The following is a 143591-nucleotide window of genomic DNA, read 5'->3' as shown; positions in this document are numbered from 1 at the left end:
GAACATTTTTTGGCTGGATTATAAATAATGGAAAAAGTCTAACCTGTAGTAGTCTAACCTTAAACAGCCTTTAATAGTCTTTAACATTATCTTAGACTCATTTGCTAAACTCACAAGTGGACATGTGAGTTTGGGCCACTATGCATACATCAAATCTTGAATTTGCCAAACTTTTCTTTGGACCCATTTTTTTGCAGTGAGACGTCTCACTGAATCACAGTGTTTTGTGGACAGTAAACTAAAGGCTTCTGCTAAAACTCTGATGAAGTGGTGAGGAAGTATGATTCATCCCACGTCCTTGAACTGAAGCGGGCAGGACAGAAGGATCTTCTAAACATCTGCCTGGAGCATGCATGGCTAACTCTTCTAAAGGTGACAGCTGCGTTGAGGATGCACTGCTGAACAGTGTTGAACCAACACTGAACCAACACTGTTCCTAACCACCCGACAGTTGCTAACTAAAACATGCAAATAAAGAAAAAAGACAAACAACCAATTGAGAGAGAGCAAAGTCAGAGGTCAGCAGCACCGTCAGGTGCTTCTTCAGGATTGTGCCATTCTAAATAACCAGTGTACCTAAGCAGTGAGCGTCTGATTATGGCATAGTAAACCACAAATATACTCTGAACTGTATGTTGAGATTTACTTTCTGTTTGATTATCTAGATCTGCCCTTGTTCCTGACGTAGTCGTACATGTTTTGGAGCTGTGGAGTCTCACGTGTGGCTCTGTGCAACGTGACCTCCAGCTAACGCGGCCGAAACACCCAGCATGTCATACAGCCAAAAGCCGTCAGAGCTCGCCATGGGAGCAGTTGTTTCAAATAACAGCTACTTGTTTGAAGTGCTTTAAGAAACAACTCAAAGTTTACTCTCGCCGGCCCTTCGTAAAGGAGGATGTAATGTAAGCAGAGAACCCCCTGGTTGCTCAAGTGTATGAAGCCAGTGACTTTGGTGGCTGAATAAGACAAAGGCCCATCTACAGGTACGGCAAAATGTCATGGCAAAAATGAGATTCATGGGTCCACTCCGCCTGGCCTTTGGGTAGTGACATCAGGAGAGATTCATGACAACCATCGAAGATCTTAGAGGTGGATGTAATTTAAGCAGAGACCATCTTGGTTGCTCAAGGTTGCTCACTGCTAACCATATGGATTTGTTTTGTGCCGTGATAACACTAATGCTCACACTCAGCCAAGAAGATCAAGGTTCTTCACATCCAGAAGCAACATTATCCCTTGGACAGGATTATACCAGCCTAAATGTCAGACAATTAGATTCAGGCCATTTTTCCGTCTCTTCCCCTCCCCCACGTCATTGGACAAATATATGAAACCCATAATGAGATTATTGGACATAGAAGGGAAATAATACTTACACGCAAGCCAAAAGGGGAGTTCGTATTATATTACTAATGGCAACAAATCAAAGACACTAGATCAGCACACGAGAAAGACAACAAACCAGTAAGAGTGAGATGAAGGGGACACAACTCTACATTCGGACCGCATTCCCAGCAAACTTCGTGTGCTCTTCTCCGCAGTCATTCAGTCTAAGACTGATAATTCTACTCCAAAATGTGAGGTGCTTCAAATTCCCCCACACTCCCGACATCTTGAACGGATAAGGGTTTATGTTTGAGAGCGCAGGAGAGCGCGAGAACCGAGCCAAGCGCTCACGGCATGGACGCTCCAGCCGACCCGACGCCTGCCAAGCATTCCGTGACCTGGTGCATGCGCTCCGCTCTTGTAGCTTCTCTCTTTTCCTCCCAGGTTCACTTTTTTTCAGTGGGGGGGGATGAGACATTTCTAAACATGCGCTGGGAGCGCTGGAGCCGGGCCAGGGGGAGCTGAGTAAGGGTTGATGGCCCCGGTACCGCCAGAGCTGGCCGGCTTCCGAGTGCAAGTTGAGGAGGAGAGGAGAAGAGAGTGAGAGAAAACAGTTGTGAAGGGCCGTGGTGGACACCCCGAGGCGGACACCCCGGGGCGGACGGGGTTAAACGTGAACAGCTGGAGGTGAGCAGCTCATCCAGGATCGTCACCGTGTCGAGCCACATATATGTGAGAATGCAATCTGTGTGTGATTGCAATGCCTGTCGTGCAGCAGAAACCCACGTGCACACGAGGCTTCATCTTTTATGTAGCACTGTAATTGTTTACTGTAAATACTGTCCATCAGTACTGTCCAGTATCTGGGCACCTACTTTACTTGAGCTTTGCTGCCAGATAGATATTCTTCTCGTGTATTCTGTTGCTGGGAAGAATTAAAAAATTATGCTAATATTGTGAGAATATGTTAATAATGGCTAGATCCTAGATCTAGCTTTCGCAGCCACTGTCTGCACTTGTTACAAAAGTCCCCCGTACTTCCTCTCTTCATCTGATACACATGCTGTCTATAAATTATCCATGTCACTCCATAATAAAACGGGAGCACTTATGAGTGCAAATTGATTACGTGTCTTCTGTCTCCTCCTCTGAACTTCTCTCCAGGCATGTGGGGTTCGCAAATTGGACGCAAGGGGTCACTCACCAAATCTTTGACAGTACGTACTCAGCCTAGTCAGGGATCTCAGTTTTCATCGATCAGGTGTGTAGACCCCAGGGAGGAAGCATGTTAACACTTCAAGAAAAAGACCAGTCCATAGCAGTACATTATAGGGCATCCTTAGGGCACAGAAATATACACCATTCCAAAACCCACTGAAAATGCTCTCTTCCTACTGAAGGATGCTAAAGGACTTTTATTATGGTTACGATCTCCTCTCCCTGGTTTTTGCACCAGTCTAGTAATGCAGTTGTGGCATTACACATCCAAACTCCCCTAAAAAAAAAGACCTGTTTCCATGTGACTCTTGGAAACAACTAGATCCAGCTACAAGAAAGCATGCTGGAGTGTATAGATCATTTACAGCTCTGTAGTGCAGGGACTCCCACAGGTGGAGGGGGCCATAATGAGCTTGTTCAGGGAGGAAAGGCCGATGTTAACACTCCACAGACCACTCTGACCTATATTCTGCAGCGTTTAAGTCTTAATGCACCGAGGACTCGTTCGAGGGCCATTTGAAAGGATGAAAAAAGAGCAGTTCTGTCTTCATCATACGTGCTGCATCCGCTGCTCTGATTTGTTGTGCTGGCTCTCAACACTGCAGGCACAAACAGACACGGGAGGTCACTCACAAACTATTACAGTGATGCAACAATCGCGCTAGCGTCCTAAGGCAGAACTGCGCTCTTAAGTGGCGATGTCGAAACTGGCCACTGTGTGTGTGTGTGTGTGTGTGTGTGTGTGTGTGTGTGTGTGTGTGTGTGTGTGTGTGTGTGTGTGTGTGTGTTTCCATGTTTATCAAAAGACATCTGCTTTGCTGTAGCAGCAAAGAAGTGCTGTTTGGAAAGATGTTCTTCAGCCTAGATCTTTGATTGCTCTGCGTCTTACTCAAGTTGTGCTCGCCTGGTCCGTGATTGGCGCCTCCCGGTGGGACAGAATGCGGCTCGTCACCGAAGCTGGACAAGTGGCACGACCTGTATGTTTATCTTTCTTCTACAGGTCTTTCAGAAGCTCCTACGATGTCAGGGCTCCCACAGAAGCACTTGGCCACTCACCGAGTCCATCTCTCCAGCAGCTGTTCGTTATTGGGGCAGTGTGGTCAGTAATCACATCTTCACTGGGTGTTAGGGACGCCTCGTCATGGGCGTGTCACTGAGGTCACTGGGGAGAAGCAGTGGTCTTTGAAGCCCATCACCACCGTCAGGAGCACCGTCATGTCAGGTCACTGAGATTCCGAGGAATGTAGAGGCTAATGCCCTCCATACAGGAGTGAGGGAGCTGGAATGCCACAGTGTCAGTCGTGTTCGGGGTCCCGTTGCAGAATAGGAACAGAAGAAAGAAGAGTCTTCAAAGACTTCAGTGGTCTGCTCCATATTACCCCCACTATCTATAGGGTTTTGATCCATAAGCCAGTTCAGGAGAAATGAAACAGGTGCTGTACAGTCTGACTGTATTTTGGTATTTAAACAGCTATACTGGCCACTGCTTTAAAACTAAAGTTTGAGACTAGAGTGAAAACAGCCAGTCTGAATTTTTCAATGCTGTCTCTGTCTTACACATGGAAAATCATTTACTCGCCCTGCAATTCAAGGCTAAATCTTTCAAGTCTACCAGCTACTGAAAATGGAAAGAATTACTTCTTTATAGAGTAAAAAAAAAGGCAAAGACAATTACCAAAGGTCAAAGGGGTCACCTAAAATGCTCACCTAAACCTGTACATTGATATGGCAATCATTTTTTGTTTTATATGGTAAGAGCATTTCTGCGTTGACTCAGGCGTTGTTTATTTTGCCTGTGGGGGGGTACGGGGAAAGAGGATGACAGTGAGAAGGACAGAAATTTGAGCCACTGATCAAAAACGTGTCTCTGAGTTTGCTGCTTACCCCTCCATCAGTGCAAATGGAAAAGCCATTATTCGAAAGAAAAAAGGCACCATTATTTACAGACGAGTGCAGCTTGACATAAGGAACCAATTAGATTCCTTTCTTCCCCAACCCCCTCCGTACCCCCACCTCTCCGTCAGCCACCCTGGAGAGTGTGAGTGGGTATAGCATCAGACTCTAAGCACTGGTGTTCTCACATTATATTCTGATGAACTCCATATTAAAACTCTTTCTGAGTGTCTTTTTAATAAATAAGTGTGTGTTTATGTTGGTTCAGAATGTCACTCTATTTACGTAATAACAAAACCTAAACTTACTAAATATGAAACTAATATCAAACTAAGACATCAATGTATTTCTTAATGTTTTTACTCATGTTTGGTAGTCAGTGTTCATTAACTGGGCAAAAATGATAGAAGGAATAGAGGATTAGAATTGGTGTGGAGAATTGATAGAACAGAGGAATAGGAACAGAGGAATAGAATTGATTGGTGGATTTGGCCTAGAGAAGTACTGTCTCCTTTTTCTGTTACACTTTGAAATCACAATAATGTAGTTCAGGCTAGTTGTTATCTCAGCCTGTGTTTACTGTCCAAAACTTTATGCTTTTATTTTCTACTCAATTCAACTGTTTCCACTGCCGTTCCTTTCATTTGGTTGTAATTCTCTCCCTTAATCTCGTGCTGGTAACAGGGAGGGACGGTGTTGCCTGGCCACACTTCCACTGGCACTTGTAAACTTTACCACACCAAACTGCTACCAATCCACCACCACTTGTACACAATAGAGAAACCCCACACCACTGTAATACACACCACTGAGGACCACTGACCAGGCGCCCATTGATGAGCTGTCCTGCCAATTAGCAATGCGGCTACGCGCATTCCCCAGGACACGGGGGCTCTCGACGGCACGGCCGAGCCCCCCCGACCGGCTCTTGGAAGAGGCCGCCGTTGCGCAAGCTCACCTAGCGTGCGGCACTACGGCTCCGCATTGACAAACCGCATTCCAACCACACTGCATACACACATGCTTGTGCTACGCCTCATGCTAGTGGCGTCTGATCAAAGCGTGTCTGATTAGCGATGGGTCCATGGGATTTGACCCAGCCTTCACAAATCCTCAGCCTGGTGGGAGACCTGCTTGGTCCGGACGCAGCCCCGTTGAAGCCATGTAGTGAGTCAGCAACATGTGTGAACGGGGAAAGTAAGCGCAACTATTCGTGTATTCGCGCGAACGTGTATGTATACGTGTACACGCTCTAGTAACATTAGGAGTAAAACTCAAGATGTTAATCTCAGGACATGTGCGACGCAGATGGCTGGGCACCTTCTTTGTGAATGTGGAGGAAAAGAGACGGAGTACGTTTGGCTGGGGAGGGGGGCGTCTTATGTGAGCCCTAAATGTGTTCCTCATGGGCTTCAAGTGTCACGGGCTGCCTGACGGTTTTGAGGGCAGCCGAAACACTGGTCGGGTGCCATTTTCATTTTGGCCTCTGGCTTATTCCATCACTCACAGATCACGTTCACGTAATACAGCACTGGGTTACCACGCGTCGTCCCACCCTGGTGTAAATGTCTGTGGTTAGTGTCATATGCTCACACACACACACACACACACACACACACACACACACACACACACACACACACACACACATACACACACACACAAGTTAGACCTACCCGGTGTGGGGCTCCTACCAGTTTAGCACTATTCAATGTAGTGCTCATTAGGCTGGTCAAAATATTACACGCAATTTATGCTTCTACATGCTCCTGATTTCACATTAGTAAAAGTAATTTCATTACATAATTACATAATTGTATATCCTCATTTTGCCTGGCAGCATTACCATAAAATGTAAACGTGTACCGCCTTGAGCACAGGGAACAAATTAATACCACCACCCTCCTGCCCCCTGGATACCGTGGGTGGCAAATTACATAAATGTAGTTGAGTCCTGGGTGGGCGGTTTTATCTCCGAGTGGCTGAAATTCAGGCCAGCAAACTCACTGCAGAGGTGATGTACTGGCTGCCATGTTGCAGGGATGAGAAGATCAGTGTGTGACACGTCCAGCATGACACAAGACAGGCCGACGCCCCCCTGCTCCGGTGGGAGTGGTCAGCTTCTCCCCTCTCATTCAGTCTTCTTATTAAGAACTCCAGGATGTCTTTCTCAAATGTACAGATGTTGAGGGGGAATATGTTGTTGATTATTTGGAGAGGAAAGCAGGGGGGGGTGAGGGGGTTGTGTAGTGAAAGCTCTGACTAGGACAGAGAACTCCAGATCCTGGGTGGCCTGCTGTATCTGCACTGAGGTAAAGAGGCAGAGTCAACGTCTGATGCAGTCAACTCTTACCAAGCTAGAAGATCTTTCTTGTTTTCCTTGGCATATGCATGCATGTCCGTTTAAACAGGGACTGTTACACCCAGTGACACAAGACACATGCGCCCACACCCACGCGCGCACACACACACACACACACACACACACACACACACACACACACAGTCATACATGCACAATGCCTCTCAGCCTCTCGTACACATGCCTCTCGTACACACTCAAAAATCCATGATTTCCCCCCTCCTCTCAATCCCAACATGCCCCACTACCCACCGACACAAATACTACGACATGCCACTGACAACTTCCCAAATCCCCAGAATTTCCTTAAGCGTAGCTTTTCAAGCACAGGCCTAATTCAATAGCTGGATCTGAAAAGCATTAGTCGCCACAGTAACAACAGCATGCGCAACGAAGCACCACTCTCACCGAGCTAAAGAGAGCGAGAGGGGTTCATATATCTCTCTTGGAAAAAGGCCTGTTTGTTTAGTAACTCCAGGGAGATGTGGAAAGGGAAGGATACAACCAACCACCCATTGTGATGCAATGCTGACTAAGTTGGCTGCAGTCTACGCTGAGCTATAAAATCACAGCACACGTGTGCAGAGACTTGTGGGGTGCATGAAGGAAAGGGGGCGGGGCTCAGAGGTTCAGAGGGGGCGGGGTTCCAGCTGCTTTTGCAACCCATATGTGACTCTCCTCTAAACTTACTCTAACACCAGCTTCACTAAGCGAAGGTCCTTTTTTGCTCTGCTGTGAATGGATGTATAAAATCATTAATATAGATCACTCATGGCCACAAATGTAACGAAGATCTAAAGCATAACGGTGGTAGCGGTGCTGCCGTGTTGTACTGAGATCAAGGCAGTGTGTGCGTGTTCATCTGCAGGGTTGCTGGGCACCAGTCGTGTCGGCCTCGTGTACGAGATGCCGTCATTATCTGCGGAACGTCATCTCCCCCACATTCTTCTATGTTCTCAAAGAGGAGGAAAAGCTAGTGAACACCCCCCCACCCCCACCCCCCTGTGCTTGGCTCTCACTCCCCTTGTGTGCTAAAGGTGTCCTGCCTTAACCTCTCTCAACTTCTCCAGCCCTCCGTGACATTAATCCAGGGCACATTGCTCGGTACTGGAGGTCCTCACTTTCCTGCTGGATTGATGGTTTCCATCTTATTTGAGGATGCAAGTGCCCTTTCTCTTATGGTCCGGCCCTTTGCCCTCTGTCTGTTTAACTGTTTAACCTCTTTTCGCTCATCTCGTTCTTGGTCCGTCTCCACCCTCTCCACCCCCTCCACCCTTCACCCTTCCTGTACTTGCTTGTTTTCTCTGCTCCTGCTTTGGCCAGCTTCAGTGACCCCCACCCCCCAGCACCACCTTCACCCACCCCCCCTCCGGTCAGTGGAGGGCTTATTTGATTTATTGTGGAGTTGCAAAAGGGACTCGGCATGTGGCTTTGAAGTCAGGACTGGCTGAGTTAGCCTTGGCTTGAGCATGCCTCTCAAACCCAAGCCAGACAAGAGAGAAAGGATGCCCTTGTTATGCTGATGCGGGCTCAGGACTGAGATCGGGCTTTTCGCTTGTGTCATAAACGCCACCCTTGGCAGGCTGGGCTTTTGTAAAAGTTGGGCCGTTCCAGTGATGTGGACATCACAGGGATTAGATTAAACAGTGGGGTGAAAGTTAGGTTTAGAGTGCTAAGGCTGAGGGCGGGGACACACACACACACACACACACACACACACTGAGAGGGTTCCTAAGTGAAGAAAGGACTTTCCAAAATGGTTCAAGTAATTTGTGTGCGTCTGGGATTCTTTTTTGAGGTTTGCCTATTTCCAAATATTATCCAAGTGAACACTATCTGGAGTTCATGCTTATAATCTTAAGCTTTAAAAAGTGAAGCCCCACTACATTCAGTAGTGATTGTGACCGAGAAATCCCAGCAAAAATAATATACGACAACATATGTTGGGTGAAGATTTACTATATGAGAACTAAAGCCTTTAGAAACAAGACCGCCTTGTTTCAACCGCAGACCAGCAAAAGTGTTTTAGGTAATTGACATATTTCCATTTGGAGTTTAGATCCAGCCCCACAATGTCTGTGCCTGTGTGGGGTGTCACAGGGGGGGCGTGCTCAGATCTCCTGCGACCCCAGGGGTGTTGTTTTGACATCAAAAGCCTCCCACTTAGCACCCACGGTCTAATAAGACACTGCTGAGTGTGTGAACCACTGAACCATCTGTGGCGTGTGTGTCACACTGGGAAGTTTTATAGGGAGAAAGATCAATGAACAAAGCTCATTTTGCTAAAAATCTGACCCCTGCACAGACCCAGTGAACACAAATCAGCACCTCTGTCTCACTCTTTCTCTGTTGGTCTTTCTCATAATGTAATCATTCCGTTGTCAGGCCACGTGATGAATGGTTAGATCCTAAAGATTTTATCCCTGCAGTTATGCTGAAAATCTGTCTTTTTTTCCTTATGTTTCAAATAATACAGGAAGTCATAATACAGGAAGTCAGTTTTCAATGTGTGTTCTGATTGCACAGATGGGTTAAAAGCGGAGGACAAATTTCGATTGGGGTGTAAAAATCACAATTGACAAAATATGGCACATTTTTTCATTTCATTTCATTTCAATCAGAAGCCATTGCTTAATGGTATATAAAACACCCATAAGAAGCATGCTGCCTAAACCACCTGTTTGTCTTCAAAGCAAATAAAATGTGAAAAATGGCTTTTCCTGTTCACGTTTCTTGCCAGAAGCAACAATATGCTCCAAAGTCCACGAGGATAAAGAAGTTGAGATGCTTTCATTTCGGAAAACAACTTCTGAATGTACCTCATTCCTTTGTGACTTCCTCGCGGATAAAATTTGAGTTCTGGGACTTGTAAGGTTCTCATCCAAAATCAGAATAGGCTGCATGGATGCTACGTTTCCTCAGTGAGCGTCTCTCGACAGGACGCCGTGCTGTCATTTCTCGACAGGGAGGCGAGCTGTCATTCCTAACGCTGACACAAGGCGCAGTACCTCAGTTTAAGCGGCATCATGCCCAGACGCCTCCGGCCGAGCACCCAACCGCCGAATATAACGTGGTGGAGGAAGAAACCCACAGACACCTAAGATGGAGCACAAAGTCTCCGTAATTATAGCGGTGACTCAGTGCGGAGACGGGGCGGTGACAGGACGGGGACGCGCGGGCTGCGGCTGTCTCGCGCGAGTGCACGATGCTCCGTGCTCTTCTCCACGCCACCCCCTTTCACGCCGCGCGCATCAGCCAACACAGAACCACGTGCTCCGTGCCGTCGGGAGAGACGGACCACGGCCCGCGGAGGCACCGTAGTGGGTGCCGAGTACAGACGGAGCCACGGATTTCCATAGGTACATTTCAACCTGGCCAGGTCCTTTTGGGCTTTGCTGGATTCATTGCATATACAGGAAGTCAAGAAATGACTCTATAGCACTGATACCACCTTTATTGTGTTCTTCCTCCCAGTCAGCAATAGTGCACTCGGGTTATCTTGGGCCGACACAGAGTGCTTGAATGGGTTTATTACCTTCTTAGTGAAGAGTGTTTTTGCATCCATCTGCTATGTGGTTTGCTTTGTCCTTCACAACATTGATTATTTGGTTGGTATCCTTCCTGGACAGTCTAGACTGTGCCAGGTTTTTTTTTTCCTTCTTTCCTGTTTCAGGATGTCAGTTTTTGACAAGAATCAAGAGGGTATGAGAGGGAAAAAAAACTCTTTGGCTGAACCTTTATGGTATTTTTTAATGGTATTTAAGGCATACATTCTAGACCAGCGCTCTAAAATGTACTTAAAGTGGTTAAAATATCCATGTTTGCATGACGTCTATCACAAACTGAAGTCCTGCTGTTAATTTTCACTGCTTGCTCTGTGGTGGAGGTAAGATGTGGGCTACAGCAGTACTCCCTGCTGCCTGGGCCCTCACACGGAGACTGGGTGACGTCTGCACCACATCACAGGAGGCCGTGTGTGTGTGTGTGTGTGTGTGTGTGTGTGTGTGTGTGTTTACCTCCTCGTCGCCCCTCATCCTCCCTAGATCCTAGACACTGATTTCATTTCAAAAAGCCCCAGTGTTTTCTCCCCATTCACCATTATGCGTCTTCCAGCAAGCCCCCAGTAAATGCCTTCGACTTCACCCTCCTCGTACGAGGGCTCCAGGCATCTGGAGTTCCTCTCAGAGACACAAGCAAAAACTGCAGGGTGAAGTTGAATATGCAAAAGGCCCCTGAGGTTGCACCATGAGCACCTTGATGGCCTCCCCTCATCTGTGTCCGAGCTGAAGTGAGGTTGATGTGTCTCTTTCGTTTCAGCCCATCTGCACGGCACGTTCATCTGACGTGATCACTGTAGACAGGCCTTTGTCCCTCTGTTTTTATTGGTCACAAACACACTATGCTGCATCACTGTTCCTGAGCCAAAATCTAAGCAACCTCAAGAGCAAACCATAAACTTGAGACAGCACACCATGTTGCCAAGGACAACACACGATAGCAGTAAAGGATGTGTGTGTGTGTGTGTGTGTGTGTGTGTGTGTGTGTGTGTGTGGGTGTGTGTGTGTGTGTGTGTGTGTGTGTGTGTTTCATGATGTCCAAGTCCAGGCTTAAGTTTACCCTATTGTTGTCGAGTGGATCCCAACTTTCTAATGGTTAGAACAATGGTTAGTTGTGTAATAAATATCAAAATACCAAAATACACTCTGTCATTGGTTTGCACAGCAGACGGCTGAATGGATAGCTCGGAGCTACAGACTGGTTTGACTGGCTGGGAGCCACAGACTGGTTTGACTGGCTGGGAGACACAGACTGGTTTGATGGATTCCCCTCATTTTTCCAGAGAGGGGCCTGGGATGATCAGATTTTCAGCACTGAATTTTGAAACAAGTCATTGTTTCATTTTATTTATTGAAATCATAAAGAGCACATTGCAAACTACAAAACACTTCCACTCTGGAAGTTAATCATCAAAATACAAGGCCATAAAGGGAAATGCATCCTATTTGGGGCTTATTTACTTGCGTTTTACAGTGTTTTGTAGCATGAACATCATATATGCTACTCAAGTGGTACACAGGCCTTTAAACAAAACAGCACGTAGGAACACAACTGTATACTATTGTGATTCGATGGATGAGGAACTCCTGTTTTATAGAAGTGGAGCAGAGGAGATCACTGAGCAAGTGTGGAATTAAAACACAAAGCCTCAGTAAAACACCATCTGGAACATCAAAGTTGGAGCCGCTGACCGCATCATTTTCAGACATATATCCTTTCTCATCACCAGTGTTTTCTGTTCTGGTTTTATCCCCTTGCTCATGCTCTGTCTCCTCCAGTGTCTAATTGGGAAAGAAAGAATAGTCTCTCTCAGCGTTGCCCTTTCTGTCTGAGGACCCGTCTGTGAAGCCAGTCACAGCAGGCTCGGGATGTAGGCTACATCTGGAAACAACTAGCAAGCTAAATTCTTCTCTGTGCACACAGGCTGTAGTGGGGGGAGGGGTGGGCAGGTAAAGAGCAGGAAAGCAGAGCTCGGGGAAAAACGTGGGACACCGAAAACGAGTGGGCACTGCACACGTGGCTGTTTTTGGATCCAGTATAAGGGAAAGTCATTACAGTCAGTGTTGCAGGAGAGACTTCGGTACCACTTCATCCCCCGAGCAATGCGCCGATACTTAAAACTACGGCTGCTTTTCACTCCATTGGGACACGAACATAAATCACTAGTAGGATGGGCACGAAACTGAGTTAAATGACTACTGCTGCTAGCAGCTACTAATGATAATTACTTTAAAATACGCCAAAGGATGTAATGGTGCTTGCTGAGAGATGGGGGGGGTCCCGGAATGACAGTGCGAAGGACATTTTACTCATGGGAAGAAAAGGTTTGAGACAGCATTCTCTTTTTTCCACATTTCCTGTGGAAAGAGTGAGGTAATGTGACTCCTGCCTCTAACAAGCCCCGGAAACGCATCATTTCATCGACCGTGGCCTGGATTTGTGCTGCTGGAAGAGTGTTTGGGCTGGAGGATGGCTTTGGTCAGCCCAGCTCTCTCATGCCACGACAAATCCTCCTCTTAGAGCAAGATAAACACTAAAGACCCTGGGCTGGGTGGTTACAGTGGCTTAATGCTATTAAAGCACTCAACACAGCAACGGCTTGACTGAACTTCAGTGCTAAAAAGGAGGGCCTGTTTTTGTTACAAGGAGATACAGAGGGTTACAGATGCAGACAAACACACACACACACACACAAACTACCAGCTAACTTAAAGAAACATAACGAGAGATCTCTGAAAGCTGACAAGAAAAGCACTCTGTGTGGCTCACTTGTCTCAGAATTACAGAATAAACATAACCGTATAGGTAGACACAGGCCATGATTCTAATCTTTTCCCAGTGTAGAAACTCAGCACACTGATGAAAGAATAGGGTGGTGTCTGTTGGATAAACCACTACCCAGTAAGACAATCTGCCAACCACCAGGACATCCCATTTCTTTTCATGCTTGGGTAGGATAATGAAGTCGACCTGTTGCTTCTAATGGACTGGCAGAGACCACCATTGTTCCAGAAGAGGTTTGTATCTGAGGTCTTACTCTAACCTTGTGGCAAGCACTAACCTTGCAGTACTTCTGAGCTGATGTGTTTGTTATCTGAACACAGGGCTCCTGCCTTTCAATGTCATTTTTAACATGCCCTCAACACCTTCACCAAGATGTCAGGCCGATGTCTCGCAAGAGGCACAGAGAAAGGATTATATCTTTTGAAGTATTAAGCACACTGAAGTATTTTATTGCTGCAGGCATTTACACTTAAATGGCATTGTCTGCCATTGTCGTTGAGGGTTTAAACAGTTGAAACAGTTTCAGATCACATTATTTTCTGGGCAAATTTTAGAGATGTCGCCACTTCTGTTGACACTGTTCCCTTCTACAAGGGTTATCTAACACACTTCACTTCAGTGAGTAAACCAGTGGAACGGCCCAAATGATGTCCCAATCAACCTTTTGTATCTGGGTCCACTCATGTCCCTGTCCTCTAGCCCCAGGAATGAGAAGAAATGAATGCCAGAAATGTCAGTGTTTCTATTTGCTGTTAGTAGAGTGAGAGTTAGTGAGAGATTCACACAGAGCTCTGCCCCAAGGCTTGTGATGCAAGTGCACGGCAATGAGTGCAGCCAGCACCGCATACAAACAGGCACGGTCTCCTTTAGAGGAGAGAAGAGCCACCACGCGCAGCGAACCACAGCGTGCTGGAGTCAGGCATGAGGTCACCACTGCAGGCCTCATTCTGCAGGCCAAAGTGTGTTTACTAGGACCAGGAAGGACAGTAGTGCTGATGCTGTAGATACCAGGTCTGCTTCCAGCAGTCCATGTGGAAGCTGCATCACAGGTGTCATTTGTGCTGGGGACATGTCCCCAACTCTTTCTAAGACGGCCGATTTTGTCCCTGCAACTTTAGGAAAGGATACGGTAGTTTCACTTTGGGAACTGTTTAAACATTGTTTCATTTATTCAATAATTTAAGTAGTACTATGCCTGTTTTTTGTCAATAATCTAAAAATGTATTACGTTCCTACATACCGAATCAGAAAAATGTTCAAAATGTCATGTGTAGAATTCGAAGATTCCCTTAAGTGCTTTATTTGAAAGTTCTAGAAGTCATGGACATTAACCTACATGTAGCTGTATGTACACTACATACTCTGGATGGGCAGCATATATACTGCTCTATATAAACACATACACACTATAGAGTATATATATATATATATATATATATATATATATATATATATATATATATATATACTATACTACATATATAGTATGTATGTATCGTACAGTATACTGCCATCTGCACTGCTGTACTGGACCCTCACCCATGTGTACTTCCACAAGCAGGGTGTGAAAATGTGTCTAAAGTACCCAGTACTACACCCCCACCACCACTTCCCATTTACTGCAAAAATTAGTCTGGGCTCCACCCTGCAAGTTTATCCCTTTGTTCTCCTCGCACAAGATCTTCCAGTGCATGCCAAGCAGTGGTAGCTGTGTCGTACGTTACGTCCATCACCCGCGTATCACACGCCGTGTTAATGTAAGTGCTGCCAGGCAGCTGGTATGCTCAATGTGTCCAATAATAACAGCATGTTGATTTTATAATACCTGTTCCTCTCTTTGTTAGCAACCACATAAACCAAAGCAGTAGTTGTACCCATGTTCTTCCTCGCTGTCTGAGGAAGATGTCCCATGCCACACTCCTCCTCGTCTGTCTTACATAGCAGGGGCACAGAAAACATTTTCTTGCCTCAGAAAGAACCATGTAGGAACGCTCACCATAAAACACATTCATGAAACACATTCCTCTTATACCAAGCACTTTAATCATCCCACTGCAGTTTTCACTGAAAAGCATTGCTCCAGCATTCAGAGGACAGATCACCTTATGTTATGACACTGTTGCCTGGCAAACTTTGGATTATTTTTTTGCAGAAAAGCTCAAAGAACACATTTCTCGAATTCATAAAGAATCCAGAGAGCGAGAGGAAAGGTCCTGCTGTTAGTCCTTCCCAGAGGCCGGATGGTGCTACACCCAGACTCTTTCAACTCAGAAGGCCCAAAGGCTCTTCTATGACCAGTTTCACTTTTAGCTGGGCTGCAATAAAGCACCACATTGTTGGTCGATGTTTTGAGGGGAATCGGTGCATTTTCAGACCGCACCCTCGGCACCTAGAGCCAAGACCACGCAGGTGCACTGGAAGCTTGAGGGTTTAAACACCCTCTCTGGAGCTGTATAGAGAGCTCATGATTGAATAACCTCTTGACCACTCATAGAGCAGCACTTAGAGGCCACAGGTGGCCTAGTGAGTTGGGTTCTTTACTATTTTTTTCTCGTGGTACAAAAGAAATGAGTGTAGTGTTTCAACCTGCGTGTTGTGAGCATGGCTTAAACGATCAGCAGATGGATCCGCAAAGGTTTTGCTTCACTTCCTTCTTGATTTAATTTGTGATTTCTGAATCCCACGCAAAATGGTTAAACTAAGTGTCACACATAAATGTTGGACCTTCTTGCTTATAGCTGCGTTTGATAAAGTGAGGAACACATGGAACGTCACACACTCAACATGCTGGCATTACAACACCAGACACGTCTTCTCAAGCCCCAGTGACAGTTTGTCTTTCTACGGGTAGGAGACATAACAGCAAACATCTGCATGAAAATGCGTAAACATCAGGGCTTACTGTACATGTCCCTCACACAACTTCCACTTGACTTTGGTCGCATTATTTTTCTATTTAAAATGTCATAAATTCATAAGCTGCAGTGAAATCACAATCTGGTGAAACTGGAAGGGGAAGTTAAGGGCAGGGGAACCGTAATGATGTGCTGAGAGTCTGAGAGGCTGAGGGGCTGAGAGTCTGAGGGGCTGAGAGGCTGAGAGGCTGAGGGGCTGAGAGGCTGAGGGGCTGAGGGGCTGAGAGGCTGAGGGGCTGAGGGGCTGAGAGTCTGAGGGGCTGAGAGGCTGAGGGGCTGAGGGGCTGAGAGGCTGAGAGGCTGAGGGGCTGAGAGGCTGAGGGGCTGAGGGGCTGAGAGTCTGAGGGGCTGAGGGGCTGAGAGTCTGAGGGGCTGAGGGGCTGAGAGGCTGAGGGGCTGAGGGGCTGAGAGGCTGAGGGGCTGAGGGCTCTTGGGCCACTTCATCCTCCCTTGACGGTAGGAGTTCCCCTGCCTGTTGGGCTAATTTTCCATGAAGCTTCTCCCTTTGGCAGGGGCAGAAGCACAGCAGTCACCTAACTACCACCCCCCCCCCATGTGTGGCGCTGTCAGTGAGGTGGAGAGAGGGGTCACAAGGGGGGGTCGTTGGGCTTGAGGCTTCACTGAACTGGTTTGAAAGGTTACAAGTAAATTGTGATGTTATGGCCTTGATTGAGAATAAATTTAGTTTATGTCAACACTGTGTTGTGAAACAAGTAAAATGCTGTACACCCTGATGGTTACAACTAAAATAAAACCTTCATGACCTTTCTGGACTTTTTTACTCAACAACATTACCAATTTTTTGCCAGCTGTATTAACCAAATCAGGAGGTGGTTCTTCCTGCTTGTCCATCATTTTGTTTTTACAAGCAGCATTTTGTGGACTCTGTCGGGGGAGGATCACTGAAGTAAGGTTCGTATGCAGGACGTGGGGTTGGACTCTGGTGGGAGTCAGCAAAAATTGTAATGTCATGGCAGCTTTAAATATGATGCCTCAAATGCTTTAGACGTCTGCTGGTCTTTCACGGTATTCATAAAAAATTTTTTGTCTGCTCGTCACTGACTTTCAATCAGCATTCATGTGACCTTTTGATTGAATGTGGTTGCTTCGTGGAGGTTTTATGGTTTTCATGGGGTCATTTTTGGGCAATTAAACTGAAATTTTTTATTTTTATGAATTTTCTATTCATATGTTAATTTCAATAATGACGTTTGTAGAAATCAGACAAATTCCCCTCATCACTTCACAACAGGTGTCCTGTGGATTTAACATGATTAATCCAAGGGATAAGTGAAGTGCCTAATCGATTGTCAGAGAAATATATTGCACTATAATCCTAAAATACAGAGAGCGCTCTAGACGTTGCTAAGGCTTCAAGATTCCACACTTCTGCACCTGTAGAACAGTATTTCATTGCATTTTTACATTCTTAGTCAAACTGTCTAATTCCATGATGCTAATGGTCAGTGAATGTGGTTGTAGTGGTTATATTTGCTACTGCCTGTTTGTATTTAAAGATTTTTTTTTTACTTACTGAAAATAATAAATCCTCCAGATTTGTTAAGAAAGTTTATTCTACAAAACTCACTCCAGCTGAAAATGTAATAAACATGTGTTTTATCCTCATGTCTGTTGGTACAGGGACGAACCAGCAGGCCAACCCTAATGACGAGTGCGGCTGAGAGAGCTTAACTCCTGCAGCCGTCCCCGCAGGGCGGTACGGGGCCGCTCGACATGTTTCCAATAAAGCAAAACGATTGGTTGCAGTGGGGAGAGCTTCCACTTTGAGGTAATACCACATGTACCACTGCACCACATGCCAGCCTCACAGTGTCAAAGCACTCTAAGTATGTTAATTCTTCGCCTGGGAAGGTTCGCGCGAGCTTTTCTGTTGCCCTTTAAACACTTGTGATCCTCGCCTTGGTATTCTCTAGCTTTGCTTTTTCTGTAATTTTTTACAGCCAGATTTTCTCCAGATAACTGTTGTGCCACGGTAGAGTTGCTTGTGAAGGCACGATAGCGAAATCTGGAGCTCTTCAACAACAAACAGGCTCCGCGAAACGATCAAAGCTGGAGTCACGACTTCAAAAGCAGGAGCTCAAAACACTTTTATTGGAATACTGAACATGTGGGCACAAAGTGGGATTGTTCTATCCCTGGGTGTTAGCTTACTGGGCAGGAAGTGCATGTTGGGGTCACTTGGGAATGAAGGGCTACACGCCTGCCCACATCTGGTAAAATAAGAAAAGACCTCAGAGTTTGAGAGGAAGTCAAAGAAAGAAAAAAAAACATCTATTCACAGAGCAAACTGTGTGTACGCTGGACTGATAGACGCTTTCCAAGAAAAAAAGGAGAAAGATAATAATGAATGAATAATAGAGAATTCAGTTCTACCGCTATTGTGCTGAAGGTCATAATATCTGATGGTCTGCAATTAAGCTGGTTAAAGTTATGATAATTTGAAGTTGGTCTGGGCTTGAAGACAAATTCCCCATGGCATCACATGACCAGTGCTAGATAATTACATGGTTTTATTTAAATCAATACCTTGAATCATATTAATAAATTTAATTAATTCACTCATTTTCTAAACCACTTAATCAAATTCAGGGTCACAGGGATATTCATTAATTACATTAATGATTTAATGGGAAATGAATGTGTTTATCTGATTTTTTTTTTACATCAACAAAATTGGGGGGGGGGTGTAAATGGCATAGACATGATGTACATGAAGAACACACACAACATTAAAAGGTGAGAAGTACATACATGATTTGAATGGAAGAACTATCCACATTAGTCCAGTTAAAGAGGAATGTATTTGGAGTATTTGTGTGTGTGTGTGTGTGTGTGTGTGTGTGTTTTTAAAGCAAACCTACAGAGGTCTATTCAGTTTTTCTGGGCACAACAAATTCAGTTCAGGATGTGGACTGAGCTCAAACGTACCCAAACAGAAGGACTCAGATGGGCAAGACTTAGCGTGCCTTGGTCGAACATCCATCTCTTCTCCTGTGATGCCCGAGCTAGGCTGAAACAGATGCTCCCTGCCTGGGCTGCCTGCACAGAGGAGGTCTCACCCGCTGGGCTGGGTTCAGTATTTATTGAGGCAGCTGTGACACATGCGTATAGAGGCCTGCTATGAAGTGAACTGCCTGCCCTTGTCTCACCAAGCACATGAGCTCAGTGAATGACAGTTGCTGTGTGATTTTGCACACTGGAAGCTTGAGACGGCGCAAAAATGGTGAAATAATGAAAAGTGAAATGGAAACAAGCCAAAACGTAAAGCTTATTTTGCTAAAAATATTTTACGAGGTGTTAAAGTGCAATACATAGTGATACATTTCTTGTGTTCTGTTTTTAAACCTTCTTTAAAAGGATAAAAAGCTAATTGTTGTTAATAAAATTGACAAAATTTTATTATTCAGCCAAACCAAACATTCCAAGAAAAGTCTGATGTTCTAATGTATGTGAATAAGTCTCGTAAAAAAACAGAAGGATCTTTTGATGTTTTGTGCTGCGGGGAACCTTCATCCCACCAAAGTGAGGCTCTGAATCCACGATTGTTTGTTAGGTGCCAAGTGTAGGATAAAATATGGCAAGCGTCACCAGTTAAAGCTGCAGAATAATTCACCATTACTTTACACCTGCTCCTGTGGAATCCTAAGAGCTGAACATGGATTCCTGCCCAACACAATCGCTCAGTCAGAGCCAGAACATTTGCCTATAGTCTTTCCACTCCTACGCAAAGATCTGTATGTGCAATCTGGGTACAAAGAGTCAACTGGCGGCCTATTACACAAGCAAAAACGAAGAGTTGAGCTGCAGTGGAAGAGATAAAACAGAACTACCAAGTGTACCAAGCCCTTCTTCTACACAGCTATTGTTTACAAGATAATCCATCACTAATGGGTCTTTCAATAGCATTGTAAATAAAACAGCCGGCCTCACAGCTGACTTCGTCCACTGACAAAGTCAACTGTGAGAAGGCTCAAACCAGAGTTTGAACTGCTCTGTTTTTTTGGTGCTTTTAAGGTGAACCATATGAACAGACTAAACAGGAAAGACCATAAGGATAAAAGGTAAACAGAACCATGAGTTCTGATGAGGGGAGTCAGAGGCCTGAAGCTGTAGGCCGTGATTTTTTTCCCCCTCCTTAAAACAGTTTGACTCAAGTTTCATTTTTTTTCTTTTCCTTAACAGTCATTCTGACTAGACAAAGAGACATCAACACAAAATATGTACTTTTCCCCTCAGAAAACCAAAGTAAGAAAGCCAGCTGAACTGAGACTAATTACTGTGTACTTTCTAATAAAGAGCTACTATAAGAACAGCCCCAGCAGAGCCTGAACCCCCAACCACCACCCCCCCCACCCCCCAATACAGACACACATCCTTCATCACAGCCGCATGGTCTTAGTGCTGCCGTCTGGCACATCTACAACTGCGTTAGGCATGTAAGCTGCATCTCAGGTCATCTGGGAAGATTGCATGGCCTGATCGCTCCCAGCTGCCCTCGCCTTAACAAACCCGGATGTGCCAAAGAACATCCAGTCAGAAGTGGCATCTGCTTTGCACGCAACTCCAGCTCTCGTTACCAGTGCGGCGTACCTACTTGGCTCGGACCCAAAACAGCCCACACTTAGCAACTAAGTGCAGTCGTTTGGGTCCCATAGTCCATTTGTCGTTGCTGTTGCAGGATTTATACACATTGTAAATGGAGCTTCATGAGAGCAGGCACAAAGCAGCCAACTTTTGGAACAATTATCATCTCGACGCCCATTAAGAGGCTCTGAGCTGCGGAGTCTTTGGCTGAGCTGCTGGAACATTGTGTGTGCTGATCCTGAAGTCTTCACACCCCCCCACTTCATTAGCCGTTTCACAAGAGTCCGTTTATGGAACATGTAAATACCATTCCCTTAAAAACCAGTTAAAGCAAAACTGTCCTGAATGGTACACAAGCAACCCGGCACTTCCACTCTTGATTTCCAGGACAGATTTGTGCATGAAGAAATTATGCTTACGTTACATCTACAGAATTATTTCCAAATGAAATAACCTGAACGCTTTGTTACGGCTTTCAGGCTAACGTGCAATAACATTTGCCTTGGTCAAGCCAGTAAATAAGTCGCGTTTGTTTACGGACCACAGTTGCAGACTGTGTCAATGAGATATCTGTTTGGCCTTTGTGTTATAAATTGCATGACCTTTTAATATTCAGAGGCCCCCTTGAATGAGCAGCTCAGCGGTTCCTGTAGCCACAGCTTTAGACAACGGGGGGGGGACCTCAAAGCAGCCGCATGCAGCCTTTGTGAGTTCCAGCCTTTTTTATCCCACCCTACACGGCTGGATAATCACTTAACTGGGTGAGAGCGCTCGTGTGGCTGTTCTCACGTGGCGTCTGTAGGGAACAGTGCGTCGGCACCCTGTGGAGCCTCGTGGCACACATGTCTGAACGAAAACGGGCATTTAAGTGCAAAGTAAAATCGCACTGCTCACAAAAAGCCGGCAATAACCATCTAACAAGTTCACACGTACGGGAAAGAGAGCAGGACGAGCTCTAAGACACTTCCTGGTGGAACTAAGTAAGCGGTGGTGTCACAGGCAGCAGGGCCCTATAATAAACTTCACCCCAAACAGTCGAAGTGTCTCCAGATTTGCAGCACGTATCTGTTCTCCATCATCTTCTGCTGGAGAACGGAGCGGGACAGCCGAGGGTCACAGATCACGTGACACAAGCGCAAAGTTCATTATGTCTTGGCTCTTGAGCCCCATCTAGTGGACTAAAAGGTAGAACAGTGGCAACATGCCCCCCCCCCACCCCCCTCGTTCTTATTCTCACACCAACAGAAATGCATCACAGCAAATAAGACTCCAAAATCAACAGCTAATAATAATTTCATGTTGCTATTTCTACATCACCAATTAGGTGAATATTTAACAATTCCTAACTGATATAATTAGTATTAGCAAATTATAACACCTCCGATTTTTTAAACTAATGAGAAATAAACAATTAGCTGTATTTTTTAACTTAAAAAAAAAATAAAGGATCACATACAGCAACTCTGAATGAATTCCAGCTGTGTTAAATGAACACGTCATTACTGAACCAAAATAAGCATGTATTTCAGCATTTGGAGTTGGGTTAACTGGTTTTGGCGTCGGCCAGAGGAGGATGGTTCCCCCACGGAGTCTTGGTTCCTCTCAAAGTTTCTTCCTCATGCTCTTAGGGAGTTTCTCATTGCCACTGTCGCCACTGGCTTGCTCACTGGGAGCTTGGGCTTGGACACTTGTAACGTTGCTTTGTGACTGTTGTAAAAAGCGCTATATAAATACATTTTGGTTTTATGTGAGGATGTGTGATTTTAGGGTTACAGACGGAGCCAAAAAAATGGTCAAATGTACTCACAGGGCATTATTTTAAAATCATCTGTAACTCTAAAAGCATGTACATCCTGAAACCACTTTTAACCACTCTCTGAATGAAGAATCAAATGTTTTTCTGAGTTAATGCAGAAGTATTCCTCGAACATTATCGGTATGTGCATTAAAATCGGAAAGTAAGTCAATTATAACTGACATTCTTCTATAATAACCAGCTTCACAAAATAATAAAATTTAATTAGTTTAAGATGTGATGAGGATGATTTTAATACATCAGAACTGAATTAACTTGTGCTGTGTTCAGAGCATTGGAGGGTTAACGTAACACACCAACATGCAAACAGGAAGCAGCAGAGGAAACATCTGCAGTCCTGATGGTCCAGACTTGAAGACTTGGCTGATCTAAACACCACATCTTTTAACTGAGTGTTCATATCTTCATTTTCAGCTGAGTAATTGGCTTGCAAAACACTAAACATTTGTTCACTCCTCTGAGGAATCCCCATTGTGAATGTACATGATTTGACACACTGAGGATATACATGGGAATACGGTGATTCTTTAGGTATGACATCTGCACATTAAATCTGTTTTAATGTCACACAGGCTCATTAAAGCCATGCACCATATGCTTTGGGGGGCTCAGAGCTTTCAGTGGCTGCACATTCCACGGGGGTGTGGTTCTGTGTTTTTGGCATCACACTTACCTCAAGAAGCAGCGAATATTCCTTTATACAAGATCTCAAAATAAAGACACTCCAATGAAAATGTGGTCAAATATTTTGTACAGATATTTCTACTTATGGGGAACTCCCACGACTTTGGAGAAAAGAAAGGTACAGTACTAGCTACGACATCAGCCATTGATTATCTAAGCTCGACTTTTTATTTATTTTTTGTTTTTACATCTGAAATAAATATCGGACAGCTGTTTAGTGACTGAGAGGGAACGGTTAAAAGATTTTAACTACACTGACTCCATGGGTTGCTTATCATTTCGTGGCTATTTCCCTTAGCACCGGCCCAAGGTCCGTTAATTGGTTATGCACCACCCCTTAACTCGAACGCCATTCTCCTCACGTAGCCTGAGCCGACTCGATTAAGATGTTGCTCCACTTTAGCACCATGAGACACGAGGAAATTTTTGAGGGAGGAGAGCAAGACGAGAAGTGACTGTAAGCGCACGTCGTAAGGAGTGGTAGAGAGGGGGACGATCTCTGAGAGAGAGAGCGAGAGAGAGAGAACCATGATTTGAAGGTTACACGGTTCAACCCACAGCTTACACTTCCTAATTAAGTCAGCTGGGACTGCCAAACTGAGCACATCCATTTTTTTTCTGGGTCAGACAGAATGACGAAAGATTAGTACTTTACACCAGGCTTCTTTAAACAAATGCTCAATGTTTCATATTTGTGTGCCATCAATTTGGGTACATTAAAGCATTTCCTTACCGACTGTATTTCCCTGCTCAATGAATGATGTAGAAAGATATTGGAAGTTTGGAGCTGACGAGTTTATAATCGCTGTCCACAGTGTAGCCAATCAGAGGATGGGCATTCCCCACTTCCAGCTCAACACGCCACTGGTCAGCGGCCGCACGCTCTCTGGCAGCTGCTTCAAAGCTCCAGGATCTGTTGACTGATGATCCTTCTCTTGTGGATTACTCCCATAGGCCACAGAACTGTGTCTGCCCTTCAAATAAAGCACTTTATCCACATCATCGTCCCATGAGTAAATACCCTGCGTTCTTGCTGAAACATCAGACAGGTACACACAACAAATAGGCCTAACTTTTCTAACCAAAGGTTCATGATCACTATAATCAAATAGGCCTTAAAATAACTTCCCGTATGCTTGTTTTGTGTTTTGTTTTTACACTATTTCCGTTCTTGAGTGTTCCACATTTAAGATTTAAGATCTGAATACTCCAGTGCCTGGATGTCCTCCAAGGTGATGCTTTTAGTACAGGTTTGTTGTCTTGCAGACACCTTATAAACCTGAATTGTGCCGTAGCTACAGTCCTTCACTGAGATTCAACACCTTCATCCACCTTACACCCACCTTACACCTACTCGCTTCAAATACTAAACCTTTGGTACGACTGAGCACTTGTACACCATTTCAGCTGCGCAAATATCTAATCAGCTTATCACACGAAAGCAACTTGATTCATTTTGGCATGTAGACAAGTTGAAAAAGCCTTCTACATGCTACTTGCGGACTGATCGGACCCCAAATCAGTATCCTGACCAAAATAAATGTTTCCAGACACCCAGATGACATACAACTTCTGCCAAATGTGCTATTCCAGCACATGACCAGAGCTAACTCTGTGGTACACTGCATCTCATCATGCAACAGCAGTGGAAAATCCTTCACATGTGGGTGGAACCTTCATACGTTCATGTGACCTCATAGTGTGGTCTGGCTTTGTTGCAAACAGGATACTATACTGCATACTGCTATGGAGACGCACAACACATTGAACCTTGGAGAACATAGGCTACGGCATCAGAAGGCATCACCATTTGTTCTACCAATCCTGCTAGGGTCAGAATATGGCATAAACATGAAGGCACTGATCCATCCTTCCAACGATTCAGGCGGGTGGTAGATGTCTAATTGTGTGACATATATTTACTTGGAACACTATGGGCCCCTTAATACCAACTGTGCATCATTAAAATGCCACAGACTAATCAATTGTTGTTGCTGACCTTATTCATGCCTTTATGACCACTTCCAGCATAACATGCCATTTCTCAAAGCTCAAATCATCTCATACTGCTTTCTTGAACATGAGAATACTCAAATGGCAGCTAAATTTTAATAAATCTTCTTAAGCAGCTAACAAGAGGCAAAACCAATATTACTATACAAAAATTAACAGATGAAAATTTGAAAAGCTACCCCCCTCCATCCTACTGTTAATGTGTTACATTTAAGTCTTTTAGTCTTACAGAACTACTGAAACAATGACTCAGTGAGACGTGATGTGTCATACAGAACCTACCATGACAGGACGACATATTTACCACCATCTAAAGTCAAGCACATGTCCAGTAGGGGGAGGCATTAGCTGAAACCCATACAAGGAAAAAGAGGTATGTGTGTGTGTGTGTGTGTGTGTGTGTGTGTGAGAGAGAGAGAGACAGAGAGAAAGAGAGAGACAGAGTGAGAGAGACAGAGACAGAGAGAATACCCTCTGTGCAGAAGACTGTGTTGTTTTGGTGGGACACTATGGTGTTTGTTTATGGCAGTGAAATGGAGGTGTAATTAAACGGGTAAGTTACACCATGCTCTCATCGGTATCGATCCAGCACTCCTGACTCCGACCAGGAGGGGAGAGGGTTTCAGGTTCCTTCCAAATCTGAAGCAGGTTTTTTATGTTTAATGGGCACATCTGAAGCTAGTACATATGATCGCAGCAGAGGGAGTGTGTTGCCAAGGAGCCGGGGGGGGGGGGGCTTTCCTTCTCAATGGTTCTGTTGGCAAAGCATGAAAGGCCACCCAAAATATTTGCCTCATATCAGCCCATCACTGTGTGTTAGCCATTATTGCACAGATGTGATTAATAAAAATGGCCAGGCCACTGCAATGGGCAGCATGTCATTTGAGAAATGCATAGCCATGTTAAGAGGATACAATCATTTATTATTTGTGTGACAGAGCTGGCAGGGGATGTGGGTAGTTTAGAGGGCAAAGGAGGTAAATACAGGCATGCAGAACAGTTGGGATTTCCCATTCGCTCCTAGGCCCAAGAGGGAGGCATGATAATAGCAGCCAGATGTTAAATTATCTCTGCAAGATGGCCCGGCTGTTTTGCGATAGTCCTATTTATGGATGTACATTTACACATAACACTGAAATATACATTTGGCATCTAATTATAAACCACATAAGCATTAAGAGCTTTCTGACTTTCAGTAGCTAATATAACAGACACAGACAAAAATGACGTACTTAATTTGGGCCTTGCTCAAAATGATGAAACAAATTTATATGGGGGATGGGGGAGATAATCTCACAAAAGATTTGCAAAGCTTTAGATGTTTTATGTCATGCCATTCATGTCACATGTAATACCTGCCTTTAGGTGTAGATTGGCCTAGGTTAACTGAATGACTAAACCGGTAAATTATGGCTTCCAATAAAATTACTATTACATATTTTGAGTTTTTCCCCTACACTGGTAAAAGGCTGACATATTCCACTATTATTATTATTATTATTAGGATTTTAGATAGTTAGACGGCAGTTCAGTATTCATTCACCACAATACCAAAATAAACATAAATTTAATGAAAAAATAACACTTGAGTCATCTGTTCAATACTAAGGTCTCTTAGTGATCAAAATCCCCAAACAAATGAATAGAAATTTGCGAATAATCTTTTACATCTTCCATAATGAGAATACTGGAAGAAACAGGACTAAAAGATTGACGCAGTTGTACGTCAACAGGCTACATGAACACCTATGCACATCTTGTAGGCATACATATTCGTGCATTCAAACTAATAGGCTTAACGCTTGATTAAGGCGGTGCTTAATTTGTAAAACATTGTGTAAAGGAGAACCAAGGGAGAGGTGATGCAGCAAGTAGGCTGGGAAGGAAAAGGTCCTGAAAAATAGAACCAATTTGTTGAGAACGTCACGGTTACGTCACAAAGAGACGTGCGCGTATTGTGTTAGAAAACAGTCCACAGAAAAGATTGTTGGATGTCAGAATAGAAGTGAAAGGACAAGTGACCTTCATTTTTAAACATTACCATTGTTGAATACGCAATTTGAGGCAAAATGTTATGGTTACGAGATATTAAACTTTCACTGCATTAGTCTATTAGCTTTACAGCATCAAATACTTAGAAATAACTACTTTTGAAATGCATAGAACACAGCAGCCATTCTAGTGCTTTACACAACATTAAAAATGAAAACATCAAAAAGTTTGCCGTTACTAGCCTATATAGTTTCATTTGTTAATATTAGGCCTTGTATAATCTATATTTTATGTCCTTGTACCTGGTCAGTACACAAGTCCACACACACAAATAAGTATTCAAGTGCTAGGGGACTGCAAATTACCAATCTATCCGTGTGAAAATATGCCTTGAATTATGCCTTGAAAATTATGCGTGTGAAAATATGCCTTGAATTGAACTTGGCCATCTAGCTAGTTTTATTCTTGACCCATTGGCACGACCCCCAATGCTAAGGTTATCTTATTAGTGGAGGACATATTTCAATAACCTCATACGACTAATACAATCAGCAAGGGAAGTCAGGGAGATTGATGTGTGTGTTGGGATCGACTGGACGGTGAGCACACGACGACCACATGTCTTCAGTTTGCAAACCATCAAAATGAGGAGTCCAGATGTTCCATGTTCCTGTATTCGTACACCTGACTGTGACCTTTCATCCACCAGTTAGCTCCTCCCAGAAAATATTACTTTTTAATTTTTTTTATTTTACTAACACAAAACTGATATGTATGCAAATATCAGTTGGTAAGAGCTACTGCGGTTACACCATAGAGCTAAATATATATAGTCTATACATTACACCCACTCACACGCAACAACAGCATTTAGTGTGAATCTATTACGCAACAGTTAATTCCAACCTCACAATCTGATTGGTTGAGAAGTGTACAAACCGCGATAACAGCACGTGCTTTTTTCACACACACAAAATGTGTCAACCCACGAAAGCATTGCCAAGTTACGGCTAGCTCTATACACTCAACCCTTACATTGTTTTTACGAAATGAGAAATGATTTCAGTGACTTTTATAAGCTCACATTAACATTCATCCATGGTGCCTGACCTGCAGTGTTACGACAGACGCGCCGCAAAATCTTCATGGTCGGCTAATGAAGTGGTTGAACAATTACACACACCAAGGCCGCCAGCAAAGTCCACTGGTCTGTTTGATACAAACACTTGTCCAACACATGAGTATTTTTGTCTAAGTGCAACGTGAATGGAAATAAAACGGCGAAAAACATTTCACTCTAAGCAGTTTCTTAAACCCATAGATAATATCAAAGCTCCCCTTAACGTTTGAATTGGGGCAATTCCAACTTGATTGGCATCACAACCATTACAGCAACCTGTTAAGTGGTTAACTCGCCATTTTGTGATTTTATCAGATTCTTTGTCTGATGATGCCAGATCATCTTACATTTAAAGTTTCATAGTATGTTAGCAACTTTAGGCTTTGTGTTGTTGTCAAGATCGAAAGCAAGTAACTTAGCTGCTATAAAGCTCAAAGTTAACTATTAGAGAACTAGCTAGTTAACTATGACAACCTAGCGTTTTATTTTATTTTTCTGCCCGTGCCCCGTACAAAGAAATAGCCTAGTGTTGTCGTATACACCTACAAGATCACTTTTTATCAGTGCTGTTGTGAGATAATCTTGATTTTGAGTTAATCAAAATAACAAAACTCAGAAGCTAACCTTAGTAATTCGGTTGCTTGGCGACAACCACTCTATAGCAGTCAAGCTAACCTAGCTACCTCGCATGCTCGTCAATCATATACGGCTAAGTGAGAAATGTAGGATTATCGTACCAGGCATAACATTTTTGAGGGAAATTATCGTACACCCGTCATAACCAAAAATAACATGTCTATTCATGCGCTATAGTCACTCTAGTGTTGAGTAGCGTCTAACAGGCACTCACAGCTTTGTGGCTGTACGGACATGATTCATCAGAAGCCCCACAGATCGTACAGAGACGATAATTGTCGTACACCTGGCAACACTGTTTAATAGTTGGCTTGTTGATTGTATTTGAGCCATTGTGACGTATTGTCGTAAACATGCCAATCAGAGCAGAGTTAATCAAATATTCATGAGCCAACAAAATGTGCTGTAAAAAATCCCCAGCGAGTTTCATGTTACGGCCAAAAGGAGTTATAAAACCGTACTATACCAAAATCATACACGTTCTGTATAGACATCAGAAAATAATTTGAGAAGAAAAATGTAAAATTACTGAATTAATGCATTCTATGACACCTTTAATTAAAAAAATGACCTTTAGATTTTTAATATCATGTATATTTGTTAAGTTTAGTTATCCAATGTGTGCTGAGTCCAGCCTAGTGTCTGTATGGGTCTCTTTTCTCCTAATTAGTCTCCACCTTCTGTAATGCTGAAATTATTTCCCATAATACATCAATCAAACCAAGTCCTTTTGACGGGATCTAGCAGAGTCCTCTCTTTCCCCCTGTAGGATCATCTCATCTCCTCTCAGGTCATGATCATACCCTTAGACCAAGTGTCGAACATCAGCATCCTAATTGCCCAACCTGAGCCCTTCCTCTTTTCTTCTTTACCCGTCTTCTGCATTCATGAGGTTGCACCCTGTCCTGACAACTATTGGCAGCACTCAAGATGCTAATGACTTAGCCAGCATGTGATGGATGTGGACCTTGTGCTGCTGTGGTTTCGCCTGCTGTGGGGCACTCTCCATAATATCTCACTATAGCCGTTTCTGATCCGTGCAAATTGGGATAGTTCATATTTATAGGCTCTCTATTTTTGCTAGTTTTAGGTCTGCAGGACCCAGACATATCTAAAGTCAAATCCTATATACTGATGAGAATCTAATACAATGCTCTAGCCTATATTCTCTATATTCTTCCATTGTCTGTTCTCGTGTACACTTTTTTAAAACTAGGACAAGGGGAGTCTACCTCTTCACTGCAAATTAATAATGTAGGGTGTCCCCAGGACGTGCTCTGTGAGGGTGGCAAAGGACAGATTCTGTACTTCTGCTATGTGACATGCTGGGCCTCAGACAACTGAGCCTCATTTCCGTGATTCTGCATTGAGTATTTACTGTGTCTACAATGGAAGTTAATTTTCCACAAGCTTTAAAAATTTCCTCACAAGTTCCATACCCTCCTGAAAATGGCAAAGTTTCATTTAAAGATACATATTTTAAGAAGCTGTCCTTATTAATACATTTCAATGAATAATAAGTGGGCCATGTGAGTCTTTGTGGCATTACAGTTATCTTAATTGTACTGTCTCTTTACCATCTTACCATGATCGTAGCATTGTGATGCTCTTGGGAAGCTGGTGAATTAAGCCACGAGGGAGTGTTCAGATGTTGTCTTTTCAATGGAGACCAACTCCTTCTAGGAATTTCATTAAACTAAAATGAAATGCAAATTCTGAAACATCTTCTATTTCTTATAGAAACTATTGCATGTTCTATCATATCATACATGCTTAATATATAAGACTATCAGAGTCTTAGACTATTGGAATGTTTTACCTCATTTGATTTTACATTTAATTTAAATTTTATATTTTACATTTACTATTACTTGTTTTTGTATGCACTGTACCATCTCTTATTGCCCAAAGGAGAATGGGTTCCCTTTTCAGTCTGGTCCTCCCAAGAGTTCAGCAGTAATCCTGAGGTTGGTTGCCACTTTTGCCTTTAGGTTGCTCATTAGGTGTTTGGTCCTGGTTACACTAAAGCTACTTTGAGATAATATATTTATCTCTCTCTCTGTCTGTTTTTCTTTTGCTCTCTCTCTCTCTTATACACACACACACACACACACACACACACACACACACACACACACACACACACACACACACACACACACATTGTTTACAAAGCTACTTAAACAATAGTACACCATGTTGTACTGCAGCCCTTTACATGAATTCATCAAAACCCTATTAGTTGAGTCACCAGATTTCACTATTACAGTGCACACAGTCAAAAAACAATAATAATAAAGCCTGTCGGCTGTTTTGCCTAGTAACATGGCACAAACAAGAATTATGGTGGTTGAGAGAATTCTACTACTTAAGCTGCTGTAAATGTAATGTTGCTGTGTGAGAACCAGTCAGTGACAAGGACTTCAGGAAGTTGACACTGCTCCTCTCTATAAGGCAAATTAAAAATTCTGCTTCCTCTTCACATGCACAATTTGAAATGATCAGGATCCGTGGTGATGGCACATAATGAAAAATTAATTGCCTCAGTCCTTTCATTGTTGCCAGAGAAACAGCTCATTTACAGCTGGTCATTCCCCCACCTGCTCAGAGAGCTGGCGACAGCTGAGGCCTAGTCCTGCTTCGCATGCCAATGACACACACACACACACACACACACACACGCTCTCACTTTCTCTATCTCATGTATTCTCACTACAGCCAAGGTGTAAATACTTCAGACCAGAGCTTGACATCCCCGGCCGTGCCCTGGTGAGACACTTCTCACTGCAGTGACAGTAGTAACGAGAGGGGTGTAGTGGTGGGGTCAAACGGTTGGAGTGGCACAACCCATGTGCTCCAAGAAGCCTGGGGAGACACCTCTTGGTAAAGGCACGGGTGGGCGGAGCCTAATGTCATGCATAAGGTCAAGATCCCCAGCAGGACGTGGGGGAGGTGTGAGACACGAGGGAGGAGCTCACTAACAGAAAACTGCCACAGCCATGTTAGCAGGTCATCCAGTGCCAGGGAGTGGAGAGTCACTTAAAGTGTGAATAAGTCCAAATATAGGATACAAAAGAGGCCGTTTTAGTTATGGTGGCACAAGGGATGGGAGATGGGGGTGTAGATACATGTGCAGTGCTTTCCTGCTGTTACACCTCCAGTTACACCTTGGTCCTAGCGAGGAAAAAATAAATTGTTGCCTATACTGACATGTTCTGTTTTATGTAGAGCATTGATGTAATCTCGCGCAAGACCATGATGGGAACCAGCACTTCCAGCAGGCAGAGAGCAGCATCCGCACAGCCGGCCGGGCCAAAGTCTTCTCCCCAGCTCGGCTCCAGACCTCCAGCTGCCACTCTGCTAACCATTTATCCCCGTCTGACTCCTCCCCCAGCACGCAGGCACCCAGGCTGGCCGCACGAGCCCGGCCGAGGCCCCAGGTGTTGGGGGTACCGCAGAAGTAGCTGGAGGAGTGTGTTTGATCCCCCGTGTGGCGGCAGATGGTGGGGCCTTTGTGCAGTGGTGGCTGTTATTAGCCATGACTCCCATCCATATGTTTGAATGGAAGGGCAGGTGGCCTGGGAGATTAATTTTTTAAGCAGGTATGATATGACTCTATCTGCAGAAAGGACTCTTAGAATAGATTCTGCCAGAGCCCAGTTTGTCACGTTTGACATGTCTATTGGTATCGTCTTTAAGAACTTCCCACTGATCCTTAAATTTTTTTGTAAAATAATTGTGTCGTTGTGTGCCCATGATTGCCTATTCAGAAGCATTTGTCTGCAATATCTGCGCAGACCCTTCACATTCCGGCACAGGCAATGCTGTCCTGTGTCCAAGAAAATACTGACATGTGTCACAGTCTCCTACATGTAATGTACATTTACAACAGATTACATGTGAGAACAAGACAGAGACAATAAGACAGGAACAATCTACTTAGTGTTTGCAATCTGCTCATTGCAGTACACAAAGTAATATGTAATATGAGTAAGAATAATATGCTCTATATTTACGAAAGTATTAGTAATCATTGTGTTGTGCAATGAATACAATGAATAAATTCATTGTAACAGACTTGTTCTAAAATGCAATTTTTTACCATAGTGAATTGAAGTTCAGAACAGAAGCTGCAATCTAAATATTCATTATACCTCATTAGAAACATGAGTTGTAATTGTCAAAAAGTAAGTACAAAAAATGGATTCTGCTAACTTACACATAAGTAATAATAAAAGGTTCTCTCATCTGTGATGAATGTTTTGTTGTGGAAAAGGTAGATAGAATAAAGCGTTCTGAATTCTTTTATTTTTGTCAGCAGACACCAGTAAGTGAGGCTATGTCTCTAATGAATGCATGTGTGTGTGTGTGTGTGTGTGTGTGTGTGTGTGTGTGTGTGTGGTTGTGAACAGTAGGGGATCTGGTTTGGGAGGGGTAGGGGAATTGGAAATAGAGCTGTCAAGTGCCTGATAGCAAATGCTGATTTCACTTTAGAGTTTGATGCCTTTGTCAGACCCTCTGTGGCTTATGGGGCTGTGCAAAGCACCCAACACCCTTCCACCCCCCACTAGCACAGCCGAGCTCTGCCTGACCACAGAGACAGGTCTTCCCCTCTGAGACAGAGACAGGTCCTCTCCTCTGAGACAGAGACAGGCTCTCCCCTCTGAGACAGAGACAGGTCCTCTCCTCTGAGACAGAGACAGGTCCTCTCCTCTTAGACAGAGACAGGTCCTCTCCTCTGAGACAGAGACAGGTCCTCTCCTCTGATGCCCAGTGCGCCCTGCCCTCCCTAACCAGACAGGGAGGCAAAGCAAAGCCATTTAGCGCGGAGACTCGGACGCCATTTGTTATAAAGAAGCAGCCAGAAAATTGAATGGACACTCGAGTGCACACTTGACTACCACTGCTGCCACTGTTAGATCAAGAGAGCCAGAAAGAGTGTTTGGAGGAAGCGCAGGAGAGAGCTGATCTATCAGTGTGATGATCAAGTCGTCAGGGGGCGGGATCACACTTCACACTCCGCCACCATTTGTGTACATGCCTGCAGTGCGGCTCCCCTGATTTGCCATATTCGTCAGCAGCTATTTTTGTGTCTCAGGGTCGCCGCGCACTAAAATTGAGCTTCTTAAATCTCTAACGGGACACCGGCCACAAAACATGGAAGCAGTTTCACACCTGGGCATTTTGTCTGTGTGTGACTGGGCGACACTTATTTTTCTATTTTGGGGATGCTTATTTAAAATGCATTAGCCTGTGAAAGGGATATAAAATATGCAACCATTGGACTTTTCACCTTTTTGGAATTTATGTATAAATCAAAGGGAAATTGAGTCTTTTATGGGTGAAAACTCATCCATGTTTCATGAGGTGCCAGAAGCAAGACCTAGATAATAGAATACCTATCACAGGTGCTCCTTGTTCCCGAGCAACTTCCCCCAGATTCCATTACATCGCACACTTTAATAGGCAGAGTACATTACCAAGGGCTTCGTCGGCGTCGCAGAGGAAACACTGCATGATCCGCTAAGCATTGTTTTAAAGTTTAAAGATCAACCTAGTTAGTGTCCTCAAAATTGCGTAAGAACGTAGTACATGGAAAACCCAAAGCTAAACCTATTTATGAAGGGAATGAGAAAAGACAAACAAGGGTTAAGCTGTCTGCACTGTACAGCGTCGTTGATCAGCTGGATAAGGGATTGTGGGCTTGAAGTGAAGACCCCAAATCATTGAGTTAAAAAACAACCTCCCATCACCAAAAAGAGCTCCATTCGTTTTATTAGCAGCGTCTACTCTCGGTAAATTATCTCTTGAAAGCCCAATGCAAATTAGTCACAAAACGGCTATTAAACTTTGATGGCAAAGATTTATGATTATGGTTGTGGTCAATTAAAAAAAAAAAAATTTAACAGGAATGCAAACATTAGAACATTGTAATCCATTTGTAAAACTCAGGTCATTTGTTTTAAAATATTTACCAATATATTTTAGTATGTCATTTATTTCTACATTTTTAACATTAAAGGGAACTGATGTGTTCTAAGCAAGTAATGTGGTTGAGTTTTGCTAGCACAGTTACCGCAGGTTTTTGTGACAGTTCTGCTGTTTTCTGATGATCGATTATGGTCATTAGAGACTCTGCTGTAGAACTGAGCAAATACAAAGAGTGATGAAAGGTTAACCTTCCTGTTCAGGGCAGCAGCACACTCACCATATTTCTCACTGTCACACAAGGTGAATTAGGCAGAAGTTCATAGATAAAGTGCTGACGAACAATTATGGAGAAAATGTTTATTAAATGTCACCATGTCACATTCTTCAAAGCCTTTCCTGACATTTCTGCAGCATGCTAGAGGTTTCAAATGAGTAAATTCAAAAAAATGTTTTGATTTAGGGTATTCTGTGAAATAAGACTCTTGTTTGAATCTTGGATTTATGTAAATGTTCTCCACGGTGGGTGCTGGCTTACCAAAACATGCATCAATGACTGGTGATGTGTGGTTCATCCATTACAGAACCGGGAAATCTTGCATTGGTTCACAAATAAAACACCTCTGCGCTGTTTTGTGGATTCCAAAATCCATCTTCTGAGAATTGGTGATAGGATCACACTGTCTGTTTCATTTTTAAATGTGCATTTCCTGATAGGTAATCCATCATCAGACTGTTGGAAGCATACACTGTTAGGTAGTTTACGCTTGACTTGCTAGCATGCATAATAAACAGTAAAAATATATGAGAGAAATTAGCTCATATAGCTCGTTATATTGAATCTGTTATATTGAAGATTTATATATCATAATTCTTGTTATCTGGAAAAATGCTTTGCTTGACTTAAATGGTGAGGCGATACATGTGCAGAACTATACAGTCTGTAATTGCAGTGATGTTTTAGTTGTATTTGTGTCGTGTTCTCAACACACTGCATTAAAGGAAAAAATGACTACATGAAGTTTAAGGGCGCATGCCATATTCTGGATTGAAAATCTTTAGTTTGCTTATCCATGCACGAGTTCCTGGCACACTGTCAAAGTCATCTGAGCAGCTGACTAGTCTCATGTCTTTATATTCTTAAGCGTGATCAAGGGTTCATAAGAATGAGTGACTGGCTAAGGCAGATGTCAGTGGATTCTATATGAATGAAGTTGCAAGAAAATGTATGGATATTACAGCCAGCATTGGCCCTAAAGTAAACAAATCATACCTTTTCATACAATTTTATAATAAGATATTAAAGTCTTGAAATAATGAGATAATATTGCTTTACTTATGGTCTCCTGACTACTAGCTTTTAAAATATCCTTGATCCCTGCATGGTTCAAACAATAATTACATAAACAACTATAAAACGTTTAGTTTGAAAGTACACTTTAGTTCAAGACTAAACTATATCCAGCTGGAAAAAGGTTTCCATGGATCCACTTTTGGATATATTTTAATCTGAACCTTCAGAATGCATGAAGTCTGCTGCTTTGACCCAAATTGCAGTATGGACGTCCTACTTCCTGCAACTGCTGGTGCTTATGTTGATGCTTATGTTAAAACACAACTGCTGTTATTTTGAAAAAAAGAAACATAACTGATTCTTTATGGTCAACAGGGCTAAATGGCAACACTCCTTGGTACCTTCAATTAATGACAGGCAATTGAAAACCAATTAGGCAACCATCATAAATCATTGTGCACGGAAATATGGATTACAGTAGTACACCTCTTTTTTTTATCCCATAATAAAACATAACTGTGACTCATTGTTAACAAACATCGCATTTTGTACGTCGGCGATTACCGTGGAAAGCGCTCCCCCGGGGAGAGTGTAGCCAGAAGGCGGAGCGGACGCGAGCAGGCAGGTTCTGAACGGTCCCCGCGCTGATCAGCATCATGAGGGTGAGCAGCGCTGTTCCTCGCCGCCGCCAGCGCGTCTCTCCCGCGGCTCGCGCGTCTCTCCCGTGGCTATCCCCTTCAGTCCCATCCGCCCACGTGGCCCCAGGAAGCAGAAAAAGCGGAAGGAGTCTTACTTCAGAGTAGCAGCGTTATGTCATATGAACAATAACACATTTCTAAGCTATAGGGCTTTGCCCGAACAAACCAAAATAAATTAGGCTGTCTAATGTATTGGTGGATGCACACGTGCCTATACTTTAGTTCTAGCTTTGTAATGCTGTACAGCAAACAATCCACATTTTAAGGAGAGTCCAGCATTACAATTAGTGTACGTTTTTAAGCAGCATCACAAGTAGAAGGCCTCCATACTCTAGAGGAGAGTCTAGGAACACAAGTTCTACCTACAGACATGACAGTACTCATTAGGAAGAAATAATAGCCAGTCTTACATGCACTGGCCATTATTAATATGCCTTTGCTTTGGGATGTCACAGGTTAACTACTATTTCATTTCACCTTGGACGACCTCCAGAAAAACATACCTAATAACATTGTCAGCACCCCTGCTGACAATAGCAATTTAGTGCTCCTACACCTAGGGTGAAGATAGCATGGCATTAAACCACAAGAGACCTTGGAACAGTTCTTCTGAAGTGACAAATACAATGACCCTTGGCCTGAACACACGCACACACACACACACACACACACACACACACACACACACACACACATGCGCACGCACGCACGCACACACACACACATGCACACACACACACACACACACACACACACACACTTCTTGTCTGCACACACATCAGTCTGAGATCGTCTGTTGCCCATTGTGCTGAATCGGGTGGAATTGTGGGACAGAGACATCGGGCTGATCCCAGGATGGGGACAGAATTACTGGGCTGGGACGTAGCAGCTCAGATCAATACGGGGACGCAAGCCTGGTGAACACCGGGGGATGCAAGCAGCCACCCTGAAGCTAAGGAGCAGATAATTGCACTGGCCACGTGGTGTTATCTATGCAGACATATTAGCGTGTAGCAGACAAAGGGGCTGCTTGATGATTGGTTGGAGAGGATAAACGGGCATCATGGGTAGGGCTGTGAGATGGACGGTGACCACACGGATGGTGACCACACCGACCACCACTTTAGGTTACAGTGCTGAGGTCCGATGTGAAAAAGCTGCTATCGCAGGAAGACTCTAAGTGAACAGGGAATGTACTGTAAAGCATAAATTGCTGCCATTTATCTTGAAAGAAAACTATTGATATTGCAATTAGACATAACAGTAAACATTGACTTGAAATTAAAATGACCCTGTGCATCCTTTTCCCAACTCCATGGTACATAAAAAATATTTGTATACATAAGCATTTAACCTCTTCCCAATAAATCCCTTGTTTAGTCTCTGGTGCTTTTTAAATGATGATTATTGTGAGTATTGTCTTAGATCTTAGGTCTTAACAAGAGACTTAAAACAAGAACAAACTACAAAGCTAATTTAATGAGTTGCTAAGAAAAGAACTAAAAAAAAGGAAATGAGCTAAAATGTATGTAATACATTGCCTGTACTTTTTATTAGAAAAATATGCAATCAACCCCCACTCTGGCTGGACTAGGAGACTCAGATGAAGGTCATTCATAATGATTAAAATCGAAATGATTTGTAAATGACTCACGGGACTAGGAGTCCAGTGGCACCTTCATACAAGGAAATTGCATTACCAGTCAACCACACTGCCGTGGGAGTACCACCTCCACCACCACCTCCACCACCTCCACCACCCTTCCCCGCCTGAAGCAACGGGCCTTCAACAGCACAATCAAGCGCAGCATGAGGAAAAGCACCAGCTGATAAATGATACAGAAGGGGCTTTATTGCTGATATGGAGTTTTGGGCCATTTCAGTATATATTGTGCCCCTGAGGTTGGAAAAGCACCGATTGATAATTAACACCCAAAGCGATGTTTAGAAGTGCAATTTCCCAAGAGAACGCAAAGGGTTAAATGAAATTTTGGACCATAACAAACAACTGCGATTGTTTGGCAAATATAAGGGCCACACCATTAACATATATAGTAGCTGTGCTGCTTTTAAACCTGCGTATAGCAAGAGAGTCAGAGGTTGGTGCAGGTGACGATCCTGAAGAAGTTAGTGTCCCAATTTCCACTTTCACTTTAAATTAATCAGGTACTATTTTGCACCCTCTGACCCTGTAAAACTCAGTATACACACACACACACACACACACACACACACACATATATATATATATATATATATATATATATATATATATATATATATATATATATATATATATATGAATATATATATGAATATCACTGTGAAAGAACACCACCATGCTGATTTTATTTCCAATTTATTAGAAAAAAATATAAAATTTTATATATTACACTACAAAAGACATTTACACAAACAAAGCACACTTACAATAAAAGGGAGGAGTAGACAATCATCACAACAGCTATTTTTCTGTGCTTTTAACATTTTCTTACTGGGACGATGATGATCCTATCATATTCTTAACGGTTGTGTTTTAAGGAGATTCAAAACCATATTTATGTTGAGAATTTTTTTTCACCACACAATACCTCAACACCATGCACACAGGTTTGCACTGAGTGGTTTCATGGTTTGCATTTCATGTCAAGGAAGATCTGCAATCTGTGTATCTGCTGTGTATATACACGCCAGCATTTCACAGTCAGGTCCCAGGAGAGCTGACATAGTTTTTTTAAGACCTACTTTTGTGTTGGTTTGAGCTCTGGCCTTCAAACCATTCAGCCGATCGGAACTAATGATCAGCTGATGGAAGGGATTTGGCTGGTCTGGTCTTAAAGGGGATACTGGACAGGACCTCACTGCCAGCACTTAAAAGGAACCATAAAATAGATGTACTCTGTTCTTCTTATGCTGTAATTAATATCTGCATTGATATTGCATTAGAACCACATTTAAGCAGTGGTAACATACCAACAAATATGTAATTTAGTGCGATCTATACTGCTTATGATATTCTAAAACCGTGTTTGTGCTCATTTTTGAATGGGAGTGAATCCTTGAACTTGCGCAGTGTTGATGCCAAGAGCGAGTGAGTGCCTACAGCCTTTCGCGCTGGCTCTGATATAATCATACTGCTGCAGTCCACGAAGCGGCTCTGAAGCACACTCGAGCTTTAAAACATCTGCTGAACACGACAGAGGCTAAGACAACATTTTGTTCTTGCAAGAGCTATTGTTGAGTGTGCGTAAGTGGGTGTATATGTGTAAAGTGTGTGTCTACATTTCTTAGGACAGGAAAATTATTTCTGTAGTGTTCTTGAAGCAAAAATGTCTGCTTTTCTTTAAGGAAATTAGAAAACTAAAATTATTCTAAAAGGTGCATGTGTCAGTTTTCTGTCTTTATTGTGCTATGACGTCTAAGCAGAACTATGCAAATATTAGATCCATGAACAAAAAACGGTCCAAGTTTTTAACTCAAATTAAAATGGACTTGTTTAACACTAAAATGTGCACAATTTGACCTTGGCCCATTTGATAACAAAACAAACAGGTAATAATTTGTTGAAATGAACACATTTGTAAAAATACCATTAAAATCTCAAAAAACACATTCAGCAGAAACCAGATGCTGCTGTTCAACGACAGGACGCTCAGTACAAATAAATTATGCTCCATCACAGAAGTTGGCTAAGGTGCTCATAACAGGAAAACAGTAAGGACAATATCAAACCACTAACAGCTTCATAGTGTTTTCAATGTGTTCTTCACTTTCATCTTAACAATGAAGCGTACTGTTACAGCATGTAAATGAGTCATCAAGTTATCCTGCGCAGGTGAGCACCATGTGTATTACAAGTTACATATGCTGCATGTGAGCATGTGGTGAAATTGTAGATATCGCCTTGCACAATCCCATAAAGCATGTACTGCACCACAAGGTCCTCTGTAATAGGTGCAACTCTGACAATAACAGTAATGATCAATTGTGGTTTGTTTTTTTTGTCATGAAAGGTGTAAATACAATGTAAGCATCAACCTTTTTTGTTTCCCTTCTAGTTTTAGCATTTGGTCATTAACTGATGCTACCTGGTACATCATTCAGTTAGTGTAGTAAATGGTTTGTAATTATTACATTTACATTTAAAATATACATGGGAAGTGAAAGGGGAACGGTGCAGCTGTACTGCTGGTTCTAATGGAAAGGTCGAACATTCCTTAGACCTCACAAAACCTCTCTGGTTAGACATCACGAAACCTCGCTGTTTAGACCTCACGAAACTTCACTGTTTAGACGTCACAAAACCTCGCTGTTTAGACCTCACGAAACCTCGCTGTTTAGACGCCACGAAACCTCGCTGTTTAGACGTCACAAAACCTCGCTGTTTAGACGTCACGAAACCTCGCTGTTTAGACCTCACGAAACTTCGCTGTTTAGACGTCACGAAACCTCGCTGTTTAGACGTCACGAAACCTCGCTGTTTAGACGTCACGAAACCTCGCTGTTTAGACGTCACCAAACCTCGCCGTTTAGACGTCACCAAACCTCGCTGTTTAGACGTCATGAAACCTGGCTGGTCTGATATCCTGTATCCCCCATCAGTCTTTTCTCCCAGTCTTGTGCTGCTTACACACTGAAATCCATTTACTCTGTTAATATCCTTTAAACAAGTAAAATTTTAATAGAAAACTTAGGTTTTGTTGTTGTTTGTTTTATCATTAAATAATGGACCTAAGTACAGATTTTGTAGTATGAAGTTTTTTTTTTATGCATTGAACAGACTTTGAAATTTAACTTTTAATTCAAATGTATGATATGTCTGTCTGTTTTACTAGGATGACGCCAATATATTTAAATCAGGTCAGTATGTTGCAAAAGTATTTAGATGTTCAGGGAGAATTGTGATTTTAATTTCTAATTGTATTTGAAAATCTGCTGAGATCTAATGCTGTAACATTTCTAACTGCACAAAGTTGTGCCCTTGAGCCCTTAACTAGCGATTTTAAAAGATAAATGTTAGTAACCTTTTGTGTCTAATTAAATAAATAAGAAACAAAATGTATCAACACAGCACAAAGTCACTTTTAGAAATCACACATCAGGTGCAGTCAAATGACCAGCTGTAACTGATGAGCTATTGAAAAACACTTGAAGCACGATGAAGATTAATGAACTGTACAAAATAAGTAAGCCCATTTTTGTCACTAATGTATTCCAGCTATGTTCTCTAGCTAAGAATATGAACTTGGATGAATTTGGCCTTTACTTCATCTAACTATACACTATTTACACTGACAATTTTAACAATGGCTGAAACCAAATACAGTTTAGTCTTTGAAGTGTAATACTTTATATGTATTTTTCCATGGGCTTTAGACACATATGTTATGCAAAAGGAAAATCTGTACATACGTATCTATTGCAGTAAAAAAAAAAATCCCCAAAAACTAAAACTAAACAACAAAAAAAAATTCTAACAAAAAATGAAAAAGCCAAAACAAAAGAAAACATGCAAATAAAAGAAGCTTGACATCTAATATTGCTTTGTAATACACAGCCGCTTCTTCCTCTGGTTGATATGGTTTCAATCTTACTGCGTGAGCTGAGGTTTGAGGGATCTTGTGTGGAATGACATCTGTCAGTGTAAGACTGTAGGTTCTGTTGTATTTCTGGAGGTAATTATATTGTTGCATGAGGTTCTGAGTAAGCGCTGTACAGTCCCGGGACCCCTGACAGCTGGTCAGTGGTCCTACCTGGAGACACGCCACATTCCCGCCCCCTCCCCAAATGTCTCACTTCCACCACGTCCAACTTGGTCCGCCCGCAAAATGTCCAAGCTGTCCGAGCTGTGCATGAACGCCCGGAGAACTCCTTGTCCTGCCAGTGAGTCTCTGCCATTTTGTTACCCACGGATATCAAGTAATTCCCCCTTAAATAGTTCAATAGTTCCATTCAATAAATAAGAGTCCATGGTAAAAAGTGCTAGGCTACTACTGTAGGCTGTGGAGGTCAGAGGTCAGCCTCAGACGGGTATGGTGGCATTCATGATCTGGACTCGCATCTCCTGGATGCTGGTGAGGATCTTTTTCTGGTGTCCAGCCAGAGTGACTCCAACCCTCCTCAGATCTCTGTAAAAGAAGACAGACAGTGAGATATTTACTCATCTATAGAGGACATTGAATCAGCATTTGGCATTAAACAAAGATCTAAACCACAAACACCTGAGTATTTTTAATTTACATATTTACTCCACCCCAAATAATGGTCAAATATAAAATGTTTTACTTCATTACTACATTTGCTATTTTTACTTCTTTTTTTTAAATAAAAAACCTTATAATGGTAACTCTTTTACAAATGAACGAAGGAGCCAAAAGAGCCATGTGAAGTACAGTTCTGTGTGAGGAACAGTTCCGTGTGAGGAACATTTCCGTATGAGGAACAGTTCCGTATGAGGAACAACTCTGTGTGAGGAACAGTCCCGTGTGAGGAACAGTCCCGTGTGAGGAACAGTCCCGTGTGAGGAACAACCCTGTGTGAGTTCTTCTGCATAGAGTTCTCATTCCTCACTCACTTTCACCTGACATGAAAACTCAGATGGTTCTCTTCATTACTTAAAATATATTTTGCAAATTTTGTCATGAAGGAAACCCAATATATTACTTGCTTTTTAAAAACACACAAAACATATAAATTATGAGCACAAAAACCCATATACATTATTATATAAATAAGGTTCTTAAAAAAAAAAAAAAAAAAAAACTTATATTTATACTTTATACTTTTGTATAAAGTATTTGTACAGCATCAATACTATTTCAAAGGTTATTAATACAATTTTTTGCTACATATACTTTTTTAAATGTATAAATAAGCTTGAAAAACATGGACTAAGGACTTTCCATGACTTCCATAACTTAGATATAAGTCAATCAATCAAAGGCTTTGCTCATTAGGGTTCTGGACCCATAGTATTGTTAACCTTGTAAACCCTGTAAAGCTGCTTTGCGACAACTTGAGTTGTTAAAAGCGCTATACAAATAAACTTTGATTGATTGATTGATAAGTGCATGACAAAAACTTTTCATGCTCTTAAATTGCAGACATTATGCCTCATATATTGTAATTACAAAATTAACTGGATATTTGCAAATAAAATCTTTACATTTAACCTGACACTTTCAATGAAGAAGTTTTATTGTTATAGACAAAATAATTTTAAATATCTGCCTCAAATATGCAGAACTGGACCAATGAGTTGGGGTAAGATCTGAAAACCTGGTGTTAAACTAATCAAAACAAAATCATAGTACAATTAAGCCCTGAATTTTTAATGTCCTTATGTTGGCTGTTCGTACATGGCAAACAACCCTCTCTACCCACTGCAAACGGCGGCAGGGGTGGGGAAGGGGGGGGGGGGGGTGGTGGTGGTGGTGTTGGGACTCACTCCAAGGTCATCTGAGTGACTACATCCAGCGAAGTGTATCCACTTTCCATGAAAAGCTCGGTGTATCGACCCATTTTTATGGCATCTAACCATTCCCCTACAGAGCTGAACGCACAGAGCTCCGCACTGCCATGTTCCACTAATAAATTGGACACCCTGTGGGAAAGACAAATGGACCGTTGAACAAATGGATGCATAAATCTACCATTAGAGTACTACATGAAGACTGTGCAGTCACCACACAGACAGGCCTGAGCTGAACTTCTGGGCATGTATGGAGGCCGTGAAAATTGAAGATTGACAACAACGAAAAATACTGTTTCTAAAGCAGAAGACAAAGTTCGGGACTGCTGCCATTGACATGGAATAAGTGCAGGTTTGGGCGAAAGTGATGTGGCGTCTCACCACTGGACAATCCAAATTTAGTCTGGGTTTGAGCAAACTTGCTCTAATTTACATCATACTACTGAACTGTGATATAATAAAAACTTAAATCCCAGAATTAATCTCAGTACTGGATTTTCTGTACAATGTATTATTCTATGATTTTATGACAGAATTATGTCTTGAAATCTGGACACTCACAAGAATAAAATAAAATCAATATAATTAGTGACAATTTAGACATTTAATGTAACCATAACAGGCAAAAACCACAATTACAGTGTATTATGTTCCCTCATTCCAAGTCAATTTATTATTAAATGTAACCATAATCCCATAACACAATAGATAATAGATTACTGCAGGATGCAAAAAATACAGAACGATTTACAATGCAGAAAATATATTTGATACCATGTAATCACTGTAATTAGAAGCCATTTGTACGCTGTCACTTTTGTTTAACTCAACATTAAATCATGACATAGCTGAGCTTATTTGTTTCAAGTGTCATTAAATCTTGATTTTCCGTGACAGCCGTGTAGCAAGAGCTGTTAACACTGGGTTATCGCTAGTTCACAGACATGAGACGATTTTTATGCTTTTATGCAGCCCGGGATAATAAAATGCCATAAATAACAACAGTGTTAACATTTACTTCAAACGGAGTTATACTTATAAACAAACCAGGCATGTGGGGAGAGAGGGATGGAATGACAATGGAAGAAAGCAAAACAAAAACATGGTGTTTCAACAGAGTAAGTGTCAAAGCGACACCTGGTGCTCCCCCACCTGTTGGACGGGTTGACCACACTCTTCAGACTACTCGGGTTACGGATGAGTTTGTCCAGTAAGCTGACGATCTCATCAAATTTGGGCCTACTGTTCCTCTCCTTCTGCCAGCAGTCCATCATGAGGTGGTAGAGGGCCGTAGGGCAGTCCATAGGGCCCGGCAACCTGTAGCTCTCCTCCACAGCCTTAATCACCTAACAGCCAAATACGTACACACACACTCAGTATAATACACGCTGCACTGCAAATGAACACAATGTTACTGTGTTAAAATTGGTGTCCACACAATATCTGTAGTGTATGAGGATGGTTATCCTGAGCTAGCAGAGGTATCTACACTAGAAACCCCACACTAGTCTTGGGCAGGACGTCTTTAGATCTCATGGATTCCACTAACACATTCGTTTGAGATTCTTGCCTCTTGTTGACGTGATTGCATCAGGTAACTGCTACAGATTTGTCAGCTGCGCATTCATGATGCAAAAACCTCTGGCTCTACCAAACCCTACAGGTCCTGTCCTGGATTCACACATGTTGCCTGTGGAGACCACTGAAACAGAATGAACTCATGGTCACGAAACCACTTTGAAATCATATTGGAAACAGTTCTTCTAAAATGGGTCATTTGTGACCATAACGGGAAGCAGTAAGGGTTGGCATGAATGATCACACGGGCAGCAGCATTCACACGATGCTTTATTGGTATTACAAAGTCCAACATCCAGTTCCAAGGAAACATTGCATCACCATTGCATCACCAGGACCCATCTGAATTATTGACACAAGGTCCATGGATTCACGCTGTTTACACCAGATTCTGACCCTAATACCCACACAGTTTGAAATTCATCAGACATTCTTCAACTTCTCAGTTGGGTTAGCCTCAACTGGACGGCAGGAGTGGACCAGCTCTAGCTCATCTACCTAAATGTTCGACATGTCATACTCGACAGAGATGCTTCTCTGCTTGTCTGTAACAGCAGTTATCGGAGTTGCTGAAGCTGTCCTGCCTAGCCTTTCACATCTGACCTCTGACCTCTTAACAAAGCGTCTGTGTCTGCGAACTGCCATCTCTGGATGTGTTTGTTATTTTATGCATCGTCACGTTTGATTATTTATTTGATTTGCAGTTGCAGTACGGCTGCTTCTTATATCAACGTTCTCCACAAAAGCAGAGTTCTGAAGGAAAGCTTCGTATAAAATTCAAAGCTTAATTTCAAGACCACAGGTAACATGGATAACATGCATACTGTGCTTCTACGGAATAAGTTAATGCTAAAAGACTAGGGAAGTATGTCACTCTTAAACTAGTTAAACTCGTGAAGTAGATTAGAGGAAACTAGATTAGAATGAATTAAGTATTTCATTGTTTTAATCCACAAATAGTTTCAGTCAATAAACAAAACCAGTGTAGCAGCTCTTGGTTAGCATATTGCATGTTTACTTAAGGTTCAGAAAAGTGCCGGGAGGAAGGATTTGACTGCTGCACTGGGCGAGATGCCGACCTCTCATCTCTCGTTCTCTCCCGCCCTCAGCCTCGAACGAACCCCCCCCCAATCCCTCACTCCCACGCCGCAACAGAGAAACTCAACACAAGAGCAGCTCAGAAACCAATCCCCAACGGCAAAGTCTCGAAGAGAGAGAGGAGGAGAAGAGCAAGAGCAAGTGAGAGAACAAGACAGGGTGGAGGAGAGACAGGGAGTGGAGAGAGAGAGAGAGAGAAGGATAGGAGAGAGACAGGGTAGAGGAGAGAGAGAGACAGTGGAGGAGAAGAGAGAGAGACAGGGTGGAGGAGAAACAGGGAGTGGAGGAGAAGAGAGAGAGAGACAGGATGAAGGAGAGAGAGAGAGACAGTGGAGGAGAAGAGAGAGAGACAGGGTGGAGGAGAGAGAGAGAGTGGAGGAGAAGAGAGAGAGACAGGATGAAGGAGAGAGAGAGAGACAGTGGAGGAGAAGAGAGAGAGACAGGGTGGAGGAGAGAGAGAGAGTGGAGGAGAAGAGAGAGAGACAGGATGAAGGAGAGAGAGAGAGACAGTGGAGGAGAAGAGAGAGAGACAGGGTGGAGGAGAGAGAGACAGTGGCGGAGAAGAGAGAGAGAGACAGGATGAAGGAGAGAGAGAGACAGTGGAGGAGAGAGAGGGGGATCTAAGGCAGCCCTCATGAAAGCATTAAATAAAACATCAAATAACTTTCTCTTTCCCAAGTGTGTGTGAAACAGATTAATGATGGCAGGGAGACGGGGATCTGAGGCTGGAATGAAGCTGTCACTGGCAGGCTAGGAGGCGGGGCAAAAGGTCAGCTCTGCTTGATAACAACATGACTGGAAATTGCACCTCCTTCAGGGACACACAGAGCAAACTTTGGCATCACATCCTTCTTTTCAGTGCCACTCAAACACAAACACACACACACACACACACACACACACACACACACACACACACACACACACACACACACACACACACACACACGCTGCTCTCACCGACATATGACATGAGCGCCCACATGCCAGAAGATGAAGGAGACAAAGACAGTGAAGAATCCCCACGACATCCACTTCAGTTTTAATGATACGGCACAATATGTACAAAGAAAAAACAGTAATAAAAACGAAAATCTGTAAACTGAAGTCTGACAAAGAAGTGAGTGAGATGCGGTGTATCTCCGCCGTGGCTAATGCTGTAGGTTAATATAGAGTGAGGCTTGTGCAAATCAGACTTCTGCTGCCTACAGATAAAAAAAAACCTCACACTGCATCTCTTTTAGCAAAGTTCACAAAGTTCGATGAAGTGAGAACTCCAGATTCTCTCTCTGCGCTCACAGCACCTTCCCCGTGTCCCCGATTCCACCGTTCACCGTGGCGCAACCTTTGACTTGCCCACTGGGGGCCTCGGCTAGCCAATCCCCCACAACCCCCCTCTCTCCCCACCACACTCCACTGCTCTCAGCGTGAGACCCCATCCCCACTGAACGTGTTCAATTACATCAGTTTAGCCCCGTATCTCCCCTCTGTTCCCATCGGTTTATGAACTGCTACGTGCACAGTTCCCCATGTCTTAGCCTCGTGGTGGCAAACCACATTTCACATACCATTCACACACAGTTCTGACATGGCCAGGGGAGGCAATTACAGCAGAGGTGTACGACTCGGGAAGATCAACGGGGAGCCCGTCTCAGCCAAAGCTCATAGTCACTAAAGAAGCCATTCATAAACATGAGATTCCAGCAACGAAGAGGCACAGGCTGAAAAATAGCTTAGAAATGTCTGCATAAAAAAAAAAGCTAATAGATTTATATAACTGACGTACTGTCTCTAATCTATACTTTGTATTGGTGGGGAAAAATACAGCATAATACATTATAAATACTAAAGCTAAATTCCATTTTCATTTTGAATAAAATGTGGCAGACTGATTTGTGACTAAAAAATGATACTATAATTAAGATGACATTACAGAACGTAGCACTATGGGATGAAACAGTAAAGTGGAGTTGTGTTAAAATGTGCTGCTCCACAATTACATATTTTAATTAGTTTTGTAATGAATTCCTGATAAAGAAGCAAATCGATAATCATTTATGTCATGAGCATATGAATATTTAAATATTCCAACAAGTCCAACACTACTGTACAGGATGAGCACAAAGCAGCATTGAAAATGCTATTTAAATGCTATCTTCAGTTCTAGAAGCAATTGAACAGCGTGAGTTATGGAAAGATGAAAATTCTCTGAATTTGTAATACTGTCACTATAGAACTCAAGTAATAACCCGCCGGTAATGATATTTCATGCTTCTTTTTTTTTTTTTTTTGCACCTTGGTGAAATGTGTTTGCGTTCTCCTCTTTTTCCGCTTGATAAATTGTGTGTTTATGACAGATTTATGGAATTAGGACAGCAGTAAAATGGTAAACTTACGTCTTGATTGCTCATCTCCCAGTAAGGTCTTTCGCCGTATGACATCACCTCCCACATGACGATGCCGTAACTCCACACGTCGCTAGCTGAGGTGAACTTCCTGTAAGCAATGGCCTCCGGGGCCGTCCATCTGATGGGAATCTTCCCTCCCTGAGCGGCACACATCAGACCAGATTTCATCAGAAACATTTCTTGTCATGGCATGTTTCTGAACACTTATCACTCCACGTTCACAGCTGGGGAGGACGGAAAGGTGTCGGGGTGGGTAAACACGGCAGCCGTCGCTCGGACGTCGCTGTGTTCTGCCTGCTAATTGGCTGTCTTGGAGATGCCATTCCACGACTGGCAGAACCTCTCACACACTATTAGCGAAGAACATCTCAATTCACCTCTCCTCAGACAGCTCACACACAGCACCGCACAGGAACACACACATACACACTACTGTGACATGCCAAGGTGGAAACAATGAAAAGAGAAATAATAATGAGGCAGCACCAATTACAGCGGCCAACGCTGAGTTGCTAATTATCCTGCGTTCAAAGCGTCACTCGTCTCCACGTTTATTAATAGCTACTTCAGTCTGGAGCCTAAAGGCCTCCTGCAGACCAGAGTCCTCAACGCAGGCCCAGCAGAGGGAAACGCTCAGCTAATATTATTACGACTACCCTGTTCGTTGCAATAATCTCAAAGAGATGGTTATGATCAGTTGTGTATATAGTATGGATGCATCAGAAAGGGAGGGAGAAACAGAAAAAAGGGGGGAATGAGATTGAGAGAGAGAGAGAGAGAGAGAGAGAGAGAGAGAGAGAGAGAGAGAGAGAATATGTGAACAGTAGCTGGCTAAAGCCACAGATACTGGAGAGGGTTGAGCACTGACACAGATGGATCTGGAGTGCTGGCTAATGGCCTGGGGGTCAGGAGGTCAGCGGGTCGGAACATACGCGGGTGGTGTAGGCTGCCTCCGGGTCGTCCTCCAGCACTCGCGACAGGCCGAAGTCGGACACCTTACACACCAGGTTGCTGTTGACCAGGATGTTGCGAGCGGCCAGGTCGCGGTGCACGTAGCCCATGTCGGAGAGGTAGCGCATGCCTGACGCGATGCCCCGCAACATGCCCACCAGCTGGATCACCGTGAACTGCCCGTCGTTCCTCTGTGGGACGAGCGGGACAGGCGGACAGGCAGGGCGAGGGTTGGTAACACACACTCATCTACAACGCTAGCATGTCTCCAGCATCTTTTCATTGTACAGTTAAGATCGAGAGAGGAACGAAAGAGCAGACGCACCTTCAAGAAGGTGTCGAGGGAGCCGTTCTCCATGTACTCGGATACGATCATCACCGGCTTGCCTTGAGGAGAAAGGACAGTAAACCCAGCGAGTTACTTTCACTGAACGTAAGCTAAGGAGCTCATCACAGCTGCTAGAGCAGCGCTAGCATAAATCTGAGACACTTCACTCAGTCATAAACTAATATCCTAATACTCTCATTAACCTCCTCTAGATCCAGAGTATCCATTAATAACCCTCATAGCACTGATGAGTTTGTCTTCCAGAAGTAGCGGCATGAATGAGTCAGAAAGGCTGAATGTTTTTTTTTTTGCTCATCACTTTGATCATACACATGACAATACAATAGAAGCCCAACCTTTCAGTAAAGGGAAATATTTAAAGAACAAAATTTCAAAATAACACCTGTCAAAATTATTGGCAGCTCTGAGTGCAATACTTCATACAGCCTTCCTTTAGCAAGGAGAAAATATCATATTTGTTGTACAATGCTAGATAAGGAGGAGGAATATAAAGGTATTTGAGATTGTTCTTCCATCTCTCCTGACCGTTGTGAGTTCATGGTCTTTGCTTGCAGGCCTCCTGAGGAATGACTAAGAATCGTTAGCTTTGTTTATACCCTGCTGAAACAGGGAGTTGTTATTGACCACTTAAAAGAGTTCTTAAAAGTCAGGTGTACTTAAAAAAAAGATTACTGTATTACTGTGAACTGAATATCAGCTTTTGTTCAAAAATATAAATCAGGAATTGGCACATTTGTTTCAGAGAAAAATCATCTAACCTGAGAAAAGAAAAGAAAAGAAAATGTTAAAACAAGGAAATCTAATCCTTTACTGAATAGTGAGACTTCTCTAATATGTCAGTGTAAGATCAGGTTACATGGCTGTTCTGGAGCCGTGTGCGCAGTCCCACGTGTGGTACCACACACTCACTCTTAGTGACCACGCCTTCCAGGTGGATGATGTTGGGGTGGTCAAACTGGCCCATGATGCTGGCCTCGGCCAAGAATTCTCTGCGCTGTTTCTCCGTGTAGCCCGCCTTCAGGGTTTTGATAGCCACCATGATCTCTCTCTTCCCCGGGAGCCGGAGTGGACCACTGCACACCTCGCCAAACTCGCCTGCTCCGTGGCAGACACGGACGCAATCAACCGTCCAAAGCAGAGAGGAGACGGAGAGAGAAAGAGAGAGAGAGAGAGATGCCTTATCTCACTCAAACACATTTACCCTGTGCAGCAAGACAATACATCTACATCAGCGTATGATGTATGTCAAGCCAGCTAGAGTCTAAAGGAGCCACTTCGGTTTCTGCATGTCTGCTCAACACCATAGCATTACATGCAGAGCACATTTATTGGAAGTTTTGTTTAAGTTATATATCAGCCCTTTGTACATCTTTGACTTTGTGACAGTGAATGCGCTCAGTGGTATGGAAAAAAAATGAAATGATAATACAAAAAGAAAAATGAAATTCATAGAACAGTGCTACATTTTATAGGCAGATGCAGAACATTCCACGTGAAGCCTGACTGAGCTGAACTTCCAGAAGCTTCCTCACCTGCTCCTATCACGCGCTCTATCGTGATGCAGGAGACTTCAATCTCTTTGGCAAACTCGTGGACAGCTTGGTTGGGGTCTTCATAGGTGTGAGGATCAATATATGTACGCACCCCTGGGAATTTAACTGTAAGGACAGAGAGAGAGAGAGGGGGGGGGGTGGTATCTCAGTCCCACTGTTTTGTGGTTGAGTTAGATGGAGTGTTGCCTAAGGCACTTCCCTTTCTTTTAAACCAACATAGAGGAAATAACTATGGAATGTGGAAGATGGAATTATGTGGATGGGGATTGAAGCGTAATGTGTCTCGTGGCTTCTAGTTCCTGTGCTCAATACCTTCTCACGTGCAGATGTGTGGCGAGGGAGGGAGTCCGGCTGTCAACTCAGCCTAGGAGAGCCGACACCACGTCACCTCACACCGCGGCCATGCAACATCCAACATAGCTGTTCCCCCGCTGAACTCTGCCTGAACCTGAAACTGCCTGTCCTGCTTTCCCGCTCTTTCTCCGCACGACACTAACCGTGCGTGCGGGCGTATGTGTGTGTGTGTGTGTGTGTGTGTGTGACTCACTGTGGCCGTTATGGAAATGCATCTTCTCTTCCTCTGGGTCTTGCTTTGCTTTGCTGTAGCCACAGCGCCTGGTGGAGGAAAAAGCAGCTGTAGCTGGTGGATGTGTGAAACTCTCCTCTCCTCCACAAGCACCACTGCCTCCGTCACATTCCTCTCCCCCTTTCCCCTTCCCATCTCTCTCTTTCTCAGGTTTTTCTCTCAACCCCCATTCTTCGTATCTGGTATGTAAAAGGAGGCCAGTAAACAGACAGACAGAGGCAGACCAACAGGCAGGCTGGTAATGGCTTTATCTGGGTTTCTGCACAGGCTGTCTCTAGACTGTACACACACACACACACACACACACACACACACACACACACACACACACACACACACACACACACACACACACACAGAAACGCACACAACAGCAGTTCTTTCTCTAGCCGGAGAAGTACCGCATGTGTGTGTGTGGCTGTGAGACGTAAACATCCCACTTCAACACTTGGACACGCTGGCAGCAGCACTCTCGCAGCGCCATGACAACGCAGCGATGACTCCCGATTGGAGGACCTGAATTGCACATCACATCCACTCCTAAACTGACTCACCAAACTGCTTGACCTTATTTATAATCAGCAAATCCTGTGTAAAATATCAACAGCGTATTATATTTATCTAACAGACATGCGGTGTTTAGGCATTAGTATTGCAGCCTCCCAAGGGTGAAGCGTTTGAGTGTATCAGACTCTCAGACTCCAGCAGGGAGATTTCTTGCATAACAAGCCATTTCCCATCGGTGTGTAACTGGGTCCCTCTCACAGTCCTTTTGGGATGGAGCAAGGAATGCAGAGCTGTTGATTATTCCCTGGCGGGTATTTTGGGCAGACATTGACGAGTGTGTGTGTGTGTGTGTGTGTGTGTGTGTGTGTGTGTGTGCGTGTGTGTGTGTGAGCGTGTGCGCTTGTGTGTGTGTGCAATCTTGCAGGATTCAGCTGCATACTTCAAGCCTCAGGGTAAAGGACATGGTGTATTGGGTTGAGTGAGTGGTGCACACAGTCTGATTCCCATCCCAGCCCAGCACCCAGCTTCCATTCGCTGGGCCTGATTACCACAACCCCCCCCCCCCCCCCCCCCCACGCCCCCCCCCCCCGCCCCGCCGCTGCCCCCGTGACATCACGTGCGCCTCATCTTTAGCATGAACAGAATTTCGCATAACACCCTGCTCCAGTCATGCCGGCGTGGCATATGGGATGTGACTGTATGGCACAGTTTGATCTGTGTTAATGTGCCGGAGATTCTGCCTCGCTGAACTGTGGTTCACGCTCGAAAGTTGCACGACTCGACAGACTCGTTGAATTCGTGCGAATGTAAACAGAGGCACACGGTGGACCAGAGGAAGGAGTGAGATACACAGCGTGAGCAAGAGACGCTGAATCTCCCAATTCTACAGTAAAGCCCGACATGGTGACAGCAGAACCAGCAGGGCTGAGCATGCGTGCTCCGTGATCAGGATCCAAACCCGTTTTGACCTCAACACGCCTGAGCCTGCTCGGTCCGGCACCGACACCCTGAACAGACGGCCGCGCTCGGTCTAGCACCAACGGTCCAGACAGCCCACCGCAGCAGTGACTCCGCCCCTGCTTAGCATTTCATTCACAAGGACCACTGACCCCATAAGGCCAGGACCAGCTGTGACAGCACAACATGTGGCAGTGGCTTCCCCAGCCATCCCTGGGACGCTGGAGGTCGGCAGGGGGGTGTGGTTGGGGGGAGAGGGGCGGGGCCAGGGTCAACACGGTCCACCGATATGCCGTTCGGAGTAATTGCTTCCAAGAGCCTTTGTCCTTGAGGCACCCGTAACTTAAACGGTGGCTTTGGCCAGGTGTGGCGTTGTGGCGTGGTGGCCTGGGGGTGGGGGGGCTCCTCAGACGTTCCTCAGACGTTCCTCAGACGGTCCTGCACTCTAGCCCCCCTGCGGCCTTTTCTGGCCCTCCCCCTGGTGCCTGGTGTAAATCTCACTGAGGACTTGACAGCATCAAATTAAGGACTGTGGTGGTTCAAGGGGAGAAGGCAAAAAAAAAGAGGTAAAATGAGAGACGGTGGTGCCTGATATGGCTGGAGAGAAAGGAGTCCTCCACACACACCCACACCAACACTCAATTTTCAGGTCGTTGAAAACAAGCACCGGAGAAAAAGCTGTTTAGATAGAAATGGAATTCTAATGTTATTCTGTTGTCCTGATCTTTTCTGTGCTGGAATATTTGTTCGGTTTGAACGGCCCCCTGTTGTCATCAAGAAGATTCATGCATAATCTGAACGACCAAACTCCCTTTACGTCTCCTACGCCGGCTACTTAAGGACACGGATCTCTCCAGCGAGATGACTACAAACACGGGATATTCCTACACTTCCGTCCATCACCGAGCAGCCTGTCACCCGCTGCGCTCACGGCAGTGAGCACTTCTATCTCTGCTTCCCGGGCTCTCGCCAGAGTCTCCTGTGCATGCATTGCTCTTGAGATGCAAAGTGGGCCAGGATGGGAGAAGCAGGATGTGTTCATGGGCTCCTCATCCCGTTTTGCCGCTTCGATCGGGGGCACGAATCTCGCAGCACAGAGCACAAACCACAGAGGTGCTCATACCCCCCCCCCCCCCCCCCCCATCCACCCACCCAACAGATCTGCAGATAATCAGCATAAGCAGAGACGTGGACAGCTCAACAGCTCCCAGGTGATATTAAGGAGCTGTATTGATTTCCGTGCAGGAATACACTGCCACATATTGTGTCATTCCATTTAAATATATGTGCCGCTTTTAAGTAGCACAGTCTGCACTAATTATAGGAGCTACGCTAAGCAAAGCGCATCTAGGCCCTGAAAGTATGTCAACTACGTAATAACATTCACTACATTACTCCCCAGGTGGAACATTACAGTGCATGCTTGTTTGTGGTAGTTATACACTTATATGCGGCCTAACAGTGAAAACTCAATCAATCAACAATGGTAAACACTACTAATAATAAGAAATTATTATTATTATTATTATTATTATTATTATGTAAATGAAAAAGATCTAACTTTCCTCAATTGCGTGAACACTAAGTTTTAAACACTTTGCTTCTGCATCAGCACCTGGAGTTTTTGCAACATCATTTGTTTTTCTCACTGCTTTCATGCAGAACGCAGAATTCAAAAGCTGCACCACATTTATGCAAATGTTTACCATGCATTTACACTGCATTCACATTTTCAGCACTTGCACAGAAAATGAATGTTTAAATCTCCATTCATGTATTTTATCTCCATTTAACTGCAATGATTTGGCACTGTTCCAATGTCAAATAAACTGATTATGTTTGATGAATGGAAAATTCAGCTAACAGCTTCCCCAGGAATAATCCAGAGTGATAATAAAAATGAAAATAATAATAATATTAATAATAATATTAATAATAATAATAATAATAATAATAGACAGCGCTGCGGAGACAGCAGCGCTCACCTGAGCGCTGCGGAGAAAGCAGCGCTCACCTGAGCGCTGGATGAGACAACAGCGCTCACCTGAGCGCTGGATGAGACAGCAGCGCTCACCTGAGCACTGGATGAGACAGCAGCACTCACCTGAGCACTGGATGAGACAGCAGCACTCACCTGAGCACTGAATGAGACACTCACCTGCCACTGAGTAGGAAGCCGGTGACCAGCGCCAACAGGATGATGCCCACAGTCACTGCCACAGCGATGACGGGCACCTGGCCCTGCTCTCTGGAGGCCGACACTGCTGAGACGGAGCGTGAGATGGAGCGTGAGACAGCATGAGATGAAGCAAACATATTTCTAACCACTTTTCAGGTAAGCAACATTTAAAAGGCACCTATTACTCTCTTTTCCAGTGTTCATAGTTTTATTTGCAGGGTCTACTAGAAGAAATTTGCAGGCTTCAGTATTCCAGACACACATTATTTTCCCCATGCATCAGTCTTCACACCCTGTTTAACATGTTGTAATAGAACCACCCACTCGATGAGCCCAGTGTGCTCTGATTGGTCAACTTACCCACTCTGCTCTAGCTAAGCTTGCCAGGGGGTGGGCAACAAGGTTTGTGTAATCTTGTAACAAATCAAAGGGGCTGGACTTCTAATGAGGCATTTCAAACAGCTGAGAAAGTGGTAAATGTGGGAGAGAGTTACTCCCTTTGGGCTTGGTAACTTTTGTAACTGACTACATGCATAAAAAGATATATAACACACTAACGAAAAAAGAAAAATCTCTAAAACCTCTCGAAGCATAATTTTAACACTTTTACTTTTAACCCTTTAACACTTAACAAAAATGGTCACTGTTTACTGTGTAGCATTTGCATGATGATAATTAGCATTTAGCATTTCTCCAGTTTCCATGTAATAAGGACTAACAGTCCTTTTGCTGACTGTGTGAAAACTACGAGTTCTAACATTGTTGAATATGGCTTTAGTGTGTGTAGGTCCTCTGACTTACGGTACGGGCTAGTCTCAAACTCGAAGCGGCGACTGAAGCTGCCATAACCTGCAGATGTGCGTGCTCTGATCTGAAAGACGTAGGCTGAGGACGGCTTCAGCCCGTCTGCCACGATCTCCGTCTCCTTCGACTTGATGATGGTGTAGCTGGTCTCCTGATCCTTCAAAGCACAATGCAAAAGAAAAACAAACAAAAAAACACATCAATAGAAACTGTTACCACAAAGAAAGAGAGAAAGTGACAGTGAAAGGAAAGAAGGAGGGGAAAAAAAACAACAAAAGGCCCCATGTCCCCTGAGACTGTGTGTGCGTGCGTGCTGGAGACGGGTGTAGAGGGACAGGTACAGGTGAGGATCACTTTCCTGCTGCTGAGATGTGCACTTGTAGAACTGTGTTGTAAGGACTCCCAGCATTAGGGGAGGGGGGGCTCTCTTTAAAGCGCCCGGTATCAGTGTTCCCCAGCCGGGCAGCTGCGCTAAGGTCACGTAGGAGGCCTTGCCGCTTTCAGCTCGATTCTCCCTTAAAAGGGCCCGGACGGCGCGGCAGGACAAAGCGTTGGCAGGAGGAGCAACTGGAGACTGCCGGGGGGGGTCGGTACCAGGGTCAGACTCCACTGGAGTCAGGCTGCATCTTTTAGTGCACGTTTTGTTGCCAAAGGGATGGCGGGACTGTGGGGCCACGTCATCCTGTCACACCACGGCGATGAGCGCTCACTCGGAGCTGAAATGGGCCCCTTCCCTCACCTGATACATTAAACATGAGGAGAGCAGCGGTTTGGTGTCGCTCTAATCCGCTCTGCTGTGTGCACGGAAGGCAGATAATCTGAGCCTGGCCTATGAAAATATAAGCGCCTTCCTTTATAATTGATTATAAGGAAGAAAATAGCAATTCACATGTTCATTTCAGTACAGATTAAAGCAGAAATAGTACAGCACAGCTGCCCCAAATGTATATCAGCCAAGTCTACTTTCTTCCAGTATAAGCAAAACTTACTGCATTCTTCATCGGTGTCAGTGTACTATATAAAGACGAAGTAAGAAAGATGAACTTAGATGTCCATGCGCATTGCAGCCCTATCGGCTGGCCCCGCCCACACTCCCAAGCTCCTCCCATCACCTTTTCAAAGTACTTGATCTCATACTCCAGGATGATGCCGTTGGGCCGGTCCGGTTGTTGCCAGGACACGGAGATGCTGTTCTTTGCCGTTTTGCCTTTCTTCACCACGGTAATCGGAGAAGGTGCTAAAAGGGGGAGGGGGGGGGGGGTGTACAGTTTTGTTCACTCTTCACACTGAATCAACTAAAAATGTGCATGACACAATAATAAAAGGCTGAAGTGATACAGCGGCTGTTGTGAGTGTGTCATGTCCGTTTCAGTTAGTAATGAGTTGGTCTAATGAGCTTTTCTTAATTAAAATGAGGCCTAGATACAATATTGTCAAATGCGTGTGGTCAGCTTTTGCTACAGGGTGATCTGATACATTTTTATCTTGTCTGTTTTATGAGAAATGAAAGCAGTGGCAGTGGACAGTTTACAATGGTCACACTTCATTTGGTGTCTATAAAAAAATCACAGCAGCTGGTAATAATCGCCTTGATTTCACAAAGTACTTATTCTAGTCTGAATCATCTGTACAAGCAGGACATCAAGATTAGTGTCCATCATGTGTATAGTTGATCGTAGTATAATGGCAGCACTGTCTGTCTAATCTTACCTAGGCTATCAACTCACTGTGCTACAACACACCATTCTACTGCAAACACAGTTCATGTTGTTCACTGCTGCATTTGAGAGAGAAATAGCTAGATTTTCAAAACATACGCAGCTTCAACAGTTGGGAAAATGTTTACAAATAACACTATAAAAATCTACATTTTATACTTTTATACTGGGACTATTACATAATGCAATACATCTTGAAATCCACTACATACACACTGGGGAATCCTTGATGTAACATTGGGCAGCCTTCTGCCGTACCTGTGGTGCACAGGCTGAAACTACAATTATTACATCTCAGCTGTACACTGTGCACACCTAATTTACACTCTTCAGCATGAAACGGTCTGGGAAACATCCGCACAGTTACTCTTCATTGCTGCACACGCACACCGAGTCCTCTCCGCACGCAGCGGGCTGCCATCCGGCTTGAACGTGACCTGCAGGAATCCGACACTACTCTGTATTCGGGAACGGAAGTGTCAGACTGTGACCATGAGATAAAGAATAGTTAGGCATGCTCAAAAGATCCCTGAGGTGTCGATACAGTAACCCCACTGCTACAGTGTGGCGTTTAGGGCACAATACGTCTCACTGACAGGGGAGTAAAAAAAAGCTCACCCCCCCCACCTGCCCCCCTCCCAAAACAAAGGGTAACTGTATCCCTCCATGTGCCCAGACAAAACTATAATCATTCCTATCTTAAAAGCCTGAAACTGAATACTTGGCAACTTGATCTGCAGGCAAGCAGGGTAAGAGCTCCTTTGTGAAGGGTGGCTAGGCCACTTAAACGCTCTGGCAGCCTGTTAAATGTTTGACTTTCAGTCAAACAGGAGATGTGGCTCCCCTGCGTTATTGATTTTCAATAAGCTTTAAGGCCAGCCTGGGGAATTCTGATCTATATTCGCGATGACAGACAACGAAAACATCAGCAGGGGGTCCAACCGAACAGCAGCAGAACAGAAATGGGCAGCAGCCATAGTGCTTCCCAGAGGAGGAAGAAAGCAGGATCGCTCTGCACATGCTGCTGGATATGTGTGGTCATTTAGAATTACGGCATTTTATAATCTAGCGTTAACAGATGCATCCTTGTGTCTGCTTGACACAGTCATGGAGGAAAATGTGTACATTCATTATTACATTTCTTAACATTAATAATTAAGAGTTTATGGAAACCGCCAGATTTAATTCTGGTGGGCAGAAGAGAGCTATGTGTAGTCCAAAGAAACTCACTCTATGTGGATGGTTCTTGGACTTCATTAGCAGGTGAACACCTCTGTAGAAGAGAGAGACTGGCAGAGGAGGTGTGATGATGATAGTGTTTGGATTAATGGCTCTGAAGGGGAAGTGTTGCCAAACTCCCACACGCAAATTCACCAAACGCAGTACCTTCGCCTGCCTGGGAGCTGCTAACGGCCGACGGCGCGGAAAGGCGTCGTTTCCACGCCCAGACGTGCTAACGCGCCTATTTTCAGCATGACACATCACGTGTTAGCAGCGCAAGCTGCTCCGATGAATCACTCGTATCAAACACGCCTTAAGCGGAGTGTGAGGACTACCAGGAGCGTGCCCATCTCTGAGTCAATGCGCTAGCGACTTCAGGCAACTGTGCTCCAGAGCTTTTTTTTCTTCAGATGAAGTCTTTCAGATGAACACTTGCATACAATTTAACTGAAGTTAGCGTGCTGGGCTGTGTGCGGCTTCAGTCTAGGGAGGAAAGGTCATTGCTCGCAGGCCGACCCTGTAGCAGAGCCGGGTGTGAGGCTCTCAGCAGGCTACGTGTTTGTAAACAAGCGTTGCGAAGGGAGTCCCGCAGAGAGGCAAGATGAAAAACCTCTGGCAGAGACATGCGGGCCACCGGCCAAAACCCAGCGCTGAGATATGGCTCCTGCCAGCCTGCTCCCAGGCCAGCCAAGGCCTTGCACGGAGATCGCTGGCCTCCTGCACAACATCACAGCTCTGCACAGAGAAAACTGGCCTTCTGCACAATCTCAGGGCGTTGCACAGAGAACGTTGGCCTCCTGCACAAACTCAAAGCTCCAGGCGGACATTGCTGGCCTCCCGCACAACTTCCCTGCATGAGAAAGACTCGTCTCTGTCCCTGCTAATGCCACCGCATACCAAACACAAAGCATTAGGTCAACTTGAGAATCACACAATGTAAGAGGAGATATAAGAGATATGCATTGCAGATGCAATTTCAGAAGTACACCATGAATCTAAAATACATAGCAAAAAAAAATATTTAAAATCCAGAGTGAAGTGTTAATCGTGAAGCCCGCAGGATCAAGCCGCCCATGTCAGGTGGCTCTTATCACTGGACATCATAAAACTATTAAGATTGGAGTGGCAGAACAAATGCTAATAACTGACATATTCAATGAGTGACTGGCTCCCCATCTGCACAGCGCCTGCAACTCCAGCCTAAGGAGCCAATCACTGAGAGGCCTGCACTGGTGACGGATGGGGCGAAACACACGCCAAATCGGACTCGCTCCGAGTAATTAAGAATATTGAGTGTGGCAAGTCTTTGCAGACTGATATGTCAATTACTTGCTGTGAATGGGCAAATATTAAAAGCTCACAGAACAGTTCTGCAAATGCCACCACTTATGTGCCTGTCGACATTCATCAGGGAAATATGAACACACTTCAGAGCCAAAGAGAATGACAAAGCGCTAATCACTTGCACCTGCATGCTATTCAGTTTGTTTCAAAATCTAGCTCACTTGAAAGTGTGGGAAATCAGCAAGCATTTGATCAATCTACGCAAAGTGCCCTAGTTAGGAGAATCTCACATTCCCAAAAACAGGAAGAGGTGGGAGAGGCAGACTGTATATCTTTTTTGTGGAGCAGCCTTCGAGGCCTATGGTTAGCATAGCGGTATGATGCTAATTCTGCACACAAGCTGCACTGGTTGAGCTGGAGCTATGTGGCAGGCCGTCCTGGGCTCCAAAATCATCATTTCACTTGTCACCATTAATAGTGTTTTAGGGAGCCTAATACTTCTGTTGATCTGAGAGCGTCTTAATGAGCCAGGCAGATGTTGAAGGAGTCTCTTTAGGGGAAAATGCTGTACCTACATCATCCCAACGAAATGAATTAGCACCTCGAGATTGTTTTGTGTGTGTGTGTGTGTGTGTGTGTGTGTGTATGTGTGTGTGTGTGTGTGTGTGTGTGTACTAAAGTGCATCGGCGGCGCTTTCTTTGACAGAGACACGTTGGTGAGGAAATAGGTGCAAATATTATGTTAAATATTTCAGCCTAAATTAGACTGCGGCAGTTGCTCACAGAGGCTGTGCAAAAGGCCTGGGACTTTAGGGTAATGGATTACGGCAAGGGAAAATAAGGGGAAAGGAGAAATAAATGGCAGGAGTTCGCCGGCGCCTGTGCCACCTGCACTAGCCGTGGAAGAGCCCTGTGACTGCTCCACAAACACAAACACGCAAACACAAAGCTTGGCGAATCCGTGGAACACTGTGTTTTGCTAGGTTTCCTAAACGTTCCTTTCCTTTGATATGAAGGTGAATTAAAATTAGATAACTTGTGGCAAAATGTGACTACAGGGAAGGTAATTGCCGTTTGTGTAATGCCACTCACAAGAAGAAGTGGCATGTTGTAAATCCCAATATTTCAGTGCTTAACACTTTTCACCTAGCGCAGGTGCTGTACTTTCCCAGGCTGGCTGGGTCTTACGACATGAACCAGACGCTATGCTCATCCTAAACCCTCCCAGTTCACATGAAACAGCAGTGGCACCCGATGCATCGACCCAAACAGATTATCCTGGCCACAGCCAAGCAGCGGGGAGAGCCAGCGTTCAGTATTCCGCATCAGTCTTTTCTTGGCTGACGAAAAAATCCCTCATTCCAAGGCTGCCTTATCGCAGCAGCACCACTGCACTCAGGGCGACAGGCTTCACGCCCACCGTGGGCACGGCAACAGGCTCCTCCTGCACCGTCTCTGGATGTTTGTGAGTAATTACAGGCCCTGGTTCGGATAAGCAGATTACACGTCAGTATCCAGGAGGGTCATCATTACCTTTATGAAAAGTCAAAGGCAGCAACTTTTGCAAGTCAAGCATGCGGGACGAATGAGAGCACGTTCACTTGAATGCGTGTTTTGGGTAAGACAAATTAAACGGGCGGGGGGGTGAGGGTTCTTAGAGGAACTCCAGATCAACATTAATTAGTTACGTGGCCGTCCTGAACCTCTGTCCACATCTCTCGCTCAGTCCTGGTAGAGGCAAAACTCAGGCAACAACAGTCTCAGGGTTGCCAACTTTTGAAGATCGTTTGGAGTGAGATTTGAACCTGGAGGAGGTGGCGAGTGTAAATTGTTGAAGGGGGGGGGGGGGGGTGGTGTCGAACGTAAAATGGACACAAATTAAGTGTTATATCAGGATCTATCAATCGCCAGTGGTTGGCGCCAGAGCGAACTAGTAACTCATTGAATCATAGATGTGGATCAGAGGTAAATAAACTAGATTTTTTTTTTCGGCGTGAGATATCGAAAGTGTGGCGTGAGGGCGTGTGAAAACGGTCAAATGCGTGTGTCTCACGCTCAATGCTTGAGAGTTGGCAACCCTGCAGTCTTATAATAAACACCATAGTGATGAAGGTTATGACCTGCTATGCTGACTCTAGATATTGCATGCTTTATCCCTGCAGACTAGTGCTCTTACTAGCAATCTCGCTAAACTTGTGCTTGAAGCTTTTTGGGAAAATAAGGACTGCAGACCAGATGCCATCTTTCACTTCAATATTGCAGCACAGTCTCACTCCTGTGTGTGATCTAGTTGTGATGTAGTGTATTTCATGACAGTCGCCTATCTTGTGTTGTGCAACAGTGCAATTTTTCATGAATTAACATACAAAACACTGTATCAGTCCTTTACTTCTGAGACAGCAACATGACACATTAACTCATTTAATGTAGCGGTAGCATGACTGAAGAGCAGTGTCATGTTTCATGGAAAATTTAAAACTAATTAAAATTCCTTCATTTGCTAAGCTAACAAATCTAGTGTAAAGGCTGGAGAAATATCCATTTTTTGTATCTCCCTTTGGACTTAATTGGGATGTACATGCAGTATGCAGTATGGTTTTGTTCGGGTTAACTTAAGTAGGGCACCTATAATGGGAATTGCTAAGTGGAAGTAGTAAAATACATCTCTTTTGCATTTGAGTAATGATCTTTGATATGTAAAGCATATGCCTTTCATAATGATTACAAAATATTTACTCATTTTCATCTAGATTTTGTTTTAATTCAAGATTGTTTTAATTCACTAAACTAACCTATAATATGTACATTACCATGGTTACCATGGCTGCTTCAGATTCCAGTCCCACAGGTGTCATAATGACAATTTCTGCCGTTTGGATGAGTTCCAGTTACCAAACCAAAAATCCTTCCGTATTTTAGCTGCGATATTTCATGATAGGTGCAATCCATTATATATATATATATATATATATATATATATATATATATATATATATATATATATATATATATATATATATATATATATTAGATATACAAGTACCAGCATTAGACTACTAGTGCTAGTATATCTTAGTGACACAGACATTGGACCTGAAAAAATCTAGTCAATTCCCTAGATAATTCTTTTTATAGGTCCTTGTGTAGAATCACATTGCATATAGACCTCATTCAGCAATTTTCTAAAATGTTATCACTTTCAGAAACATGGTACTTTAACGAGAAAAGTCAGAAAAATGACAGTATTAACCAGGTTGTTTTTACCATATATATCGACTGTTCAATCGGTTGGTTTCAGACTTATCAATTTTATGGCACGTGTGTCCCTATTGTTTGGATTGAAAATCTGCTCACACCAGCCCTTTGTGAATAAGACTGGTGACCACTGGCCCAATGATAAGAATTAGAATTAGTCTGGATTAGTTATGCACACAAATGATATCTAAATGAAAACTATGTTCAATATGGTTTTAATGCATTTACATTTCACATGCTTAGTATTATTACTCACAAATGCTGTTTTGAAAAATTATACAAAACCACAAATTATATGTTATAAATTTTATAAATGCTTCTTTTTCTCTTCAACAGATATGAACTTCACAAGAACCGATACGTCGGTGCCAAGTTGATACCAAAATTCTGAAAATGTTACGGTTCTTGTTTCCTGTGGAACCAAAGGTTTCACAAATCTCTTACCACACGAGGGGAACACAATAACCCCAAACTAATTAGCAGACTATGTGTACAGCAATTCATAAAATACTTTCTACGTGGAAGAGACTGTATGTATCTGTAGCATTTTTAAAACATTTGCTGTTAAAGCATGTATGTTGACATACATTCATTTCATAGGTTTCTAAATTGGTATAGAGAATTCAAGAATAGGCCCTAGGTTGCACTGTTGGCCTTCTGGGTCAAAGCAACAATCCAGGGACCAGCAGACCAGCCGCATGACCTAGTGCAGCATACGAGCGCCTGCTAATAGAGGCTAGGAAGGACCGGTCGCAAAAGTCTTTAACACCAGCCCAAAAGGATCACTCCCAAGATAATTGACACTATCTGCCTGAACTCTGAGCCTGGCCTGATTGCAAGGTCTGTTTGCCTCTAACACACACACACACACACACACACACACACACACACACACACACACACACACACACACACACACACACACACACACACACACACACACACACACACACACACACACACACACACACACACACACAACAAATGAGGCAAATACAATGGGGCCAATCAGAAGGGGGGCCAAAACAGAATGGGGCCAATGGGTGACCTCAGCAGAACACTTGGGAGGCCTCACTCACCTGCCTGGTTGGTTGTCACGTTCAAGGACACGTACTGGCGCAGGGGTTTGGCAAGCTCAGACACACCGTTCACCGCCTCCACCTCGAAAGTGTAGTTGGTGTGGGCCAGCAGGTCCACCACCATGACGGAGGTGTTGCTGAGGCCTGTGCGCTGGGGCAGGTAGCGGACGTGTCCACCGCATGGCTCGTGATGGCCTGGGTCAGCGCCGGTCTTCCTGCACAAAACGCTGTAGGTCACGTCCTTGCGGCCGCCGGTCTCTTCGGGTGCGGCCCACTCCAGGAACACGCTCGTCTCGTTCACGTTGGAGATGGCGTTCCGCGGGGATGAGGGCGGCTCTGCAGGGGCGGAGCACAGCCGCCGTCACACTCAGCGCAATACTGTTAGCATTACAATGCTACAGATTATCTCACTACATTTTTATCATCATATCCACTTAATATCCACCTGTTTAATCAGGTGGTAATGTCATCTAATTCTTACAATCAGTCAGGCAACAGAGCTTTAGAATTGATCCTGTCCTCATCATTCATGACTCCCAATTTGAATCAGAAAATGCACTGTAAAAATGTGATTACTTGTGCAGGCCATGTTGGTTGGGTCCGTGTCCTTCCTGTAGTAGCCCTGCTCACACTGGCAGAAGGTGGCGGCCTCCGTCCTGGTGAAACTGTGTGGGGGACACTTACTACATGTTCTGGTCTGCAGGGCAGATCTGTAGAATCCTGGTTTACACACTGCAGATAAAGAAAAAACAGCACAAGGCAGAAATGATTACATTATGCGAGTGATCAATGGCTTTGTACTGCTTATTTGGGTTTGATGAGAAACATTGGCTGCAAAAGTCAAACATTCATCAGCTTCATTAAAAAGAGCAGGTGCAGATATCAATGGTGCTTTGATGGTGAAAATGCGCAGTGATCATTAATACGCTATGATGTGTTCAACATCAGCAACATTTTTAACTCAAATTAAGCCTTTGATGCATTTATAATTGCATTCATGCTTTCTAACGTAGATCTGAAGCATGAGTAATTAATATATTTGGCAATACATTTCCCTGACTCTTTTTCAACTTTCTATGAAAACTCAATTACAAACACTGAGGTGCAAAAGAGCAAATGATACAAACTGAATGTATTATCCAGATTATTTTTGGTAGAACACAGCAACCACTAACACACCAACATTCACAAGACACGGATGCAGAAAATGATGGGGATTACAGTGTTTCAGGGACAGTGGAGACAAACAAGCCCGCACAGCCCGTGTTTATGGCAGCTTAAACAGCTTTCAGCTCAGCACACACTGTTATGTGTGGAACACACCATGGCATTGCAAAGTGCAGACAAAAGACATTAATTAATGCCTGGAGTTGCATGAAGAGGTAGACAACAGGAGTGCTTTAGCAATGAAATACCTGGCTACAATAAAACAAAAGACTACTACTATCCATCCATCCATCCATCCATCCATGCATCCATCCACATTCATGTATATAATGATCTATTACTTCCAGGTCATTCAAAGTTTTTTCCGATTGTGTACACAATACAGTGACTGGATGGTGGCCTCTCCTGCAGCTGCTTATCTCTGACTGTCATCTCTCCATCTGCTGCCAACCCCCCCCAAAAAGCCATAAAATGGCTTCATCACTGTCTCTTCTGCATGTCTTAGGTATCTGTCACAGGCAGGGCATTCCTGGCTGCCAGGGCAATGGCTCCAGACCAGATTTGCACTGCTGAAGCCTCCTGGTTAAAGCTTTAAATAGATCACACTAGATCACCGCGTTTACATAGATCACGGCATTTAAATAGATCACACTAGATCACAGCATTTAAATAGATCACACTAGATCACAGCGTTTAAATAGAGCACACTAGATCACAGCGTTTAAGTAGATCACACTAGATCACAGCATTTACATAGATCACACTAGATCACAGCATTTAAATAGATCACACTTGGCCCTGAAGTCCCGTTGGCAGCGTTTAGGCTAGCTTATACATACCAGTCCTAAACGGCTTACTGCCGCTAATAGAGCATAGCAACAACAGCAACAACAACAACAGAATCAACAGAACACCAAGGGAAGAGACTATTGCAATGTGCTCCCAGACAAAGCACACGCACATAACTGTAAATAAACGTAATTACGTTGAATCGAAAAGGTGCTGTCATCATTTAAAAGGTTATTTAAATTTAAGCATTCGTGATCCTGGCATGGCCTTTTTAAACCGTGCTTACAAAACATTTTTAGCAAAGTCCACACACGTTTTATATACATTAAATATTGTTGCTATTTTTTTCACTATATATTTCACTGACCAAGAGCCCAGCCAAACACACTCCAGAGAAACCAGCTGTGGCTTTTGTGCAACAAGCTAATCTTCTCATAAAAAGGTTTCGATGGCACCCTCAGTCGATGCGGCACTTTGGTCTAGTGCTTCCATGGCATCTGCAGACTCACGCGGTGAGCAATACAGAGCCATGTGTCACAATCCTAACTGCAAGCTTTAGGATTAGAAGGTTTTTAACTTCCACTTGCGCAAGGAGCAATTCATCCAGGTGCATGTGCATATCAGTGACAAAACAGTGGAAAATGTTTCAAACATGAAGCCCCAGAAAACATTCCTGCCATGAAAATCCGTCTTCTAACAAGGTTCCAGAGCCATGCTTGATAATAAGGATCCACTTCAAAATTACAGAGTGTTCACAGTGACCTTGCAATTGCCATTAAGAAACCTCCCACTGTGAAAATGACAAAGGCTGACTAAAATGTCAGACCTGGAACAGTCTCGTTATAATGGAGTCGCAGTTTATCTGAATGGCTCTTAAATACCATTCACCCCACAGCAATGAGGCTTCTCCATGAGGCTCTAGATGAGCGTGTGTGTGTGTGTGTGTGTGTGTGTGTGTGTCTGGAACAGGTTTGATGAAAGGTGGATACGGTTGCAGGCTATGGACATTTTAGGAATATTAGATCTTAGGCATTCAGAATAGCAGTGCTGAACAGAAACACTACTCTAAAATCATTTCAACTCCTTGGCAACCCATCAAAAACTGATTACGATACCAGTATTGCCTTTGGAAGAAAAGAAAAAAAAATTGCCATTTGCCATTTTCCCTACGTAGATTATATTACATATATATGTAGAACCTCAGTAGAAAGACTCAACATCATAAGTCTGTTCCATCACAAGTCTCACGTGGACCATATTCTAGTGCAAATGAATTGCTTGATGTCTGAGATTTCATGTTTCCAGCAATTTGTCATTTGACCATGATATATTGGCTGAAGAAGCTAAGGATTACAGAGAGAGAGCCAGCGTGGTCAAATGCATTTTTCCACGCTTCATTCAAACCAGGCAGGATAATCCTGAAGAACAGGCAGCATTATGATATGAAAGCAAATCTTAATAGACACAACATGACGTCTGATTAAAATAAAGGGCTGAGGACGGGCTACAGGAATTGTGCCTGTACAAGGCTGTGATTGGATTACACCAGCGCCTGGTGTGAAACAAGGGTTCTTCAGTGTTCTAGTCTGCTAAATACACAGCACTCAGGAGGGGATTATTCTTCACCAGTTTATCTACCTAATGAAGTTAAGAGATTAGTACCTCTCTCCCTAAAAACACCTTTAACTTGATTCCCAGCAATGAATAATGGTGACTGGGAGAAAAAAAGAAATTTATATGCATATTTCATGAAATGGCTTTCAATTGGAAGGATGCTTCCTTGAAAATTAGAATATGAAATATTGCATTTTATTTTCAAAGGTCTTTCCGGTGATTATTCAAAGCTTGGAAGGGAAGTGAGAAAAGATTTGATAATATACCCCCCACCCCCACCCCACACACCACCCGTGCCCCCACAAATCTTTCGGCACAGAGACGAGAGGCGATGTTCGCAAGGTCTTTAAAAAGAGCCACTAACTGATTCACCTTGACAAAACCTTGGTCTCTTGTCATGCAACATTAGGCCTGGGAAATCTATGCTGAGTCCTGGTCTCCCTGTGTTGCCAGGTTGTTGCCTGCTAGCCGTGCTTCTGTTCCCTCCTGGACAATTGCAGCATTTAACTAGCTCATCTGACTGATTGATTTTTACGCAGGAAATGTCATCACTGCTGTATTGTGATCAGAGTGCACTAATTTTCTTTGTGCGTAATAAAACAAGATGCACAGAATGCATAAACTGGGGGTCGGTATTCACAAGAAAACACTAAGGAAACAATCTGATTGTCTTGGTTCAAAGCTTTTTGCAGTCATTTTTTTTACAGACAACAATTGGTGACATTTCACTGGTCACCAGCCTTTTTGATATTAAATAAAAATATAACTTTTGAAATTTAACAAGAAAAAGATATACCATATAAAACAGTGCAACTTAAAAAAACCTGTTCCTATAGCCTCCAACTACATACATTATACAGTGGAGTTGCAACTCCAAGTGACATTTTACTTACGGCTGATTTCATCTTTGTGTTTAAGGTCTCTGAATAAAGAGTCCTCAGTGACCTCCATCTCTTCTTCTCCATCTGTGAATGTTTTTTCGGGTGTGTGCTTTGGGTTGCTAACACACAAAAAAAGCCTCAGTATATATTTTTCCATCTTCCAACATATGCATACACCACTCCAGGTAAAAAGTCATATGTCTTTGTTCTCTTTTTAGACTACCGCCCTCACCATTTTTTCGGTCACATTTGAGGAGAGAAACACAGTGATTTTACTTACTTTCTAACTAACTAAGAAGCACCAATGCAGAGGGACATTATGGTAAACGTGATAACTACAGTCACATCACTCATATGGCTGATACGATTGACATGGGAGGTCTGGAAGATGAACCTGTTGATCGCAGTCAATTGGTTGAAGACCGTCCAATTCAAGATTGGTAATTATGGAGATATAAAATGAACTGCTATTGATCTCCAATGAAATATGTCCTTAAAGTAATGTTGACAATGCTGGCTGCATGCAGAGAACTCTCTAAAAACCTCCACAGGCTGAATGAGAGGGAAGCTGATAAATGTCTGGGAGCCAACTGAAGATTCTGAACATTATGATGGACATCTGAACATACTAACACATTCAGATAAGAACATGTGCATAAAAGCCTTGAGTGCGTGTGCTGAAGGGATCTGGTGGAGATGCAGGCCTCTCTAATGCAGCACTGCCATATTCTCCTTCAAATGGCCTTTGTAAGAGGTTCTTGGATTTTACCCTACATGCGCCCACACATTCACAAATACACATACAAGTGTACACGTGCACACACACACACACACACACACACACACACACACACACACACACACACACACACACACAAACACACACGCACTCACACACGCGCACTCACACACACACGTGCACTCACATACGTGCACTCGTACACACACATGCACTCATACACGCGCACTCACACACACTATGACACAGACAAACACACTCAGACACAGACACAGACACACACACTCAGACACACACACACACACACACACACACACACACACACACACTCAGACACAGACACACACACTCACTCAGGCACAGACACTCGCACTCACACACACACTTTCATCAGCCACTCTGCTTCTCACCTCTCCCCAGTCTTTTCAGCATTTGTTTTTCCACTTTCACTGTTCCCCTCAATCTGATTCTCACACACACACACACACACACACACACACACACACACACACACACACACACACACACACGCACTCACACACACTATGACACAGACAAACACACTAAGACACAGACACACCCACACACACTCAGACACACACACAGACACACACACAGACACACACTGAGACACAGACACAGACACACACACACACACACACACACACACACACACACACACACACACACACACACACACACACACACACAGATGGGTGCTAACTCAATCTCCACCCTGCTCTTCTCCAAAAGGAGACAACAGAAGATGTCACAGCACATTTGGGTTGGCTGTCCTCTCTCTCCCACTGTTTGGCTGTTTTGAGTTGCACTGGGAGCTTTTGAATTACAACATCATTGATAGACTAGAAGAAAATATGACATTTTTTCATTTTTGCCATTCGCTTTTTTTCAGTGGAAAGCTGGAATATGAGGTGCTCCTTTTCTTTTTTCTGTTTTATTTCCTTGCACAATATTGGGGGCATCTGATATCACTAGGCTTAGCTCCCTGTTCTCATTGCTTACACAGTGTTGCACAGATATGTGGTGTGAATTTTGACTGGGATCAGTCCTGATAGCCACAGCCAGCCTTCCTGATCTTCTACGGACTGTTCCCACACTTTCCCCCACAAGCTCCCTCAAAACCCTTCCAGAAATGTTTCCAGAACCTCCACCTGACCTATAGAAAACCTCCTCACAATTGGGAAATCTTTCTGTAGCCTACACGGCATGCTCACAACCTGCACATAACCACTCCATGATCTCCAAACAGCTTCTTCAAAACCTCCACCCAACCCCAATTCCCCACAATCTCCATGTCCTTCCTCCACATGACAGTCTATGTGTGGAGCCTCTGCACAATCCCTGCTAAGCCTTCCTATGACCTTCACATAATCTCTGCCCAACCTCCACCTGGCCTCCACCCATCCTCACACCACCACCACGGACCTTCTTCCTGAAGCCTGGCGTGCTTCTCCTCAGGCCCCACACAGATCCCTTTCCTCTCTTATCCGCCAGTGCCTCAGAGTGTGTGTGTGTGGGTATCGGGGATGTGTGAGTGTGTGTGTGTGTGTGTGTGTGTGTGTGTGTGTGTGTGTGTGTGTGGGGGGGGGGGGGGGGGGGGGGTGTTTGAGTCACGCATGAAATCACAGCTCGCTCCGGCACCCGGAAACCTGATTTGCTTTGCCGCGCTTGGCTGAGGCGTCTGGCCGAGGACACAGTGCTGACACCCCCCCTCCACACACACACACTGACCCCCCCACCGCGCTGGCTAGCCACGCCGCAACGTCTCCCCAATGTCACGGAGGAGGGCGAGCTCTTAATGCACTGCAGGAAGGCGAACTGCTAATTAATATGCAGCACACAGCGGTGGGCCACCAATTAAAGAGCTGGGGAGACACTTAATATGCATATTCCCTAAACAGAGGACAGTTTGGGATGGCACGTATTAAGGCTTTGTGTTTACTAAAAAGAGCTTCATACATGCTTTGATTGTGGGGATGTCTTAGTAATTGAAACCGTAAGATCCACACAGAAAGTGAAACACAGCAGGTTAAAGAAAACCAATCAGTGTGAAATAGAGTTTCCAATAAAAGAGCCAAGCAAATGGTCTGATAAATCAATTGGTCACTAATTAGAAGAGGAAGCTGTTTGAATAACACACTGAAAAGGATGGGAGGGTTTGCAGCTTGTCTGTTTACACATTACCTTCAATGAACATGTACACAAAGCTGCACTAAATACACTACACTTCACTCCAGTGCCAATATGGGCACACACAATGGATAAAAATACTATGCTGCAATGTTGGTAAACCCTCGATGTAGTTGGTCATGCCTTCTGGATCAAGTCAATGCCGTGATCCATTAAAACACCAACAGATTTCGAGCATCTGTGATTGGTCAAGATGGCTCATTTGCATATTGTAGCCATTCTGCCATATAAACAAGCCATTCTTTCTTCCAGTAATACTAACATGTATGCATGTAGACGTACAGACAACAAACACACTTTTGCAATAGTGCAACGATCCTTTTTGGGGCCAGTGAACAGATAAGTAATTCCTATGTTTAACTTCCCATGAGGGAGCTGACTCAAAAATGAATGCAGACAAATGACAATGTACAAGCAGGTGCCAGGCAGCCTACGGCACTGGCCTGCACACTTCCAGGTGGAATCATTCATTTTCCGTCAGCGCACCCGTTTGCATAACAGGGTGGGGGTGTCTACCGTTATATCAGTGACATGCAGTTCAGAATCTAAGACCCTGGGCACATGAACTCTGGAACTGTGCTGCTTACAGAGGTTAATGTCAGGATGCTCGTTAATATGTAAATTCTTCTAGCGTTACACACACTTTAAATCTGGTTGTGAACAGGCAGAAATAATGGAGCAGATTAAAGTGCTGTGTAACTTTATTCCTTTGCTGCCTATGATGGTTATTTTAGAATCTTTTAGATCTTCTAACACATATCACTGCACATATAATCCAACACATATCACTGCACAAATTATCTAACATATATCACTGCACATATAATCCAACACATATCACTGCACAAATTATCTAACATATATCACTGCACATATAATCCAACACATATCACTGCACAAATTATATAACATATATCACTGCACATATAGTCGAACATATATCACTGCACATATTATCTAACATATATCATTGCACAAATTATACAACATATATCATTGCACATATAATCTAACACATATCACTGCAGTCAAGATTCCACTGTTCCAGTGTCACTGTTCAGGCCACCCACTCATCCGACCATGTGCTGAAAAGCCCATAAAGAGAGATTATTCTTCAAAGTGGACAATTCAGTACAGTCACTGTTAAGTAGGTTGTCCAATTTGCCTTAGACTACACCAGGATGTAAAGGGATGTAATGTATAGGCCAATGATCTGGCAACTATGATAAGATGGAGTTTGATTCCTCACAGCAATATATGATCAATATAATCAATTTAATCAATATTCTCAGAAGAACATATTCTTCATTTCTAAATCATAATAATAAGTACTCAGTGGGGCATTGAACATCCATCATTTGTGACAACACAAAATATGATATAACAGTAGAGAAATTATGACTCTTAAGTCATTAAGAACTACTGAGCTTTTAACTGTATATGTCGTTTTTAAGCCCAAAATATGTTTGTTAGGGTTTAAGCAAATAGTCCTTGAAACTATATTGTAATTATGATTTACATTTGATGAAAAGTTACTGTTGTGGGTGTCATCACATCCTAATACTGGAAAATAATACTCAGTTGTTTGATATAAGCAACAGCTGAGAAATAATGAATATGTTATTCCAACATGCTGGCAAACGCAGTAACCTCAGTGGTAGTAGTCAGCACTGATTGATTGAAAATTCTTAGATCTTTCATCTTTGACCACAACACAATGTCAGAAATGCTAGGGTCGGGCTGATACCATCATCCACTGATGATATAGAATAATTTTTGTTTCCAAATAGGAAAATTCAATTGGGAAACCACCTGTTATCCGATATTTGATGTGGCGTAAAAGTACGTAGACTGGGTTACATGAAACGCTATTTCATTATATTGACATTGAAAAGAAAAGATAAACACTTATTTAGACGCATGAAATTGGAAAACAAAAATTGTGATTTACTTCTACCCTGAAGCTGTTGTCTCCAATGTACACAACAGCCTTCATCTCTTCCCACATCCCACAATGGGTTAGTGGGTTCAGAAACACTGGTACCATACGCAGAATTAATTCAGAATATGGTACAGAATCCATTAGTGAATACCATTGGTAAAAACAAATTGCATATATATATATATATATATATATATATATATATATACATACAGACAATCCCACACGCGCACACACACACACACACACACACACGCCACTTTTTTAGGTACACCCATCCAACTTCTCATTAAAGCAAATGTCGAATCAGCCAATCACATGGCAGCAACTCCATGAATTTAGACCTGTAGACATGGCCAAGATGATCTACTGCAGTTCAAACTGAGCATCAGAATGGGGTAGAAAGGTGATTTAAGTGACTTTGAATGTGACATGGTTGTTGGTGCCAGACAGGCTGGTCTGAGTTTTCCAGAAATTGCTGATCTACAGGGATTTTCACTCACAACCATCTCAAGGGTTTACAGAGAATGGTCAGAAAAAGAGAAAATATCCAGAAAGCGGAAGTTCTGTGGGTGCAAATACCTTGTTGACGCCAGAGATCAGAGGAGAATGACCAGACTGGTTCAAGCTGATAGAACGGCAACAGTAACTCAAATATCCAGTTGTTACTGAGTGACGGATTAAAAGCACGAAATTCTCAATCACAAAACATCTTATTTTGAAATGTCCAATGGCATACATGGTCCCAGGAACCTGAAATAGAGTTTGATTGCTTATTTTGCTCATATACTCATTTGTCCTGCTACACAATGTCATATAGAAGAGTCTGAAAAGTTGCTTTTGTGACAAAGGCTGTTATAAAATGTGATGTATAAATAAATCTGATTTACTTTATAAGGTCCCATAATTCTCTGCAGTAAAATCTTATGACTTAAAATTACATACTATTACATTTACAAAGATTAGGCCTTTAAAAAAAAATATATATATATATATATATATATATTATATATATATATATATATATATATATATATATATATGACAAAACCCTGAGATGTGAGAGAGAAACGCCTGGCCAGTAGATTACACCATCAGGCTAACCGAGCAGTGTGCATCAGGGTTTGGGGCTTCAGAGCTTTGATCGGGTTCACGTCTCCTTGTCGCCACTGAGCAGCATCCTGAAAAGGCACTAAGTGAAAGAGAGCGTGAATCAATGCACCGCATGCAGAGGCGCTAACAACCTCCAGCCTATCAAATGCAGACGCTTTCGGGCCATCTCTGTGAAGGAGCGCCCACGGAACCAGCTTTGGTCGAGCGCATCTGGAGCGTGCCTGCAGAGAGACTGGGGCGCAGACTTAATCAGCATGCAGCCAGAGTCAGCCTTACATAACACGCAGAAACGCGATGAACTCCAGCTCGTACGGATTCGCACTTGTGAGCCAGCGCCTGTTTTTGGCTCTGTTTTTTTTTTTTTTTTTTTTTTTTTGCACCAAGCCTGCGAGGCCGTGTTAAAATGTGCTTGTTTCTGCTGTCAGAGGTAACAGGCTGGGGGGAGGAGAAGGGTCTCTTCGGGCCTGCCTATTCCGGGCCGATTCTGAGGATTCGATGTTCCCCTTTAAGACCTGCACCTTTGCTCTGCAGTCTCTGGCATTGCTGGGAACATTGACACATTTTGTGTGTGGTTTGGGTGTACGGCGAGCTCTTACAAATGACCTCTTAGGGTCCTGCAACAGGGCTGTGATTGGATCGGCTTCCCGGGCAACGGCCTAACGGGGACTAGAGCAGCAGACACCTCCCAAAACCAGGACGGACATGCTGTCCTGTCATTCCGTTACATTTCTTGATTGTGCTTAGCGTCATGGTGAGGTTGGTTTTCAGACCTGCTTTGCTTTGGTTTACCCTCAGTTACAACGACTGACTCGTTTTATCTCGTGCTGTGTCGGGCCTGTCAGGTTCCAAATAAAGCGCAATGGCGCCCCCCCCCCCCCCCCCCCCCCATGCCTCCAGGGTGGGGGGGGCTTCCTGACATCTCTGTGGTATCTCCCTTTTGCAACTGCAGGCGTGCGGCGAAGAACTAGATCGAGTTTGACATTCGCTCCCCTAACCAGTGACAGCGATGAAAACAGTGGTGATCACGGGACATCCGGCTCTTCTATGACGTGCTTGTCAAGGAATCCACCACCACCCCCCACCACCACCCCCACCACCCCCACCACCACCCCCACCCATACAAAGGCCCCAGGGGTACAGGCTTCACTGCACCAACTTCACCCAGCCTTGCTGCCTGTCTGTGGGGCATGCAGCCATGCTGGAGCCAGCAGGCTGGCTGTTATATCTGTTCATCGCATTTCATCCGCACGGGGAGGCATTTTTACTTGCTGCCAATGGCATTCTTGCTGTTTAGTCATGTAATCTGCTAACTGCTGCTGTGTTAAATTTGCATTAAGCAGCAGTTTGCTGCATTTCTGCCACGCGTTCCTAGGTGGCCTTTGGCAGTCACATGGCAGCGATGCACCGTCCTCACGTGGGGCCGGTGTGTTGGTGCGAGGACTGTTCTGAGGACAGAAGCATAAAAAATAACAAACTCTGCAATCAAATAGAAATAAACATAACAAAGGTCCTAATTTACAGCATCTGTGGACAGTCAAGATTTGTTCGTCGATAAACAGAAGGTCGAACACATTAGAAAGGCCCTTGTGAAAGGAGACTTTGGCCACTAGGAAGAAATGTGCTCTATATTTTGGGCAGATGACAGCAAACAGGGCTAGAGTGAATTCTTTGCCAAGAAAACCAGCAGCACTATAACCCAAATCAGACAATTTAAAAAATGGCCAGACTAGCATATCCTGTTCTATTAAGCAGAAGGCTGAATTTCTAAGGTTTACTTCACTGTGGAATTAAGTGTCATCATAGTCCTGTGTGAATTCACACAGTTTGAGCTATCATCATCACCACCTTCATCACCATCATCATCATTATCATGGTTTCCTTCTCCCAAATTAAACCGCCCATGTCCGAGCCACAAACAGAATATATCAGAGTATATGTCCCTGAAGAGCACCAACGCCCTGTCCCGCGTGTCTCCCGTGAGTCCTGCAGTCCTGGTCACACATTTGTAATCGCTCCCGAACACTCTGTGAACACGTCCAGGCACCACACGCGCGCGCACACACACACACACACACACACACACACACACACACACACACACACACACACACACACACACACACACACACACACACACACACACACACACACACACATTCTGCCTGCTGGTGTCAACAGGACGCAGGGCTTTGGCGGTCTGCCGCTGCTCAAACAGGAGGCCCTGCACACAATACCGCTAAACGCATCCTTAACGCACTGCTGCCTCGTCTGCAGGCGACCTGGGCAATCTTGCAACAAAAAAACCCTGCTTCCGTGGCCGGGCAAATAGGCCCCCAGGACGGCTCAATGGAAATTAATTCACACAGAAATATATCACACTGCGATGTGAGTTAGAGAGGCAAAAGAGACGAGAGAGAGAGAGAGAGAGAGAGAGAGAGAGAGAGAGAGAGAGAGAGAGAGAGGGAGAGAGAGAGAGAGAGAGAGAGAGACAGAGAGAGAGAGAGAGAGAGAGAGAGAGAGAGAGAGAGAGAGAGAGAGAGAAAACTCTCATCACAAAGCGCCAACTACAGTCTGTGGTAAAAAAAGACAAGGGAGAGGAGCAGTAGAAGGAGGATCCGTGTGGCAGGAGGAGCCGTCGGCCTCCTCCACTGCTGGAGCGTCCCGCTGTCCCGCTGTCCCGCGTCCCTGCTCTGCCATCCTCTCTATCCCTCGGTCCCAGCCATCATTATAGCCTCCAGCTTCCAGGGGGTTGGGAGAGGGTGTGTGTGTGTGTGTGTGTGTGTGTGTGTGTGTGTGTGTGTGTGTGTGTGGTCACCAGTGTGACTCCTAGAGAAGAGAGAAGCACCTGATGTAGCAGAGGAGGATAAATGATTAAGTGCTCGCTGAATAGGAGTGAGAGTATGAGAGAGAGAGAGAGAGAGAGACAGAGAGAGAGGATGAGTGCATGTGTGTCTCTGTGTGTAACAGACTGAAGTCAATTGCTGGGGCTCCGTCATCTCACGCCACACTGAGCAGTCAGCACCGATAATCTACGAGGGGCTGGAGGAGGAGCCCAAATTACGGACACTGCAGAATTACGGCGGCTGATCAAACCGCGGCTGGGGGGGTCACAATAGGGGCGGGAGGGGATCAGACACCAGCAGAGAGAACTCTGGGATTTGCTGCATGGGCACCTCCACCTGCCAGTCACTTTGATACCTCACTTCCTGTCCACAGACAAAACGGTGCTACACGCCCTGAGTAGCGTCTAAGGTAGGAAGCAGAGGGAGAGGAAGGAGGAGGGAGGAGGAGGAGGAGGAGAAGTGGAGGCAGACAGCCACGGGGTGTGAAACCCCCCCCCCCCCCTCCCCGCCCTCGTCCTCCTGCCGTGTGACCAGCTTGCATAGGGGGGGAATGTAAAAATTTCATATCTCCGAATGTCAAATACTGGGAAGAGGGTCTCTGGTTGCCATAGAAACCGAAAGGAGGATGTACTGTATTTATCAGTTCCAGACGCACACGCGGGAAAACCAAGTTGGGTTTGTGCCCTGTGAAGTGTCTGTGAAAATAAGAGATATGTTGGAAAACCCGCGAGGGAGTCTCACTCCACACAGAGAACAGAGCTGCAAAACAAGCTTGGAGGGGTTGATGAAATCGTCAGAACCACCACGTCTCAATCAGCAATGGCGGCTCCGCTCTACAGGAAATCTGGGGTGGTTCTGTCAACAGGGAGGTCGTTGAGGATGCGTTCTTCTGGTTCAGTAAAACCCTGTAATGGTTTGCATACTGCAGCAGCTGCTGTAAATATAGAGGCAGAACCCCAACACTTGGGATGATGATGATGACGACTTCAAAACAGACTGATGCAAACATCTTTGCTCAGACTGGCTAGGGGGGAGAGGCAGGAACGGAGTAAGCGATTCTAAAAATAATGAACTCCAAACTGAGGTAAAACTTTCCCATCAGCCCCGAACAATATCAGAGCCCAGACCGGTAGCCTCGCCGGGCCGTACAGCAACGGCACCGCGGCCACCGCAGCCTATTGTCCCACACAATAGTGAACACGGTGTAAAACAAAGCCTGCCCATTGTGCTGTCCACACGCAATGATTCATCACAAGACTCATCACGCCCTCCGCCAGCTGTTAAGTAGCGAGCTCACACACCACCTCTGAAAATCACACACACACACACACACACACACACACACACACACACACACACACACACACACACACACACACACACACACACACGCACACACGCACGCACGCACGCACGCACGCACACACACACAAAAACACTCCCGATCTCATCAATGCCTCCAACCACTGAGAAACTGCACAAAGAGGCTCTAATCTGTGAACGTTCCAACCCTTGAACGTTCATAACGCAAGTCCTTTACGATGACCTATATAAATCTTTTTTTTTTGTTTTCGTGACCTATATAAATTGGATGACTAAAGGACAGGAGCAGTGTCGCGGCACGAGAGCGAGCCGAATGTCACTGCGCTCTACGGCCATAGCGAGAGTGCGCAGATACTCATTGTGTCCGTGACATATGTAGGCGCAGTTCAAGGAGATACGCCACGTAGCCCCACCCCCTTCTACTGTCACCACCCGCTTCATTTGCATAACAATGAAGATGTTCACCAACCTTGACAGGAGCCATTAACTTCCTCATGGCCCGCCTGGCACATGCACCTCCCGATGGGCACCAGCCACTCCCCCTCTGCGCTGCAGTGCATTCTGGGAAGCTCCTCGGCCACAGAGCTGTTGACGCAGGTCCCTGGCACCTCCAGGAGTTGCGAGGAATCCGATCCCGTTATAGTATCCGGGAAGAAGGCCAAGTTCCTCACAACGTGGGGGCACTTCTTGTAGAAGACGCGAACGGACACCAGAGCGATGCAGGCGCCCAGGTCTTGAAAAGCCAGGTAGAAACCTTTCTTTGTGAGCGGGCCCACGTCCCTCACCTCCGTGTTCAGTTTCATGACCCTGTCTCCGAGGTCGAGCTCCGTGAAGCTCTCGTCCGCCGCGATGGTGTCGATTTTATTGTACTGGCTCTCCCGGACGTTCCTGTTGTCCTCGTCATTGGACTCATAGTAGTAGACGTTGAAGGTCTCCTTGCAGGTACCCAGGCCTCCGGGAAGGCTGTTGCAGTCCCTCAGAGTGAACTTGAGCTCCACAAACACCCTCTGGGCTCCTTCGTTTACGATCCAGTTGGTCTGCAGCCAGTTGTTCTGGTTGTGCTCCATTACCTTGCACACCTGATAGGTGTGAATGGGGGCGTAGTTTTCATCCACCTCTCCAATTTCTTCCCACTGAAAAATAGACAAACAAAAATACCAATTGGTGTTTCTAATGCAAATACATAAATGTAAAAAAATATTTTATTTTAACTTTGTAACTAATTTCTAAAACTAGAGGCTTACTATCCATTTTATATTCTGACGCTTTATTATTTAGTAACCACTGTTAATTATTCAGTGACCAAAATAAAATTTGAAAATTCTACATATCTACATATATATAACTATGTATATCTCATATGCATATCTATGTATATATCATATGTGTATCTACATATGTAGATATGTAGAATAAAGAATATTTAGAGCTGCAGTGCATAAGAAACTAAGCCAGGAGCTACTACACCAATGGTGGTTTAGGTAAAAAGAGCTATAAAATAAAACCATTCTGTAACAAAATGCCAGAGTGTATTCTTTACTGGTCGACCACGACTGTCAGCGCAGACAACAGAGCTGGTCTTCATTCTTTTTGTTTTGTTCTATCCTAGGAAACACTTATGACAATCCACCATGTACCAGAGACTCTGGAAAGGCAATGTGCTCTATATAATCCCATAAGCCAGGAGGCAGGTAACAAAGCATTTAACAAAGCAGGAGCTCTAAAATGTTCCCCAGGGGCCTGAGTAGGTCTCAGTGTTCTTCAAACATGCGATCAATGATCACTGTGATCCTCCTGAGGCAGTGCGTTGGCACTGGTGGTGTCAGCGCAAACTCGGCACCAAGTACACCCCCCCAGACCCATCGCAGGCCGGACACACGCTGGCTCGGAGGCTCAGGCCACGGGTGCGTACTGCATGTCGGAAGGGGGGGGTTGGGGGAGCGAGGGGTGCGCAGACGTCCCCGACTCAGAGCCCCGAACTCAGACCCCCCCCCCACCGAGCGCCGCCTCCGCCTCGAGTCGTAACTGAGCTAAGCGCTGTGGGCGACTGGGGTGGAGACGCGTTACTGGAGCTGCAAGACAGGAATTGCGCTGAGGGCTCTGAGTGTCTCGTGTTGATGGCATGAAGCAATCGCCAATGCCATCACAGCCAGAGAGATCCAAACACCCAAACACCCCCCCCACACACACACACACACACACACACATCCATTACGCTGACTCCTGGGAAATAGCAAAGTACCTCAGCAGCCTCACACAAAACCCAGGCTCACAGACTCCTCGGACCAGCCCGACTCAGAAAACTGGAGCAGCCATCAGAAGTGGCAGACCAAAGCTACTGTGTGACTTCCTATATGTGCACACTGCTCATTTACAATTATATACAATAATCAGCGCAGCGTCGCAACAGCAAAAGAGCAAAATCCTGATCCTACACATCACATCACAGAGTGGACTGTGGACCACAGCTGTTAATAATCATCGCTGTAAAAAGATTCATATTGTGGAGCACCTTCTGCACTGGGAATCTGTATAAATGTTTATACACAACACCTCTTTTTTTAGTAGATGCTCTGATCTGAGCCATATGATCTAATTATCCTCATTAGAGTTTAACCACATTTCCCTCCGTCAAGATGGACCATGAACGTGGTTTAGAAGACACGTTAGTAGCAGCCTCCTGTCTCTGCACCCCTACCCAACTCCCTGCCCTCTGCCCATAATCAGGCAGTGTTCACAACAAATTTCCATTTCATTCCAGCCAGCCAAATGTCCACATTACTGGGTTTGAAGCTCACCCAGCCATATATGATTATATTCCTCTAATAAACACAGGAGTCCTCTCAGATGGCCCGGCCGGGCTACATTAATGCATCAAGCAAAAGGGGGCTTGTGTGTGTGTGTGTGTGTGTGTGTGTGTGTGATGGGGGGGGCACACTATAAAAATCCCAGTGAACCACAGCAAATGGGATCCTTTCATACTTCTATAATGTGCTCCAGTCTGCCCGGCCGTGTGCAGGCAGTTTGGCGGGCGAGCGGGATAGTGAGGACCCCTCCCCCACCCAAACACCCCCAGCCTGCTAATGCTGGACAGGCACAGATTCAGGATCATGCAGGTCTAAAAGAAACACCTATTAAAACCTGATGGGAAACATAGGTAGACACTCTGCTCACACCGGCCGTGCCAAACAATGCAGCCTAATACACTTGTCAGAGAGAGATTAAAAATTATAAATTAAAATAGTGATTTTTATTACACCCAAGATTTTCATGGATGGCTACAAAGGGTAAAGGTTAATGACATGCATTCATATGTATTTATAAGGTATTATTAAAGGTCCAATGAATCTTAGTAGTGATCAGTAATCTTAGCACTCAGTGACTGACACCTATACCTGTTTAAGTATTTGACCTACGTTGAACATTGAATTGCTTTATCATTTTCAGCTCTACCCTTTCAAACTATTTTTTTATCTCCTGACTTCAGTTTAAAAACTCCTCCATTAAGGTTGTTCTTTCGACTCACCAACGAGTCATTTTTGTTACAATATTTAAGCATATAAAAATGGTGTGACCTAACAGAACAAGTTCCACATCAGACTAAACAAATCAAGGAAGACATGCTCCTCCCTCTGGCCCCGCCCCTATAGCCCCGCCCCCTTGTCTGCCCTCTCACATGTACAAACGGGAAAAGCTGCGACTGAATTAGCAGTCCAGTCTGGGCTCGATAAACCAGTGACCTTGGCCCAGTGCTGCATGTGAGGGGCCAAATCTTATTACTGCTGGCCACGCAGGGGAGGTAGGAACAGGTCGGTCTGGGTTTGACAGTGTCTTTAACACCGTCAGCTACACGGCAGGGCCTGCAGCAGAAGACCTCAGCTCTGATACTCTCTTCCTGATCTAATTTACTGCAGTCACTGAATTACTGTCATTTGAGGGTGTTGCATCAACGTGACACCGGTAAAGAATTACAGAGCAGCTCATTTAATCTCCGCGCCAGGCACACGAGCCTCTGCTTCAGGTTTTTTGAACATGGATTACAAAGGCAGTAAAATGTCTAACCATGACGCGCTCCTAGAGAGGTTTCACGTGGGAATGGCTATCACTTACAGCCTTTAGTGGAAGTGCCAGGCACACAGGCACAGCGGCACTTCAGCTACAATTTAAAAAACGTCTCAGAAGCGTCCCTGTCCTCCCCTTTCAGCCGGTCCCCTGACCTCCGCTCGGGCGAGTCCCCGCTGAGGTGCTCTCTCTCTCCGGCCGCCTCCAGACCCCTCAGCTCACCGGCCCACCCACGCTTATTTGCAACAGCTTTTTACCCTGTGAAAAACGTCAATTCTCCCAGTGTGAGCTCTTGTGTGCCCATAGCACAAATTTACCCATGCACTTCAAACTCGGCTGGCGTGGTCCCTCTTTCTCTCCTCTCAACAGCGGCACCATGCAGAGCGAGAGAGAGAGAGAGAGAGAGAGAGAGAGTCGGGGAGGAGGACATCAGGGAAATGGAGCTGGTAAGCAAGAGAGAGAGAGAAAGAAAGAGGGGGAGTGAGTGGGCAGAGAGGGAGAGGGGGAGGGAACACTCGAGTCTCGATGCACGACCCACTGACTTTGATCCAATAACTGGTCATTACCGCCAATTTCCCAATGACCATTACACAGACACCTAGCTAACCCCTGTCATCAAGGCCTGCTATTCAAAATAGGGAGGAGGCTACAGAAATTATGAGGAAAGGTTAAAATTGACTCCCTGTGGTTACACCAAACATTGTGTGTGTGTGTGTGTGTGTGTGTGTGTGTGTGTGTGTGTGTGTGTGTGTGTGTGTGTGTGTGTGTGTGTCTCCAAGAGGGTTGAAGCCTGGACATGTAGAGGATCCTCTATCGAGAGTCACATAAATGTCTTTTTCCCTTTGGTTAGACTGGGTAAAAAAGTCGAGCGGTGGCTGTAGTCGCAGCCCTGGGCCAGTACAAATCCTGGATTTAGCTGGACTGTAAATCACCTGGTCGATAGGGCAGAGCTGGGCTCAGTCCAGCATTGTGGCAGCGCTTAAAGAGGCAGCGTGCAGGTGCTGAAAACAACCCATTTCGACAGGACACTGCTGTTCTAAGATTTATCTCTCAATAAACACAGCTGAATGTGGGCAGACAATCGACTCCGAAACGCGGAGGCGTATAACACAGCCAAACTGCCCATCTGAACAGCTGCTGAACTATACACTCATTTGACCCAATTATACCAGAGCCACTGTACTCCGGCTCAGACAACCAAAGAGGCTCACAGTCAACAGCTCTGTGTATGATCGAGTTTAACACACATTCTCCACTAAGTCATTTACAGGGTTTTACCCTAGTGAGTCCCAGGCACCGGTCCTACTGGGGGGAAAAAAGAAAGAAAGAAACATACATAGTAAACATAAGCTGATGTAGAATAAATTGACCTCCCTTCATTTCTGTACAAAACATTATTAGTACTTTTGTTATGTTAAAATGTATTTATTTTTTTATTCTCACACAGTATGCTCTAGGACAGTGGTTCCCAAACTTTTTCTGCCATGCCCCCCTTTAGTAGATGAGAATATTTTTGTGCCCCCCCTACACCCCCCCCCCCCCCCCCCCATATTGACTAGGGATGCACCGATTCACGTTTTTCACTTCTGATACCGATTCAGATATCTGAGGCTTCGTATCGGCCGATACTGATCCGATACCCAGTGGCGGACTTAGCAATTTGGGGGCTCAAGGCGAAATTAGGTAGGGGGCCCATCAACATTAATATGCGAAAAATAAGTCAGCTAATCAGGGGGCCCCTACAGTGGGCTGCAGTGGGAGGGGCCCAAGGCAGTTGCCTAGCCATGCCTCTATGCAAAGACCGCCTCTGCCGATACCGATCTGATAGAGTAAAACTGTGCTGAATCGACTTAAAGCATTTTTTTTTTAAACACAGACATACTGAATTACAAGTTTATTGAAAACTCTGCACCAGTATAGCACACTTAAACACACATAAAACATGTAAAAACAACACAACTTGCATTTGTTCAGTCAGTGCAATTATGAATATAACATTGAATGTAAAATAAATAATACCAAAGAACCTGAAACTTACAAAAACAATAGGTTCACAACTTTGGTCAAACGTGAAAAAATAAACTGCAAGAAACCTTTTAAATGGTTCAAGAATTCTAAATATAATTTAAAACAAATAAGGAGATGAAATAAGAGAAACAGCAATACATATGCGGCTAGTTTGCAAGCGCAGACATCACGCAGAGCACAAAGCATGTAACGGCCAGAAATATGTGTACTGTCTCTTTAAGGGAGCGAGTTGAGCGCGCGTATGGAATATTGTTTTTTTAGCTTTCTGTCGTAGACCGAGTCAGACCACTGCTCTTTATTTTATTTCTGTAAGTAACGCATTAAATGAGCTTTGGACAACTCACCAGTTCATGTATGAACAGTGAAGTATTGCTGGAGCCCAGGTTTATTTTGGTCAACCAGCAAATCAACGGAATAAGTGGAATACCACCAGCGCGAGTATTAGGTTGAACTAACTCCGAAAAGCAAGCAATACAAGCATAGAATTAGACTGAATAGATCTGTTTTTATGGATCGGTCACATTGTCCCCGATACCCGATCTAGAATTTTTTCAGATATTAATATCGGAATCGGTGCATCCCTAATATTGACACATGTGCACGTTTTACTTTCAAGCTCCGCGCCCCCCCTGCAATAGCTCCGCGCCCCACCTAGGGGGCGCGCCCCCCACTTTGGGAACCACTGCTCTAGGATCTGCATAACAAAACTCTTTTGTGTTGTACACTAATTGTGTTGGTTTAGTAACATTTCCTGGGTCTTCTATGCATTTAAGCCAAACACTGAGGGTAAACTGACTTCATTTGAAGGACGTGCTTATTATGTAAAACATAATTGTCAGATCGTCTCCAGTAATACAGCCTCAGTAGTCTGAACAGAATGAGAGAGGGACATTAAATACTAGTCAGCATTAAAAGACAAAACATTTTACAAATGTATGATAAAAAAACTGATTTTCCATGTTTAGAAGTTTTGAAGACAAGAGGGGCAGTGATGAACACCATGATTACACTAACGATTCAGTTTTCACACCAACACTAGGAGATGGAGAAAAGCATTTTTATTTGTGCCTAAACTGTTAAAACTTGTGTTTATCAAACCCCCCCCCCCCCCAGAAAACAGCTCACAACTTTATAATCAGCTTCACCTGCTAGGACACCGTCTTTGTTTTGCTACACATTTATATGAGGTGGGGTGGGTTCATGTGCCTTACTGTAACAGGATATTTTCTGGGCTACTGACGGACTCCACCTCTCGCTTGCCAAGTGTTAACTGCTGTGGTGAGAACGTGGGCACGTATGAGAACGTGGGTGCGTTATCTGTTATCTCACATCTTCTCACGCGTCTGCGTTGGCTGCCTGCATTTCCAAATTAATTTTACAATATTTGAAGCAACCTACAAGTGCATTCGGTGGTGTCGGCCCACTGTGTCTCTGTGAATTGTTGGGTACTTTGCTGCAAGAGCTCTCCGATCTGCCTTTAAACACACCTACCTTAACTCACACCTGCCTTTAAACACACCTGCCTTATCTCAAACCTGCCTTTAAACATGCATATCTTTACTCACACCTGCCTTTAAACACACCTGGTTTTACTCACACCTGCCTTTAAACACACCTGCCTATAAACACACCTGTCTTTACTCACACCTGTCTTTACTCACACCTGCCTTTAAACACACCTGCATTTACTCACACCTGCATTTACTCACACCTGCCTTTACCTACACCTGCCTTTACCTACACCTGCCTTTACTCACACCTGCCTTTACCTACACATGCCTTTAAACACACCTGCCTTTACTCACGCCTGCCTTTACTCACGCCTGTCTTTACCCACACCTGCCTTTACCCACACCTGCCTTTACTCACGCCTGCCTTTACTCACACCTGTCTTTAAACACACCTGTCTTTAAACACACCTGTCTTTACCCACACCTGCCTTTACCCACACCTGCCTTTACCCACACCTGCCTTTACCCACACCTGCCTTTAAACACACCTGCCTATAAACACACCTGCCTATAAACACACCTGTCTTTACTCACACCTGCCTTTAAACACACCTGCATTTACTCACACCTGCATTTACTCACACCTGCCTTTACCTACACCTGCCTTTACCTACACCTGCCTTTACTCACACCTGCCTTTACCTACACATGCCTTTAAACACACCTGCCTTTACTCACGCCTGTCTTTAAACACACCTGCATTTACTCACGCCTGCCTTTACCCACGCCTGCCTTTACTCACGCCTGCCTTTACTCACACCTGTCTTTAAACACACCTGCATTTAAACACACCTGCCTTTACCCACACCTGCCTTTACCCACACCTGCCTTTACCCACACCTGTCTTTACCCACACCTGCCTTTACCCACACCTGCCTTTACTCACACCTGCCTTTACTCACACCTGCCTTTACCTACACCTGCCTTTAAACATGCCTACCTTTACTTTAATCTTCCCTTTTCATTTTATTGCCTGTTGTAAATTTTCTCACATTATTATCTTAATGTTTCTCATGCTAATTTATTTATACTGTATCTTTCTGTAAAGCAAAAACTGTTTAAAATGTTCCCAAAAAATAAAGTTTATTTGGTATTATTGTTGTTGTTGTTGATGATGTTGTTGTTGTTGAAGTTTTACTGATTGCGATAACAGCAGGACTTTGGTCAGCATTATGCTCATTTCATGACATTCATGACATAGCATTTATGGTTAAACAAAATACAGTGCATTAGATAAAAGTGCTGGTGTGTGTCCTCATTTTAGTTCAACTGTGCAGCAAATCTGACAACCTGCGTTGGTCACACGCCCGTTCAAACACACACTTTCATGCACTTTCATCACCTCATCCATTAAATCACCACTTACAGCAGTTCTTGTTCCTGGCTAAAGCCCTGCGTCCTGCTGGTGTGGGATGTCAGCGAGCAATAAAACCGCGAGCCTGCCCGTATTCGTCTGTGCAGCGGCTGAAAGCGACGTGAGAAACTGCCTGCATTATACCCGTCGTGGATTTATGTCTCATCACACGTGTCGTGAGCCTGATATCACGCCGGGATGCACATAGTCCCCTGTGAGGAGCTGATCTCCATCTTCATAACAGTGCCGGGAGCTTTAAAAAGATCATTGTGGGGTCATACTTGTGTGTGTGTGTGTGTGTGTGTGTGTGTGTGTGTGTGTGTGTGTGTGTGTGTGTGTGTGTGTGTGTGTGTGTGTGTGTGTGTGTGTGTGCGCGAGGGGGTCTCTGGGGCGGCAGGTGCAGACGAACACAATGCACCGCCTCTCCCTCCACCCACCTCCATCCACGCTCAACAGGAAGCCGGATTGAGCCGTGACAGGGTGCTCACGGGTGCACAACAAGGGGCATGGGGCAGCCAGCGGCCCCCAGAGACGGCGGCGGGAGAGAGGGGGCAGGAGGGGCGTGATGGGGAGAGGGGTCGCCTCTCAGCACTCACTCAGCAGAGGCCCACCACGCAGCACCAACAACACAGACACGTGAGTCTACACATAGTGCAGATACACAACACCAACAACACAGACACGTGAGTCTACACATAGTGCAGATACACAACACCAACAACACAGACACGTGAGTCTACACATAGTGCAGACACCTTCCACATACACAACACCAACAACACAAAGCACAAAGCAGATTGCTTATTTTGTCTCTGCAGCCTTACTGTGTACAGACAGAAGAAACACATACGCGCAAGTGCACACACATGCCCACACACACACGCCCGCACACACACACCCGCACACACACCCACACACACACCCACACACACACCCACCCGCACACAGACTGTCCTTTGACAGATGGCTTCATACATAATCATATTCAGTGCTTTGTTAATGAACTGTACCAACATACTGGGATTCACTTGATGGCATTATGATCAGATGGTGTGATGATGATGATGATGATGATGATGATGATGACGTCTTTTGTTTTGCGGCGATTTAAAGTTCGTCTGCGACTCACCTACTGCAAGACGCCGACAGAGCTGAGAATGGGATTTGTTTTTGTCCTGAAGCTTAATATAGCTTTAGGTTTGCTAGCACCATGTCAGACAAAAGCTAGACACTCAGTATCCTAATAGCATGTTTGTTCTACATTACCAAACTGCTTTATATTGACTCAAATAGTTTCATACAGTTTTCAGCTCAATACAGTAGATATTGTCTTATGGCAAAACTCCACTGAGGAGAAACAGTGCTAACACTTTCAGTGTTTGTGTAGGTAGGTTCAACCCCATGCAGTGTGGGGACGTGTGTGAAGGGCAAGGTCATAACAAATCTCTATTTAACAGCACTGATTACATTCAGAGTAGCTCTACGAAATTAGAACAAAGAGTTTAGTGTCTTTGGCAGTGTCCCTTTAAGAACAATAAAGCTCTCTCTCTCCCTCTCTCTCCCTTTCTCTCTCTCTCTGACGTGTGCTTGTTCTATTATTTTTCACTTTGAATCTGTCTTTGCCTCGCTCAAGGGAATTGGGAGACCTTGAGATGTTATCCTCAGCCCAGTCTTAATGCAGTGCTGAGTGAGAACTGGTGAGAGGGTGCAACTCACGCCGTTCTTCGGGTAGGCGATCCATCCCAGGTCACCCATCACAGAGCGAGAGTCCAGCAAGTTCACTGCAAGAAAGCATCACACAGGGACAAATCGTTATGAGACTGCAGAGATTCAGCACACACCAGACATTTGGCTTCCTGCGACACGGCCACCTACTGCACATCAGTCCTTCAGAAAACAGATCCCTTATCCAAATGAAACATGCCACTTGCTGGAGGGAATGCGTTGACAAACTTGTCCGTTAAAACCGCAGGGCTGTATATTAACACGAAGGTGAAATAATGAAGTGCAAAAGTAACAACACAGAGTGATGGGATAACTTTTTTATTTCTCATTTATTATGTATTAAGTTTTTTTATCCGACACGATACATACACATGTTTAGTACACGCCAAAGGACAGACATGTCACATAAGAGCTCACTCCCAATTCATCAGCGAATTTTGAGGAAAATCCTATTATAGCCACCATGGTTTTAAATGGCTGCGGTGTTCTTCGAATGACTGGAGCTACTGCTAATTAGAGGATCTCTGGATGACCTGCGATTGTCATTAAATTGAGCTTTAATCAGAGGGTCTGCAGCTGCACCGTTTAACAGGTGTGGATCCATTTACTGGCATCAGCGTTAGACGCAGCGTCTCGGTGAACTCTCCCCACAGACATTGGAGGAGCACAGTGGTGGTGGAAGGAAACGCTTGGCAGATGGTCATCACGATCAAGGCCAAACAAAATGACTGCAATACTTCAAATGCTTGGAACACATGAAACATACAGCAACCATAAGGATGATGGAAAATTTACAAGGTCCCGATAACCACATGTTTTTTTTTTTTTTTTATAGCACATTAAATATAAAAAAAAACGTCTACGTCATGCTTCATTGGGTAATGCTTTACTGGGTAATATAGCACCACTTAAAAGCACTAAGAAATTCTCTGTTTAAAGTTCACTAAGTGGGTTTTGGACATGTCCCACTTGAATGACAGTTATTGGTGTTCTTGTTCTACTTAAAATGAAACATGTCCTGAGGAGAATCACACAGCTCTAATTAGGACAAAAGCAGAAATGTGGAGTGTTCATCTAGATCACGCTAGGGAGGTTGTGTCCGTCCTACGGCAAATACAAAGAAAAAAAGAGAGAGAGTCCAATACGCAGTTCTTGACATTGTTTTACCTTTAAGTGAATGATAATCAGATGCTACACTGTGACAGCGTAATCTGCATGAGACAAAGAGGGAGGGGAGAATCATCCCTGCACAAAAATACACATGGGAAAAAAAATACTTGCTGGCAAATAAAAAAGAAAATAATAAACGTTCAAAGGTCTAGAGACGAAGTAGAAATCATAATTGAGGAGAAAAGAATTCAGATACCCGGGAAAAGACTGTACACACTGCGCTGGAATGTACCAGGTTCAAAGGTGCACGCTGTGATTGTTTCCTTATCCCGGGTGCAGGGAGAACTTCCCTGATCCCTTTCACATCAGCATGGCGGCAGCGTGAAGCAGAAGGTCAGTGCTCCCCGAATCTGGGAGTTTGTTCAAATTCCGCCGGGGTTAAAGCCATTGTGACGTTGATGGGGCTGCTACCCCTCGTTCATCTGCTGTGCCATTGTGTGTGTTGACGGAGGCGCCCAGCCACTCCGTGCCATTGTGCCATCATCAACCCGCAATCAATCATGCCCTCCACATACCTGTCACGCACCATCCATATGCCGGCACTCATTTGAATATTTACATATTCTATAGAAGGACATGAAAGCACTCTGACTACATGACAAATTGGCATACATCAATTAGAATTAACCAGAACTTCTTGACATGTTCCAAGGCAAGTGCCCTCGGTTTGTGTAGGCGTTTGTGGGATTAAAGCCGTTTGAAAGCGCTACTTCACCGCACGCGCTCTTGTGCAGGGCCAAAGGTCCGGGTGCACGCCAGTCCACAGAATAGGTGTGTAGTTCAGAGAGTGACATGGAGATGCCAGTGTGTGTCACATGCTGACAGAAACGCGCCTTTCAGAATGAATGTCTTGCTTTGCCTTTGTCTCATTCTTCACTTGCGCTTGATACTGTCTGCCATTTATCATACTTAAAACAGTCAGCTATTTCTTAAGATGTTGACTACATGAATATATATATATATATATATATATATATATATATATATATATATATATATATATATATGCATGTGTGTGTGTGTGTGTGTGTGTGTGTGTGTGTGTGTGTGTGTGTGTTGCACAAATATCAAAATATCAGTGAAATATTAGCATATAAAGCAAAACATTACAGCAGCTAATTTCTTATTATTCGATGGGTAAAACGTTGGATGCACAATGCTTATATTTGTGATTTTTAATTAGCTTTTCTCCCTGATATCAAAACAGAGCTGCCTCAGAAACAAGTTGTAGTGTTTCTGACAGGTTTATACGAATTTTCAAATTCTCCTGAAGACGGATTATTTTAGTTTATAGTTAATAAACCTCGTGTATATTAACATCAGGTACAGGTAGAATGAGAGAGCGCGAAAAATATAACAGTAGTTTAGACAGAAGAGACGGAGACCACGAAGAACCTCTTCATCTGCGCCTCGGTCCAGTCGCTCCGAAACGTTCGCTCGTAGTTAATAGTTTGAGGACACCTGTCCATACGGACTGGGAGGTTCAGGACACGTGGTGACAAGAACTTTTTCCCTCTTGACACAGTGATGTGAAAAATCTTATCTTAGTTGGTAATATGGTGGTTTCTTTAATGTTTTATCGCAGAAATGCGAGTCGGGAGGTAACTGGTGAATCTGGACCGTCTAGTTTAGACCTCTGATCTGTGGCGAACAGGGAGCAGTTTACAATGAAGACATGACAGGCGAATGGCCATAACCAGGATTATTTCCACACTTCCTCAAATACGAGGGCAGGGGTGATGTTCCCATAACAATGTCACCAACAGCAATTAAAACTAATAATACATTCGCTATGAGTTACACAAAGCCAACAAAACCCAAATAAGAGACAGACCGTTTTTTACAACTACTCTAGGCTAATCCGTTGTTAGAAACCATTACGCTTCAAATGACTTTATACATGACTTTAAACCCTGTCCTAAAATACATCCAACCCTGAATGCGTTTCTTACCTTCGTTACTAGGAATGCACAGCGTCTCCCACACTGCGAGGCTTAAGAAGAAAATCCACACTTTTACGGACAGGGTCTTGATATAACTCCACCGAGAAACCATACTCACTGAAAATATACTTCAAATTCGGGTCGAAATGAAGGTACTGAGATTGAGGCTCAGTACTAAATCCTTCCCACGGGAGGTATGGAAGACATTAGCGTCTCTGACAATAATTAGGGGGAAATAAACAGGCATTTGAACGAGGTGTAGGACGCAGGGCTGCGATAACTAGCGGGACGCGGCTGGTCTGAAGGCGGCGAGCTGTCAGCCCGGAGCGGGCGGGGCGGTACACGCACGCGTGAGGAGTCGCGTCTGCACGCGTCTGACGCGCGTCAAATCTCATTCATTTAAGTTGCTGGTTTGAACTAAACAATTACCGTGCGTGTTATATTACATACGCATTTGAACCGATCACAACACGACGTGAAATTATGTGAGCGAAGCTATTGGCTCCAGCATCAGCAAGGTGTTTATAATATTCACCAAGTTAAACTGCTCGTGCAGAAATTGTTACCTTACGGCTTTTATCTCTAAGCCTATAAACTACAGAAATATAATAAAATTGCCTTTAAGACAATATTTTATCTCAATATCTCAGGTTAAGACCTCAGCTGTAACTTGGAATCGTTTAACATGTATCGTTTATTATTATAGACTTTTGTAAGTTGATAGTGGTTTATTCACAAGATTTTTGTACATAGGAATCAAAATTGAGGCTGAAACGTTTCCCCACTCTTTAGGTTTGCAGATATGGTCGGACTCTGCGTATATCAGTAACTCTTTGATCTGAGTGACGACGGTACACATCCACGCGCCTTGTCCTCGCGACACCTCCCACGCTCTTCAGAGCTCGCGCTCATTCACCAGACGCTGGAGGAACCAGCCACTCTTCCTATTTGAACTCATAAGCACGAAACTGACAAGCTAAAGGATCAGATCAGTGTCTTTGTCCGAGGACATCAGTAGAGAGTGAGTTGAGAGAGGAGGGAGCTTTAAAAAAATTAACCATCGCAGTAGCATCTGTGAAGATTGCAACATCTTACCATCTCTCTCTGCAAATCATTTGAGATATTAAAGGAAAATTATTTTCTCAAAATGAAAACTACAATCATGCTTACATAACGCACGTGGCACTGCTATAATAGTCCTTTACTTTTATCTATTCTAGATAAGTAATCTAGAAGTAAGAGACACGGTGACCTAAACTTGCCTTTATTTCACCAGTTCAGGTCCCTTACAGGTCAATCCAGGCCAGTTCGGTGGAGATTCAGAGATAATTACTCATATTTCAACAGCCATAGACTGCAGCATATTAAAAAGATGGACTGGATTTGCCACAGCCTGTGGCCCGACACAAACCCAGCAGATCCCACACCAGCAGGGTCCATGTCACCTTGGGCTGGCACCTGCAGCTGTGCTGTCACTACTGATAAGCAACTAAACACATGCAAACACAGAAGCCCTGATCAGAAGAACAACCAAAACTCCAACACTTTTATTCATGTGTTCAGGAACATCCTGTAATGTATGTGGCCCTTACTTTTTCCATGGCCTGTTTTAGAAGTTTCAAGTAGAACAAATGCTCTTAAAGCCCTTCTGAAATAATTAGTAGTATTGGCTTATTCGTCAGATTCATTTTTAGCACTGGAATTTTAGAGCCCTGCAAGAAGTCACAGGACATTAACTAAAAGGTTGTGTATCTTTGTGTGGCCTCTGCATAGTCATCTACCATGCAGGACTGTGGAGCTGTTTCAATAATTCATAATAAAGGGTTTTATTTATTTACTTTTTCAGAAATATCTAACAGTTTGGAGTAAATGGCCAATGGACATTGCTGGTTTTTGCTCTTATTTAACAGGAGCCTGATAGTACTGGTACTGAATAGTACTGAATAGCACTGAAGTACTGAATAGTACTGAATACTAGTACTGACATCCTCAATGATGTCCTCATTATTGCCGTTCTGTTCAGTCATAAAAACCAGATCAGTCTTTAGAAAATCCATCACAAGAGAATTTTATAATATTTTGGTTTGGAGAGATTTTCATCTTCATTTACAAATTTTAGAAGAAAACGATGCAAGTGTTAATTGTGAATATCATTAAATTGGTATTGAACTGGAGTAGATCAGAGTAAAAAAAAAGTGTTGTGCTTTAAACTCAACACATCAGATTTGTTTAGAACTAGGTGAGTTAACTACAAAAAAAATCTGTTGCAGTGTAACCTATTTTTTAAGGTCCTTCTCCAAGCTAGTGGAAGCTGAGGTAACACAGTGAAACACTAACATATGGTGATTATGTGACCTGCACTGAACGTGCTGCCAGTGAGAGGCCAGAACTGCTATGTCCTCTCAACTCAGGTGTCTGCTGTTCCTACATCTATGTGAGAAAGCAGCTCCATCTGCAGACCATTAAACCAGATACCAACGTCCTGAACTCATTCACATGTTTTTGCCATGATTAACTAGTCCACAGTTGTTTTTAGTATATCACATGCGTTCTACGTTGCCCAAACTGCAGAGTCCTTTCTGCTGATTGGCTCTTTCTGTGGGATTAACCATCCATGCTCCAGATTAGTCAAGTGACCACTGCGCCATAATTAAATTCTAATACTATTGAAATGGTAAAACACGTCTGGTGAAACACATCTGTCTTTACTTCAGGCATCTCAGACTCTAGAGAACATGCCCCACTATCACAGCAAATATTGAGAACCATGTCTGCTTTCTAAGCAATACAAGTGAAGGAAGTGGCCAGGAACCCACTACTCCCCTTGATCAGCTAAAACAAATGTTTCATGTCAGCGTGCCACTCTGATGCCCATTAATCTAAACAGGACTTAGTGAAACTATTCTTAATTAATACCCAGCATACGCAGTGCAGGAATCAATGGGATAATGATGCTAGACGCTGCTCACTGTCCCCACACTCATTTTGAGGCATGAACAAATACACTCAAATGAACTGTTGATAAAGCTGTGCGCTAGATGCATATGTATGTACAAACATTAGACTAGTAACTCGAAACTGCTGGCAGTGCTGTGCATATTTCCTGGAATAGTAAAGCATCTCGGCTTATTTGCAATGGTAATGAGTCATTACATTGTAAGTTTCACAACTGCATAGTCTGCATACTCCACATCTTCCTCTCTTAATTAAGTGTTCCATTAAAGTGCCACTTGAAAAAGTCATTAGTTATGGACGTCTCCAGACATTACCATACAGATGTCCCCCATTCATTTGGCAGATAAGAGTGCTGGCACCTGAACGTTGTCGCCACACTGTGCTAAGGGAGGTCAGTTTTGGCTGTGCTCTGCCTAACCCAGCTGTCTGAACCCCAAATCTTCTTAGTCAGGGGCAGGGAAGTTAAATGGGCGGACGCACATGATTCTATGTGGCCTCTATAGGCCTACTGAGGCTCAGAATTAAAGATTAGTCCTCGGTCACATGTTGGGGAATGTGGTGCTAATCGCTGTGTTTTGGCCTGAGAAATCGCTACACTTCCCCAGTATGAGTCTACCTGGAACGGTTCAGCGTAGCGTTCACTTCATATATGTGCTACAGATGGGAACAGCCTGCAGATAGAGAGGCATGGCAGCGAGAGCAGCGAGAGAATACCAGCTCTTCCCTTCACTCTTACTCCCCAACCCGCTGGGTCCTTCTTGATTGCTCTGGTGGTCATGCTGGCTTCCCACACCGACCACGCTGCGCTCTGCACGTACTCCAAGCTGCATGAGATATCTTCTGCCCTGGGGCATTCGCCCACCCCGATATGACCCCTCGCATCTCTGAGCAGTAGGCACAGATGCAGCAGTGAATGTGGACCGACACAAGAACTCTGGCCAGTCCCAACATAGGCAGAAAACTAGCAGGCTATATGCTCACGCTGTAATCTTTTGACAACCTTCTAAGCTGCGGATGCGAGTGGCAATTGCTTCTTGCTGTGAATTTATTCTCACATGAGTGTTTGAACTAGAGTAAAAACGGAAATGCGTTCCAAACGCTTAGGGTTGGTCACCGGGGTTCATGTCGGGACATTTCTGCACTCTTTTACCTTAAACAGACATTCACCTCATTTTTACAAATTTGAAACCAAATTTATTTCCTGCTTCTGGGATGATTCTCCTAGTTGTATGTTTGACAGGGATGATGAAAGGACCACCCCTGGCCGCCAGCTCACAGGAGCCCCTGGTACACTCATGTCCATTTGTGTTTAAATGCTGACAGACTGCAGTCTTATTTAAAGATATAACACAAACCCAAATCCAGACCGTATTTGATGGCTGATTCAACAAACATGTGCAACTTAGCTTGGAGCACTCTAAAACTCCTGCTGTGGCAAAATGCTTGCAATAAGACAATATGAGGTCGTAATTACAGAGATGTTTTAATTACCAAATCAATCTCAGAACAAATAAGCTAATACTACTTATGAATGGATTTCCTAAATAGACTTCCGTTATATTTATATGCACCCAATTAACATGGTGAAAATTCTCTCCATGTGAAAATTTCAGAATGGCTCCACATACTAGAATCTGATGCAATATACAGTAAGTGTGATTTTATTCTAGGTGAGTAGTAGCATGGAGGCAGGGATTTCAGCAGGTGTTAATTTATGGTTGCTCCGAGTGTATTCTCTTGATGGCTGCAGTCAAACCTAGCACCTGGGTGATCTGCAAAAGGCAAGCATAACCTTCAACCATAAAGCCTGGCATCTGTGTCAGAACATGGATTGCATAGTTAAAGAGGGTCCCACACAAGACGAGAAATAGCATCATTTTGGAAATGTGACAAAAAAAATGGCGTGGTGGGGGGTGGCAAAAGAATAAATGCAAGTCAGGTTGGGATTTACACACAGGATATACTTTGTTCTTTATAACCTGAAGTTTGATAAACAGAATACACTGTATATTAATTTTGTCTCAGCCTAATTGGCAATTTTTACAACACCAGTAGACAAACTAGCAGTGTTGGGCAGGGGGTGAAGGGCAATTAAAACTTCAAAGGGGCAAAAAAAGGGGAAAAGGGGGAAAAAGTCACTCCTCTATCTGACAAGGCTGCCATTTCTGGTTAAGAGTTTGCCTACAACAGCTTTGTTATGTATTTCTGCCAATGAAGCAGCTCATTGCTGTGAGTGTATAGGAAGCGGAAGGGAAACGCAGACAATGTCTCCCGGTTTCTAACAATGCCCGTCCTCATTTCCATAATCCCTCTCGTCCTCGAGTGAGAGACAGACAGACAGACAGAGAGAGGGAGACAGAGAGAGAGAAAGAGAGAGAGATGGAATAGGGAGGTGGGGTTTAGAGTTAGTTGGCCGTGTCCTCCCTGACAGCTTTATTAAATGCAAAAGCCACAGTTGCATGCTGGACCAGATTTGCCATTTGGACCCAGTGCAGAGCAGGATGAGGGAGACGGCAGCTGACCCCGCAGAACATGAACAGGATCAAAGACACTGGCAGCCATGTGACCACCCACCCACACACACACACACACACACACACACACACACACACACACACACACACAGCTGATTAAAGCAGCACAGACGGGTTATAGGACGCTTGCAATCCCACCACACATAAATGTTTGCACATCCAAAGTTGGGGCTAAAATTAGTTCCATAGATGCAGGACTGCAAAACAGTCAATAGCAACTCTTTCATTTTACTCGACTGCTCGGTCCATTTCAATGGGCTTTTGTTCCAAACCAAATCAATAAAAAACAAATGTGAAAATGACAGTGTGAACCAGTGAAATCTCAGGATATCTGAGCCTTATTCATCATCCATGGTCATTACAAAATAAATCGCTGCTATGTTTTATGTCATTCTGGCTGATGACTTGTTCTACTCTGCGGTAATTAGGTTCATGAATTTACACTTGATCAGAATATGTTATTACAAGATCAGATGGTATTAAATAACCACAGACCTCTTTTGCAGACCACAACATTCAAAGTCTGGAATTCTGACCTTTTGATCTGATCTATAATGACTTTGGTTTATTTGGATTCCTTCATTATGTGCAGAGCCTTGCAGAGAGATTCTTTTCTGAGAGTTTCTGCAGTTATTGCTCATCTCTAATCAGTTGCTCATCTGTCTATGCTGGTATCCCCCCCCCCCCCCCCCCCTCCAGCATGTTCTCACATACAACTTTAACTTTGCATAACTCCTTAGCTTTGAGTCAGACTATGATCTGTGTTGATGGGACGTTTACCTATCTCCCTCCAAGCATCCATTACCTCATCACATGTCAGTTTTAAAAAGCAATGGTGTATTTTCTTTTTCAAGGGCTTCCAGACCTCTAAAGTTTTAAATGGGGCAGAAGTCATGATAAATGGTGCTTTGGGAGGTAACCTTGAACCCGTCCTGTGGTGGGAGGAAAGAAGAATTACTTCAGTATACCACAGACAGAAAAGCCCTGACTCTGTATGGGAGATAAAATATAGAGAACCACTACATCTTGACATAACCCCCCTTCATATACTGCATCAACATGCATTTTCATTGCGCCAAGAAACCAGGTAGAAAATACTGGAAAAAAGGCCCTTCGCTCTGAGCCATGCGTATATATCCACTTGAGGCCCATAATTAGTTTATGACCATACACGGGAAATTATTTTCTATTGCTTCATCACATCACCACACTCTTAAACCATCAGACTGTCTGAGTGCAGGCCAATATGGAGACGATGGTAATCTGCCTGTGACAGCACTAACAGTAACCTGATCATCATAAACCAATCTTCTTTCCCATGTTCCTCGCCCAGTGCAATGCTCTGTGGCTATGTTAAGTGTTTCCATATGATATTATGCTATGCTCAGCTATTGCTCTGCAACAACATTAGCATGTCTCATCAACAAGATACTTGTAATTGCATTAACGGCAGTAACAAGTTAATGGCAAGTTACAGTAAAAATCTCAACAGTGGAGCAACGCATTTGCATTTGCAACTGACTTTAGTCAAGCAATGGCAGAACTCCACTCTAAATCCTGAGGGACAGAAAATGATTTGTTCTCCTGCTTGTGGATGGGTGGATGAGGGGGGTGGGGGGGGGGGGGGTTAATAAAAAAAAACATGGAAGGATTAAGACCAGCTTAACACTAACTGTTGACCATCTTGTGGTTATTAGAAAGTCAACACATTCAAAGATGAACAAAGGTGTATAGTTTGCATTCTAGGTCTTTATAATGAACTGCTACACATACAGAAGACCAAAAGAACCATGAAAGATGAATAGCTCAAACCACGAACCAGAATGGATGGGAAACTTGTGGGCTCCCAACATGCAAACAAATTTATCTTTTGTGTTTTCTACCTGTGAAACTCGCCTCTAGCTCAGTTCACGGCTGGAGCCACTTCCTCTGGGCTCAGAGCCCCTGGGAGCCCCAGGACTTCTGCTGCTGTGTAAGCCCTCGTGTGTGTGTGTGTGTGTGTGTGTGTGTGTGTGTGTGTGTGTGTGTGTGTGTGTGTGTGTGTGTGTGAGTGTGTGTGTGTGTGTGTGTGTGTGTGTGTGTGTGTGTGTGTGTGTGTGTGTGTGTGTGTATGGGAAAGAGAGAGCAGGAGAGAGAGAGGAGATACTTCACTGTTCCACTTCTGTAGACGTCGAAGGTCACTCTGTTCTTTTGATCACTGAGCCCCTTGTGCACTTTAAGCCAGTCATTTTCACTACAGTTTGAAATGAGATGCTCTCACCTTTACTGGCTCTCTGGTGAATAATGGTGTGCATCATTCCTTACCAATCACATAAGTAATTGATGTTTAAATTGTAACTTTTACACCACTATTAGGGCTGACTCATAATACATTATATGACCAAAAGCATGTGGGCAGTTATACCCATTGCTAAGAGGTGCATAAAATAAATCTCCAACCTCCACTGACAAACACTGGCAGTAGAATGGGTCATACTGATGAGATCAGTGACTTTAAATGCTCACTGACATAGAACGCTACCTTTTTAACAAGTCAGTTCATTACATTTCCACCCTGCCAGATCAGCCTTGGTTAACTCTAAGTGCTATTATTTTGAAATGGAAGTGAAGTGTCTAGAAGCATGAACAACTCAGTGATGGAGCGGTAGACCACAGAAACACACAGAGAGAAGGAACGCTGTGTAGCACGCCACCACCCCCCGTTCTTTGTTTCATCAGACACTACAATATCACTAAACATCAGTACGATAACTGTGCATCACAATCTTCACAAACTGGGATTCCATGGCTTCACCAGTTTGGTGTGAAGGAACCTCAGAGGTCTGCACTCAACCCTGACCTTACAGACCACCTTTGGGATGACCTGAAACATTGAGTGTGAGACCAGTGCCTTAGCTGACAAATGTGCTTTTGACTGAATGAAGACAAAATCCCACATCCACACACCAAAATGTTGAAAAGTTCAAAAACTTCCCAAAGGACTGGAGGCTGAAGAGAGAAGCCAATGTCATAGTAATACATATAGGTTTGGAATATGATGTCTGATAAGCTCATGTAGGATTATTGGCCAGATGTACAAATATTGTTGTCTGTACAGTGTACATTTATACTAAAGGAAGAAAATAAAGTTGAACATAGGTCTTGAACCCCACAATACATTTAATGATCAGTGGTATATTTTCAGGGGCTCATTGGCTCTGATTGGTTGTGCATGCCACACATCACACAAAAAGGCCTAAATGGCAACAGAAATCCTACCAAAGCTCTGTGATTAGAGGACTTTTTGGGAATCTCTTGTCTCAGATGTGATCAAACACAAAAGAGAGTTCTGAGCCCAGTCCCAGAATAGGTCTAAAACATGTGATCCTAACAATATCTACATCCATGGCCAATCATGTGTAGAGGGGGATATGGCAAGTTTTCTCTAGAGAGCAGGTTAGTGATGAAGCACTGGACTCCCACTGTATCCTGGACTAACCGTGTAGCACAAGCAATCACCTTCTCCATTAATTCCTGCCCAAGGCTTCAGTGCCCTGTCAGATAGCTAGCTGTTGATCATACATAACACGGGCCGCTGTAGTATGTCACTGTCAAAACTGGGCAGGCAATTATTTTACCCTCTTCCCCCCTGAGATCACAAGATACACATTGTGACAAGTTTTCCTTTTTTCAAACCATTATACAGTATTCATAAGCATAGTTATAGCAACTGGTTATTAGAATTCAGACCACAGTGTGTGCCAGTCCATTTACATGCCCCCTGTAACCATCATGAAATAAACTCTGCGGAATGTCAAATGACTGGTTTATTTATTTTTTGTAAAGCACCTTGTGTCATAGCCTCCCAGTCCGGAGCCCCAGAGTGGACATTTAAATGTTTGTCCCTGCCATGGTCTTCTTCTCTGCTCCACGTTTTTTAATTAACAACCTTTCCATGGCACACAGCTCCATGGGCTTACCCTGAACTGCACAACCAGATGGTTTCTGACACTTGTTAAAGCCTGAAGACATAATTTCCTCCCTCTCTCTCACTCACTCACACAGACATGCGCACACGCACGCACGCGAGCAAACACACACACACACACACACACACACACACACACACACACCTCACGCGCGCTGCTGAACTCTCCAAAGAATCGTTTCTTGCAGCACATTGTGAGCTGTTACCTTCCAGTTCTCACTCTGCCCTTGAGCTAAAGGCACAGCGTGTAAAACTGCAGACTGAACACTTATTTAGCACTGGAGATATCTTCATTTCCCAGTAGAAAGATTCCTCTCCTCCACTCTGCCTGCACTGAAAATTTAGGCCACCATGAAACCTTAAGACCAGCTTGATCAGTCCCTTTATGTCAACCAGGAAGCTCCTAATTCAGATGTCTACTAATTCAGATTCTCTGTCAGATTTTCCCTCCCCCACCACTCCTCTATTAATGTCTGAGTTTCCGGCGATTTCCGCACACCAGCTAGCTGTGCTAGCTCTAGCCTATATGTGTCCTACATTCACAGCCCAGCATGAATAATGTGCAGCTAGTCTCATGAAAGAATCATCCACACCAATGAATTATTGATCCGTCAGAGAACTGTAAGTGCAGGTTACAAAGCGTGTTTACCCACACAAAGTTAATCGCAGTGCTTTATTAATCGATGCCAGCTAAAAAAAAAATGTATGATTTATAATCCTCTCTTTCAAGATGTGAAAGAAAAACGAGGCATCAGACACAGGACATTAACGGCTTAAATGCCACGCTCTACATTCCCACCGATGTTCCCACGTTTGTTAAGTAGGCTGTGCTACACTTAACCTTCTCTCTCAGCACGATGACGCTGTGAGATCTCTGCACTGCTCTCCATGCTGAACAGACGGAGAGAGCCCGCCAAGATAACAATGAATTCTGCCGCAATGCACACAGCACAGTCTACATTGTCTGGTTCTGCGGCCTGGAGATCTGAGAGATGGAAATGCGTGGGATTGTCAAAAAGACGATGAGAGGAAAGCAAATGCTGAGTTAGTCTCAAAGTAGATTTTTATCACTGCGAGTAACATCTTAATAACGTAAACGGTACAGAGTGCAAATTTAATGCAAATGACTGTTGAATTTCAGCCAATTGAAAATGTTCTGCCGTTAGAAGTGGGAGGGATGGGAGATAGCATTGTTTTATTTATTTTAGAAGAAGCAATAAAAGCCCACAAAACAGGCATGGAGCGTAGGCGGGTGGAGGGGAGGCAGGTGGGGGGTATGGGGGGGTTCCATTGTCAGAAACTACATTCGTAATCATGCAGGATAACTGCTGGACTTCTTCAGGTCTTTCTTTGTTAAGCTAACTTGGACTTCACTACATTCCAGGATATTATCAATCAAAGTTTAAGCACCAGTATTCAACTCAAATTATACTGGTTCGACTCAAATTATACTGGTTCCTTCCTGTCGCACTGGAGACAAAATCAAAACGCTCCAAGTGTTTCAGGTATTGAAAAGGGAGTCACTCTTTTCTTCCTGGCATGTAGATAAAAGACAGTGACAATGGGTGTCAGAAGAAAGCACTTTGATGTAAGACACAGCACACCTCATCCAGGTGACTGCTCGTGACAAACTCTGCCACTCCCACCAAACTGACATGTGACAGTGTGTCTGAACTCAGAAGAAGCCATCACATTAGACGGAGGGATGGGTTCAAAAAAGTTCTATAGTGCTAGAGAAATCACCATTCTATTGCTAGAAAGTAGTTGCACTAGTCTTTTGTTTCAAAATTATTTTGTGAAAACTGTCTACACTTTTTCAGACTACAAGGGTGAATGTCTGTCTGGCCCACGTCTGTCAGATTCGACTACATTACATGACTACATTAAATAATAAACGCTACATGAAGACAATGTTTGAGGTAGCCACGTCGTTGAGGTTGGTGACTTACCAGAGGAAAAGCAATCAAAGAGTCAACATGTATTTCATATTCTAACCTTTATGTGGGGTGTTTTTTATTTTATTTTAGTGTTTCCTGCTGATTTTTCTGCTTGCAAAGAAGTTGCAGTGGGACATCAGGTCCAGAACAGGGAGTATTTCTAATTGCACCCAGAGCACTGCTAATATATACAACAACAAGCAATTAAACAAACAAACAATGAAATATCAATATACAAGGGCTGTGCTTTATCTGTATTATAAGTATGTTGGCTTCCTTCGTGACTGTGTCCAAGCTGGGCTGCTACAGAAGAACCCTAAGGACCCATTTAAGCAGTTTAAGCAGTATATGTACAGTTATGTTGCCATAGCTAACCTCAGGAATGCCTGCTGCAATCCCACCTTACCAAAGGATTTATAGTGATTATTACGAGCACAGGCTCATTGATTTCTCTACAAACAAGGTATGAAGACAAGTTACAAAAATGAAGTCCACTCCACTCTCTGGAGAAGTGGACTATCCATTAGTAGTTTGCTAGGAAAGTATCAGCTATAATTATATTTTCATGTTTGTCTTGTTACAATGCAATGTTGAATGATTCATTCCCATTACCTGTTGTATTTCAACACTGGAAATATGTGATCTCTTTATCACAAAGTTCAAAGACCTAACTGTACTTGAAGCTAGTCCTTTGTTTCAGAGACTTAAAAAGTAGTCCGTAGTTTACCGTAGGAGAGGTGGACAGAGTTGTTAACAGGAAACCGAACTATGGTTTGTCTTTTTTCATACCCAAACTAATTACCTAAATGCAGATAGAAGTCTTACCAAAAGATAGAAGTCTTGCTCATATCCCACATCACTGAGTGAGTGTGACCGGGGTCCACTGACAGTGTTTGTGTCTGTGCGCCCTGGCTACCAGGAGGCAGTGTGTGTGTGCTGTCAGGGTCAGTGTAGTTACGGGCTAAGCCACGCAAGCTTGAATAGCTGAATAGAGCGCTGCCTGCTCACTCCCTCTCTGCGCCCTCCGCACCATCTGCCTAGGGCACTTGACTGACAGCTCTAGCTAGGGGGATGCAATTGTGGCAGCCGCAGAAGGGGGGCAGGGGGCCGGTGGTGGTCTAGGGGGGTGATTGGCTGACAGCGAGCAAACTGGACGTGACGATCAAGCAAATAGCCCCCCCACCCCACCCCACCTATTATCCCTGCTGGGTTTGGGGGGGGGGGGGGGGGGTATTGGTGGCTAACCCCAGCATCTGAACTACATCCAAACACCAATTCCCTCTTTGGAGTAGGAGCTCTGCTACACCAAGTGGATCAGCGGTCACACAAGTACAAAGTGGAGGCGCTGAGTGGATCTCATGATGGGTGAGGGGCAGGTGAAAAGGGGGCAGGTGAGTATTTCACCAAAGAAAGATGAGTGTCGAGCAGGGTGGTGTGTTTTTTAATTGCTGTGGGCTGTACTCAGAAACACTAGTGCTCTTCCACTTTGGCACTGAGAGGCCACTGCCTGGAGAACATGTTCAGCTGAGAGCATTAACCAATGAACAACCTTCAGCAGCTAACCAATTAACCAATGAACAACCTTCAGCAGCTAACCAATTAACCAATGAACAACCTTCCAACAGCTAACCAATTAACCAATGAACAACCTTCAGCAGCTAAGAAATTAACCAATGAACAACCTTCAGCAGCTAACCAAATAACCAATGAACAACCTTCCACATTCAGCAGCTCAAACACTGGTCAAGAAAAACATTGTTTTGTTTTTTTTTGTTTTTTTTTTATAACAAAGAGCAACTTAACATAATTTATGGCTAAAATGTTGTACAAATTGAAAGAGAAATCATGCACATAAGTGAAAAGAAACTCATAGCAAAGGAAATATCTGACTTGCTGAGAGGCAGAAGTAAATGCATCAAATAAATCTACAGTACTGTAAAGATGACTACAGTAGTGTAAAGATGTTTTCAGTGCTTTTAGCTATGCACAGAATTCCAGTGTCCACAGCAGACTGTAGCGCTCAGTGTCCCTAGCAAACCCTGCAGGTCACTGGACCTGACAAACACTGACAGAGAGGAACATAGCACCCGTCATATATCACAGACATACAGCTCACAGCACACAGGACACTCATCCATATTCAGCACACAGGACACTAATCCATATTCAGCACACAGGACACTAATCCTTATTCAGTGTTGTTTTTTTTCTGCATATGAGATGCTAGATTACATTAATCATCAATATCTGCCCCCTCAACACACACACCCTGTCTGTGCTCCTCTTGTTAAACATTCTATGAGGACTACAAGTAACTGTGTTGGTATTTAAAAACAATAAATACCTAAATGATTTAAGCCAAACGTCATAAGTAAAAAAAATCATTTTAGGATCTGATCCAAAATTCTTTATATATATCTTGTTAAAATCTACTTTTACGTTGTTGAGGTTTCACTAGAGTGACGTACTCCAGTAACAATTCTAAGGAATTTTGACCTAGCCAGCTAATAATGTCCTTTCACAGGACAACTTTGATAACGTTTTCAATATGACAGGAAATCTGCACATACATGGAAAGCATGAATTACCTGAATTATTTGTTCTTTTGTTAACTGAACGTTTCCATTCTGGCAGGACTAATCAGGCAGACTGATCCTTTACAAGCAAGTGTTCATTATTACACAGACGGTAAACTATGTCAGATCTCTAACTTCATTATGATTGTACTACTTATTAACCATTCACTGCACATATTCCAGTATAACTTATTAAAACATAACATGCAAAACAAAACACTAGCAGTTTTATTTTGTGTAGATTGTTTCTAACAGCCTTATTATTAAAACTGTAAAATTCTGTTTCAGAATACTATTTCAGAATACTATTTTTACTTATCCATTATATCTCCCAGGAAATGACATCTCTCTATAGGCAGTGGGGTCACTGAAGCGGATAATGTGTTGACACTAAAGCCAATTATGTGTCTGTCTGAGCACTGTGTGATCAACCCAGAAATGGAACTCTTCTAAATTCAGCCAATGTGTTTTCATGAAATCCAGACTTTAATACAAATGTTTAACTACATGAATCCCAGAACTGTTTGTGATGTGTTGTTTAGAAATTATATAGCAATGAATTTAATATTATTCATCTATTATTATTATTATTATTATTATTATTAGTAGTAGTAGTAGTATTAGTAGTAGTAGTAGTAGTATTAGTTGTAGTAGTAGTAGTATTAGTAGTAGTAGTAGTAGTAGTAGTAGTAGTAGTAGTAGTAGTAGTAGTATAACAAAATGTAAACAATGTGAAATTAAAAGGATGTTCTCAGGAATTAGTTTTATATGTTTTAGTTATAATTATTACAAAAATAATTAATATAATAACCATACCCAGCATTTTCCCTTTAGTGGGATCAGATTAGTCAGAAATGTTGCATTTCCTTCATGAATAAGAAACACAACAGAATCATACAAAGGGTGCTGTAAACAGCGATAATAATCACACAGCCAGCAGAATCCTAAAGGGAGACTGGGGTTCTGCAGTCAGCACTTCTGTGTTTTACCTTATCTGGACTTAAAAACCCATCATCTCATCTGAAATCATCCAAACTCACTTTTGACAGTATTAAGAGCGTAATTAGCATTTTAAGTATGATTTCCCAATCCTTATTCTACTATAAAGAACCGCAGTAAGTGTCCTTGGTTGATAAAGATCACTCCATTATCATCATTAATGTCATCATTGCTTTCATTGTCGATAATGTCATTGTTGTTCTATCATCGTTAATGTCATCATTGTTTTTATCATCGTTAATGTCACTGTTGTTTTAATTGTTGATAATGCCATTGTCTGTTTTGCAGTCATCTCTGTAGCCCATCTGATTTTTAACAAAATGGTTTTTGGAGGAATAAAAGTGAAATTCCAAACAAATACATACACCTCTTTAAAATTTCTCTCAAAGCTCAAGACTCCAAATGCCAAACAACACTAAAGGTCTATTTGTAGACAGGATGTCTACGACCGCAAAAAGGCATTACAGCCTAAAGTCTAACCTAAGGTTTTAGGAAGGTGTACAGAAATGATCATAGATGTCAAAAAACAGAAGAAAACATCAGAATGATATGCCCTTGTAATCTAATGTCATATTTGATATTTCCCAGTTCACTTTCATCATTACTCAGAGTGCAGCATTAGGGAGGCTAGAGAAACAGGATAGGAATCCCTCTTAATGCACCCCCATTTCTATTTTCAGTGTGCTGTGGGTTAATAAAAGATTACCCAGCTCTTCTGGGGTAGACATCTCTATCTCTATCTCTATCTCTCTCTCTCTCTCTCTCTCTCTCTCTCTCTCTCTCTCTCTCTCTCTCTCTCTCTCCCTCTCTCTCCCTCTCCCTCTATCTCCCTCTCTCTCCGCCCATGTCGTCAACCAAAGTTTGTTTTCATTGCAGTGCTTCTCCAACACAAATCTAGATCTGTACCAACAATCCATCCGGCGTACGTCTGCTGCCCTTTCCTACTTTAGCAGAAGTGACAGCCCGGCGAGGGCACGCGAGCGCGGCTAGAAGAGGGCGGCCGCGCCTGATTAAAAAAACATGCGCTTCAGTTGAATCAGCTCCGCCGTGGCTCGCCGGGGACACAGAGCGATGTTTAATTCCGTCAGCGGTGAAGGCACTTTCGCCCGAGGTAACTTCGGCGGAAGCCATGTTTGCGTGCGAAGCTCCACTTAGAGTCGGCCTTGTGCGGAGGGGCTGGCGCTGGGGCGGGCGTAAACTCAGGCGGACGCGGCGCTCCACACCGGCGCGGGCGGCAGGGGTGCAATGTTTTATTAAGAGCGCTCCTCAGAGAAAGGCCCTGAGAGCGCGGGACGCCTCCGCAAAGCCTGTCTGTTTGGGTTGCTGGGAATGGCCCCCGATCACGGAAGGATAAAAACATCAAAATAAGCTAATAGAGATCGGCCTTGAAGTCTTCCCGGGAGCTGAGCGGGGCGGGCGTGTAGGGCTGCCTCCCGCCGCGCACGCACACTCGCGTGCGAACGCTCGCGCAGCCCATGCACCAGTGCAGTCTTGAGTGAAGTCCGTGCAAGTGCTACAGTTCCATGGGGAGCAAGGCTCATTCTGCAGATATAATGAGAGGCCAAAGGAGCATGTCTGCTATAGTAAGCATTGCAAATTCCTTCAATGCGCTGTAAAGGAGCACAACTTACCATTTACAACCTCAGACTCGGCACAATTAAGTCTATGCTACATGGCTAAAATAAAAAACTTTTTGCATTGGTCCCTGCATATCCATTGGAAACAGGCCTATATTAAATACATGCTGTTGCATTTAACCTCTAATTTCTGAAATAACATGGCATGCTCTCCACAAGTTATGACTTTTTTTTTGTTGTTGACTTGGTGAGACCGGATCCAGTGCTCAAGTTAAGGTTTCTGGTAGGGAGTGTAACTAAAGTTGATTAAATTAGATGTGATTTGTTCAGCTGTATGTCCATGTTTCTAGATGCAGTGTAATTATAGTCCTGCTGGTGAAAACAAGGTGCTTCCATCAGCAGTCCTGCAACGCTGTCGTCAGCTGAAAAGGCTTTTTGTTCCAGTCTGTCCTGGTGAAATTCATCAATATTAAGATAATTATGTGGAGACAACATGTTGAATTAACCGAGGAGCAGCAAAAATGTTGACATAGATCACTATGCATTAGCAAAATTATTCTTAAAAAGCCAGTGCTATGTGTGGAAGCAGTTCATCAATAAATCACCCTTGGGCACTGCACAAGTGCCACAACTGGACTAGCGTGATGGAGATGGGGGAGGCAGAATGGTGCAGGGTACATTTGACACCATCAGGGAAACACACTTCCCACCTGTGATACTATTACTCATCAATCTCACCCCCACCCTAATCCCCTATCCACTTTGCATTTTACATTTTGCCATCACAGCTGGCCAATTCTAAATCTCTTCTTTGGCAGTTTCCTTTCATAAATCCACACCCGACTATCTTGCCATCTCTGTGTCAATCTGTAACTACCAAGCATCCGAACAGCCAGCGCTCATTACAAAAAGGTTACCCAATCAGCTTCTCCAGCCTCTGTCTGTAGTGGTTCTCATTATGTGTCGCTGTCATAACTCTTGACCGATGGACCTCCCCAGTAATGACTTTTGCCAAGACATGCCAGCAGCTGGCAAAACAGGGGACTGAGGTGAAAGGCATTGTGGGTCAGAAGAACCGGAGAGGGAGGTCGGAACTGAGCAGGAGGGCAACACGCATCAAAATGGCAAACCGCCCTCTTCCATAAAACTGGGGCCACAATTTCCTCCAAAATGGCGGCAGTCATTATTCTCAATTGCATATTAATCTGAACCCAGAGGGGGTGTTTTGTGACCCTCCCCCTTTTAGGCAAGTTTCTCAAGGGCCATTAATCAGTGAAGGCTGGGCTTTGTCTGCCCTGCGCTCTCCCCTGATGGCTTGACGCTATGACACGAATGGATGAGGCGTGAAGCAGAGGCCCTTGGTGAAGTAAAGGCTTGACACCTCGTTATTCAGAGCAGAAAGGCAGTGGGATGCAGGCATACCATCCGGCTGCTCAGAGTTTCCACCCCATCCAGCACCATCCAACCATCTAAACCCCCCCTCCACCCACACACGTCCACACCATACATGCATTGTTGTTGTTTCTGTCGATACTTCACGAATTAGTCCAAACAGAGCACACTTTTTTCATATCTGTTCCTAAAGACATGAAAAGGCCGTCTAAAACGTAAAACAAAGAGCGGGTGAATAAATTCATATATGATGGTTTGGATGGAGCTGATTTTTTCATAATACAATTTATAATACATGTGATAAACATGAAAAAATATTCCATAGGTGTAGTCAAACTAGACACTAAATACACTTGACAGTTAAGATGAATATGGATTAGATTATTGCCTGCAACATTATCAGTTATAGTATCCTTTACATATCGGAAGTATCTTTTATACTGCAAGATAAGAATGAAAGGATACAGTATATAACATTTCTTTTGCATTTGGCAACCTACACTTGGTACAGAGACCAACATTTCATTATGACTGAGTTGAAGGTCAGTGTCAAGGTAGCCAGTCAGGGGCAGAGAGCGAGAAAGACCGTCTGAAACGGAGAATGATCAAGGCTAGACCATTTATCAGGAGCCAGTCATGAAGAACCCACGTTGTTACACATCGTCCGGCACTCGTTAGAATCAAAACGGCCAGAGCTTTGACATGACTCAGTCTGACTGATTTCCACTGAGAAAATCTGGTGTAAACCTCAGATTCTTTAGTGGTAACTAAATGAGGCCGAGTACCGGTAGGATTGATAGCCAACATCTGCACCAAAGCCCACCGGAGTCTAACAACAGCCAGTCACAGGTCATGCACTATAAAGCCAATGAATTTTCACCCCAGCGGTCCCCTTTCTGCTCTGCGCTCTCTCTCCTGCTCAGGAAGCAGCTCCGTGAGACACAGTCACTGGATGAGCAGTAATTGAGTTCTGCTTCGTGTTCTACAGCACACCAGGACATGTTCAGATCAATGATTTAATGGCATTCTCACACACTTGCAGCAACACACTCTGAAACTTTTCATATTATCACCAGTTCTGATTAAGGTTTTTTTTTTCTTTTTCCCTGGCAGGTGCATTTTTTTGTTAGTTGTTTATAGATGTGACATTGAAAAGGCCAGTGGGACATTTAATTAAATACGTCTGTATATAGGCAGATCGTAAGGAAAACAAACACACATGCCTCATTACTGGACCACTTTCACTTCACTGCAATTTATCCCACGGTGTAAAGAATCTGTGCCAGTCCTGAAAAGATTAATGAGTCAACAGTAATTAACAATTATGTTCTTCATTACATTTCTTCTTAGAACAGTAAATCATCCCTCAGTATGTTAGAACAGATCACTCTGAAAAGCCGTAAGTCAGCACTGAACCCAACACCTCCACTCCACACCGTTTTCATCAATTATTGAATTGCTGCATTGACTGCACGTCCCTCGCTGATCTTGTGACACAGGTTGACCTTTCAGGAATGCACTTAGCTGCACTCGCTAGAAGGAGATATGGAGATCGTATTCTCACACTTTAAGTGCAAACTTTAAAGCGGAAGGCAGGGCTAATACATTTTTTATTAACCGCTGTTCAATTAGTGTGTAATCAAGCTAGAGGCTTGCTTGCCAAATCAACAAGACACGTTTTCCAAATGTCATTGTGACTGTCAGAGGGACAGAGTTAAAAGTTCCCGAGAGAGGTGCAGGATAATATGAAAGTTCTGTGCAAGTGCGTCCTCTTTTAATTAGAGGGGAAAGTCAACACTCGTCCACATGCTCTGCTTTTAGACGAAGACTGACTTTGAGAGTAAATGACATTCAGGGCTTTAAAAGGTAGTTCTGAGCTAATCAGACACATAGTGTGTGGTGCTGTTACGCAAATAACTCTTTAAGGTGAATTATAGCACAGTAGTATATATGAGAATTTGATAGAAGTGGCTTTATCAAGCATTATCAAAGGTGCTCATATTCAAATGTATTTCTGAAATGCATGCAGGTTGAATGGGCAAGAAATGTTTTAAAGCTCTAACTAACCTACTTTTTTTTTTACATAATCCCTTGGGAATTGAGAAACCCTTTGAAAAATTGCATCTGTGTATATTGTATATACTCTTGATCTTGTAGGAACCAAACCGAGCCAACAACAAGAACTTTCTGAAGATGATGCATATTCATCTAGAAAGACATAGTTTCCAATAACAGGTGATATATGTGTTCATATCATTTCCCATAATCCCATGAGGAACATCCTTGACCTTATCTCCCATTTAATTTTTTTCTTTGGAATCAGGCACCAGCATGGATTTCGATTTATACTTCTCCAAGACACATCAATGCTCTTGTTTTGTTGGAAACACACAAAAACCGTCTGTTTTACCATCTGTTTCACTCTCTCTCTCTCTCTCTCTCTCTCTCTCTCTCTCTCTCTCTCTCTCTCTCTCTCTCTCTCTCTCTCTCGTCTCTTCACCCTCTCACTCTCTGCCTTTCTCATTTCTCGAGTTTCCTTGAGCCACTATGATTTTTCACCGAATCTCAGAGCTGTGAGCATTAGAAAGAAAAGAAAACCTAGAAATAAAAGACTAGCCATACATAACATTGATCAGTATTCAGAACATAAAACTGCTTCCAGCCAAATGACTGTGATCTATAACTTGGGAATGTTGTTAAGAAAGAAATACTGTGCAGTTATGGGAATCCTGAGATACACCAGAGTGTTGAGTGGTTGCAATGAAATAAATGGATTTGAAAGGTCAAATGACTATGGCCGGTCGGAGACAGCATCTTCGGTGAATAAATCTCATTAAACTTAATAGGCCAATTTTATTTCTGCTCAGAAATTAGCCAGTTGTTTTGTCGAATACGAAATCTATATCATGTTCCAGATCTTATGTAAGCAAGTGTCTGCGATTTATATATGAGAATATATAGCTGTAATTTAGTTAAACGGTGATGTATTTTGGTTTATATTTTGTTCCGTTAAAATCTGGACCAGAGTTTCTGAAGTGCTAGAAGACATACCATTGGATACTTGGCTGACATTTTGCCCAGAATAAAACCCAGAAAGGACTGGGATTATCTGAGGACGCAGACGCTACCAAGAGTTTTATCAGGGCACTATGACCAATGTACTTATGTAACCGGATTACATATGAGTATGAGTAAAGTAAAAGGTAGTTATCTTCTGTCACTGCTGTTAATGTAATCCAGACTAAACCTCCTAATAGCACATTGGTATTGTACAGTAACACTTCATAATATAACCTAAGTAGTCTCAGAGTTTACAGTAAAAGTCACTGTTATCCCTGACATCTCGACAGCAGTTTTGAGTGTGGAGCCAGTGGGATAGTTGAAATGTCCATTCAGAAACAATTAACTGAGCTAAGTGACACATTGTTAATGAAAGTCATTTGACGTTTGAAAGTGATATATATGGCGATTCAGCAAAGACCATTACATAGAAAATAAATGTAAAAACTTTGCATGCCGCTCCATTAATTAGTCTCAGTTATGTCTGCTTCCCTGCTGGATTGATTCGGTTTGTTTTGATGATACCGTGCAGCAATTTCTCTGGTGTCCAGTCATCTAGATGGATGTGGCTGATTCATTTCACACCCCAGAGACAGCGGTCAGAACGCAGATGACACTCCCGCTGCCGGCTTCTCACCGAGGGCCAGATGTGGTGGGGTCAGCGTCGGCCTTGTGCGGTGACTGCAGGGGTTAATGATGACTGATGCCCAACAGCGTCAGCAGTGCTTTAGCTCGTCATGTCGCTGGCACCGCCGCACACGTGCAATTACGCTCAACATGCTAATAGCAGTGATCATTTAAGATGGTGGGGGGGGGGGCTATAATTCCTGCTTTTGGTGGTCTGAGAAGAAGGATAGCAAAGATCTGCTAATATTTCAGCTCAGTGATTCCTGGCTGAAAGTGCAAATGAAGGGAAATCATGCCGTGCGACACATTATTAACATACATTTGCTGTGCCTGGCTGCAGCGCCAGCATGTCTGTCTGGGGGCAATTAGGGCACTTAACGCTTGATATTCCAGACCCCAACCCCGAACTCGCTGATCTCTTAATATGCCAGGTCGCTTTTGCTGAGCTCCTTCTCATTTTCAAATTGTGCATTTTATGGATAGATTCATTTCCAGCGCCTAACAGGAGCATGCAGTTGGAATTTTTTATTACATTATCAATCACCCCACATGAATGGAAAATATCCCACAATGCAATGTTCTGTATGAACTTAATAATCCGTGTACAGCGAACGCCAGCACAAGTCCCACAAATCAGTTTTTAAAATGATGTTTGCTCATTGATACACCATGTAATAAAATATATAATGTCAAATACAATTGCAAAAGAACATGCAATTTCTCCCTTTTAAAACTGATTGCACACAGGTTTAATGTCTAGAATCATTAATCACACATCCGCTTCAACTGTGCAATTTACCATCAGGTTTTGAATGAGGCTTTGTTTGCAAGGATTTGTCCATAAAGCACCCGAAAAGCCCTGCGAATTCCCCAGGAACATCAGTGCCAGAGAAGGAGGTCTGTGGGAAGTAAAAAGGCAGTTAGCACACACTAAAGTCATCCTTTCTTCGACCTGCTCTAGATCAGTGAAGTCCAATGAATCCCTAATTAATTCACTCCACTACCTCCATTGGGGGGACTGATGGGTCTCCTTGAAAGGTGACGGGCAGGACACACCGCACTGACAGGTCCCCGTCCCCTTTCCCATCCATGTCCCTGTCAGTAAGCTGTCTTAAGCGTCTGTCTCCAGCCTCTTGCTTCCCAACACCAGTGGGCTGTCGTTTCAGATTTAGAGCAGAGCAAAGCCATTATCTGTGAGGTGGAGGAGGGCGAGGGCTTGATCTATAACGGAAACCAAATCATCGGTCTGCAACCCCCGTGTAAGGTCCACATGTCCCGTGTTTAAGGTCCACATGTCCCGTGTTTAAGGTACACATGCCCCGTGTATAAGGTCCACATGCCTCATGTTTAAGGTCCGCATGCCCCGTGTTTAAGGTCCACATGCCCCGTGTTTAAGGTCCACATGCCCCGTGTTTAAGGTCCACATGCCTCGTGTTTAAGGTCCACATGCCTCATGTTTAAGGTCCGCATGCCCCGTGTTTAAGGTCCACATGTCCCATGTTTAAGGTCCACATGCCCCATGTTTAAGGTCCACATGCCCCGTGTTTAAGGTCCACATGCCCCGTGTTTAAGGTCCGCATGCCCCGTGTTTAAGGTCCACATGCCCGGTGTTTAAGGTCCACATGGCCCGTGTTTAAGGTCCACATGTCCCATGTTTAAGGTCCGTATGTCCCATGTTTAAGGTCCGCATGTCCCGTGGTTAAGGTCCACATGCCCCATGTTTAAGGTCCACATGCCCCGTTTTTAAGGTCCACATGCCCTGTGTTTAAGGTCCGCATGTCCCATGTTTAAGGTCTGTATGTCCCATGTTTAAGGTCCACATGCCCTGTTTAAGGTCTGCATGTCCCATGTTTAAGGTCTGTATGTCCCATGTTTAAGGTCCGCATGTCCCGTGTTTAAGGTCCACATGTCCCATGTTTAAGGTTTGCATGCCCTGTGTTTAAGGTCCATATGCCTTGTGTTTATGATCTTTGTATGATGTTTCCTATGTAAAAAGAGAAAGATTTTTACAATCAAACAAAACTAATTCATAAAAATATTATTCGTGATGTGGCAAATGACAGGGTCAGCTTTTTATCATATTTTTGTCTTTTATTTTTTCAAAGTATACCTTTTTTTTTGGTAAACAAATCATTTTCCCATGAGTAGTGAGATGGCAGTATTTACACAGTGCAACTCACTCTCAAAAGCTTGCAGCGCTTATGTTCTTTGCACTTATGACTTTAGGGTTTGGGCCTTTTATGATACAAAGGTGTTTTTGGCAAGGTGTTTCTTGTACTGGCTTGAAGTCAGCTTGTTAGTATGGGGAAACCAAACACAAAGTAAAAAAAGGGCCTGATTTAATGACCCTTGAAGGTCATTTGTTTTGTTTTTGTGTGTGTGTATGTGTGTGTCTATTACACTTTCACACACAATTTCCAGAAGCTACAAAAATACACACAGGGAGGCATATGGAGCTAAACTTGCTCAACATAACACCATGTCCTTTAGCCATGAGCCCAGCTCATATTAGCGTCTTCCATGGCACTTCTGCTCAGGAAGCTGTAAATACCACACAAATGGCCCTGAAAACCTCTCTTCTGAGGGAAATGGAGACCACCATATAACACATGAAGCCATCTTATTCCGCCGTGCGGTTATTTGTTCCTGTCCGTAATACAATATCATCATGTTAGTTGCAATAAAGTCCCGCGAAATAGGATCAACAGATTCTTAACAAGGCATTAAGGGAGCCTAGAGGGACTGTTCACACACAAGTCCATTACTTAGCCACTGGGTCATATATCCAGGCCTGCAGATGGCTTTTCCTTTTAAGTGTCACCTGACACCATCGCTGCCACTGGCTTAGACCTTTGCTTTTTTACCTCTGGTTAGATGTTGAAAGCTACAGGAATTCTCTACACTTGGATGTATCTTACTTAATGTGATGTCCCCCATAGAACACAGACAATTAAATGAAAATTGTGTAATGAAATGCCTCCACAGGACAAATAAGGAACCGGTTTTCAACATTAAAGGAGAGTAACATGATGTTTAGGATCACATTAGACTAGTCCGCCAGATTACTGATCTATGTTTTTTTATTGGATAACTTGGTAAAATTTCTTAGTAAATTTCTAAATACCACAGTTTGGCCCGTAGTTCAGAAAAAAAAATCCATAATTTCAATGTCCCTGACTATTTAGCTATTTCTCCAGGCTTTAAAAAGCTTCTGCGCTCTGCGGCGTAATGTGCCGGCAGCACTAAGGACACCATGGTGAGAAGCCTTTCAGAACAGTCCCTCAGCTGTTCACAGACCTCCTACAGTGATGGGCAGAGTGCAGATCTCACCGGCAGTTTTCACACTGACTCATAATGGAAACCAGGCGTGAGGAATCGCCTCGTCATTAGTGAGGTTTGGAGAAAATGTCTTGTTCCATGTTGCTATTTTCACTGTTGTCACGAGAAACTTAAGATCATCTAAATAAACTATGCACCAAGCACTGAAAATAACAGTTTATATATATATATATATATATATATATATATATATATATATATATATATATATATATATATATATATATATTAGTGCTGTCAATTCCAGGTGCCCCGATTAAAAGTCCTCACCAAGATTTTGCTCAGGCTTCCTGGATTGTGTTGATTCCACTAATTTTATCTGGATTGAAAAATCTAGCAAGCTTGAGCAAAATCCAATATATATATTGTGACGGGCAGGGGTGAGCAACAAAAAGGAAGCGATCACGCCAGGTGACCCTCAGGTGAGACGGATCACGGGCTCCGCCCACCTGAGGGACGCACATGACGTCACCAAACAACAACAACAACAGCCGCTGTGGACGGAGGCAGCCGGTAGGGGGCCGCCTCACCGTGACATATATATATAAATAAATAAAGAAGTAGGCCTACTAAGCAAGAATTTTAGAGGTTTGATTCAGATTCGAATATGAAATTATTATAAATCTTGCATTTTCTGAGAGCACCTGAGGTTCTCCTCTGGGTGTGACATAAATGATGCCATTATGTTGTCTTATCTGCAGGGTTTGTAGGAGCCTTGAAGGCAGCACGAAGTTTGAGAAGCACAAGTGCCCAAGGAACAGGCTGACTGGAGACGCAGCTCCAAGCCATAATAAAGTCATCCACCACCACTGACTTGTTTGCCAAATTAGGATATATCACACTTAAAATTCCACCGCGGACTTTATTCCATTATTTCAATGGACCATTTTACAAACCGACTATGGAAACATCATTTGTCCTTCTTTAAGATAAAAGACAGTTAATTACTTTCATTAATTAAGTTCGTCCTTGAGGATTTTCCACTCTCTCTGTTGTTAATGTCCCTGCAGGAACATCACTTCTTTGAGAAAGTTTCAAGTGTCTCCATGCGCCATTCTTAAGTCCTCTCCACGGTTACTTCTGAAAGAAGGGTTGGATTATGATTCACACTACAATACAGACTCAATTCTCTGCATTCATCCGGTCTGTGACAATGCATCAAATGTCAATATGTTTTCAAACTTTACTACATTTTATTACTACTTTATTGCAAGGGATGATGACTATAACCAACCACTCTTTTAGGCTACATTTCTCTAGTGTGGCTGGACTAGATGTTTGATGACAGGGCCACGCGGAAGATGCAGCTAGACGACGTGGATGTGGCCACCACGTGAAGAGCTGTGCGTCCTCCAGAACGGATGTGCTCAGTGTGCCATTCTACGCCGCTGTTCTCTCCGGAGTCCTGTCATGCATTCTTTCATTCAGCAGATGTCTGTGTACAACCTGCTGAGCTAAACAGTTCTGTCGAGTTTTCGCCCAAACTTTGCAAATATTTATGTCTTTCTCCTCTTTGTGTATAGGTGCAGATTTTATGCAAACGTGATGTTTACCCTGTGATTTGACTTGGGTTTTGCTTTACAGGCCAGGGGTAAACACGCTAAACAAATCTTTTCAAGTCTGTCATGGAGAGACAATGAATGTAAAAAGCCAAATATTGAAAATGGAGCCAATGTGTCAGTGGAGCTAGCCCACCAAAGCCTGCCACCGTAGGGATCCATCGTGCTCCCTAAAAAGAGAGAATTTTTGTCATTATTGCCTTGTTGACATGAAAAGAATACGCAAATCAGGGTCTGACAGACTCTGAATGGGGATGTGATTCTGCCATTGTGCACGGGCTTCCCAGCAGCAGAAAAAGAAAAAGAGGAAAAAAAACGTGAAGCAGTGTTGAAATAGAGCCACGTTCTTGTTTAAATGATTGTTTGACTTTCCCATGGTCCCCGAGCTCTCTTTCTCTCTAATGAAGAGAGACAGTGTGACAGGCTACAGAGACACTGGGACTCCCAGACCTCGGGCTGCAGACGCCCGGCTAAATTTAGGCCTGCTCATCCAGCTGTCTCCTCAGGTGGAGGTACTTCTGAAGGGATCCACACGGCAGGTCACATCAGTCTGAAAGAGGAACATCCCTAAACATTACACACATGCCCCAAAATCACAGTCCACTGGGGTGAGAACATTAGCCTCGTGGACATACAATTTTGCATGTAATGCATTTTGTTGATGGACATGCATCTGTTTAAAAAGCTTTTCAGCGGAGAGCAGTATAATCTCTATCTAGACATATCTTATTTATTGGTGTAGTTTTGGGCCGATCTATGGACGAGGCTGAAATGCCTGTAAATGAAAGAGTGGGATTTAGTGAATCATTTGACAATGTCTCCATCTACCTGTGACTTAGGAGAAGTGCTTTTAGCATCCAGTTTATCACACCTTTAAGAGTTTACACAGTTGCTGCAGATTTGTCGGCTGCACATCCATGATGCGAATCTCTCGTTCCACCACATCCCAAAGGTGCTATATTGGATCGAGAGCTGGTGACTGTGGAGGGCATAGTCACTCAAGGTGGGTACACCATGGTCATAAAGGGATGGACATGGTCAGCAACAATACTCAGGTAGGCTGTAGCATTGACACAATGCTCAATTGGTCCTAATGGGCCCAACGTGTGCCAGGAAAATATCCCCCACACCATTGCACCACCACCACCAGCCTGAACCGTTGATACAAGGCAGGATGGATCCATGCTTTCATGCTGTTGATGCCAAATTCTGACCCTACCATTCGAATGTCGCAGCAAAAATCGAGACTCATCAGACCAGGCAACATTTTTCCAATCTTCTATTGTCCAATTTTGATGAGCCTGTGTGAATTGTAGCCTCAGTTTCCTGTTCTTAGTTGACAGGAGTGGCACCCGGTGTGATCTTCTGCTGCTGTAGTTCATCCACCTCAAGGTTCGACGTGTTGTGCGTTCAGAGATGCTCTTCTGTATGCCTCAGTTGTAATGACTGGTTATTTGAGTTACTGATGCTGTTCTATTGAGGTAAATCTAGACAATGGTGCGCACCTTTACTGCAGTCATTCAAGTAGATATCCTCATTCATGATGAAGTAAGCATGCTGGGTGTAATTAAAACAGCTACAGCACAGTGAAGGGTTTTATGTATGCAGTGAAATTAAAAACCCCCCATCAACCCTGCTGGCCACTGACATTACCATATTCCCCTCAATTCCTCTCTAGATGCACACAAAACATCAACAATGTTAAAATAATAAAGTTACAATTTACATTGAATACATTGAATTTATATACTATATCAGTCTTTTCAAATTAAACACTGCGTAAGCCTACAAAAAATAAATATTAATATTTAATAAGTCTGGTTTCCTTTCAGAGACTGCCACTGCTGTTGCTAACACAAGCTGAAAGTAAATGTTTCGTGTCTACATGCCACTTCTGTCCAGTGCGCTATGTATGCTTGTGACAAAAAAGAAATAAATAATCCAAAACAAACAAACCAAAAAATGCCACATCTGTTGCTCTCTGGCAGAAAAACTGGTTGGCCAGGAGAACTGAAAACCCTGAAACAATGAAATGAGCTCCAGTGATTCATGATCACAGCCAACATTAGGCTCATTTAACATCTGCAAAGGCCCACTGATGATCTTATAATGAATATTAAATGGGGGTTGTGGAAATGGTAGATAAATATTAAAATAATTTTGAATAAAAATGAACTATGAAAGTCTACAGTATGCTATTTTTTAAAGATTAAAAATACAGTTAAGCCATAATAAAAAAGATGCTAGTTAACAAATACCACACATGACATATAGTGCCCTGTCATCACTGAACAAATCACCATTGGTTACAAGGAGAGTGATTTTGGCTACAGCTGAGGGGACGTGTATGTACGACTGCCACATACTACCAGAGGGTAATATAACATGTTGAGAACAGTTGCAAGTACCTTGAAATCCCACAGAGGAACAGGGATCATGATGAGGCCACAAGGAAAACAGCTACAACCAAACACAATGAGTGAAGCAGGTCCTGAGAAGTCAGGTGACCTGAAGAAGACCAAGTTCCAGGCGACATCTACCAACATCTACAAACATCTAAGCTCATCCAGTCATCAGATATATAGTAAGCAGGCCTAAGGAGGAGATAGAAGCCATCATAGAAGACATCAAGACAAGGAAACACCTCACAACGCACTGAGGGTTTCATCCCAAATCCAGCACTCTGAGGCTGTACACTAAATAAAAGGAGGGCAGACCAGGAGCAAGCTCTGAAGACCAGATCAGTAGAGATCTGGGATCTACCACACCAAACAGAATCCCAAATGTAGGCTGTGCAAAGAAGCCCCAATCCAGCATATAACAGCAGGATACTAGATGCTAGCAGGCAGAGAATACATAGAATAGTATAACCAAGTCGCTGGCATAGTAGTCGAAGCTCCGAGGTGAAAGTGGAATACACGCCCAAAGGTGATGGAGTGTGACTGAGATAAGATCCTGGGGAACCTCTAGATACACACTGATGATACACCACAAATACAGATACAGATACACTACAGGCCTGTTGTATTAGACGCAGCATTTCCACGTGACGGCCAGTGGCGGAGCTAGACTTTTTTTCAAGGGGTGGCCAAAGGGTGACCAAGGCTTTATCAGAGGGGTCCATATACAAATGACGAACGAAAGGAAATACATATTAAGGTTTGCCAAGATCGCTTGGGAAGAGATTTGATCTTGGGCGAGTGTAAGTTGTCGACGGGGGGGGCGGTGGCGGGGGAAGTAAAATGGACACAAATTAAGTATTGTGTCACGATCGACCGATCACCAGTGGTTAAAATGACCATTTCCAGTGGGGTGGCACTAGGTTTGGGGGGGCCATTGCTCCCCCAGCCCCCCCTTTGGCTCCGTCACTGGTGACGGCAACATCAGGACCATGAAACGGTGGAGAAACACCAAGAGCTGCGAGAAGAGCTGGACATTATGTGGAAGATGAAGGCAACAGTGGTTCCCGTGGTAATCGGAGCACTAGGGGTCGTGACCCTGAAACTAGGAGAATGGATCCATGAGATACAAGATCTCCGTCCAGAAGAGTGCAGTCCGCAAAATGACTAAGATACACATTTGTCTAATATATTAATACTTTTTTACAGTTGTGGTCAAAAGTTTACATACACTTGTAAAAAACATAATGTTATGGCTGTCTTGAGTTTTCAATAAGTTCTACAACTCTTATTTTTCTGTGATAGAGTGATCGGAACACATACATGTTTGGCACAAAAAACAGTCATAAAATTTGGTTCTTTCATAAATTTATTATGGGTCTGCTGAAAATGTCACCAAATCTGCTGGGTCAAAAATATACATACAGCAACATTAGTATTTGGTTACATGTCCCTTGGCCATTTTCACGGCAACTAGGCGCTTTTGGTAGCCATCCACAAGCTCCTGGCAAGCTTCAGGTCGAATGTTTGACCACTCTTCTTGACAGAATTGGTGCAGTTCAGCTAAATGTGATGGTTTTCTTGCATGAACCTGTTTCTTTAGCACTGTCCACATGTTCTCAATGGGGTTTAAGTCAGGATTTTGGGAAGGCCATTCTAAAACCTTAATTCTAGCCTGGTTTAGCCATTCCTTTACCACTTTTGATGTGTGTTTTGGGTCATTGTCTTGTTGGAACACCCAACTGCGCCCAAGACCCAACCTTCGGGCTGATGGTTTTAAGTTTTCCTGCAGAATTTGGAGGTAATCCTCCTTCTTCATTATCCCATTTACTTTCTGCAAAGAACCAGTTCCACTGGCAGCAAAACATCCCCAGAGCATAATACTACCACCACCATGCTTGACAGTAGGCATGGTGTTCCTGGGATTAAAGGCCTCACCTTTTCTCCTCCAAACATATTGCTGGGTGTTGTGGCCAAACAGCTCAATTTTTGTTTCGTCTGACCAGAGAACTTTCCTCCAGAAGGTTTTATCTTTGTCCATGTGATCAGCAGCAAACTTCAGCCGAGTCTTAAGGTGCCTTTTCTGGAGCAAGGGCTTCTTTCTTGCACGGCAGCCTCTCAGTCCATGGCGATGTAAAACACGCTTGACTGTGGAGACTGACACCTGTGTTCCATCAGCTTCCAAATCCTTGCAGACCTGCTTCTTGGTGATTCTTGGTTGACTCTTGACCATCCTGACCAATCTCCTCTCGGCAGCATGTGATAGCTTGCGTTTTCTTCCTGATCGTGGCAGTGACACAACTGTTCCATGCACTTTGTACTTGCGTATAATTGTCTGCACAGTTGCTCTTGGGACCTGTAGCTGCTTTGAAATGGCTCCAAGTGACTTCCCTGACTTGTTCAAGTCAATAATTCGCTTTTTCAGATCCACACTGAGTTCCTTTGACTTTCCCATTGTAGCTTTTGTAGCTGAGTCTAATCACTGGGTCAAATGAGCCCTATTTAAATGGGCTCATGAGAAGTCAACAGCTGTAGTCAATCAGAATCACTTACAAGAAGTGAAGAGGCCATGACATGAAGCTAATTTGATTGACACAACTCGCTACATCACCAAAATTGACAAATTTTGTTGCTGTATGTATATTTTTGACCCAGCAGATTTGGTGACATTTTCAGCAGACCCATAATAAATTTATGAAAGAACCAAATTTTATGACTGTTTTTTGTGACAAACATGTATGTGTTCCGATCACTCTATCACAGAAAAATAAGAGTTGTAGAACTTATTGAAAACTCAAGACAGCCATAACTGTCACGGAACAGCTCCGGACCCCTCCCTGTGGGCGTGTGTCTACGTCGTCTGCGTCTTGCCGTCTGCGTCTGTGGCTCCTCGTGGGTGTGGTTGTGTCTGCGTGTTTTCATTCGTCCCACCTGTGGCCCGTCTCGTAATCACTCGGGGCTCATGTAGTTTGTCTATTTAATGTGCGTTCGCGCAGTGTCGTGTGCTTGTCGTTGTCTTTAGTTTGCACGTTGCATGTGTGTGAGTTTTCAGTGTTTTCTGTGCGCGTATTGCGCAACCCCAAACGTTAATAAAGCAGTGACGTTGGCTGCGTATGTAAGGATCCGTGTCTCGTCCTTCACACTGCACCCCAGCGTTACAGAACGACAAGCCTCGTTGAGACACCAGGACAATGCCCGGCTATAAGCCCAAGTCCAAGAAGGGGAAGAAGAAACCCAGCAAGCGGCATCACCGCACTTCGCCCTCGTCTTCACGAGGAAGCTCGCCCATACGGGTCGGCGTCCTCGAGTGGCACGAGACGGGTACGCCACCAGAGGGTGACCGTGGAGTGGAGGAACACCAGCCCCCGCGGGAAAGGAGCACGCCTACGCTGGCGCAGCTGGAGGGGGACCCGGTATGTGCGTCCCTGCTGCGTCATGCTCGGAAGCACCTGAACCCCGAGGCGGCGGAGGGGCTCCGCCAGGAGGCGGTGCGAATATGGAGAGTGTATCACCCCTCGTCCTCCAGGGAGCCCTCACCCCTGCGGGTCCACGCCGTTGAGCTCTGCGGGTTGATGAGGGACCCCGAGAGCGAGCTGGAGGAGGGGGACTCCTCGGGCGGGGAGTCGGAGCCGGACTACGGTGGAGGGGACTACCCTCCGTCGTTGGACGGTGTCTCCACCGTGGACTACGGTGGAGGGGACTACCCTCCGTCATTAGACGACGTCTCCACCGTGGACTACGGTGGAGAGGACTACCCTCCGTCATTAGACGACGTCTCCACCGTGGACTACGGTGGAGAGGACTATCCTCCGTCACTGGACGACGCCTCCACCGTGGACTACGATGGAGACTACCCTCCGTCCGAGGGCTCCGGTAGCGGAGAGGACGAGGAGAGCCTCCCCCCCTCTGAACTTTCGGTCGAGACCACGAAGGGGAAGTGGACCCCTTCTTCCGACCGCTCCAGTTACAGCGAGATGGACTGTGCCCGGGGTGACAGCCCGGAGCGACCCATGGACTGGAGCCAAGGAGAAGAGGAGGAGGAGGATATGGAGACCGAGGGGGACCGTCCGCACAGCCCGTTCGGCACGACTGCCAGCAGCGCTGCGTCCGACGCGTCCTTCAGCCGAGCAGCACCCGGCACGTCAGCCGACCGCGCAGCGCCCGGCACGTCAGCCGGCCGCGCAGCACCCGGCACGTCAGCCGGCCGCGCAGCACCCGGCACGTCAGCCGGCCGCGCAGCACCCGGCACGTCAGCCGGCCGCGCAGCACCCGGCACGTCAGCCGGCCGCGCAGCACCCAGTGGAGGAGCTGCAGCTACGGCTGGAGGTGGAAAGGTGCCCGCAGCTCCCGATCTCTCGCTCCTCTGGGCTCTCGTCTTGGCGCGTAGTTGGGCGCCTGTTTCATGTTTGTGTGTGCCTGTGTTTGTAAGTCTTCCCGTATGTGTGCCCAATCCGTTATTCCCTTTCGTGCCTCTGTGTGTCAGTGTGCCAGTCTGTGTGTTGGTGAACGTCCCGTTGAGTGTGTCTAACGTGTTTTCCCCCGTCTTCCCAGGGAGGGTGTTTTAGGGGGTTCGTGGCGGTCCTGCCGTCAGGGGTGACGGCTCTCGGAGGCTCGTAGACCAGCGGCTCCGGACCTGCCCATCGGTGTAGGTTCGGGGCATTCCTGCTGCGCCGGACGCTCCGGGAGTAGCGAGCCCCTGGTGGCGGGTTCTGTCACGGAACAGCTCCGGACCCCTCCCTGTGGGCGTGTGTCTACGTCGTCTGCGTCTTGCCGTCTGCGTCTGTGGCTCCTCGTGGGTGTGGTTGTGTCTGCGTGTTTTCATTCGTCCCACCTGTGGCCCGTCTCGTAATCACTCGGGGCTCATGTAGTTTGTCTATTTAATGTGCGTTCGCGCAGTGTCGTGTGCTTGTCGTTGTCTTTAGTTTGCACGTTGCATGTGTGTGAGTTTTCAGTGTTTTCTGTGCACGTATTGCGCAACCCCAAACGTTAATAAAGCAGTGACGTTGGCTGCGTATGTAAGGATCCGTGTCTCGTCCTTCACACTGCACCCCAGCGTTACAATAACATTATGTTTTTTACAAGTGTATGTAAACTTTTGACCACAACTGTATATTCAATACATATTCAGTGGTTTTGAGCTTTACATCAGATACAGACGTCCTGATATTCTGCTGTGAAATGTCCTCATACAACCTCACTAGTCTTTCAGTGTCAGTCAGGTGCCCTGAAACAGCCTCCCTTCATATTCCCTCCAGCAGGGTTGGTGTTTGGTGGCCAGCCGTGTTTTATATACATGTATTCAATGTTTCATTCATTTATTTATGAAGGAAATTGACCAAAGATCCAATTTCAGATCTTCCTGTATAGTAATATACAATAAAATACAGCCTGGATAAGTACAAAACAAGCACACCAACAAAATGTAGCTGAAACAATTTTAGAACAAGCTGAAATACAAAATACCTCAGACAATACAGTTACAACACTAATATAATTCAGCTATCAGTGTGTTGGTTATTTAAAAGTAATTTAAATAATGTATTTATTAAACATTATTGCACCACTGAACTGAAGCCCATTCCAAATCATGATTACTGAAGATTACTATCCACAGAAGTACTGCAGGTGCTATTTTACCAAATTCCTTTGACAAAAATTAGTCTTTTGACATGGTCAGATTAGCAAATCCTAAATATAAAGAGACAAAGTGCAGGGTGATAACAGCTGCAATAAAGCCAACAGTTTGGAATCAACAAGGTTGCATTTATATGGTGGGAAACATTTCTTTAATTTAATGTATTTAGTTATCTGGGCCTCACACAACTGCTTCTGTGTGTTGATGTTTGACACTATTGGTTTATACACATCTCTCCAGATCAGCCCGTATCAATGACCCTGAGGTCTGGAAACTGGCATGGCCATTACAACATCTTCATTTCTCTCCTTCTTTAGCCACTCAGATGCTGATTTTCTAGTGTGCTTGGGATCAATGTTCTGTTGCTCAACCCAATTTCAGTCTGGCTAAAGCCACAGGGCAATTGAACTCGCATTTGTCTCAAGAATATAAAAGTGGAGAATAAAGTGGAGTATATAGTGGAGTATAAAGTGGAGTTCATTATTGTCCCAATAACTGCAAGTTTGTCTGGGTTGTTTGGCTGCATCCAAATCACAACTCTTCCACTATCATGCTTGACAGTTAATATGAGGTGTGCAGACACATTGGGTTTGGTCATCGCTAAACATCGCGTATTGTTCCAGAACTTTTTGGGGTTTGCTCAGATGCAGTTTTGCTAAGCTACATGCTGCTATGTTCTGAAGCTCTTTTGAAGGGTTTTTTCTCATTGGCCCTTCCAATTGAGCAGTACCTGTTCAGTCATTTTCTAATTGTGCTGTCCTGACCATGAACACTGCAGACCGTCCGTATGACGTCCGCAGACCGTCGTGTGATGTAGCTCTTGAGAACTTCTTTAAATCTACAAGCATTAAATGGTCTGACCGTGAACTAAATTTGTTGAGACACCCACTCCTGGGGAGAACTGCTTGAAGGTTCTCTGTTTGTAAACAATCATCCTCACCACAGAACTGTTAAATTCAAATGATCGGCTTGCCAATTTCCTTTCATTTTAGCACAGTATACACAAACACCTGAGTGCATCACAATATCCCTCCGCAAGAAAACAAACAAACAAACACAACATAACACACCTGAGGTGACTGAAGGATTCGTTTGTCAACAGACACCCTTGAGCACCACAGAATTGTATTTTAGGTTATTTGGGGCCTGATAAAATGGGGACGGTGAATGTTTCCCCATCAAAATGGTTTTAGATTAAAAAACTGTATTAAATTCTCATTTTGATTCCATCGCCTCATTAAACTGTGTTCTAACCAGAGACCGTATACAGTCACTGGTTCTAACAGGCAGCTGGGCATCTATCCAAATTCCCAAGTATCTGAAACACAATTCATTCCCTTTATAATCAACTCAATGTACTACTGTACTGTTGTCATTTACTATAGAGAGATTGTAGTTAAACTATTATAGTTCATATTTCAGTGGGATCTGGAGAACAGAATACACTTCATCTTGCCATCCTTCCCCACATCATCACTGTTACAACACAATATATGATTTTCAATTTGCTTTGCAACCTCATTAACACATAATGTAATTAATAACAGTCAAAGAACAGAGCAGATAACACCCCAATATATTTTTTTCCTCAAAAAACTGCAGGGGTTATGAGGTACACGTGATGGCAACAGAGCTGTTACCATGGCAGTGTGCATCACATGTGTATCAATAAATTCACAACCTGCTTCAATGAACAGAGACTAACCGAGAACCGACTCTTTCAAGCAGTTTCTGCCTGCTTTATTGTCATGTGCATAATACTCTTTGGGTAGCCATTCTGACAGTTTAGAGTCCTATCTATTTAAATCTAATTGGAGCTATCGGTTTTAAAGAACCTGCTCAACACAAAGACATTGTCATTTACCATAGCTGAACGTGCATGGTATACCATATACTAAATAGCTGTGGTTTCAAAAGGATACATTTTATTGCAGAGATAAATTCACAGTATAAAACATGGGTTTTCATGAGCAACCATTCGGAAAATTAGTAGGCTAGTCCTTTTTTAGTAAGAACAAATCCTATTTTTAAGGATATAACAAAGTAGATTTGAGCAGTAACTTCTGGTAATGGGCACATCTGACCCTATAATTTCTTCCATGTTCAGTGCTGCAGGCCTGAACCTGTAATATAGAGATTAGTCATTCATCATAACTCTCAACATTCACAAATTTACCATCATTAAAACAGAAATGTGTCACCACCAACCATCACCCCAAACCCATGTCACCATCAGTCCCAAACCCATGATGTCAAAGTATCACTATAAATAAGTTTAATAATCTTCAAGAGATTAAAATAGATAAAATTAGGAATTTATTTAAATTTGCCTGATCAGTAAAAAGGTTCGGACATTTTTTTATTGCTAGACGCATTATGAAGTGCTGCAATATTGCAATATTTATTGAGACCACAAGATGGCGACATGGTTATTACATATTTTTTCTATTAGCTCCTATAAGGAATTCCTATCCACCAGCAGTACCCACCAGTGTTTCCTTTGCTTGATGCTATAAAAATCACAAGCATTATATGAATACCAAATTCACTTTGTATGAGCTGCATGATTTTTAATTGACTGAAAGAACAATCAAAGACTGTCTATAAAACGAGAGACCTCATCACACTATATGATTAGATATTCTATAAGATATGAAGCTGAGCAAAAGTAAATTACATAAGATATCTAATTCTGTTTAAACTCACAGACCTGCAGGGCCTTTTAAAGTCTGCACAACTTCTCCACCCACCGCTCCCTCTCATTTTACAATTTTCTTTTTTACAAATCCACTTACATTAAAGAATGAATAGTGCTTGTGGAATCTGTGCTGGTATACTCCATTTTCTCAAACATGGGACCGGAGAAGCCAGTCAGAAAGTCTTCCTAGACATCAGTAGGTTAGGGATGAAACTGAGATTCAGAAAAAGGCCTCAATCTCATCAGCAAAACAGCAGAAAAGAGAAACCGCACATATTGTTAGAACTTAATGTGATGGGATGTATTCATTCTGAAAATTGAATTTAATACTTAATAATCGTCAAGATCATAATATAACCATTCATGAGGATAGAAAATTGATTAGGCCTGAAATCTATACATAATAATCAAGACTTGCTGAAAGCTTGAAATATCATAACGGTTTGATTAAACATTACGCAGACAAGGTCAGAATGAATTTGAAAGGTAAAAATGTGAAGGTTCATATCCTGATGGATTCTTTCAGTCAACATCTGATGATACAAGACGTGCCAAAATATCTCACAATCTAATGTAAGACAAATATTTAAGAGCTTTTTTGTCAACACTTGGGAGACGTGAAAGCCCAAAGCACACGACTCACAGTGTTCTGTTGGCATGGATAGATTCTGCATTTTTCCAAATGTCAACACTTTTGTTGAGAACATTTGTTTATCCTCAGGCCCAAATCAATAAGAAAGTGAACTGCAGTGAAGTCTCGGTGAAGAATATATTGAGGGGAAGTTTTGTTGTCTGTGGGGTTTTGTCAGTTATTAAAGTTGCACATTGTAATTCCAAAAACTTCATCGAGTACATGAATGTCTGGGCAGTTCCACTTTGACCTGCAATTACATTTGCATGTGATGAATAAATATTAAAATGACGCCAATCATGGCTCTCAAGAGGAGCTGAGGATCTAAAAATAATGAGGTCAGTAGAACATAAATACATACATAAAATGACATTTTTCAATGTTGGGTTTTTATTAGTATTTATTATGAGATATGAATATCTGAACAACATTGTAATGGAGGCTTCGTGGCTTTAAACGTAATATATGTGAATTCAAACAATGAAATAACAGGTGCACACAGGTCATATTTGCCTTTATGAGGCTGTTAATAAGACTGTAACTGACCATAAAACAGTGTTAATACTAAATAAAATACAAAAAGAATATAGTATAAGATAAAGAGATGCACATAAGATGGATTTGAGTGTGGCAGATTCTGCTATTTTGAACAGTCATTTCTGGCATATCAACACAGTTTGTATTGGAATCTTCTCCAATAGATCTTCTTCTCCCCATTCCAATCTCAACACTATGCTAAGGTTGAAAGATGTGTCTGTATGTATCTGTACGTGTGTGTCCATGTTCGCGTGTGTTAGCACACGTGCCACGTGTGTGCCACACACGTGCCACCCCTACACAATCTTTAATCATCCTGCTACATGGAGGGCTGAATGCTGGAGTTTACAACCTATGCTACGCCTGCATCAGCACGCTAGAGCGCTCTGTGTATCTGCACTGCCAGTCACAGCATTCATTCTGGGGAGAATGATTCGCAAAGGATCAACAGCGGTTTAAGAGCGGGACAACAGTGCTCCCCTTCCTTGGGACGACCTGAAATCCCGCAAAAGTGCTGAGTGGTGGAGTGAGTGGAGACGTGTGCTTCACATGACATAACTTCACATCTCTTCTCCAGACACACAGAAGAAAAGACCCACACTGGCGGCTGGAAACCTGCCTGCTGCACAGTATCTATAGAGTGCAGCTGTTTTCCTTGAAAAAGATGCAATCTCTCAAAAGCAATCTAGGATTGCAACTTAAATATTACATATTCAGTGTATTTCAACAGATTCTTTGATTGATTAAAATTTTTCTGCTTGTATGCACAAAAGATTTAATGCAGCAACTAAATCTATATTTGGTTAACGTTTGGTTACTGACTAAAGAAAATCAGCGTTCAGATCTAAGCACAAGTAGAAGCAATGTGGAAAACTCTTAATACCAACATTATTTTACAAAACCTACAGCATTCTGATCGAGAGCCAATTTGGGTTTATAGTGTATTGATCCCTGGCAACAAGATTAATATGAAATCAAATATCCAGATCAGTAGGCACATCCGTACGCCACAAATCCTGCCGAGATGGGCAAAGGTCAGTATAGAGATGGAATGTGTGTTTAGCTTCAGCGTCCATTACGTATGATTCAAATTTATGACTATCGATTTTCAGTATGGGATATTCTATAGTTTGTAGTTTCTTTTTAATGTATGTATCAATAAATTCACACCATAATTTCTATTTTCTCAATCTCTACAGTAGAACTTTATCAAGCCTCATATTAAGACTAAAACGCCTTCTCTGAAAAGATTCAGGAGTTCATAGGACGATGACCTTTACACCTTCACTGTTGTAGAACAGCTCAGTAGCAGTTCCCTTTACAGCTCTTAAAAATGCTAGTCAAATATGAACTGAGGAGTGGAGCGGTTTATTCTGCATGACGACATGCCGCATAACAAGTGCAGACTTGACAAAGACACTACAAACAGCTTCCAGAACCTTCCACAGAATTTAAATGTCACTCTGGGCTGCTGTTTTCCATTCAGATAGAGAAAATGGCTGACTCCTGCATTATTCCATCTGTCAATGAAATAGATTTGTCAGTTCATAAGCACACCCACAGGTACACGCCTCAGATGTCATACAATAAATCCTCTGATGTTTACGGTGTACAGACTAATCAGACCTTAATGGGATTCAAATGCCAAAGCACTGGAATACATCTCAAATTCATATGGTGAAGGGAGATAACGCCATAATGGAAAACGATATCTTTGGTTGTCATTGATACTTTCGCACTGAATTTCATCAGCAAAGTGAAGGTGAACTGTATTTTTCTCTTATTCATGTTCACCAGGATTTTATTACAGGGCAACACAAACCACAAAGCCAATAACTGCAGTTGTGTCAGGAAAACATGAAGCTATTTAGCATCTGATAAGAAACATCCAACCAAAGTGTTTCCCCATACATTAAGATGGATACATTACCAGGGAAATATTCTATTACTTCAGTAAGTAGCCTAAATATACCATATTTATTTATCTCCCATTCCTTATGGTGTCATTTAGATTTAATAAATCTCACTTAATATACCCTAAAACCAAGTGTGGTCATGGTCTCAGTATGCCAAATTTGTGGACAATTATGCACGGTTACATATAGAGGAGGAATTAATGGTTTTAGCTCGCACTCATTAAACATCTTTCAGTCATTTAAAGTCTCACTCATTAAAAGTCCTACAAATTCTTTGTGTGATCAGGTTCAGTTTTCAGACTTGCTTTCAGTCTCATGATATGAAATAAAGCTGAAGTATAACCACAGAAAGCTCAAAACAACTCAAGGTTTCATTTTGTAATTATTCTCATGAGGTGTCATTAGATTTTACTAGAAACCTAAGAGTTTCACATTAGCATTTTGTGTATGAAAAACACTGAGGGGTTGGCTTCTGGAAAACAGCACGGCAGTGCAGTAATACCCCAAAATCACTAAATGGAGAATTATTATACAAAAGGAAAAAAAAGCGATTAGCATTACTTTGTAACACACTGCACCATAATTCTGGATTCAACCTACCTGATTATACTTAAATACCTGACTACTAAATCCTTTTCATTGTGTTCATTTCTGATATGGGATTATGGAGCAAAGAATTCTACACTGAGCACTGAGATTCTTTATCATTTCTCCCGAGATGCTTATAGGTCAACAGAGATCTCATAGGAACGACGGCAAAGTTGCCCAGCAGTAACTGGATTCTATGCAATGCTCAGAGTTCCCCTCATTGAGAGACAAATAAAGGGGAATTAGAAAAGAGACACAGGACGTGTGGGGGTAGGAGGCACTGCGTATCTGGTAATAAGAAGCTTGCGTAGACTCTCGAGCGCTCTCTCACTCCCATTCACAGCTAGTGGCAAAGTTAAATGTCAAAAAGCAGTCGACTGTTGGTGGTGTGGCTGGTGTCATAAAAACCTCTGATTGTAGGTCAGTAGAAATATGTCAAACGATTCTTCTCTGTCAGAATAACTGCACAGAGCGGAGCAACTGAGCACTCTACAGTCCTGCATTCATTACTCAAAGAAGTGGCATTTGGTAATTACCACTGAGATCTTAAAGGGATTTGGGCCAGAGTGCCATAAATGAACCGCTTCTGGGGATGAATTTTACAGTCAATACTATTTTTCAAACAGTTTTCTGTATTAACGAGCTACGCACGTATTGGCTGCAGCACTCGCAAACCAAACTACCACAGATCTACACTTCTCTATTCCTCAACAGCATAGAGCGAAACAAAATGAGTATTTGAGATTCTTTAACATCACCATTAAAATTAATAAGTACATGAATGAGGATTTCTTTATCTGCATCTCTTTTTTGTGGAAAGGCCTAATTCCACAGCCACACACCCTAATGTACTGTCATCAGGTGAGCGGCCAGGTTTGTAACTTTAAGTAAACAGGTGCTACATTGCTACATGCCAGGCACTCTGACATCACCTGCTCAGAGCTTCATGTTCCATGACATAATATCAAAGCCATTATACCACATTATTACCAAAATTACGAATAATGACAAAAGTAAAAAGATATACTCTCCAGGCTGCTTAAACAAGAGCAATAAAAGCAGGTATTGATGTCGTTTTTTTCCTCACCAGTATGAAATCGTGTTTTCACGGTTTTACGTTCTAAGAACTTCTAAGGTACTTCTATTCATTTTTATCGGTCTTACTGAAGTAAATCAGTTGATTCACTGACTTGACAGTTTACAAAGTCAAATAAAAAGCTCAATAAATACAGCTTAACCTCTACCCTGCACAAGAATAAGGCCCGTGTAAACCCAGAGCGCCTGCAGAGAGGTCTAAATCACCAAGAAGAGTTATGTGAATTCTGCCCAAGCTGCTAGTAACAGCCACTCAGCCACGTGCAGCAGCTCTGTTACATTTCAAAGCCACATCCTCCTGACGATCAGCCCAGAAGAGTGAATCTGATTCATCCTGAATGTCACCAACCTGCAAACAGCTGGGAAAATGGGAGCCTTCTAATGGACTGTCGTTATGAGAATTGTCATTATGAATTTCTGTTCTTTCAGCCCCTAGCAGTCACTAGACAGCATTTGGCATTCTTGGCTTAGCAAACAGCTGTTCCACAACTGCACCAATTACCATGACCTGAGGGCAGACAGTTAGACCTTTGTTTATGGTTATAATTATTTCCTGCAATGGCATGTATGGTAACTCCCCTTATCTGTGCAAGTCAAATATGTGGGCCAATGTGTGTGGGCCAATGAGGTTTGACTAAGAATACATAAAGCAAGGATCTTTTAGCACTCTATCTTAGGACTGCCAAAATGATTGAATAATCCTTAGAGATGTGACCTATTACGTATATCGTAAAAAATTATGCAAGTGGCAGCTCGTATTATGATGAATTGTTTATCAACTACAGGCTAAAATGTTCTTGAATTTTGTAGTGAAAAGGATGTAAATGTATTTATAACATTCTCAGAAATGGAAAACTGCATTCTGTATTTGTTATTTCCATTAGTGACTGAACACTATTTTCACTCACTATTTTGAATCTATTCTGAACCTTTTTGAAGAATCCACTGAAAACCATGTTCTATTTATGACTATGTAAGATACACAATAGATGCAGTCAGTCTATGTGAATCACATTTGAATATTTTGGTTCCACTAATGTCAGCCAAAGAAGTGAGGCTCTGTTTTCTCCATCATTACATGGGTGTGGTGGGCTAGGTGGAGTTGATCTTTCATCTCCCGGTGCCTACTGGACTGAGAGGCCTAGGCCCAGCCCAGAACCAGGGCTCTAACAGGGCTCCACCAGAGCTGCAGCAGTACCACAGAGCACGCACATCTGCACGAGACTCCATGGAGGGGTATAGTGCATTCCCAACAAGAACCATCAATGTGCAAAAAAAAAAAAAAAACCCAAATGCTACGTCGAAAAATCAGGCCATCAAGGAAGGACAGCAGCCACGGACTATGATACAGGGGGAAATGCAAGCCAATCAGCACATAGCTCACTGTGTGAAGAGACCAGCAAAAGACCAGTTAAGAAAATATGAAAGGGAATCTCTTCATGGAGATGGCTGTGTCAGCTGCACGGTTGAATTTTCCAAAAGAAGACTGGAATGCAAGCGGATTGTGCTGAATATCGTTCTGGAATAAGGACCATCAGATGTCAAGGCTCGGGCACTTCTAATTGCTTACGAGGTTGCATAAATTAACCTGCTCAATTAGGCACAAGCACACCTGTGCCCTGCCACACCACCCTGCTTCACTGTAGTTCTATTACTGTTCAGTTCCTTAAACGCACACATTAAATTACTTGACACATAATCGAACAGCAACGTTGAATCCTCTTAGTGATCCCTGATGTGTGAAGAAATGTCATCTCGGTGCTTAATCAGTAAGAGGAGATTTGCAGAGGGCTTCTTGAAGCCCATTAATCTTAAATGTTAAAGTAGAGAGAAGTAAACACTGAAGTGTGTGTGTGTGTGTGTGTGTGTGTGTGTGTGTGTGTGTGTGTGTGTGTGTGTGTGTGTGTGTGTGTGTGTGTGTGTGTACGCTTGTGTGTTTTACCTAATTGATTGGGCATATATTTGTTTTTGTCTCAAGTGTATGCTGTGCACCTTGCTAACATGGAACTACAGACAGATATTTAATTCCATTTTAGTCAGTCTTAAAAAGAACAAGACTTAAAAAGACATGAATCCAATAAGTTTTAAAGTCTGGACAAAGGCAGGTGGCTCAAGCTGTGTGACGCTGGAGGGGGGTGGGGGGGGGGGGAGGTGAGGAGGTTGCGATTATATCATCCAGCTCATATTTCTGTATGACAAGCCAAAGATGGCATTTCATCCCTGGTGACTTCTTCATATGCCATATATTCACCCACTAGCACATAGGGAACCTGCCACACGAGTTCAGGCTGGCTTGCTTACTCCAAATGACAGGGTTACATACACAACATTGATGGGAATACCCTATTTCCCCAACACTTTACTATTTGTCATTTTATGTTGTCTGAGAATAAACATGGCCCACAGGTTCCATTCTAAAATGATCATCCTTCTGCACAATTTTACCAATTCACTTCACAGTGGGTTGCTTGTGATAGAAAGTGCAACATTAGCTAAGACTAGAGCTGTGGATAGCATATGTTCAGACGCTGAGGTTACTGTTCAAAGCCAATAAAACAAACAAAATCTCTGACTATGAAAACAGACAATGAAACATAGAGAGAAACTAAGACAAATTAAATGTTAAACTGAATCCTGCCTTTCCTTATAGTCTTACCTGTTTCAAGTAAATGACATTGGGATGTAATAGCAATCCTGTCCGCTAGTGTTCAGTCCGCTAGTGTAAGCCAAGGTGATACGTATATTAATATTTTCCAGAATTCCAGAATCGGTAACACCAAATTACGCTAAAATCTCAGTCACAATTTCATAGAGCATAATAACATTCAAAAGGTTTTTATTTATATATTTTTCATTTATCCCTGTAGAGCTCTTATCTATAAGACATCGTATTGACTCTGTAACTGGCCTTAATCATATCACCTTGCTTCCTTAACCTGTAAAGTCGTTAAGCTGGTCCTCGTACGACTGGATGGTTCGAAGGTCAAACTACAGAGATGCAGATAAGTTATCCGTGCTCCTACGGGGGTAAATCTGCATACTACTGATAACTCCAGACAGCTCCTCTGGTCTTACTGTCTCTGAGAAGGTGGAAGACAGTTAAGGGGTTGCTTGTCCTGTCCTTGGAAAAACAGTTAAAACACAGAAAGTGTGTATGTAATAATGGTGCAATAATTATGATATGAAATAGCGTCAACTGGAATGTCAAGTAGATCTACTTTGATTATGCTCAAAGTGCTGCAGCAGTCTGAACGCCTGCAAAATCAAGTGAAATTTCATGATCTGATTATTAAATGATTCATAACATTTTCACCCATCGGTGTTAGACCAGACAGCACACAGGACGTGTTTAAGAAAGGCAATGTGCTGATGATGTGATGTAACAATAATATTACAATATAAAGATAAGACAGGAGAGTTTTACCTGTGATTACTGAGATATTTCACCCCCATTTCATCTGAACCTCAATTCTGTTGAGCAAATGTCCAGATACATGTGAAACAACAGAGGTGCAAAAACACCCGCTTCACATTCATAATCATTAACCCATCAACTTCATAGTCAGCATCATCTGAGACTTAAATCCTCTCTCCATTAGGACTGCTGTGAAAATACCTGCTCCTTTGTTCAATTTCCATGACAGCAGATTTATTCAAATAGTATATACAGAAATGTAACCAATAATCAAATAACCAGAAATGCAATGTAAATGTAACCAAATATAACCAATAATCAACAGCTCAACTGGTTTCAAGAATATGTGATGCTCAGATGAACGGACAGCTTGAGCTCTTATTAATTGGGAACTCAAGAGCGCATGAACGCAATTACCTTAAAAGCCTCTGGGTTGGTAGTGTTCATGTTCTGTGGGATGGATCACTGTCAGTCCCTGGAAGTAGTCGCACAGTTTGCGAGCTGTGATATGTCAGCACAGGGTTATCTCAGATTTACGATCAGGCACATACATGCTCAGTTAATAACCTGCCTCCCAATTCCTATGTGACACATGAAGACATCCAACATTTACTACATTCCACAGCAATCACCAGGCACATAAAGCTATAGTCTCCATTGGTTTGAAAGTCAGTCACATACTCATTTTAAGAAAAACTCAACAATCTGTAACATTTGCGGTGTAAGAGCCAGCCAAGTTTCACACCAAGGCAACTCCCAACGCACCTCTCACAGACGTCAGCACCAAGCTCTCCCGGGTCTTCGTTTAATGTTCCCGAGAATAACCAGGCCTATAACAATCCCGACCTTCTTTGGTACACTGCCATCAAACTGTTTTAAAGGCACATCACAGTGCAAATGGCCAGCTGTCCCTGGGACGGGAGCACGAGGAGCCCAGTGTAAATCTTCTCCGGCTCCTGCCTCGTCTTTGCTCTCTTCTTGCAGCACCATGGTGCAACCCGATCTGTGCTGCGGGCCAACCTCTTTATTCCGCTACTTTGCTGATTGCTAATGCACTCCTCAAGCGTCGCTGTTCTCCACGGCTCATATATCAAACCCCAGCACAGAGCAGATGTGTTGCACTCTCTTGAGTGGGCCACTTTACACAGCACTCAACACTGGCTGTTATGATGAAGTAAGCCATATATATATATATATATATATATATATATATATATATATATATATATATATATATATATATATATATATATATATATATATATGTGCATGTGTTTTTTGCATATTTAAATTTCATTTAAGTCATTTAAGTGCCATTATCGTGTCCTCAAGGAATGGAGTGATATAGAGACATGTTATGGTGTTGGGCCCAGACTGTTCAATTTTACTACATTTTGGACATCTTTTCTTTTAAACATCACAAGTCATTATTTTAAAAATATTGTTCAAGGAATGTAGGTAGGTAGGTAGGTAGGTAGGTAGGTAGATACTTTATTGACCCCAAAGGAAATTTAGCACCATGTCACCAGTTTCCTAACAGTTTATCTAGTCACATAATTTCTATTCACAAAAAAAAAAAAAAAAAAAAAAAAACAATAGCTCAGACATTGATGTCTGGAGCACATTTATGATGTACACGGGTCGCAATACCCACAACCTCCAGAGTTCAAAACAAAAGTGAAATAAGGACCAGTGCCAGTTCTGCATGGAAATGTGTGCAATTACAATTAAGCAGTTCTGCAAAGAGGGCAGCAACCCAGGCATGTCAGACCGCCCGGATCAGCTGCCACTTTAATCAGTGACCACGTTCCTCCATGCTCTCTGACTCCAGGCTAAGACACAAGGCCACCGTGCCTCCAGTTTAGATGTCAATTATAAGAGGTCTCACACTGGGAGGGGGGTTGTGTGTGGGTGTGTGTGTGTGTGTGGGGGGGAGGGGTGCTAAACTCATTTTTCAGTCATAGGCCATTATTCTTATGGGGACCTGACAGACGCACCCTTGTTATAGACATCTGAGGGAATTAGATGTAGTGATGACGGCATTATCACAGCCTGCTAGAAACCATATGATCCTTTCAGGCGCTCCTGCTGATACCAGAAAAATCTGGTAAAAATTTTTTCAGCAAGCAGTGGTCTATTACACAGAATGCAACGGTATTCATTGGCCATGTCACTATGTTCTGAGCAGGGAAGGGAGAACAGCAGGAACAGCAGGGAAGGGAGAACAGCTGAAACAGCAGGGAGGGGAGAACAGCTGGAACAGCAGGGAAGGGAGAACAGCTGGAACAGCAGGGAAGGGAGAACAGCTGGAACAGCAGAGAAGGGAGAACAGCTGGAACAGCAGGGAAAGGAGAACAGCTGGACAGCAGAGAAGGAAGAACAGCTGGAACAGCAGAGAAGGGAGAACAGCTGAAACAGCAGGGAGGGGAGAACAGCTGGAACAGCAGAGAAGGGAGAACAGCTGGAACAGCAGGGAGGGGAGAACAGCTGGAACAGCAGAGAAGGGAGAACAGCTGGAACAGCACGGAGGTGAGAACAGCTGGAACAGCAGAGAAGGGAGAACAGCTGGAATGGTAGGGAAGGGAGAACAGCTGGAACGGTAGGGAGGGGAGAACAGCTGGAACGGTAGGGAAGAGAGAACAGCTGGAACAGCAGGGAAAGGAGAACAGCTGGAACAGCAGAGAAGGGAGAACAGCTGGAACAGCAGAGAAGGGAGAACAGCTGGAACAGCAGGGAAGGGAGAACAGCTGAAACAGCAGAGAAGAGAGAACAGCTGGAACAGCACAGAAGGGAGAACAGCAACAGTAAAGATTTGGCCATTTCACGTATCTGAAGGGTTTAGTACACCAATCAAAAATAGACCCACAGAGAAGAAACAAACAGCAACATACTGAAATTAGTGACATTTAGCTCAGTTATTCCAGGGCTTAAGGTATTATAGAGAACAGACTGTAAGTGCAGAAAGGTCACATTTAATTTAGCTCTAACTTCTGATTCTTTTAAGAATGATATGTATTGCTCTAATGGTTTTAAATTAAACCAGGGTCACTGATGAAAGAAAGACTTTCTTAAAAATAAAAAAGAAATTGTACAAAAAAATATAAGATTATAGTTTTTATAGAGATAAATGCCTTCAGGAGTTATTATCGTTAATCTTCATTGAGAGCCGAATGCCTGTCTTTAGAATTCTCTTGCTCAAAACATGCTATGCATTCCAATTATTAACTGCTGTAGTTTTTACATGCATCTGTCATTTCTTCAAACCTTTGCTTCTAATTTCTTAGCCTTTAAACGTGTGCTGCAGTTTCACATTTTAATAATCTTAATATTGTGCAGAGAGCACTAACTAGATTTTTGCTTGGAGTTTATCCTCAGATCAAATACTGCTCTATAGGAATGAGAAGTAGATTCAATGTCATTCTAATGTCACTGTGTCAGTATTTAATGTGATTTGTTCTGTTGGGTAATAAAATGGAATATGTTAAAATTAAGGTTTTTAATATTTGGAACATATTTACATTTTAAGCATTTGGCAGATGCTGCTGTTGGCAGCATACACGTTTAGTAATACTGTTCACGCTCTCCCTGGGAACTGAACTCTTCACCTTATGCCTACTAGGACCTTGTAAAATTCGCTCTAACAGGTGAGCTACAGGAAGGCAGAGGGCAGTACTTACGGCTTGTAACTCAGTGGTAATGAGACCTCATAAATTATGCATGGAAATCACATGGAAAAGGAATGAAAATAATTAATGCACCAATGTTGCTGGTCTCAAGGGCACAAAGGGAGAATGATCCTCCGTGTGCTGTCTGGCAGGGTATCTCTGTCTCTGGGGTTTGGCTCTGGTGGGGACACCAGCCTGTGTCACGTGGCAGACCCCAGTCTCCCTCCATCAGACC

At 43.6% G+C, this 143591-nt stretch overlaps 1 protein-coding gene across 5 annotated transcripts; it reads right to left on the bottom strand.

The window, feature by feature from the left end:
* Positions 1-40802: 40802 nt before the first annotated feature.
* epha5 (EPH receptor A5) lies at positions 40803-94610 on the bottom strand. Of its 5 annotated transcripts, none has more exons than XM_077019587.1 (17): positions 94265-94607; positions 91134-91198; positions 80932-81595; positions 66417-66572; positions 65841-66176; positions 58396-58520; positions 57281-57440; positions 56459-56564; positions 52798-52865; positions 52230-52355; positions 51607-51792; positions 50674-50735; positions 50330-50539; positions 49386-49535; positions 45466-45659; positions 44290-44445; positions 40803-42970 (listed from the first exon to the last, which is right to left on the bottom strand). In XM_077019587.1, the coding sequence occupies exons 1-17, from the start codon at positions 94365-94367 to the stop codon at positions 42865-42867; spliced, it is 2973 nt and encodes a 990-aa protein (XP_076875702.1). In that variant the 5' UTR covers positions 94368-94607; the 3' UTR covers positions 40803-42864. The 5 variants fall into 5 exon arrangements, with proteins under 5 accessions (XP_076875702.1, XP_076875703.1, XP_076875706.1 ...); XM_077019588.1 differs by having other exon boundaries at positions 56459-56561; XM_077019591.1 differs by lacking the exon at positions 40803-42970 and having other exon boundaries at positions 44286-44445; positions 56459-56561; positions 94265-94608.
* Positions 94611-143591: the final 48981 nt, after the last annotated feature.

The sequence above is a fragment of the Brachyhypopomus gauderio genome, chromosome 10 (assembly GCF_052324685.1).
Source record: "Brachyhypopomus gauderio isolate BG-103 chromosome 10, BGAUD_0.2, whole genome shotgun sequence".
NCBI lineage: Eukaryota > Metazoa > Chordata > Actinopteri > Gymnotiformes > Hypopomidae > Brachyhypopomus > Brachyhypopomus gauderio.
This window is presented reverse-complemented; position numbering and strand designations above follow the sequence as displayed.

Excerpts from the sequence above, each read along its gene's own strand:
- epha5 (XM_077019587.1), bottom strand. The coding sequence starts at position 94,367 with ATGGTTTCTCGGTGGAGTTATATCAAGACCCTGTCCGTAAAAGTGTGG. Across the intron at positions 49,536-50,329 it reads AGGCAGCCTACACCACCCGC|GGAGGGAAGATTCCCATCAG; the intron begins GTATGTTCCGAC and ends TGTGCCGCTCAG. Across the intron at positions 42,971-44,289 it reads GTCACTCAGATGACCTTGGA|AGATCTGAGGAGGGTTGGAG; the intron begins GTGAGTCCCAAC and ends CTTCTTTTACAG.